This window comes from Lutra lutra, chromosome 9, assembly GCF_902655055.1.
Source record: "Lutra lutra chromosome 9, mLutLut1.2, whole genome shotgun sequence".
In the NCBI taxonomy this organism is placed as follows: Eukaryota; Metazoa; Chordata; class Mammalia; order Carnivora; family Mustelidae; genus Lutra; species Lutra lutra.
In genome coordinates, this window is record NC_062286.1 from 12,962,377 (window position 1) to 13,069,003 (window position 106,627).

At 36.1% G+C, this 106,627-nt stretch overlaps 1 protein-coding gene and 2 non-coding genes across 3 annotated transcripts; 1 reads left to right on the forward strand and 2 right to left on the reverse strand.

Annotated features, from left to right (window-relative positions):
* The first annotated feature begins 23,949 nt into the window (after nt 1–23,949).
* Nucleotides 23,950–24,057, forward strand: LOC125110118 (U6 spliceosomal RNA). Its single transcript, XR_007130450.1, has one exon. It is a non-coding gene; the product is annotated as a U6 spliceosomal RNA (small nuclear RNA).
* Nucleotides 24,058–37,959: 13,902 nt separating this feature from the next.
* LOC125110160 (U6 spliceosomal RNA) lies at nt 37,960–38,063 on the reverse strand. Its single transcript, XR_007130486.1, has one exon. It is a non-coding gene; the product is annotated as a U6 spliceosomal RNA (small nuclear RNA).
* A 15,192-nt stretch (nt 38,064–53,255) lies between these two features.
* On the reverse strand, nt 53,256–102,443 carry RAD51AP2 (RAD51 associated protein 2). Its single transcript, XM_047746912.1, has 6 exons — nt 99,164–102,443; nt 98,721–98,801; nt 67,393–67,431; nt 66,436–66,553; nt 53,690–53,946; nt 53,256–53,327 (listed from the first exon to the last, which is right to left on the reverse strand). Exons 1-5 carry the CDS (start codon nt 102,441–102,443, stop codon nt 53,940–53,942), a joined length of 3,525 nt encoding a protein of 1,174 aa, XP_047602868.1. The 3' UTR covers nt 53,256–53,327; nt 53,690–53,939.
* Between the last annotated feature and the right edge of the window lie 4,184 nt (nt 102,444–106,627).

A 106,627-nucleotide genomic window follows, 5' to 3' on the forward strand; every position in this document is an offset into this window, starting at 1 on the left:
GGATTGGCTTCTTAATATTGAGAGGTTCTTAGAAGTTCAATCTCAGATTCCTTATAGAAAGTTCCAGCAAAGCAGATTTTAAATTCTATATGCTTAATTGCTATTTGTATCGCACTTGCATAAATAATCAGCTCAATTTTATTGAAGTGACTTAATTTGCAATAAAATAGTCTTATTGTGGTCATCTTTGATAGAAATAGGGATGGTTATAGACAGAAAAATTATGTTTCAGTAGAAACTATAATACACGCTGGTAGTTAATAGATTGGCCTTTAAAGTTTTTGTTTTCTACTAGTAAACTAGTTTCCTTCAGTATCTGGCTTCAACTCACCAAACTAATGTTTCCAGTTTTTCTTCCAACCTTCTGACTTAGAACATTAAGAATTAAAACTGCCCTTTTCTCAAACCCATACAAACTAAATTTGGACAACTTGATATAAACTTCAGAGAAATCGCCATAATAGTTTGTATATAGATAATCTTTGTGCCTGTTGCTGTGTGGGCCACTCAGAAAGATCACCAGAGACATTTAAACTGCAAACCAGGGGCGCCTGGGTGGCTCAGTGGGTTGAGCCGCTGCCTTCGGCTCAGGTCATGATCCCAGGTCCTGGGTTCGAGCCCCACATCGGGCTCTCTGCTCAGCAGGAAGCCTGCTTCCTCCTCTCTCTCTCTGCCTGCCTCTCTGCCTACTTGTGATTTCTCTCTGTCAAATAAATAAATAAAATCTTAAAAATAATAATAATAAATAAATAAATAAATAAATAAATAAACTGCAAACCAGGGAAATCTGTTCAGATGGCCACTGTCTGCCCTCATCCTCTCTGAGGATGCTTTGAGCCTGACATGTAGATGCCATCTGGACTGGCTACCCTCAGAACTCAGAAACTGTTTCCTAATTTGCTCCAATCATTAACCATGTTTTCCTCTTGTTTCCATAGAAATGCCTCATTAAATACCTGATTCCTTGAGCAATACAAACCTGACTTCGAGAGCCCAGCTGTATCACTACTACCTAAAATGAAACACAACTGTTAAACTAAACTGACCTATTTTCAAGACTAAGAGCTTAATTCAGTGAAATAATGGAACAATTGACCAGCACAGTTTTGAATATGTGACACTTCCAAAGAATTCTCAGAGGAGGGAATTCGTGGGGTTCATTCAGGGCAGGCCACTCCAGAACGTGTCATTTTGGCATATAGGTTATTTTGAGCTGAAGACAATCAAGGCCCAACAGACTGAAGAAGAGCTTTTTTACCTCTCTTTTCACCGCCTAAAACAATTTAGATCGGAGGCCTGTACCTGGAAGAGAGTGATCACCAAAGATAACTTTTTTTTTCTTAATCAAAAAGACTTTTCCCTGTGGCACAGCAAACATTCATTGATCAAACATTTGCTCTTCCCATCTTTCTGTGGATTGTCTTCCTCCCCATTGAAGTCCCCAAACTGTACCCCCTTCTCCTTGGTCAAGAAGACATACACACCCCAACTCCCTAACTGCTGGGGAGCCTCCCACATCTTCATGGGGCTCCCATTTGTATGTAATTCAATTTGCTTTTCTCCTGTGAAGTTCTCTCATGTCAACTTAATTATTAGTCCAGACAAGGAACCAAGAAGGGCAGAATTAAAAGGTTTTCCTTCCCGGTATACCAAAGTCTCTCCGCCTGTCTTTCGAGCTAATAGTGCCTCATTGGCATGAGGTTCCTGAATTACTGGGGCTCATGATGGATGCTCCTCCTGCAGTGCCAGCCTCCTCAAGAAAGAAGCCTCCTTGGTTCTAGGTCTGAGGGTGGCCTAGTAGGTCTCATCCTCTCACCTCTGCCTACAGGCTCATCTCCTCCAGGAAGCCCTCTCCACATACTCTTCCTCCTTCCGTCTCCTTCCCATTTCTTGTACCTGGTGCTCGGTACTGAACACTCGAAGCTTTAGTTAAAACCTACTCTGCCTTTCTCAAGTGGAAAGTCACCGGGACCAATTTTAATTCCTCTGTGTCTTGCCAGCACTGTCCCGAGCAGCATCTCCTGCATAGTGGTCTCCCAGTAAACACTGACTCATAGCAAGATGCCGCAGTGAGTCTACTAGTCTTGCCCCAGCACTCACACCAGGCCCTCCAGGGTGAGCCCTCTAAGAGGTTAGAGACACAAGCCCGCCCAAAGGGCCAAGGCACGCCCTCTGAGCTGCTGCTTCTTTCTATTTGTGGTGTAGGAACAATACAGGGTCTATCTCCTGCCACCCTGTGCCATCTCCAAACCACAGACAGCTATGCACACTTTGGTCCTGCAACCAGCATAGAGTGAGTGCCCAGTTCCCCTGCATCAGGGTGCAGAGCCCCTGAAATCCAAATGGCTCCCCACACCCCCGTGCCCCTATGTGAATGGCTAGGAGAATGACATGTGCTCACAGTACTCTTTCACTCTTTACATGGTTCTGCGGCAATGCAGCACGCAGCCCGCTTGCTCTCTAGGAAGGGATAGCCCAGCCCTCAGTGCTGTGGAAGGAATGGCAGAGGCAGAGTCGTGCTGCTCATGTACTGGGCTCTTAATCCTGCAGCACTGACAGAAGTAATGGGGGGGGGGGTGGCAGAGACAGAAAGACGGCTGGGGAGAGCAGAGAGGGAAAAAAAGGTGGGAGACAAAAGAGGGAGAGAAACAAAGGAAATGGAGAGAGAAGACGAAGGCAGTGAGGAGAGACGTGGGTAAAGAGAGAAACTTAGCAAAAGACAAACCCGTAAGGCTTGCTGAGAAAATTCTAAGCCAGTTTTACAACAGCTGTTGTCTGGTGGAACCTTGTTCATTTGGCCACACCCTCACAGGTGGAACGAAACCATGCATCCTATGCCGCTGAGCTACAGCTGAAATCCTCAGAAAAATAAACCCCAAGAAAACAGCTGGAGCTTAGCTGTAAGAAGCCAGTTTATACACTACTAAAAACCCATCCTTCACCTTTCCCCTTTCCACATCCCAACTCAATCCCTGCTTCAAGATACCTTGGTGTTTTCTTATCCACCAGAATAAAACTTGTTTTCACATAAAAGTGTCTATATTTATCAAATAAGGTCCTGAGTGACTCATACGTCCTACCCTCCTCCAAGAGAGTGATTATGTCAAGCCTGATCCCTTAGCACAAGAAAGAAAAGCACAAGAAAGTGTCTTGGGAAAGACACTCCGGGGCAGGCAGCCTGGGTCGGTAGGCTAGAGTCTGTCCATGTTTGGGTACTCCCTCCCAACCCTGTGGGTCCCGGAACTGTGGTCCTATCTCCCTGTGATGGGGGAACTGAAGGTCCTTTCCTGAGGACAATGTAACCCCTGGCTATTTACCAGCTTTTTCTAGAATGTGATTTATTCCCCCGTAGTCATTTCTTGGCCATTTAATTTTTTTTTTTTCTTTTTCTTTCTTTCTTTTTTCTTCCAGTTCTGCAGATAGTTACTGGGCACATATTGGGCACCTATATAAACCCAGTACAGGGAGGTCAAAATGAGAAGTCATCGTAAGCCAGAACTAAAATGACAATTTGGGATATGCTGAAGCTCATGAGCATGAGAGGCCACTCCTTGCTCCCCCAGCTCTTATTGAAATCCCACAGTAAAACCTGAGAGCCAAGGAGCAGGACTCTGAGACATTTAACTCCAGGCATAAGTGACCTAAGGTAATCACCTCACTCATTTTTAATTTATACTTAAATTACCTGATATAGCTTTTAGATGACTGAATATGGCTTACAAAGATGCCTGTGTGAAGGGGAGCAGAAGAAGAGGTCACACAGAGCTGGGTCAGTGCCTATATTAAGGTCACACAGTTATTAGAGGAACAGTTGGGAATAAACTGGGGGTGGCAATCTTCACTCTCGGCTCCAAGTAACCATGTCACACCATCTAACAAGACACTGACATTTGAGCTGGACCTGCAGGGATGACAGGAGTTTCCTGACAGAAGAGGGAAAGGTAAGGCAGAATGTTCTAGAAAAGGGATCAAGGATTGAATTCTGCCCCGACACAGTGAGGCTGGAACACATGTGTCTACATTCTCATGCCTTGGAACTCCATGGCTGGCTTGATCGGAAATTACTGAGACATCTGTGCTTTTCCCTTATAGCAAGTCTCATGGTTTTATTATGCATTTCTAAGATTTGCTCACTACTCTAAAAAGGCAGAAATTTCAACTGTTTCGCTCACCATTGTATCCTTAGCACCTAACACAGGCTTTAGTGCCTAATGGGGCTCACTAAATATTAGACAATGAACAAATGAATGAATGAACTATAAACACAGTGAAACCAGCTTTATCAGAGGACTCAGTGCTGCACATCAATAAGGCATTGTTATTGGTTTGCAATTGAGCTAAATGAGACATCAATTCACATTAAAAGTATCATGGACCATGCATGCACGCAGTATTAACTTTATCATGTTTGAAAATAACTATTTTGTGGATTGTTTCCTCCTCACTTAGCCCCTTTGGTCTCTTCTTTAGAATGAGACCCACTTGGAATATATGTGCATTTTAAAATCTGAGATAAAAGACAGCTTTTTTAAAATGGGTAATAAAATCTCACCAATGTGCACTAAAAGTAATGAGACTGATGATTTAGGAGAATACAGTAAGGATACTGGAGTTCAGTCCTACCTTAAATATGCAAAATTTTAGTAGGTTTATGAATTTGGAAAGAGCAAGCGATCCAAAGAATGTTCTCAATGCATAACTTAAGACTGCAAGAGAAAAATCTCTCCTTAACCCAAGACAAATCTGTTTAGCAGTGGGCTGGCATGGGAAGAGGGGAGGGGATAAGACTTCCGTGGGTCTCCCTCCTAGCTCTCTGCCATTTAGGGGGCAGCTCAGTGTCTACACTGAGTGCTCCTTACCTGGATCTGGGCCTGAAAGCCAAAACGGTTTGAGCTGAGCTTCCTCACTCACCCCATTCAGCTTATATAATGTGCTATGGAGGCAATTTTCCCCCCATAGATGTCACTAGCTCCCAGGAAACAACACAACCACATTCTCAGAAAATTCCGCTGAAAGTCTTATCTATCTCTGTATCTCTCAGGAATATAGAAAGATAATTCCATACATCTGTTCTGGTCTTCACTTTTCTGTTTCCTCCTGATAATCTTAATACCCTCTCCCAGCAAGGTAGGCCATGCTAATTAATGGAAACCCAGAGAAGCCTATCTATCCAAACTCTCCCACTTTGCAGATGAGGAAACTGAGAAAGACCTAGAGAGGTTAATTGGTACACTAAAGTCACCAAAGGAGAATAAGAACAGGGAGCCCTGCCCTTAAGCTCATTTTCCCCCTTCAATAGCATCTCCTTACATCCTACCTCTACTGTTTCTTTCTGTTCCCACGGCCATCATCTTACTTTGGTGTTCACATCCTTGTATTCTTAACACTTTGCCCACATCATTCCCACCACTGCCATCAGCAGGATCCTCTCCATGCTAAATAAAAGTTATCACCAATGAAAAGCCAGCTCAAATCCTTTCCCTTTCACAAAACTCTCCCAACACACTCTGGCCCAAGAATCTTTTCTATCTCCAGCACCTAAAGCATGGCCCCTTCTTTAGCACTTTGCATAAACTTTCTTTGTTTCACTGATATCCTTTGTTAAGGGAAATGTTTTTTCCCACTCACAGTGAATCTTTCCCAAGAAAAGAGTTTAATTATTGACATCTCTCTACCCCTATTCAAAGTAGGGAAGAATAAATTCATAATTAGAGGCTCAGCTCCTCTCTTTTCTTCTTGGAAATGAGCTCTGCCACAAATAGTAACTCCTCTCTGTCCCATAGGGGAAAGAGGCACTGCATAGCTTAGAGTATAAGTCTAATTCTAGAATTTAATGTCAGGCTGCCTACTGGGATCTATGTTAAACTACGTGTTCTTCAGTCCAGCCTTTATCTACTAGAAATAAAGGTCATTTATTGCCCTAATATGCATTATATTTGGCATATTTCTTAATTGACCCAAACTCAGAGGTGAAGGGAGGGAATCCCTATGGATACCACAGCATTCCAGATGGATATTTAAATCTTACTTTGTCATTTAATCACTGTTTGGTGTGCTTTGTCTCTCCATCTCTAGTATGAACTCCCCAGGGTCGAGAATAATGGAGTATAATTTTTCATATCCCCCAGAGCACTCAGTTCAAAGCTTTGCACACAGCAGGTGCTCAACCCATTATTTTCAATGAAATATTTGTTGAAAAACTCTGATATCTTCCAGCAATCAAGTAATTTTCCTTAAAGTGTTTTCACCATAATTCTACCACATATAAAGATCTGTAACCAAGGAAACATCTTTCCCAACCTAGCTAAAACAGATCCTTTCAGTTTCTAAAATCTCTTTCCTTAAGTACTTTTCCTCCTCCTCCATCATTCTCTGATTCTCTCTGGCTGGTAGAAATAAAGGGGAAAAAAAAAAAAGCTCTAAGGTCTTGCAGAAGATGTGGCACTAATGCATGGTGCCATATTCTGATCACTTTTCCCCCTCTTTTCATTCACAATACCTAAGAAGACATACTTACTTTTAGACGCAATGACACCTAAAGTTAGTAGAGCTTAAAATTAATTTTTTTCCAGCAAACCCAATGTCTGTATGACAGATGAGCTTCAGGCAACCCTATAGATTCTCAGTTGCAATATTTCCTATCTTTTATCTCATCCTCCTCCAACCCATCCCCCATGACAGAACCCTTTTGCTTTTGCCTCTTTCTGTGCACATTCATCCGAAGCCATACTTCTATATCACCCAGCCCTAAGTATGACCTACTGACTGTTATGCTCCAATAATGGGTCCGTGATTAAAGGAGCCAGACTGATATAAAGCGAAGGTCAATCAAAGCTTTATTTCGTGCCAAGCATCAAGAATCTAACCGGACGTTCAGGGATGCACCTCTTACAAGAGAAGGTGACCCTTCTCTGTTTCACAGACTAGCTTTTAAGGGCAAGGGCCATGCGGTCGGGCCTGGCCACACACAGGTGGCCAATGAGATTGTAACATACACAGGAAACTCCACAGTGATGCTAGGTGACCGATTGAGTTACAATTTACCCTAGTAGACATTTGACCCAGCCTACCACCTTGGTTGGGATTGGCGCCCAAAAGGCTCCCAAAGGGCAGGGCCCATACTCCTTGGTAACCAGGGAGACAGTATGACCCCCCCCCACTGATGGATGTCTCCACCTGGCCTGACCCACCCCTGTATTGAGCTTTGTTACCTGAGACTGGTTTCTGGGACTTGTCTCCAAGCAAATCCCCTGGGGGAAGGGGAAGCAGTGACAGTTTAACTTTAATGAAAGCCTCTTGCTAAATAGGTCCTTACACTGTCTCTGCATTGCTCCTTTGTAGAATTTGTTCCACTTACCTCCCCAAGCCTGTTAGTGACATATTACTATACTTTACCTACTTTTACCAAGACAGTTTGGCCCATTTGTAGCACCACCAAGTAGCCTCTATTCAAATATTCCTTTATAGATAGTTTAATTCTCCAGCTCCAATATTACCTGGGGCATTTTCTCTAATTCAACCTCCTTTCTATCCTAAACAAATCCATTATTATCATAACAACCTAAGTCTGTCAATTGTAGTCCAAAATATACCATTGGTAAGATCAGAGCACAAAAGAAGAAATCTCTGAGATGTTCTGATCTGACCCAAGCCCTTTCCTCTCTTCATTTTATAGATGAAGACACCAAGACACACAGGTTAAGTTAAGTAGGTCACCAAAGTGAGCTAAAGGCAAATTCAAGACTAAATCTCAAGTCTCCTGACAACCAATTTAATACTCCAACATTTTTAAAGAAATTGAAAAATAACAGAACAATTGATAGCAATTTGCTACTATTGTATAGAAGAGAGCTGCCAAACATGATACAAATTTCTCACAAACCAATGCCTAAAATCCAAAGTATTTGCAAATTAAAGATTTATTTTTAGCAGTTTTTATGAGATGGATATTAAACTGTAACACACAACACAGTTGAACTGGATGTTCTCCACTCCTGCAAGACCAACAATTCAGTCTTTTAATAGTAGACAATTACAGTAAGAGAAACTCTAGAAGCCTCCGAGGTCTAATATCCCATTAGAAATATAAATAGCAGTTGCAGAGCTTAAAGCAAAAGGACTTCACCATAATATTAAAGGGAGAAATAATCCACAAAATAACATCAAGTCAGTTTAATAAAAAGTATGACTCCAAAGAAAAAAATCTAAATCCATAAACTTAAATAAAAATGTAATGTGTTCCTAAAAATAACACAAATCCTATCTCTACCATAATAAAATCATTGTCATTAATTCAAAGAAAATGTCTGTCATCCTCCAATACAATTTTACAGACATAGTCTATATTTTGTGATGACAAATGGTAAGATTTATACATTTACCAACACGATATAAATCAAAAGATACTAAGATCAAAAATACATTTACACTAAGACTCCATATTTTTGCTATTAATTTTCCACCATCAAACCACAAATTGTGTAAATTTGTTTTAATTAATTCATCTCTATGTTTTTACCAATAAATGACCCTTGAAATATATGCAAATTTATTAAAATTTTCTCCATTAATTTCACATTGATAGGTAATGTTTCAACTCACATCCATAACTATTTGTTCTATATGCAAGAAAGGAACAGAGACAAAAGGAGAGAGAGATCTCTTCCAAGTTCAAATACAGCCATCCAATTCCTGAAAATAATTGTATATTGCTCCCTGTAAGCTTTCTGTCTTCCTGAAATGGTAGGTAATGACAACACTGTTGGAAAGTGACTGGGAATTGATGCTTTATTAACATTTGGAGGGATGGGTAAGCTGAATCACTTGAAAAGAGTCCAACAATTAGGGGTTCCTGGATGGCTCAGCCAGTTAAGCATTTGTCTTCGCTCAGGCATGATCTCGGGGTCCTAGGATCCAGCTCCATATTGGGCTCCCTGCACAGCAGGGTGTCTGCTTCCAACTCTGCCCCCAACCAGCCTGTGTTCACTCTCTCTCTCTCAGATAAACATTAAAAAAAAAAAAAAAAGAATGCAGGGGCCCCTGGGTAGCTCAGTCAGTTTAGCATTTGCTTTTGGCTTGGATCATGATCCCAGGACCCTGGGATCCAATCCCATGTCAGGCTCCCTGCTTAGTTGGGAAGCCTGTTTCTTCCTCTCCCGCTGCCTGCCTCTTTCTCTGCTTGTGTTCTCTCTTTTTGTCAAGTAAATAAATTAAATTAAAAAAAAAAAAAAAAGAATACAGCAATTCATCAGGCCAATAATTATACTGCAAAGGGTCCTGTGCATGCTAAATAGAATCTTCGAGCCGAAGCCACCCCAACCAATGAGAAATAGTCTCTCACTTGATCCACTCACTGAAGAGGGTAAAGGTGGGCCTGAGCTCTATGTTTTTAAAGGGTACTATTTAAAATCTCCTGCATTTGCATTTGTTGTAAGATTTTGACCTTGTTAGTTACTGCTTCCTCAACAACTATGTTAGAATAATAATGCTTGACACTCTTTTGAGTGCATTGAATTACATTGATATATTAAATCCTCATCTAATCCTCAAATGAGAGAACTGAGTCACAGGGAAGCTAGGAAATTTGCTTAAGACAATTGGCAGAATTCAAATTCCAATCAAGCAGTCTCCCACTCCAGATGTTTTCCCAACAAAATGTGTTCTCTGTTACTCAGTCTTCCTATCTGTAAAATAGGGAAAAAAACTATTTTACTTTGATTTATAGGAGACTGTAAGATTCAAAGAACATAAAATATTTCTCTTAGAGAAATAAAATAGCATGAGACAAAAACAAGCTTATATGTTATCATCAACGAATCAGTGTGGAGTATAACACTTCCAAGAACTGTTAAATAAAAATCATTTTAAATTAAGAATAATAATAATAGGTCACATTATGACCAGTAATGTTCTAGTAAATATACTCCAAAGAGAAGTAAAATCAAGGCTGAAGATCCAAATTCAACCCAAAGATCAGCACTTATGTGATCATCCATTGACACAGAGTTCTGGACAGAACAAAGGACCAGGAGCCAATAACAGAAGCCTCACTTCAGTTCCCCACTCCCACCTCAAGATGCATGACTTTGAATATATCACTTCCTCTCTGTTGCTTTCAGCTTCCTCATATAAAAGCTTTACCAGCCACAGTTCTTCTGTATCACTCCACCTTGCTAAGTACTGAGGCTCAATGCCATTGCAAATACTCTACAGATCTACAATTTTGAGCATCCTTCATCTCCTAAGCCAGGGGCTTGGTTCTGTAGAGTAAAATCTTAATAACTCTGGAACATAGAGTAAGGAAAAGACAGGGTATGGTTATTATGGGTTCAACTTCTTAGATTCTATGCTATCTGTTGTCCCTAATCCACATGTCTACAGCCACAACCCTGATTCAGGTCCTCCTCATCTTTCATAAGGATTCTGACAAGAATATAGAAGACTCAAGCTGATCTCTTTTCACCAGTTTCTTTAGACTAAACAAAACCTTCACCTTGCTTCCTGTGATCATCCCAAGAAGCAATTTCATCAGATAAATGCCTGTTCTGAAGCATTATAGCATCAATATAAGGTGATGGCTAAGGACCTTTTGAGTTTGTAGATAAAATGATCTTCTGAAGTAAAACCAGTAAAATGTTTCTATTGCAAATGAGACTGATCCTCTCCACTAGATTTAAGAAATAAGATCAGAGTAGGACAATCAGATAGGACTGGTATTTTGAGCAGATTTTGAGGCAAGAATTTGGGTTCAAGAAGTATATTTGAAAGATGGTCCTCATAAATGACATGAGAGATGGATAAATGACTAATAAATGGGAGAAAGGCCAATAAATATGCACTACTGAATATCACAAGGCACAAACCCACTGGGGACCTTCTATGAGAATGTAAAATACATCTTAGAATTGCCCCATTGACAGGCAAGGGAACCCGAATATTAATCCACCAACTCCTGATCCTCATTGGCCAGTCATTCTTGGGATTTTAACTCCTCAGGATTGCCCAACTACTGAAGGCCAAACATGTTCTCAGAGAACACTGAATAGAAAAGAAAGTTATAATCCTTCAGTAGAAGGAAGAACATCAAGAGAAGAAAGGAAAATGGAGAAAGGAGATCTGTATGAAGGTAGTAAAAGAGCACCAGAGAGCAATATACAAGTATTTGGCCAAGTATTTAAAAGCAGCAGAATCTATAATCTTGATAATTCCAGTGAAGGAAAAGGTTCCTCTTGCAGCAGTTTACCAATAATAACATCTATAACCTGTCATCTACTGTGCCAGGGGCTTTGTTTGACACTGAGTACTTGACGTCCATCACCTTCTTACAACAACCCAGCAAATGAAGTAACTAACATTTGGGTGAATTCACTGATGGGTCAGAGTCACAGAGCTAGTAATGTCAGCCCTTTACTAGCTCAATGAGCTTGGATAGATTAGATTTAAACTCTCTCATTAAGTTTGTCCTTTTTCCATGTATTACAGAGCATGTCAAGTTTTGACAGAACATTTCTCAAAATTATCTTGTTTCCTTTATTCCTATTCCACATCCATGTCATGTTCACCACTCTCTGATGCTAGGAGGAATCTGGATATGAAATGTAGTTTATTTAATTCAATTTGATATACATTTACTGATGTCTAGTTGTAGGAACTAAGCTATATGTCAGACATATTTGGCACCACAGGAATAAATAAAGCCTGATACCTGACCTCAAGAGATTTATAACACTGTGGTGGGAAAGGAAACTGATATTTAAAAAGCTCTTTTTCAGAGTGCCTGGGTGGCTCAGTCAGTTAAGCATCTGACTCTTGATTTTAGCTCTGATCTTAATCACAAGGTCGTGAGTTCAGGCCTCATGGTGGGCTCCATGCTGGATGTGGAACCTACTTTACTAAAAAAAATAAAATAAGGGGTGGGGGGTGGGAGGTTGGGGGCACCAGGTGGTGGGTATTGTAGAGGGCCCGGATTGCATGGAGCACTGGGTATGGTGCAAAAATAATGAATACTATTATGCTGAAAAAATTAAAAATTAAAAAAAAATAAAAATAAAATAAATCAATAAGCTCTTTCTCACCCATTATTTTTAATCATTACAAAGATCCAATAAGATAATAAATAACTATATATTATGGTGACACCTATAGGTTATTTTCCCTTGACCTTTTATTTTTTTAAAAGATTTTATTTATTTGTTTGACAGAGAGAGATCACAAGTAGGCAGAGAGGCAGGCAGAGAGAGTGAGAGGGAAGCAGGCTCGCTGCTGAGCAGAGAGACTGATGTGGGGCTTGATCCAAGGACCCTGAGATCATGACCTGAGCCGAAGGCAGTGGCTTAACCCACTGAGCTACCCAGGCGCCCCTCCCTTGATCTTTTATTCAAATAGAGTTTTACTGATATCCACCTTATCTCATGGTCATAAGTTTATATTTGGAATAAATATTCTCAACAATGTGTAGATCCCAATACTTATTCCAACTTGCAGAATCCTCATACGGATCTTGACCTATCAAGAAAGAACTATTTGATTTGAAGGAGCAAATGAAAGTATTGACATTACTCCATCTCTACCAAAATATATCTCAAAAGAAATATTTGATCTTCTAGGGGAACCATAGAGATGCCATAAAATATTGAAAAGACACATGTGTAATGATTCTCAACATATCCCCCATTTAACTCTAGTTTGGCCAGTGCAAAACATTGATGGATTTAGGAAATCGGTGATAATGCCTACTGCAGCTTCTTGCCAGGTTGTTCTGTTAGTGGAGTTATCACTATCAAGTTTGTAGCAATTGATAAAACCAATGCATTTTAATTCATTCCCTTAAACAAAGAACACTAAATGTAGTCTACTTTCACTTGGTGGGAGACGAAAGTATAGCTCTTCTAGGTTGTCAACTCCCCAGTTCTGTGCCAACACAATTCATTCTGTATCAACTCCCCAACATTTCACAATCCTGTCGGACATCATGCTGATTCATTCCGTCAAAGACATTATAGTGATGGAACAGAGAATCAAGTTGCTTAGGAAAAAATTGTATTGTTTGGTAGATACTGTTAGATAAAGAGGAAAGATACACCACATATGGAGGTTCTGCTTCGATCATTTTACCAAGTAATTTAAAAAGCTGATGGTTCTAGATGGGGCCCAGAACAACAGAAGACACTCAGACAAAACCTGCCCTCAGTGAAAATGGCTCTGTTGTATGCCCTTAAACCTCAGCACCTTATAACATGTATCAGAGCAGAAGTCCCTTCTAATTTTGGAGAATAACCATATACCTTCAGATAAGTAAGCTATATGCTTTTGAGAAATATTTCCCAACTTACCACACAGCTTGAAAGAAGACTGAACTCACAACCATGAGAACATGAGACTTCCTCCCCCATAAATTTGTAAACATTTCAGTAGGACATTGGATCATCACAAACATGAAATCAACACCAAGATTAGAGAGGACACCCTTGCTCACCACTGAATTACACATAAAAGAAGGACATCTCTTAAAGGACGTGTTCACTACATTCCCTTCATTTTCTAGGCTTGTGTTTCATATCTGGTGCCAATTTGTTGCTTAGATAAGAAAGCATGAGATGTATTGTTCAGTATTCTGTACATGATGCTACAGCTCTCCTTCTCTCCAACCTCAAGATCCTGTCCTGCAACTGTGTTTTCTTTGCAGCTGCACTGTCTCTTTAAAATCAGCATCATCTGCTCATTGGAGATGAGAACAATGTTATTAAACACTCTGGTGGATTTTTAAAAGCACACACTTTCTTTTTGGAATTAAACAAAAACCAAAACCCCATTTCACATCATTATGACAGACTCCTGTGAAACCCTATTAAATATGATGGCACAGAAGCAGGAGCTCATGATAATTGCTATTTAATGGCATTGAGTTCAGTTCCCTTGCAAAGAACACCCTCTGGAAATTATATCCTGAGCAAAGGGAAATATTTGAACCTGCTACCATTTGTAGATAAAAAATAAAGGTAAAATTGTTAAATGGCAAGAGAAGCATCTGGAGTCACCTTAATGCTCTAGTATCTTAACCATTTTGTTAAGTTTGCTGTTTTTTTTAATCTTGGGATGCTTTAATTATATCCACTGTCTAACACAAAGGAGAGAATGTGACCAGCCTCATAGCCTGAGGATTCTTGATAATGTTATTATTGACATTACTAATAGCAAATAGCATGATTATATATATATAGTATAATATATATATGTATATAATATATAATATATATATATATGATATACAAGCCTAAGCATGGATCCTGGCAACATCCTGGCTGTGTGATCCTGAGAAAGTTTCTTAATCTCTCTGACCTTCAGAATTTGCTTATGTTTTAAATGAGATAATGTAATATAAATGCCTGCTGAAGCACCAGAGAGCAGTTAAACTTTCAACAAACTCCACCTGTTTTTAGCATCCTCTGTGGTCATTCTGCTGGCAAAGCTGCCTCTAAAGGCATCCTAAAATAGTTCAGCTTAAGCTGGGAATAGGAAAATAATGGGAAGAACTGAAACATCATAATGGTGATTCGCATGCTCTCTCCCCTGCCCATTTCCCAAGGGAGATCGAGAGCGTTCTTTCGTAACTGCTGGTCAATCCCACAGAATAAAAAGATGGAACTATGCAGAGAAGGCTTAGAGCCTTCCAAGCAGAAGGAGGAAGTCTGAGCTGCTGAAGCTCACTGCCTAAATACCAAGCAAGCCAGCTGGTGGGAGAGGAAGAAGTCAGGGGAAGTCAAAGAATAATACATACTGTGAAAATCTGATCTGTGTACAGCCACAGTCTGGTGAAGAGTTTCCAGCCTCTTCTGTGCCCGTTCTAATCACCTGGTTTGATGAGAAAAACCTTTGCCCCAGTGGATTCTATAAAAAGGTCCAGGGAATGAATGTTCTACCGCAGCTCTATAATGAGTTTTTCTCTGGAGGCCATGGTCAAAAAACAAAGTCTGGACTAAATGCAAGTCTATTTTCAAGGATAAAACTAAGTGAGCTCCAGAATCCTCTGCCTATTTTTCTGGTGGAAAAAATAAAGGCCAAGGTATTTTTCATAAGCTCAGGTGGAGACAGATTAGCATACCGTTTTGCATTTAGCCCCTGTCTGTGGAGGCAATGTTATGTGCTTCAACCTTAAGCCTGTGGTGACCAATGTGAACAGCATTTTGCTCCTTCAAAATAAAAGAGTAACATTTCCTGAGCCCTTCTGATGTTCCAGGTCCAAAACACTTTAAAGAAACAGGGCAGAATTTGTATCTGAGTGAGAAGTCAAGATAGAGTGAGCTTTCCAGGAGACTCTGCAGTAACTGTTTTCTCTTGTCGTGTGTCCATACATGCAAATGTCTTTCAGGTTCTCTTAGGGCCAGATACAAACAGGAAAGATTCTGCAGCTCTACCTTCACAGAGGCTTCCAGTTACACAGATTCTTTCAAATTATTCTTCCCTTAATGAAGACTTTGTTCCCTGACCCAGCCTGCCGACATCCTTCCCTTCCCCGGCAGTAATTAGCTTGAGTTTCCACTCTTGGGCTAGCTGCAGTGTGAATGTCAGCAAATTCTGTGCATTGTAGAGCTCCTGAAGGGATTGTCACTTCACCCTATAGACTTGCTCCTCCTTGCAACACTGACAGCTGACTTAAGTCCTCGTTATGATTAATGACAACTTGGTAGTGGCTTTACATAGCATATTTCATCTCCGGATTACAAAAGGCTCAGTAAAAATTCTCTCACAGTCCCTCCCAGCAGGATGGAAAGATTTAAGAAGACAAAGAGGTTAAGTTACATGCCCAGTCAAAAGTAATGAAAGAAAAAAAATAGAAATCTGGGTTTAAGCCATTGAGTCTATTCATGAAGCTATGATGCCTCCCCATAAAGGATGAGTCATGAAAGCACCATGTGTAGAAGCTCCTAGCCAAGATGGGAAAAATTGCAGTACTGTTGCTTCACAAACCAGCTCCATACACAAAGGGCAGGGAGAGACTCAAGAGGCAGGCCACTCCAGACTGTAAGCTGGTGGGTTTAGTAAGCAAGGAAGCTTATATCCCAGGTTTCACATGGGTACCACAAGATGAAATCTCTGCATCCAGCTGCCAGAATCTTAAACGTTTACATAGAGGCATTAGTGGGGTTTAGTCAGATATACCATGCAGATGGTCTCAACAATACATTGGCCTCTTAAGGCTGCATCCTTGAAAAGGGCTCCCACTGTGGGAACACTGGGCAGAATATACATTCCAAGGACAGGGCAGGAGGTAAGAAGCCTCAGATTGACCAGGTTCAGCTCATGGATCAAATGACAGTCATGTCCTCTCAATGACCTCCTCCAACAAGTACTCCTCTTTTCTTTGGTCTCTGAAAATCTATCTGTGGCTTTGAAATAGATGCATTAGTCAGGTGAGACTACTATTATTCTAGTTATTGATCAAGGATATTAAAAACAGCATGGAGAGTTGTTACTACTTTTGAGTTTTGTGGTTTATTTATTACCAGGCAGTTTGTCATCCTTCTTTCAAGATCAACAATGATCAGAGAGAAACACTCTTTGTGTGTGTTTGAATTGAGAAGAAAATTCAAGACCTATGTCATAAGCCCACCAAAACCAGTGACTCCAAACTCTTCTTCTTAAATCCCATCAACTTATTCTTCAAGATGAAGAAGAGGCTCTTGAAGGCTATTTCTGACACAGTCTTTTTGGTTTATGGAGGCCAAAGATTTCAGTGGAAAAAGCTTTGAAGTCTTGTAAGACTTGACTTCAAACCCCATCTCAGACCCAGATTTCTGTGGAACAGGTTCTTTAATCTTCTGTGTTTTGGTAGCTGAATGAAAGTTCAGTTCTAAGAAAATTAAGAAACACATTAAAAAAAAGAAGAATTAAGTTATAGCAAAGTTAACCAGAAGACAAAATTCCTGAAATGTAGGATATCTAAATATAAATACAGATGCACAGATATATATAGATATAGGTATATAGATATGATCATTTTGGTACTATTACTTTATTGATAAAGATAATCAGGGGCACCTGGGTGGCTTAGTCAGCTAAGTTACCCCACTCTTAGTTTCAGCTAAAGTCATGATCTCAAGGTCGTGGGATCAAGCCCCACCTAGGGCTTCACACTGAGCACAGAATCTGCTTGAGAGTCTCTCTCCCTCTGCCCCTCCCCCCCACTCACACACACACATACACACACATACACTTTCTCTCTCTAAAATAAATCATCTTTAAAAAGAGAGACAGAATCAATTGAACATCAATACTAAGTACAACAAAATTGGTAAATGAATTATACATAGAAAGAGAGAAAGAAAGGGGGGGAGGGAGACAGGGAGGAAGGAAGGGAAGAAGAAAGAAAGAAAGAAAGAAAGAAAGAAAGAAAGAAAGAAAGAAAGAAAGAAAGAAAACCTAGTTCTGTTTTAGCGCCTAAGGGCTGTTATGCATATTCGATTACCAGGGTAAGAATATATCAAGCTCTTCCAAGGAAAGTGATAGTAACCATCAAAATATTTGATGAAGATGAACGGATCAATTTTCTTGAGTATATAGTATATACAAAGCATTGGGTACTAAGAAGAAAATAAAAGTGTGAAATACAAATCCTGTTATTCTGTATTTTATAGGCTTGCCTTAGATAATAGACAAGCACTCCCTAAATAAGTAACCTAAAAGAAACTTATGCTGTATAACATGTGAATAAATAGAGATGTAAATGCTATAGGAAATATGTGTGGAAGAGAGGACACAGGAAGAGTTTATGAAATTAATGATAAAAGAAAAGAAAAAGAAAAAAAATAGAAGGGATACTTAAGACATATTGAGGTATTAGGAAAACATAGGACTCCCTGGAGGAAGCTGTAGACCATTTTGCTAAATACTAAGATGGCTTGCACAAGAGAAGTGTAATAAATAAAATGGGAAAGAGAAAAATAGAAGACTAGAACATCAGATGATTCAGGCTGCATTATGCATACACAAACAAAACTCAGTGAGAAGAAATAATGAAAGGAAAAATTGACCATTTATGATATAAGTAAATAACCTAGGCAAAACACATATCAATAAATGTTCATAATCTATTGAACAAAACAATGAAACTATAAAACACTATTGAGGAGCATAAAAGTAGACTTGTACAAACAGAAAGACGTATCATGTTCTTGAGTAGGAAGAGTAAAAAAGATTCCAATTAACGCTAAGTTAAATTATAAATGTAATGTGATCTCAATAAAACAGACTATTTTCCTGAAGCAACATAAGGTGATTATAAAGTATATTATTTAAAATAATAATATGCAATAATAACTAGACTGTCTCCAAAAACAAAAAAGGGAAACTAGCCCTATCATATAGTAAAATATAAATCCTCTAAGAGTAAAATAATGTAATATTGCTACATGGATTGACAGACATCAATAAAACAGAATTGAATATCTAGAAACAGGACCAGTTGCACATGGATATTTAGTGAATTTAATAAGCAAGTCAGTGGAGGAAAGAAAAATGCCTAATGAGTGGTGTTGGGGTTACTGATATTCATATCATCTAAAAAAAAAGATTTAAACTGAATTGTTTCTCACACTGTAAACCAAAAAATTGCCAGTGGATAAGATATTTAAATGTAAAAATTAAAACACACAAATATTAGGGAAAAAGCATGGATATATTCTCTGTAATCTGAAAGAGGACAAGCAAGAGACAATAAAGAGATTAATACATTTGATAAATAAGCATTTTTTTAAAATTTATTTGACAGACAGAGATCACAAGTAGGCAGAGAGGCAGGCAGAGAGAGAGGGGAGGAAGCAGGCTCCCCACTGAGCAGAGAGCCCGATGTGGGGCTCGATCCCAGGACTCTGGGATCATGACCTGAGCCGAAGGCAGAGGCTTTAACCCACTGAGCCACCCAGGTGCCCCTGATAAATAAGCATTTTTAAATGTTATGGCAAATATAAAGTATACACAAAATGAAAAAGACTAATGACAAATAGAAAAATATTTGCAACGTATATGACAGACCAAGATTAGTATCTCTAAAATAGAAAGACAATAAATAGGTAATTACCTAATATGGAGAAGAAAAGCTCCAATAACCCTATTGAAAAATATGAATATCAGTTTAACAGAAAAAGAAATGCAAATTGCCCTTTAACATGAAAATATGCTCAACATCATTCATAATAAGAAAGCTCCAGATTAAAACTACAGAGTTACCATTCTCACCCATCAGACTGTCAAAAATTCAAAAGTTTAACAACATAATCTCTTAACAAGGGCTTGGAGAAATAGTCTCATACATGGCTGATGAGAATGCCAAATGTACAACCACTAGAGAACAGAATTAAGAAGTATCTAGTAAAATTACAAATACAGGGGCGCCTGGGTGGCTCAGTGGGTTAGGCCTCTGCCTTCGGCTCAGATCATGATCCCAGAGTCCTGGGATCGAGCCCCACATCGGGCTCTCTGCTCAGCAGGGAGCCTGCTTCCTCCTCTCTCTCTCTCTCTCTGCCTGACTCTCTGCCTACTTGTGATCTCTGTCTGTCAAATAAATAAATAAAATCTTTAAAATAAAATACAAATACATATGTTTTTACCATTTAAATCAGCAATCTCATGTCAAGGATTATAATGTAATTACACTGATAGTCCTCTACCCCCATATACACAAGGCTGTTCATTATGTCACTATTTCTAATAGCAAAAGAATGGAAACAACTCAAATGCTCATTCAATAGGAGATGGCTTGAATAAACTGTAGTACATCTACACACTGGATTGCAAGAAGGGCAAGAAGGAACAAAGATTATCTCAAATATTGCTATGCTATCTTACTGAATCATATAAATGTTTTATAAAACTGGGAAACAAAATTATTCAAAAAATAAAAGTAATTCTTAGGAGTTGGAAATAAAATGAGACAAACAAACTTCACTGAGTTCTTAACACAAAGAAAATTAAAACAAAACCAAAACCAAAAAAAAAGAAAGAAAACCAACAGTAACTTGACTATTCCATAAAAGGATAGGGTCTTAACAGAAAAACAAAAACAAAAACAAACAAACAAACAAAAAACCTGCAAAGAAATCTTAATCTGTTTGGGGTGGTAATGTAGGTGTTGTTATTCTGAACTGTTGTATCTGTAAGATATAATAAGTGGGCAGTAATGTTGGTATTGGGAATAAAATTTTTGCCATTTGAGGAGATACAAGTGTGGAATCCAAGAAGTTAAGTAAAAGCCCAATAATAATAATAAATTTTAGTTGAAGACATCAGTGTAAGTTTATGGCATACTTTCTTTAAAATTATGCATTTTTTACTTTTGTCCACTAAAAAGATCTAGAAATGATGACCAGTCAAACAGACAACTTTATTTCCCCAACTCTCTATGGCACTTTCCACCATAGCAAATCTAGGAGAAATTGCTGATTCTGTATCTAGGGCAATAAATGTATAACATTTTTCATTTTGGAAAATCAAGGAAGGTATCAAAGCTTGCTGAAGTTGTATGAAAAAAAAACTCAAAAGCAAACTTGAAGGGACTCTTAACAAACTAAATGCAGGACAAGTTGAGTACCAAAATCAACAATTATTTTCATGAAGTTTAAGGTTATCATTTTAAAATAATTCTAAAAATTAAAAGTTAAAACCAGCTCATTAACCACCATTGGAAGATGCTAAATGAACCAATACATAATTCCAAAAATTATTAACTAAATCCAGAGAACTGAGCATTTGTCTTGCCATTCAGGGTAACCAAATAGTTGATGATGGAAAGTGACTCTTTCTCAAAGAAATACAGTTAATTAATAAATTATAACACCACTTTGCAACCTGTAATGAAACCATGGATCAAAGCAATGATCATCAATGGTTCTGAATCCTTTAGGTAAAAAACTGATGGGGGGCGTGCCTGGGTGTCTCAGTGGGTTAAAACCTCTGCCTTCAGTTCAGGTCATGATCTCAGGGTCCTGGGATCGAGCGCCACATCGGGATCTCTGCTCAGCAAGGAGCCTGCTTCTTCCTCTCTCTCTGCCTGCCTCTCTGCCTACTTGTGGTCTCTATCTGTCAAATAAATAAATAAAATCTTTAAAAAAAACTGATGGGGAACTTTATAATGGCTGCATTAAGTTCATGATCCGCGAGCCCACTGATTAATCTCAACATTACAAAAAGAAAGAAATTAGCCACTTAATTGCATCTAAGGTAATGAAATAATGAAACTCTGACCATTAGGAAGTATTCTTATTACAAGTCTGAAGATAAATCTGATCACACCCCCAAATCTAGTTAAACTTCCATACCTAATTATTAAGTTGAACCACATAAAATTGCCAGCACTTGTCTATCATGGTCTACAAAAATATAATTTCATTTGGCTCAACCCAAAACCTAAATAAAGGGGACAGAGACTCATGGTAAGTTCAATTCAATGGTGAGGCAATTGGCAAAATTCAGACAGTATAAATCATTCAGTTTCTGCAATAACAATAAAACAACAACAAAAATTTTGTTAAGAAAATTTTTAAAGGAGGGAAGACAGTACTTATAGACTAAAAAAGACTTGAGATTTATAGATGAAACACATAGTGTGGACCTAACTAGGATTCTGATTCAAATAGTCCAATTGTCAAAAGAAAATGAGTCAATTAAGAAAATTTTAAAACTGTTTGGATGTTTTGATGAAAATAAAGAATTATTGATGATTTTCATATTTTAGTGGCATTGTGGTTATTTTACAAAAAAGTACTTATTTTTGGAGATATATATGAGAGTATATTAGAGATGAAATTCAATTAGCCTGAGATTTGCTTTAACATAATCTAAGACATCGCTGTGGAAAAGAATGAAGATATGTTTATAAATGAAAAAGGTTGATAAATGTTGGTAATTATGGAAAATGGGTGCTGGTAAATGGGCATTTATTAAACTACTCTCTATACATTTGTATAATGTTATATATATATTTTATATATTTATATATTTTATATACATAATATATCATATATATTTATATAAATATTTATATATATTTTATATATCTATATATAGATATATGTATATAGAGATGTGTATAGATATTTACATATCCATATATAATTATACAAACATATTGATACATGTTTATATATATAGATATCTATGTCAATACATATGTTTATATATAATAGATATCTATATCTATCTATCTATCTATATAACATTTTGCATCACTTAAAAACTAGGGGAAAGAAGATTTAGACACTAGTTATTGAAGGGTCATTGAAAGTTCCTCATCAGGGAAAAACAGATTCATCAAATTATAAAAAATGATACTCATTCTTGCTTGGCATTTTTCTATGAAACACATAACAGCCCAATGTAACTGCAATTCCTTTTAACCTGACTGTTTGAAGCCCAAAGCAAAGGTATCTCCAAAACGAGTGGGTGGCAGACACAGTTGCCTTACAGCTATTTTTTTAAAGAGAGAAATGAAAGAAAAAAGTCAACAGGCAGGTCAGATCTTTATGATTCTCTAATGCTCCAACAGATCAGCAAGAAAAAGGTTTTCCAAATAAATTGATGTTGTATAACTCAAAGACAGGAAAGGTTGTGCAAAGTTTGTGCATCCTTTTTTGAACAAAACTTTAGAAGTGAACCAATTTAAGCTACCCGAGCAGAAAGTTAAAATGATACATTTTTTTCTCTCTCTCTAAAGGAAATAGCTCTACATTTTCAGTAATAGTTCTACATTTACAGTAATGTAAGACATATTAACGCATTCTCTGTACAAACTTATTTATACTGTTAATTTTCTTTTTTTTTTTTTAAGATTTTATTTATTTATTTGACAGAGAGATCACAGCAGGCAGAGAGGCAGGCAGAGAGAGAGGAGGAAGCAGGCTCACTGCTGAGCAGAGAGCCTGATGCGGGGCTCGATCCCAGGACTCTGAGATCATGACCTGAGCCGAAGGCAGCGGCTTAACCCACTGAGCCACCCAGGCGCCCCCCCTTTTTTTTTTTTAAGATTTTATTTATGTTAATTTTCTTAAGAAAGTTTTTTTCCCAAAGATACATAAGACTTAGTGTGTCTTTTTTTTTTTTTTTAGCCTTAATGTGTCTTTAATTCTATTTATTTTGGATTTCACACATGGCATCCAAGTAGTTTCAAGATCTGATTCCTGCCGCCCCTGAAAACGGTAGATTCATTTTCTTTTGGCTCACTACCAACCAGCTCTTTCATTGTGGCGAACACACCTGAAGGAGGCCCTCAAGGATTTCTGCCCCCTGGTGTCCAAACTCTTGTGGAATCCCCCCTTCCCTTGAGCCTCGGCAGGACCTGTGACTTGCTTCTAAGCAATGTCATATACCAAAAGAGATTGTATGCCATTCCTGTGACTAGGTTACTTTTTATGACAAAGACGGGAAGATTCATCACTCCCATGATTATACTGTGAAATAGTTGAATCTGTCTTGTAGCATGCACTAGAGAGGCTTTCTGGGTGGCCTTGAAGAAGCAAGTTGCTACAATGTGAATGGAAGAGGACACATGGCAGGGCCTCCAGGTTTTCAAAGTCTTGATCTTTCAACCATAAGAAGATAAATTTTGCTAACCACCACATGAACTTGAAAGGGTATCCCAAGCTCCAGAAAGAACACAGCCCAACTGACACTTTGATTAGACTTGTGAGATTCTGAGCAGAGAATTTAAGTTAGTTGCATCCAGACTACTGGTCCATGGAAACTAAGATAATAATAACATGATGTTTTGGGGCACCTGGATGGCTCAGTTGGTTAAGCATCTGACTTCTGCCCAAGTCATGATCTCAGAGTCCTGGAATAAAGCCCCACTTGGGGCTCTCTACTCTAATGAGGAGTCTGCTTGTCCCTTTCACCCTCCCCCTGCTCATGCTCCCTCTCTCTCTCTTTAAATAAAACCTTTTAAAAAAATAAATAAATAAAGTGCTCGCTTCGGCAGCACATATACTAAAATTGGAACGATACAGAGAAGATTAGCATGGCCCCCTGCACAAGGATGACACGCAAATTCGTGAAGCGTTCCATATTTTTCAGTAATAAATTAAACAGACAAAATAAATAAATAAATAAATAAATAAATAAATAAATAAAAATAAATAAATAAAGTCATGCCATTTTAAGCTGCTAAGTTGTGGTTCTGGGTTAGGCAGCAGTAGAAAATAATATACTTGTGATTATATTTCCATGGTCGCCTTCCATGTTCAAGTCAGTATTTCTGTTCAGAATGAGCTCTCTCCCTTATTTACTTTTTATATGTTTTTTGCAAAAACACATAGTATACTTGCAGATCTTGTTTGAATATCTTCTCTTATGTCTCCAATTCTTGCTTCTACCAATGCTTCCACCAACAGCAGTTGCCTTAGACATACATCTAATATTGCAAATAAAACTATATTATAATTATTTTTGGCCTGGATCCCCCATCAGACATTAAGTTTCTCATTTATCCTTTCATTTATTCAACATCTATTTCCTGTTCACAATATACTAGATAGTATGCTAGGCTCTGGAGAGATGGACTAGAAAAAGACTTTTCTCAAAAGACAAGGACCATCCCTTATTCATCTTTATGATTCCTGATGAATGTTGCATCTGGAGCATAAGAAATGGGGAGGAGAGTGCTCTAATCCAAAACATCAGTTTCCAAAGATAGTTTGCTAAATAGCCAATTCACCAAAAACTGCCAAGCACCCAAACCTGGTTTTCCACAGCCATTTCACTTTGAAAAGCAGAGATAGTTTCAGGGTGTAATCCTGCAGAAATTGGGAAAGATTTAAGAAAAAGGCCACCCTTTCAATTTTGAGTCTTGTTTGCATTCTATAATAAGAATCGCGTGAAACACTGATATTCAGTAGAGTGAAACTCTGTGGGGAGAAAACTCTAGCAATGCTGAGCAAATTGATCATCTGGTGAATTTACTGCAGTAAACTGAATTGCAGTTTATTATTCTTATCTCTTTGGTAGAAACAATAAAAACAACAATAATTTTCAGGAAGACAAGATCCATGAACTGGAACAGTTGGAGAGAACATTATGGAAGGGATAGGACATGAACTGATACTTGAGAGAGAAGAATCTAAATGAATGGAGAAATCCGGAACAAGCTAATTTACAAAGGACAGTGAGGCTACATTTTCACCAAAGCAATTAGGTCCAAATTTAATTTACTACTTATAAATATTATAAATTATTTTATTAATTTACTCATAGGACACATAATAATTAAAAACAGACATTCACAAAAAGACTTATGTTTCAGAATGTTGTTTGAAGGGCAAAATGCTGACCTTGAACAGAACTTCATTTCTCTGGCAATCAACTTTGGAGAATTTAAAATAAGACACTGGGAGACTTTGTAAGCCACATGTTTACCTTAAAAGCAAAAGCAAAGGCAAAGATATTTTCCTTAATAACAATAACAAAAATACAACAATATGTCCCCCTTTTTGTTGTTTGGTCTTACTTCTGTGTACTACACGTGTCTCTGATGAGAGTATCGCCATTGTTCTTAGTTGTTTCTTGATTTCTTACCTATCATCAGATAGCTGTCGCTTCACAAAATGAATTCAAGCTATTCTTTCTTTGGTTTTATTTTGTGTTTCCTTCCTTTTGAAGTTGTTTGTGAAGTTTTGGAATGATTTCTTCCTTCAGTGAGTAGTAGAAATCATGACATAGCCATTTTGGCCTGGTGTTTCTCTATCATTATAGCAACATTCAGATTTTCCATTTCTTTCTGGGTAAGTTAAATTTTTCTTTTTTCTATTCCATCTAGGTTTTAAACATATTGGCATGAAGTTTTTTATAATATCCTTATATTATGTATTTAATTTCTACAGTGTATAGAGTTATGATCACTTTTAATTCTAATGATATTTATTTGTACTTTCATTCTCTTTTTATTAGTCAATCTTGTCATGTTTGTTTATCCATCTTATTTTTGTCCAAAAAAATGACTATTTTCTTTGTTGATTCTCTCTACTGTACCTTCATTTTCAATTTTTGTTAATTTTACCTCATAATTAGCAGTTCTTTTATTTTACTTTCTTTGGGTTTATTCTGTTTTTCTAAATTTTGAAGTTGAGTACTTAGCTCATAATGTTTACCTCTTTAATGTATGAGTTATTTTAATCTCTTTTTTCTGAATTCATTTTTTCTAATATGCTTTGATTATTGATTTCTAGTATTATGTGGTTTGCTTAAAATTTATTGACTCATGCCTTATGGTCTAGTATGTGATCAATTTTCCTAAATATCCTGTGTGTACTTGAAAATAATTTCTGATTATTATGTACAATATTCCATCTATGTCCATTAGGTCAAGAGTATTATTTGTAATGTTTAAATATTGTGTATCCTTACTGATATATTTTAGTCTGAACTCATATACTGAGAGCCATATATTATAGCCTCCCTCTATGATGATACATTAATTCCTCCCTTGAATCCTACCAAGTTTTGTTTTAAATATTTTGAACATTTTTTTTATGAGCATGTATGTTTAGAATTATGCCTTTCTGAAGGACTGAAAATTTATTGATATATATCGATATATGTATGTTATCTTTTCTATATATATATCTCAATATATATAACTTGGTAGGATTCAAGGGAGGAATTAATGTATATATATTGATATATATATCAATAAATGTTCAGTCCTTCAGAAAGGCATTATATATATACACACACACACACACACACACACACACACACATATAGGTATGTATATATATATATACATATATATACACACACATACACACACACTTGGCCTTGAAGTCTTTTGGTTTTAATATAGCTAAACCAGGATCTTTGTGGTTTGTTTTTGTCTTTTATATCTTACCAATTTTTTATTGTTCATTTCTCTAAATCCTTGTGTTTTAGATGTGACACTTATAAAAGCACATATGTGTTTGTTTTTTCATCTGACAAATCTTGCCTTTCAAATGAAGAAATTAGTCCTTTTTCATTGACTTGAAGTACTGGTGTATTGGATATATTTGTAGTATCACAGTTGTGCCTTCTATTTGTCTTGGTTTTCTGCCTCTTTTATTTATTTCCTTCTTTTGTTATTTTAAAAAATCTTCCTCCTTTTTTGTTTTAGTAGTTTTTGTAAATCATTTTAACATGTATATTTACTGAAGATAAATGTTTACAAATGTGCACATCTCAGCCCTTTGACTCTGAGGAGCATAATGGACTGAAGGCCCCAGCTTCTGCACTCAAAAATCTATCACTGCATTTACACAGAGACATGACTAGATGTGATAAGGGAAACAAGGCAGGTGGGTCTATTTCTAGGCGATATAGGACTCTTCTGAAGGAAGACTTGCTATCTAGCTCAAGGCGTCAGCATCAACCTTTCAAATTGTTTTTGAACTACGTACAGTCTGATTTTTCCATCAAACTCCATTCTTTCCTTTACAAAAGTCAAAACATCATTATGGTCTCATAGTTCTCCCAGCCTCAGTTAGGTTCCGATTTTTCTTCATATACATTCCCCCTAATGTAGACATCTACATGTCTAATCTTGTTTTCAAGTCTGCTTCTCAGAGATCCAAGATAATAAAAGTGGTACCAGAGGTGTGGTCCAAGGAAACAAGTGGTATAAGGAGGATTTAGGTTTGTTTTACCTACCATCAATGCACAAAGAGGATAACATCTTGATTGGCTAGTGGGACACAGACCATCACTGGCACAGGATGATAAAAAACACTAGCCCATATTTAGTAGACTCAGCAGCACTGAATTCGTCTAACGGCTCCTATACTGACCTCACAACCAAATTCTAGCAGCTTTACTTTTGCTTTGTCAATACTATTCCCTTCCCTTTTTTGTAATCCTGTATTTTTTTTTCCTCTTTGCCTAAGTCATTGCCTTGATAGTCTGCCATAATCTTATTTTTTTTCCTAACACTGAGTCCTCTATTTAGCTCTAGCAAATCTGCTCACAATCTCTGATGATATGGTTTCCATTGCTGAGAAGCCTACCTACCATCTGCCTGGTGTTATGTTATCTCACTAATCCTCACAACTCTGCCAGTAGTTATTATTACCACATCTAGGCTGAGACTCCGTAATATTCAGTGAATGGGGTGAAACTGTAGCTTTACCTATGTTCCCATTTACATAGGAGATGAGTGACTTCAGGAAAAAAACCTTAAATCTTGACTAGTACGAACATATACAAGATGTGTCCAACAGACTGAGAGGTCAGTGTTGACAAAGCCAGTTTGCAGAAGAGATTATAAAGCCACTGAAAGAAAATTCACCAAAGGGAAAGAACAAATGTATGACAGAGAACCCAACTCATAAACAATGAACAAAGATCACAAGGAAGAGGTCAGAGAAGATAGAACATGGTAGCTGTTACCTCGCCAGTTCTTTTGGAAAGACGCTGGAGGGATGAGTGCTCTCTGGAGAGTAATAGAACTGTAGATGTTCATTGATGAAAGAGCTCGCACAATCATTGCTGAAGAATTTGGGAACCAAGCAATCTTCCTGTGGGATTTCTACCCACAGCCCCCAGCCAAGCAGAAAATAAATAATACAGAAGGAAGCCCTAGTGTCTTCATTTTATAAAAAGCTTGGGAAAGGGGGAATGGGCTAGGGAAATGTGCACAGAAGGAGTAGGAAGAGTAGTGGAGTTTCCTCAACTCAGCACCAACGCATTGGCAGGGAATTTAATCTGCTGGTGGCCACAGCAGAATTGCGTCTCTCTGGACAACAGAGACATACCAGAAGCAGACTTCCCACTAGAATGGCACCAAGAGGTAAAAGCTGGGGAAGCATTCATTCATTTATCCAACAAATATTTATTAAGGAAGTACTGCATGCCAGTCATGGTGTTAAATCTTTCTATTGACTGGCAGTGAGACAGCAGAGGTGTTTGGGGCTTTAGTAAGTAAAGTGAGAAAAAAATTGTTGTCTCACTAAATTCAGTAATACATTGACCCCAAATGTCCTATTATAAAGTCCTACTTTACCGACTTCTTTCCTTGCATATGTTCTAATCATAGTCTTGTTCCATTTATCCAAAAAGTCTTTTCTTTATTGATTTATTGGAGACTTACCTTCAAGGGATACTAACCTTTTATTGATTGTATAGATTGAAACTATTCTCATTTTGTCTGTTGTTTGCCTTTTACATTTATTTTTTGTAGAAGCAAGCATTTATTATTCTGTGATCTGAGAATTCTTTATACATGCCTTTGTTGCAGACCTAAACTCTTTGCTCACAATGTCTCTCATTTAAGGTTATGGGAACAATACTAGACTTGGAATCAAGGTATCTGGATTACAGCAGGAGTCTTCTAACATTACTAGCACTGTAATCTTGGATAAGTTCCTTTGGACTAACATTAAACTTTACAGCATCAGGCACTCTGCTAGGTTTTTTTATATATGATATCTGATTTAATTTTACAACCATTTACCTATTTTTCAGATGAAGAAATAGTCTCAGAGAAATAAGGTGATTTACCCAGTTATACACAGCTAGGTAATGACAGGGTTGGGATTTAAACTCAGGTGTGACTCCAAAATCTATGTTACTGTTTTCTCTTAATATGTACTTCAGGATCCTCATGTGAAAAATCACACATACACACAAAAAGATAGTTAAATTGAAAGATGATCCCCAAATCCCTCAATGCTCTGGGATTCCATGATTCAAAGCATCTATTGAAAACCAGCAACCATGAGACACCCTGGGCAGGGACTGACTCTAAATCCACTGGTTCCACAGAGTAAAGCAATTAACAACAAACAACAATGGAGCAAATGGTATCTTGATTTTAAAAACCCTTCAATACTGACTTTGAAGAGGATTACCCCCATAGAGACTAGAATATATTATTTTTATGACAAACTGTGCAATTAGACTGTGAAAATTACTTAATGTATAGTGGATATATTTTATTGAAATTCTACTGTGCACTAAGAAGTTTACCTATATCATCTCCTTTAATTCTCAAGAGAACCTTATGAGGTAGACATTTTACTCTCCATTTTATAAGTGAATGAATTGAGACAAAGAGAGGTTACATGGTCCCACAACTGCTAACACCCATGCCTGTCTCCAAAGCTCCCCTCAAAACCAGCCAGTCGTGAACTTCCCCTTACTAGAAGTCACTTCAGCATAAAATCATTATCACCTGAGGTTCTTTACTTGCAGCAACTTAGTCTTTTACAACATTATCATTGTTGAAAAAACTCATTAGATCTTCAATATTTGAGGGTTCTTCTGAGTTACAAAGTGAAAAAAACCATATCAGAGAGAGAGTTATGGGTCTTTCCCAGAATGGAAAATCTATAAACAGACTGGCTAAATGCTTAAGGAAAACTTTAAAAATATATCTATTGCTGGCTTTTTGAAAAGTAACCTATGCTGATAATTTAAAGCTGACACAACTTGTTGAGCAAATAAAAATCTATCTTTTGCCTTTAAAATCTGGGCTAGAAAATTTCATGTGTTTCCTACTTCTCTATTAAAGTTTCTGAACCTCACTTATTATGAATTCCTATGAAAAATAGAGTTACATGTTCATGACATGGTGTCATTTAAAACTGCCTCCTAAAGGACTTAGGTCTCCTACAGGCTTGTGAGCTATTGAAATGGAAAATGGTTATGGAAAACTTCACAGAAAGTCTACATTCCAGGAAACAAAAGGTGAAGGAGGAAAAAAATTCATCACATTTGTGTGCTGTGTAAATTCTAGAAGAGATTCTAATTAAGACTTTTGAAATTATTCCTTTGAGAAGCCAAGAAGACCATGTATGTGATATGATTGCTAGCTTGCGCTGTTTATACGATTGCAAATTCATCATCGCATTTGAAGACTTCCCTACAGCAAGATGACCATGTGATTTTTGAGGTAAGTGTGATTGGCTTTAAACACCCTTCTGATTGAGGTTTAGAGTAAAAAGTATAGCAACGGATGTCCTATATGTTGCTACTCACTGCTCAACTGTATTTGGAATGATATTTCTCTTTCATTAGGTTATTTTAGAAACTGCCAGAAAATCTTCCTGATTTTATTTCATGAACCATAGTCACAGAGTTGCTTTTGATCTGTTATGACATTTGGTTTTATGAATTGGACTTTTTCTAACTCTACTTTAAAAAAAAAAAAAAGTCTGTTGTGGTTCTCCCAAATGCCAAAAGGGAAAACATTTATAAAGATGTTGCATAACATATACCTTCCAAATATCAAGCTTAGAGTATACATAAACATGATAGGGCATAAAGTACCTTCCTATTATATGTGTGTGTTTATTTCATATTCTTTTAGGAAATGTCATGAGATGATTTTCATTGCATATTCAAATACTATTTCCTAAGAAAACATAAAATTCTAAATATAGAAAAGTTGACCCCTGAACAGAATTCATCTCTCTGAAATCAAAACACCTTTCAAAACACAAAAGGGCTAACCTTCAGTCATCATTGACTCCTCCCTCTCCTTTATATCCAATAAAGGATATTTCTAATAAAGGATATAAGGGAGAGGCTTATCTTATTTTACCTCAGAAATGTCTAGTGGCCACATACTCTTTCTCATCTTTTATTAGAGCAATTTCAAGAACTTCCTTTCTAGTCCTCTAACCATCTGTTTCTCCCACTTTAGTCCATTCTCTTTATAGTATTACCAGAGTAATCTTAAAACTGATTGCTTTATATCCCTGATTGATACCATTTGCTAATTCCTTATTGTCTGTACAATTAAAAAAATACAAAATTCATAGTACAGTGTCTCACAAAGTGTGATCAGAATCTTTTAAGGTTCTGGGGCAACTGGGTGGCTCAGTTGGCTAAGTGTCTAACTTTAGTTCAGGTAGTGATATCGGGGTCCTGGGATTGAGTCTCTTGAGACTCTCATGTCCTGCTCTCCACTCAGCTGGGAACTGCTTGTCCCTCTCCCTATACCCCTCCCCCTACTTATATGTACATACTCTCTCTCTCTTTCAAATATATAAGATATTCAGAAAGACTTTAAATGTAGATATGTAGAATAAGAAATAAATGTTTACAATTAACAAAAAGATTATGATTTTTAATTATTATTTCCCACTGAAAAGGACAAGGGTTACTTGGAGAATTGTCTGAGCAAGACCTGAGAAAGAAAATATCAGTATTGATCTTAGAACACCTTGTCATATCAGAAAGCAATGAAGCTAGTAAAGACTACTGTGGCCATGTCAAAAAGACTCAAGGAACAACAGAGGAGGTCCAGTATTAGCCAAAGATGGGAAAATTGGACACAAAAAGAGTAACCGCAATGAACATATCAAATAGTTAAAATCTATCAGTTCATAATATTTAAACAAAAATTCATAGCCCACCTAAGAAAGATTCTCGGCAACAAACACATTATACTGAAATCTGTTAAATAAAAGAATCAAGCATTTATTCCAGAATGTAAATTATACATCAGATAACCAGAGAGTTAATACATTTTTAAAAAACTCTTTTTAATAAATGAAAAAGCAATAATAGATTTAACATATCACCATTTTGCAAGGCGTCATGAAATAATGACTATGTAATGGTCATCAGAGGTCACTGAATCACTAGACAAAAAACATGGGAAACTATAAAAAGGAGGTATCATATGTTTCATGATATCTCAGCCACTCCTTTCCCATCATCATGCCTTGGAATTCATTACTAACAATTGAAGCCCCTTCATAATCTCAGTTTTATGCATTCCTCTGACCACCTCTTCCTATCTTTTCATTTCACCACTCTGCTGAAACAGTTCTTTTCCAAGTCACCATTGACTTCCACTTTCATAAGCACAATGATCAATCTCCATTCTTCTTTTGGGTTTATCAACAGTATTTGCTACAGTTGATCATTCTCTCCTTTATTTGTTATTTCTTTCATTATATTCTATTGAATTTCCTCATATTTCACTGGTTGATCTTTTACAAGTCCACTATCTACTTGACCTTTTAATTTTGTGCCCAAGGACTCAAACTTTTGCAGTCTTCTCTTTTCTATCTATTCTCACTCCTTTATTGGTCTCATTCTTTTTATAGCTTTTTCTTTTTTAAGATTTTATTTACTTATTTGGGAGAGAGAGCACAAGTTGCAGGGGAAGGGAGCCTTATGCAGGACTCGATCCCAGGATCCTGAGACCATGACCCAAGCTGAAGGCAGACATTTACCAACTGAGCCACCCAGCAGCCCACCTTTTATAGGTTTAAATACACTTTTTGCCAAGAACTCCTAAATTTATATCATCAGCTCAAATTGCTCCCTTAAACTCCATAATTACATATAAAACTACCTATCCAATAAAAACTTCATAATCATCTCAAACTTATCATGTCCAAAATGAACTCTTGACTCTTCCCCCAAAACCTCTCACATATAAATTAATGCTTTAATCCTTCAAATTGTTCAAGTAAAAAATCTTGGAATCATCCTTAGAATTATTCTTGACTTTTCTCATTCTGTATGCAAATTCTTTTTCTTAAATAAATTCTTTACAAAAAGAAATCCATAATCCAATGATCTCTCACCACTTGTACTACTACCACTGATCCAAACACTATGATCTCTTGCCAAGGTTATAGCAACCCTTGTCCATTGCAATTTATTAGTCCACTATTAACCAAAATAAAAGTTGGAACACATACAATGGCCTAAAAGATTTTACCCATTCTGTACATTCTTACCTTTCTGGCCCACTTTACTCCTCTTTTCCCCACTTATGCAATTCCATACATGTTGGTCTTTTTCTTTTTTCTTTAACCCAACTTAAGGCCTTTGAACTGACTATTTCCCTCCCCAGGGAATGGTATTCCCCCAGCTATCTTAGGATGAATGCCCCGCCTTCTTCAAGTCTTTGCTTAAAACTCACTTTCTCCATGAGGCCTACTGATATCCCCTCCAACTTCCAATCTTTCTACTCTATTCTTTTCTTAGAATACTTAATTGGCTTCAAACATACTCTATAATTTAGTTAGTGCACTATTTTTGTGTGTCTTCCTTTATTGAATAAACTCACCAAGAGCAGGGATTTTGTTTTGTTTTCCAAAGTACTCCAATATTCAGTAAATGGTTTTTTAATGAATAGATAAATAAATCAGTGAATCAATGAACACATAAATGAATAATAACTTCCATTCATCAAAAAACATCATAAAAAATGAAAAGACCACAAAATATGAGAAGATATCTACAACCCATGTAACTAAAGAAGGCTTTATGTCATAAATACTAAGAATAGATAAGAAAAAGATAAACATCCTAATAGAAAAATTGGCAATAATAATAAGTCTTTTCAACAGAGGATATGTGAATGGTCAATAAATAAAAAGTTTTTAAGCCTCATTAGTGATCAAGGAAATATAAGTTAAAGACATAATAAGATATTGCACACCTACCTACCAATTAGTAAAAAGTATTATTTGTTGGCAAGTTTGTAGAGCAATAGGAACACTCATACACTGCAGTAGAGAATATAAACTGGTTGCTTATAATACTTTGGGAAATAATTTGGCATTACATGATAGACTGAAAATATACATACCTATGATTCAACTAGGAATATCCTAGACATAATTCTCTACATGTGCTCTAGGAGACATAGCAGAATTTTCATAGCTTTATCATATAGAATAGCTTCACTATCCAAAGACTGTATAAATATCAATATTCATACCATGAAATATTTTATAGCAATGGAATGAATAAACTGTGGCTTTATGCATTAACATACAGAATAAAAAGAAGTGTCATTAAAATTAAATTTAAATTATTAATTATTATTTAATTAAATTATTAATTAATAATTAATTAAATTAAAATTATTAAATAAAAATATTTAATTAAAATTTATTAAATTAAAATTAAACAATTACTTAAAGATAGTTACATAATGCAATATTTTTAGTAAACATGAGAATGATCAAAAATTAGGGTAGTAACTATTCAGTTAAGGAGCAGGTGATATGATTGGAATTAAATATACAATTAGCCTCAAATTTTATTGGTGATGCTCTCCTTCACAAATTGGGAGGTCTTTTAGGTTCTAGTACCAATTCCAGTGGGGAGGGTTTGGTGGAAGTAATGAATAGTTCTCCCACACCAACAACAAACAATTCTCTGGACACCAGCTGGGTTTCCTACAATTTAACTCAATCCTGATACTATCTACCTCGGGATAGCATCAGATTCCACAGGCTCAGTTCTATAAGACTGCCCTCCCCCACTTCAGATGCCAACTGAAAACCCAGGTTTTTACCTGTGTTTCTGACCAGTTGGTTGCAGATTGGAGGTTCCCACAACCTTATCCTTGGGTTGGATTAATCTGCTAAAATGGCTCCTAGAACTCAGAGAAACATTTATTTTAAAAACACATTTATGCCCATTTACCAGCACCCATTTTCTATAATTACCACCACTTTGTCAACCTTTTTCATTTATAATCATCTCTTCTTTCTTTTCCACAGCCATGTCTTAGATTATGTTAAAACAAATCACAGACTAATTGAATTTTATCTCTCCTTACTCAGTCTTCATTAAATACAAATAATAGACCATGAGTTTGCCCAGAGAGGAAATCATCCCTTAGAGCTAATAGTACTTTGTTAATTCAAGTACTGTGCTGAGATTTGCTTTACTTTCTATTGAGAAAACTGTCTGATACAGAATATTTAAGATCAAGGATCCAAACAAAAACCAACTTTAGTTGAGGCAAATGTTTGAAGTGAGATTAAATTCAAGCATGTTTATCATAGATTATAGATATTTTCTGATGTGTTTTACTGATAGTAAAAATAAAAAATGATTCCCTTGATATCAAATTATGTTTATACAAACCCTGTATTTATCCATCTGGTATGTAACCCTTTAACCCCAAGTCTTCTGCTATTATCAAAAATTTGTAAATATGTTTAGAGAATTGCATGACTCATAAGGCATATTTATTGTAGAAAGCACTGTTTTTGAGATGTACCATTATTTACTCTGTCAATTATCTATTTTTCTTCTTCCCTTTCCTGGAAAGAAAAAAACAAAACAAAACAAAACATTATTCAATGGACTGAGAGTCAAATAAAGTTGACTCTGGCTATTTCTATTTCAACCAAAATGCAAACTTTATTTTTTTTCCCCCTGCTGCAACTTCACCCATACCATATGCTTTCATGCAACCTTTATTCAAGTTTAGGGCTTCCATTATGGACTCCCCTGTCTCAAGGCACATTCATTCCCAATATTGAATTCTTTATCTTTCACCCTTCTGTCTTCATTTACTAATCCTTGACTCAAAGCACATTCCTGCCACATTTAATTTTCATTGTTTCTCAAATCTAACAAACATTCAGTTATGGACTGAATGTTTGTGTCTCTCCAAAATATATATGTTAAACCATAATCCCCCATGGAATGGTATTTGGCGATGGGGATTTGAGAAAGTCATTAGGTCCTGAGGGCAAAGCCTTCATGAATGGGATTAGTTCCCTTATAAAGGAGACCTCAGAGGGCTCCCTTTTCTTTCTGTCATGTGAGGACATAGTGAGAAGACCGCTATCTATGAACTAAGAACTGGGGTCACCTCATCGGATACCAAATCTACTGATAGCTTGATGTTGGACTCCCCAGCCTCTAGAACTATGAGAAATAAATTTCTTTTTTTTTTTTTAAGCCACTCAGTCTATGGTAATTTGTTGTAGTGGTCCAAATTATTAAGACAAATTCTATTAACATAACTAGAATTTCACACATGTGATCTTTCTAATTGGAAAGCCTAAAAAAGTCCTACTCATCTCTGAAGACCCTCCTCAAATCATACACCATTCAAGAAGCCTTCCTACTCTTTTATCAGACAAAATAAGCTGTTTCTTTCTTTGAGTTCCCACTGCACTTTGTGGTAAGCCTTTATTAACTGTGTCAGTTTGCTTAAGTATGGTTCTCCAAGTGCCATGGGAGCAATACTATCTTTATTTTATTTTTTTATTTTTTTATTTCTTTTCAGCGTAACCCTATTCATTGTTTTTGCACCACACCCAGTGCTCCATGCAATACGTGTCCTCCCTAATACCCACCACTTGGTTCCCCCAACCTCCCACCCCCGCCCCGCCCCTTCAAAACCCTCAGGTTGTTTTTCAGAGTCCATAGTCTCTCATGGCTCACCTCCCCTTCCAATTTCCCTCCACTCCCTTCTCCTCTCCATCTCCCCATGTCCTCCATGTTATTTGTTATGCTCCACAAATAAGTGAAACCATATGATAATTGACTCTCTCTGCTTGACTTATTTCACTCGCAATACTGTCTTTAAATCCATGCAAGCAGAACCCCTGCCTTGGCCCCACACATCTATGGGACCCTTCTCCTTAGAGTACCTGCTTGGAAATTCTTTAAATCCCTCTCCAGTGTCTGGGACCAGCGAGTGGGCCAACCCAAAGTTCTAAGCCTTGATCTGAATCTATGTGGGCTGGGTCCCACTTTCCCATTTGGAGGGCTTTCTGGTTTCTACCCCGCAGCATGACATTGAACAAATACCCTGAGAAGCTCACTTTCCAATCTTGACTCTGTTATTAATTTGTTCTATGATGACTTTAAATAAATTGACTTGAACCTAAATCTCTTTATCCAAAAATTAGAAGATTAAACCCTAGATAATATTTGAGATATCTTTTAGATATAAGAATTCATCTACTAGTCATCTAATAAACCAAAAACTTAATTGTAAAAAATGAACACTCAACCATATCTTGTATCAATAAAACTAAGAGCTGGAAAATGAAATGTGTGTCATAATATTTAAATTAATAAGACAAACATACATGGTATATTGTGTTTTGGGGAATATATTTTCAATAATACATTTCCTAAGATTGTTCCCCTTGATTATCTTAATGATTTATCATAAGCCATTTGGAGAATTTAATTTCACTTTAAGATTAATAAATCAGGGCATACATTTTTTTTTGCTTCACAAATTTGCATGTCATCTTTGCATAACGGCCATACTAATCTCTATATCATTCCCATTTTAGTATATGTGCTGCCGAAGCAAGCACAAGACATCCATTTTTTAATAATCATATATATTTTTATTTTATCAGGACTCTAATATCTAGTATTTAAAATCAATGTTCACAGATATTAAATAATTATGAAAAATAGGACTTAATCCTGAAATTTATTATGACAGAAAAACAGCTACATTGTCAACACATAGATTTTTTTTTAATGTTATAGAATTGGTTATAAGATAATGTAAAACAATTCAGATTTCCAACACAAAACATGCTGTTTTATTTAATTAATTTTAATAATTTTGCAATTAGTGCTTGTAATTTCTGTATCTGTGTGAGGAATTTAAAAGCAGATCAGTGTCATAAAGAAAACAAAAAAAGTGGAAATAAATGAAAAAGATATAAGGACAAAGGAACTAAAAAGTAAATATGAGAAAAAGGAGGAGTATGAAGAGCTACCATGCAATCCCTATGTGTAATCTTTGCAATGTAGGAACATGTTCATTCTTTGTAACACTGAAGCCAAGATGGCAAAATCAAAGCATGATAAATGTTTTCTTTAAAAAGTGCTTAATAAAATAATTGTGTTGAAGCTCAAACCATATCATTTAAATATAGTATTTAATATGACTGTATTGTATACATGTGTATAATCCAATTTAATTTATATTAAAATTAATTTTAAATTGTTTGTGTAATAAGAAAAGAAAACCTGCAGCTCTGAGAAAATAAAATCGGTCTCTGGCTAGGAGTTAATAAATGATTGCAAATGAATTAGCAAAATTTACTCTTTGCCCTCTGAGCAGGTTGTCTAACCAGGAGAACACTCTACGTTCCCAAGAGTGTTTCTCTTACCTCTCAAAGGTTCACTCACATTCACTCTGGCCCATTATTGTGCACTGGTGGTAGCTCAAGACTGTCTGAACAATTGTAAAAATAATGACTGCTCAGTTCTAAAGGAGCTGAAATATTTTAAGGTTTTTACATTCCACACAGGGCTGAGAGATCTCAAGGCTTAAGTTTTCATTAGTTTCACAGAGGAATCTTTGCTTCTGCTTGGTTGTTAGAAAATGTGTCTTTTCTGACTAATTATGCAACTAGAGCAGTGGCTATTCTCTATTCTCAGAAAATTTTATCTTTGACAACTAACAGTTCCACTTCGTCAACTCATCTGGATATTGTCATTCAAAATCAGGTCAGAATATTGAATATGTATATTATATACATAAATAAGAGAGAAAATTACACTTTATATTATATAATTATATATTTATATATAATAAATAAGATTATAATATATAATATAATCTTTAATTGTGTGTGTGTGTATGTGTGTGTATGATCTTTACAGCATTGATTTTTAAAGCTAAGGCACTCAAGGTCTTTTACGTATAGATTATTTTTGGCATTTCGCAGCCACTTAGTAAGACAAAGACTCCCTCCTCTTGCTCCGTAATTCATGTGTATGGATACAAATACAAAAAGGAATGTTAAGAATATTTAGCATAGTTAGTATGGTCCAAATTTTTCCAGCATTGCTCGAATGTATTATGAAATCTGCCCTATTTTTCAGGTCTTCATTGTAAGAAAGTTCTAAAAACAAAGAGGCAAGCTTACCTTTCCTTTGAAAGTAATTGATTTTGTTCACATTTTTTAACGTTCCCATGCAACCAATTTTGTTATTATACGTGTATTTTTACAGTGTGAAAGAGCTGACATAAAGACTATCAGCAAGACATTTCTAAATGACCTTGTCCCATGGTTGGATTACTTGCTATTAAAAGTTGTCAGGGGTGGGGGGGTTGCCTGAGTGGCTCAGTGGGTTAAACCTCTGCCTTCGGCTCAGGTCATGATCTCAGGGTCCTGGGATCAAGCCCCACATTGGGCTCTCTGCTTAGCAGGGAGCCTGCTTCCCCCCCCCCACCTCTCTGCCTGCCTCTCTGCCTATTTGTGATCTCTGTCTGTCAAATAAATAAATAAAATCTTTTTTTAAAAAATTGAAAAAGTTGTCAGGGGATGCACCTTAAAGATAGATTGTAAAGGAAGTGTGTGAAGTCCTAGATTCATCCATGACTTCATTCTCCACAACCATGGGTAACAGAATATTAAAGTGAATCTTGAAAACATAAACTGACTAAAGTTTGTGCATACACAGAACTGAAGTGATCAGATGCACTGCTCAAAGTTCTTAAGAACATGAGCTCTACAGTAAACAGAAGACTAGGAACTTCCCACATAAATTATTAATGAATCCTCTATGGTACTTCTGATGACTTTCCTAGAGACCACTCATGGGAAAAACATTTAAGTACTTCATAAAATTGTGTTTTATTATTGCACAACACTAATAAGTCATATGAACATATTCCATTCACAATATAAGAATCTCTACCAGTAGCCCTGTACAAACAATGTTATCACATCAAGACATAACTGAGTTCACTCAAGGTTTTAGGAAATTATTTCACTAGAACGTCACTGAAAGGTTTTCATCACATCCTGCTGACTTTTAGTATCTAGTCAAGCATCAAGACCTGTCTTAGATTTAAGCCTCCTACGGTAATAGGTTTCTTGCTACTAATTAGTTTTTTTCTCTCTAGACACAGGAACCAACTCCATTTTATTCAGTTGAGTTCAGACCCAAGATAACAAACAATATAAAACACCTTATAGAGGTGTGAGACCCTTTAGAAATCTGGCAATCCAAAACTAATCCTAAATAGAAATTCAACACTTGCATCAAAGTTGTTCCAAACTTCCAAAATTAGTCTATATAAGACCATCACTATCCAACGAAGAAGCATTCAACGTACATATTCATTAAAAGGAATGCCATGCTGGTAACTCTATTTTTCCCTAACAAGTCCTACTTTTGTTTTCATATATCACATCACCTCAGCATTCTGTTGTTTAGAAAAGAAGAAAAAAAAGAAAGAAAGAAAGAAAGAAGAGAGAGAGAGGAAGCAAAGAAGGAAGGAAGGAAGAAAGGAGGAAGGAAGGAAAGAAAGAAAGAGAAAAGAAATTTAAATCCCAACTATTGTTCTTACCTGTTTCTTCCAAGAACTGATTTGACTACTCTCTCATTAAAAAAGACATCCTTACTTGGGAGCTGTCACACAATAAAGGGACTGAGCAGGATTGTTAACCCCTCTCTCCTATCAGTGTAAAAGCCTCAATTTACAAATGCTTCTAAAACTGAAAGTAACAGGGTGTTTCAGTGAGCACTCTAATAACTTCTAGCTACTGTACCCTCCCATCCTACCTTATTAATTTGATCACTGAGCATCAAGAGTAAGAACTAAAGAACTTATTTTCCAGAACTGTATCACACAATGTGGAACTGTATCACAGTTACTGTACCTGTACCTGTATGTATTGTACTGTACCTGTACTGCTACTCTTTCCATTTCTATGGCAAAGATACAGCAACAACACATTCCTTAAATGTTCCTAGATGCTGGGTCTGCTCTCCGTGGCATGTAGCACTGAAAAAGAAATCTGATGACAGTGTCTTTCAACTAAGGTGACAGTCTTCCTTCTGTAGGGGAATATTTCCTTTCCTAAACTGTCTGTCCACAATAGAGGAATGAATTAATATTTGCAGAATTAGTAGTTTCCCACTTAGCCCCAAACAAAGGGGGAGTGACTGACTTATGCTTAGTGACTCTTGTCTCTGAATTTTTTTGTAATACAAATGAAGAAATTGTTTTTGAAAACCAGCATTAGTAACTATATCCAATGTTGCAATAAAATGTAATGTTTATCTCAACTTTGTTTCTCTATAAAACTCGAAGTTTTCAAAACTCCGCAATTCTTTAGCCTCCAAAGATCCACAAGGGAGTTTCATCCTCCTTGCGAAAGAGCTGAGGCAAAATGATCTTAGAGAACAACATATTCATCCTACGGAGTTTCCTGCTCCATTGGAGAGCTCAAGAACCCAACCAACCTTTTAAAACAACAGAGAAATACCAGGACTGCTGTTCTAACCTGGTCACCCCTGAGAGAATGACTTGGAATTTCACATCAGCCATCAAAGGATAGATATATTCAGTCCTCCTAAGGAGCCCTCCAACTGTATTCCTGTCCATTTAAAGTGATCCATGATTTATCAAGACCCATACAAAAGAAAGCTGGCAAGTCACACTGCTTGGAGGATCAGAACTTTCTTATATCAGCTGGTGGCCTTGTAGGGAAATAAGAAATACAAAATAAAATAAACAGGGTAGTGTTCATTTACATGTAGAAGTACTGCTTATGAAATGCTACAAGCAACACAGCCTTAAAAGGATGCATAACAAACATACTTACTGGGATACTGAGCATTGTGCTGCAATAAGGTATTTAGGAGAGATTACACAGATCCAAATTTAAGATGGAATGTTGATTACGATCAACAAAGAAAAGAACTGTGCATATAAAACATTAGGCATCTCATTGTTCCCTTTGTAAAAATTCTCTTTGCCTTTTCCTTTTGACATTTTATTTATTTTTTAAAAGATTTTTAATTTGACAGAGAGAGAGATGACAAGTAGGCAGAGAGGCAGGCAGAGAGAGAGGAGGAAGCAAGCTCCCTGCTGAGCAGAGAGCCCAATGTGGGGCTTGATCCCAGGACCCTGAGATCATGACCTGAGCCGAAGGCAAAGGCTTAACCCACTGAGCCACCCAGACGCCCCTCCTTTTGACATTTTAAATTGTAATATTCTTAGGCCAATTTTTCTCTGCCCTCTTGGTGCTATGTGATGACATCACAGTGCTAAGATTTGAAATTGCATGTACTCCAAAATGCTGGTAAGAAATTTCAGAAATATGAAAAGGATAAAATGTCCCTCTCTCTACAGTTGTAGGAAAAAAAAAAAATATATATATATATATACATATGTATGTATAATTCTACCTCATACAGATAGTTCTGATAAAATGGTGAATAGAAAACAACATTTACAGAAGTGTTGATCTTGTATTCCTATGAAATACATGTTAAAAAGTGTAATCTGTTCTGCGTTAGGTTATTGAAACTGTCCTTCAAAGTGTTATTTATACAAAGGGGTCTTTAGAACACCTAAACTTTAGAGATTATTTTTCTGCCCTGAGAAACGTAACCTATTAATGCTCCAGACTTCCAATTCTGATCATTTTTCAACATTTCAATGATTATTTGCCCTTATAATAATACCCAAATTAGCATTCTTGTTTCCTGAAAGTATAAATAGTTGTAAGGTTTCTTTTATTAGCTGGAAGAGCACTTTTGGAATTCCCTTTCCTCTCTTTTATATATACATGTCACAAAAATACCATAAATACAGAATTTTTATTCAAACAAAGAGTTCAAGACTTTGTTTCATTTCAATTAAATCTATTATAACCTAAGGCATTCTGAATTATAGTAACAAAGACAAAAACCCTGAGACTATATACCTTTAAATGCAGAGGGAAGATAATCATTTTTAGCTATTAATACATTTAAGGAAGACATACTTACCATTTTTCTTGAAGCCTAGAGGTTGACTGAAAAACAATATATCTTGAACTACTTTCTCAGTTTTAACTTGAATTCCCAACTCTTATTTGCAAAATCATGTTCAAATATAGCATGATAGCCCATCATAGCGATCTCCTTTTTTTTTTATTTTTTATTTAAATTCTAGTTAGTTAATACATAGTGTAATATTGATTTCAGGAGTAGAATTTAGTGATTCATCACTTAACATACAATACCCAGTGCTCATCACAAGTGCCGTCCTTAATACTATCACTCATCGGGCGCCTGGGTGGCTCAGTGGGTTAAGCCGCTGCCTTCGGCTCAGGTCATGATCTCAGGGTCCTGGGATCAAGGCCCGCATCGGGCTCTCTGCTCAGCAGGGAGCCTGCTTCCCTCTCTCTCTCTCTCTCTGCCTGCCTCTCCATCTACTTGTGATCTCTCTCTGTCAAATAAATAAAATCTTTAAAAAAAAAAAATTAAAAAAAAAAAAATACTATCACTCATCTAGCCTATCCCCCACTCACCTCCCTCCATCAACCCTCAATTTGTTCTCCATAGTTAAGAGTCTCTTATGGTTTGCTTCCCTCTCTTTTTCTCCCCTTCCCTTATGTCTATCAGTTTTGTTTCTTAAATTCCACATATGAGTGAAATCATATGGCTTTTCTCTTTCTCTGATTGATTTCAGTTAGCATAACACACTCTAGCTCCATTTACACCATTGCAAATGCAAAGATTTCATTCTTTTTGATGGACTAGTAATATTCCATTCACTCACATCTTCTTTATCCATTCATCGGTCAATGGACATTTGGGCTCTTTCCATACTTAAGCTACCATTGATAATGTTGCTATACCCACTCCTCATTGGACCCCTCAGTTTAAGTCTAAGGGTTGATCTTTCAACTTGATAAGCAATATTCAAGTGCCTTGAACAACATCTCTCCAGGGGGCTTGACTTCAGCTGGCTGGCATTCCAAACAGTAGCTCTCACAGGCAGCCAACCTCCTCATCTTTATGTTACAAAGTTTAAAAAACTGATTTGTACCTCTCCCCTGGGAAAAATGATTCTGTATAAAACACTAACACTTAATTATAAGCTCCATTATACCATTTTTTTTAATGCTGCTATAAACATCAGGGTGTACGTGCTCCTTTGAATCAGTACTTTTGTATCTTTTGGGTAAATATCTAGTGGTGCAACTGCTGGATTAACAGGGGGTTCTGTTTTTAACTTTTTGTGAAATCTCCACATTGTTCTCCAGAGTGGCGGCACCAGCTTGCATTCCCACCAACAGTGTAAGAGGGTTCCCATTCTCCACATCCTCACCAACATCTGTTGTTTCCTGTGTTGTTAATTTTAGCCATTCTGACAGGTGTGAGGTGCTATTTCATCATGGTTTTAATTTGTATTTCCTTGATGATGAGTAATGTTGAGCATCTTTTCATGTGTCTGTTGGCCATCTGGATGTTTTCTTTGGAGAAATGTCTGTTCATGTTTTCTGCACATGTTTTAACTAGATTTTGTGGTTTGGGGGTGTTGAGTTTAATAAGTTCTTTATAGATTTTTGATACAAACCCTTTATCAGATATGTCATTTGCAAATATCTTCTCCCATCCCATAGGCTGCCTTTTAGTTTTGTTGATTGTTTCCTTTGCTATGAAGTTTTTTTTTTTTCCTTAAGATTTTACTTATTTATTTATTTGACAGAGAGAGAGATAGAGAAGGCACAAGTTGGCAGAGAGGCAGGCACAGGGAGAAAGAGAAGTAGGCTCAGCTCTGAGCAGAGAGCATGACGGGGGCTCGATCCCAGGATCCTGGGATCATGAACTGAGCTGAAGGCAGCTCAGTTGAACCACCTTCTGAGCCACCCAGGCACCCTGCGAAGAAGCTTTTTATCTTAATAAAACCCCAGTAGTTCATTTTTGCTTTTGTTTCCCTTGCCTCTGGAGACCCGTTTAGTAAAAATTTGCTATGGCCAAGGATTTTGATGGTTTCCTGCCTTGCATATAACTCTTTCATCCATCTTGAATTTATTTTCAGGTATGGTGTAAGAAAGTGGTCCAGTTTCATTCTTCTGTGTGTTGCTGTCCAGTTTTCCTAACACTACTTGTTGAAGAGACTGCCTTTTTTTTCCCCTGGAGAGTCCTTCCTGCTTTTCAAAGATTAGTTGACCATATAGTTGTGGGTCCATTTCTGGGTTTTCTGTTCTGTTCCACTGATCTATTTGTCTGCTTTTGTGCCAGTACCATGATGTCTTGGTGACAACAGCTTTGTAACATAACTTGAAGGTGGAATTATGATGCCTCCAGCTTTGTTTTTCTTTACTGATGAGCAGATTAGAGGATAACTTGTGCATCGAAATCAATAACTGTAGTTAATTGTAATATATCGAATAAATAAAAATCCATGAGAACAATATGATACACATTTAAAAAATGAAAAAGTGAGAAGAGAAAAGAAGGGACAAAGGAAGGGAAAAAAGAAATCCCTTGCTTCCATCAGAAGTAACTTTTATTCTCTTTACTTTGAAAATTGGTGCCTGAAGGGAAAGAATTAAGCATTCACATTACTTTTTAAAGATGAACAATATTCCATTGTCATTGATGAATGAAAACACTTTTTTTTAACAGAAAAACAATGTGTAATAAATACAGATGAATGATAGTTTTAAAATGTAACTAGAAGAAATTATTCAGTGAAGGATCATCAATGGAAGCTAAAACCATTACATGGAAAGTTTATGGGGAGCAGAATATTCACACTAAACTGAAGTTTCTCACTTCAGATTAGCTAATAATTGCAAAAGGCAAAACTTACTTTTACAATAGAAAGATCTTGTGATTATCACCTTAACCAAATAATCAAATCTAAGTCATTAATAGTGACATTTTATATCTCCTGATATGATCAGTATATTTGGGAAGAACTCTGCCAAAAATGATTAATTGAATTTAACTGAGACTTTAGACCTAATCTACAGTTATAGAAAATACAGGGAATAAAGAAACAAGTTAAAGGACACCATAGGAAATAAACAGACAAGCCTAAATGTGTACATTCTACTTTCCAGGCAACTGATCTAGTCTCTTTAATAATTCAGTGTCATGAAAAATAAAATTTTGTGTGGGATAGATATGGTATTCCACACTAAAGGGACATAACCCAAAATTTGACGTGAAATTTGGTAAATTTCGCATTCAAAAAAGTCAGCTATAGGGGCACCTGAGTGACTTAGGTGGTTAAGCATCATCTGCCTTTAGCTTAAGTCATGATCCTGGGGTCCTAGGATTGAGCCCCACGTTGGTCTCCCTGCTCAGCAGGGAATCTGCTTCTCCCTCTCCCTTTGTCCTCCCCCCACCCCCGCCCTGCCAAACTTGTGCTCACTCTCTATCCTCAATAAATGGATAAAATCTTAAACAACAACAACAACAAAAAACTAGTTATAATAGCCATTTGGGAATAGCTGGGAAATTTTTAAATATGTACTAAGCATTAGATAAGAGAAGAGAATTAAGAATTTTCTAGGTGCAATAATAGTATTTTGACTAAGTGAGAAAACATGATGAACTGTTTAGATGTACAATTTTCTCTGAAACGATTCTACAAAGAGACTAAAATGTTTGTTGTTGAATCTTGAAGGAGGACATATGGATGTTCACTGTATTATTTTTTAAATTTTTGTATCAAAAATTTTTCACAATGGAAGTCAGAGTCTTATTAATATAGCTTAAAACTTTCTCTTTAACAGCTAAAATCTTTCTTTAAACAAAATCTTACAGGGAGCCACAAGAAGTAAAGCAGACAGCAGCTAAGCTATTTTGATTGGAGCAGGTTGATAAACCAGAAAACCATCTCTGTCAGCAACCCCCTTTGCCCTTCAAAGAGACCCCTGAAATATTTAGTTAAATCTCTCTGGCTTAGGGATGCTTGGGTGTGACTCAGTCAATTAAGTGTCTGGCTTCAACTCAGGTCTTGATCTCAGAGTCCTGCCATTGAGCAGTGGGTTCCTCACTCACCAAGGAATCTGCTTGTCCCTCTGCCCCTTCCCCAGTTTATACTCTCTTTTTTTTCTCTCTCTCTCTCAAATAAATAGTCTCAAGAATAAAAAGAAAAAAGAAAAGCTCTCTGGCTTAGTAAATCATTTCTCATAGGGACAAGAAAAGATGGGGTGGCCACAGAACACCGGTAGCCTGAGGAAAAGAAAAAAAGTGTGCTCAGCAGTCAGAATGGCTAAAATTAACAAGTCAGGAAACAACAAATGCTGGCAAGGATGCAGAAAAAGAGGAACACTCTTACACTTGGTAGGAATACAAGCTGGTATAGCTACTCTAGAAAGCAGTATAGAGGTTCCTCAAGAAGCTAAAAATAGGGCTAACTTATGACCCAGCAATTGCACTACTAGGTATTTACCCCAAAGATACAAATAAAGTGGTCCAAAGGGACCCCTGCACGCCAGTGTTTACAGCAGCAATATCCACAATAGCCAAACTATGGAGAGAGCCCAGATGTCCATCAACAGATATGAAAAAAAGATATGGTATGTGTATAAGTATATATGTGTGTGTGTGTAAAAATACATATATATGTATATATACATTTACATATATAATAGTCATATTATATATGCTGGAATATTACTCAGGCATCAAAAAGGGTGAGATCTTACCATTTACATAAGTGTGGATGGAACTGGAGAGTATTATGTTCAAGTCAATCAGAGGAAGACAATTATCATACGGTTTCACTCATATGTGAAATTTAAGAAAGAAAACAGAGGATCATGGGGAAGAGAGGGGAAGGTAAATTAAATAAATAAATAAAATAAGACAAAATCAGAGAGGGAGACAAACCATAAGAGACTCTTAACTATTAGAAACAAACTAAGGGTTACTGGAGGGGAGGGCTATGGGGTAACTGGGTGATGGGCATTAAAGAGGGCACATGACACCATGAGCACTGAGTATTATATGCAATTGATGAATTATTTAGCTCTACATCTGACACTAATGATACACTACATGATAACTAATCGAATTTAAATAAAATACGTTTAAAAAAAAAGGAGTGTGCTCAAAGAAATGGCATAAATAGGGAAAGTGGCAAAACAAGAAGTTAATATATATTTTACATTCTTATGAAGGCCAGTCCTCTCCTAGGACATTTTGAGGCACTCAGGTAAATTTTCATAGATGGCATATACAATCAGAAACCCAAACTTTAGAGAGATAGAGGCCTCCAGTCACTAAGTGCCATTGCCATCAAATCCATGGTGGATTCACTGTAAAGCATAGAACCAAAGTGTCCATCTATCCAAAACATCTCATAAACAGACCCAGATGGAGGTATTAGATTTACACGGTTGTTTTAAATGAAAGCTATGTACTTTTAAAATCCAATTGAATTGTACTTTAGTTACCAAAAAATTAAAAAAAAAAATTAAATCAGTTAGAGAGAGTGCACGCACACAAGCAGGGAGAGTGGCCGGCAGAGGGAAAAGCAAGCTCCATGATGAGCAAGGAGCCCGATGTTGAACTTGATCCCAGGACCTTATGATCATGACTTGAGCCGAAAGCAGCTGCTTAACCAGCTGAGCCACCCAGGCATCCCACTAAAAAATTTTAGACTTTGAGCAGTCACTTTAGTAAAACAGCCCAACAAAATTTTTATTTACTTCCTATTCAAAACATATTTTACTTTGAGAAAACAGAACACTAAATGTAAGCGTATTTTAATTATGTACTATTTAAAACATAATTAGAGTGTATGAGTTTTAATTAGGTACCAACCTTTTATTTTCATTCTTTCGTATGCTGTTGGGTATGTAAGGGTGTTTTTGATTTTAATGACTCCTTCTTAATTAGTTTCTACCTTTCTGATCTTTCTCTGAAATAATAAGCCAGATCATCTATTGTGTACATCTAAATATGTAAAATTTTCTAAGAGACAAAGGTTTTCTAAAGTGTTGAATTTGTGAACTTAATAAAATAACAATTTTTTTAGGTTTTTTACTTGTAGATAGATGCTTGGGTTAAAGATTCATAGGTCACCATTATTACAAATGCATTAAGAATTACTTACATAATAATCAATGGAGTTCCTTGAGATCAGATTATAAAAATAATTTTTATAGTCATCTTTATATTTAATAATAATAATTTCTTACCTTTTCTATCAACATACTTTCTAAATTGAATCATAGATTTTAATGCAAATAATCAAGGTCTCCTTTTGAATGGAGCAAAAAAATGGTCTCTACTGGCAATTCAAAATTAGCCAATATTATCAACCCTTTAAAGAAAGAAATACAGAGGGAGAGTAACTAACGTTTTCTAAGTATCAACTGTGCAAGGTATTTTTATGTACATAATCTCACTACACAGCCCTACAAGGAAGGTATTATTTCCCCTCTTTAGAAAGTGCTTGGAGTAGGATTAAAATATACATAAGACCTGTCTCATTCTAAAACTCATGTTCTTTCTGAAATATCAACTATCATCATTAGATATTAAAATTTAGAAAGTAAAATGAAAACATTACATCTACAAGTATCTACATATTTGGCTGCATACAGTGCAAAGTAAACAGTTTTTATTGTTGGCAAGAAATCACAATGAAAGAAATTAAAGCATCAAAACAGATATTTTTAGGCCTGCCTTAAATATCAAAGAGACTAGACACTGTGGAACACTGAGAAGTTTCTTCCATTTTCTCAAGCTATAAGAGAAACATTTAGCAGTGATCTTCTTATTTGCTTTTTCAAAAAATGAAAACAATCACAAGGTGATAAGAAACATTTCTGTATGTTTACTCAAAAGAGGAATACCTAGAATATGTCAATAACTAAAGAAAAATTAATTGTATAAACATCTCCAGCATTGTCATTAACCACTACCCCTCCACCCCAAAAATAAATGCATCAAGACTTCCCACTTTGTGTAATAGTACCAACATTATTCTAGAAACACAAACACTTTTTTAAGGCTGATCTTTTACCCAGCATACTACATAACACTTCCATGAATAACATTGACTTTTTAATGGTAAATTTCTTTTTTAAAACCAAAAATTGGACCCAAAAAGAGTATCAAAAGGACAAAATTAAGTAGTCTGAATTTTGACATCTGTAAAATTTAGATAATGTTACCTCATGGAACTGGTATTGGGATTAAACATGAATAAACACATGAAAGCTATTTTGGTGCCTGGTACACAGCAGATCCTTACAGTGGGTTGAATGGTCGTCCCTCAAAAAAAAATATGACCTTGCCCTAATTACTAAAATCATTGAGTATTACTTCATTTAAAAAATGGTTTTGAAGATTTATGTTAAGGATCTTGAAATGAGGAAATCATCCTGGATTATCTGGGTGGTCCCTAATGCCAATGACATGTGTCTTATTAAGAGAAAGAGGACATGATAGATATGAAGTTAGAGGCACGACAATAGGGTGATGTGGCCACAAGCCAGATACCCAGGAACTCCTCAACCCCCACAAGCTAGAAGCAAGGGACAATTCCTCCTTAGAGTTTCCAGAAGGAGTGTAGTGTGGCCCTGCTTACATTTCAGAAGCCTTGTCACCAGAACTATAAGGGAAATTTTTTCTGTTATTTTAAGTCATTGAAATTACCAAGTCTCTTGGTAATTTGTTATGGCAATGACAGAAAATTGATACAGTTCTTACATAGTAGTTACAATAATTAGGTCAAAGTCATTGCTGTGCTTTCCTGTTGGTTTAACTCAATGGCTCTTACCTTCAATGTACATTAAAATCACCTGGTAAACTCCTAAAACATGGATGTCCAGACCCCATCACCTGAGATTCTGGTTTAATAGATAGGAGGTAGAGGAGTGACATGGTTCTCAGGAGCTTTTAAATATCCTAGGTAAAAATAATGTGGAGCAAATGTTGAGATTCATGGGGCACCTGGGTGGCTCAGTGGGTTAAAGACTCTGCCTTCAGCTCAGGTCATGATCCCAGGGTCCTGGGATCAAGCCCGGAATCAGGCTCTCTGCTCAGCAGGGAGCCTGCCTCCCCCTCTCTCTGTGCCTGCCTCTCTGCCTACTTGTGATTTCTGTCTGTCAAATAAATAAATAAAATCTTTAAAAAAATTTTTTTTTAAAAATTTAAAAAATGTTGAGATTCACTATTAACATTGCTTATTCAGAGTCTGTCTTTCCAATTAGATTTTGAGCTCTGTTGGGACAGGGAGTATGGTTGAATTGTTCTTGCTTAGCACAGTCCCTGACATATAGTAATACATTGAATAAATGAATGAATGTCTAGCCCTCTAACATAGTTTCATTCAAATTAGAGAAATGAATGAAACACGGCTCCTAACCTCAGTTCTTCAACGTAACAGGGAGAGGAAGGTAGATTGGGGTAGAGAAGAGAGGCTGACTAGGAATAATAAAAATTATACCAACTAAAATCATACTCAGTTTCAAATAACAGAAACCCTAAACTAAAATGAACTAAACAAATAGAAGCTTCTCTCATACATAAAAGAAATCTAGCTATAGGCCACAACTAGTAAGATAGTTTTATGATTATCAAGGACTTAAGCTGTTCCCCTGTTCCTCCTTTTTTCTCAGCATATCTTAACTGATGGACCAATATAGCTGTCTGATTTCCAGAGATGAGAGATACACTGCAGTCAGCAGGAGGGGGTGAGGGACAAGCACCCCCGCATTAAGGATACCTTTAATGCACATGACAGGACACTCCCACTTGCATCCCAATAACCACAGTTTACTCATATGGCCATTTCTATTTGAGAATATTGGCTGAGAATATCGCTTGATTTCAGGCTGTCATGAGCCCAAGTAAAAATTAGTTCTACATATTATTAAAGAAAATGGAGGGTGCCTGGGTGGCTCAGTCATTAAGCCTCTACCTTTGGCTCAGGTCATGATCCCAGAGTCCTGGGATTGAGCCCCTCTTTGGGCTCCCTGCTCAGCGGGAAGCCTGCTTCTCCTTCTCCCACTCCTCCTCCTTGTATTTCCTCTCTTGTTGTCTCTCTCGTTGTCTCTCTCTCTCTGTCAAATAAATAAATAAAATCTTTTAAAAAGAGGAAAATTTGTATTTAGAAGAATGAATTACTACCTCTGTCATTAACTCTAATAGAACAAAGTTGGATACTGTGCTATAATAAAAGTCCATAGAACTTCAGGAGTACAGAGAAAGGAACTGAAATTCCAACTGGAAGCATCATAAAAGGCTTCACTGAAAAGATATCATTTGAGCTACGAAAGAAATAGAACAATAGGCAAGACAAAAACTGCTCTAGGCAGGGGGAATATTGTGAACAAAAGCACAGATATGGGAAGGTACAGAGAGTATATTAGAAAAAGGCAGCTAGTAGAGAACACAAAAGAAAAAAAGCATCCTGTTGTGGAAAGAAAACAGGAATGTTGAATCACAGAGACAAGTTTGAATTAGTACCTTCACTACTCAATACATGGTTAATGGAAGCTGTGAAATTTAGAACAGAATATGAAACACAGCTTAAAATAATAAAGTTGAAAAAATGTATAAGGGTGAGACAAAAGCCTTAATCAGAAAGGAAGAAACATAATTTTCATACTAAGCATGTTGAGTTCATTCTGTTAGTAAAAGTGAAGAAATTGAGTATATTAATAAAAAATCATACTATTCCTTCTTTATGGAAAGTCCATTTGGTAATTTTCATTATAAGCTTTGGTGATTTTAATAACAAAAACCTGTTCATTGCAATGGGGAACTCTACATACCACCTCGGAATCCATTAGCACCATTTTATTCCTCCTTACAGCTTTCAAACCATGTAGTAGACACATGGAGAAAATCTGTTTGAAAATGACAAGTGAAAGATGTTTTATAAACTCCAGATGGAATTTGGTCTTTACTCAGATCAAATATGAAAAGACATCCAGGCACCAGAGTGGATATCCAGGAAGTAAATTCTATCTGACTTTGTGAATCAAAATGTTCTGCATTTTACTAACTGAACTTTAGTGTGGAAGCTCAGCAGTTATGATACCAAGGGGAGGGAAGAAGGGAAAGTGGAAGAAATGGTGGAAGGTTACCACTACTTAGAACCACAAGATACCAGGTATTGTGCCAGATGTTTTATATGCCATGTTTCATTAAACTTAACAACCTTATGACCTGAGTATAATCTGAGGTTCAATAATGTTAAGTGTCTTACCCAAATCATTGGATGAAGAAGATTCAAAATTCAGTCTGTTTAATTCAAATGTATTTTATTTTTCCATACTGGAGTTGTGCACTCTTCTTACTCAACCAGTCAATCACTCACTAATTCCCATTTCACTCAATTGTTCACTTCACTTCAAATTTATTCCATCCAATTTTTAACCAAAACTTTTCTTCTTCCATTCACCCAGATGTCTCTGATTTCAATATTCACTGATTCACTTCTTTATTTCCAAGGTATCTCACTTCCTGATTTATAATGAAACATATAAACATTTTAAAATTTAAGAAAAATTTTACCAATGAAATTAATGTATAACACTTATCATGTCTTTGACAGCTCCCAATTTTTACCATTCTTTGCATAAACAGCTGCTCATTGATTTTAAATTTGTTCCTTTCTCTTTTCTGCAGGCACTTGCTATGCATCCGTGGTGGGCTGAAATATATGACAACTCTCTCTGCTCAAGAGGGAAATTCAGATCAGCCTAGGTACTAAGCTGATTGTGTACTTTCTAACAGAGAATTTATTTATTCAAAAAAATATTTATAAGATGACTACTGCAAGTTAGGAATATTCAATAATTACCAGAAATTGTCCCTTATATTCCCCATTCTTCCACTCTATCTTTCCAACTCCTGCTTCCCACCCCTCCATCAAAGACAATTGCAAGGAACCGTATTTAAGCTACTGCCATTCTCTAAACACACTTCAAGTTTTCCCATTTCTGAGAGTTTATTTATTCCTTCCTCTCTGCCAAGAAGGCTCTCTCACATCTCATCTTAAAGGAATTCCATTCATTCCACAAAGTTCATTGCAGCCCAAACGTCACTCTCTCCAGGACATCTTTCCAACCACCACAGCTAGAAGTAGTCTCCTTCCTTCCAATTGCCATAACATTGTATTTGTTTACCCAATCACTTGTAATAATTTTTATTGTATAATTATACAAAGATACAGAAAATCATATAAACCAGATGTTTGGCTAAGTGAATTATTTTAAAGTTAATATCACCCAGGACAAGAAGTCGAAATTCCTTCCATGTACGCCATCTAAATCCCAGCTACATCCCTCCTGCCACAGATTAACATTCTTCCTACTGAGTCACTTCTCATAGTTTACCTCAGATTACTGATTTGAGTATACATGTGTCTCTTAATTCAAGCACAAAAATTTTCAGTCTTCTTATTTAATAATCTTTGCAACTCTGCAGCTCTATGATAGTTTCAGACTCTGTTAAGTACTATAAAAAATAAACATGGTGATATGACAAAGACTAACTGTGATGGCAGGAAGGAGGTTAGATGGAAAAGGAATTGGTTACCTTAGGAAGGGGTCCAAAGAAGATATTTCTAAAGAGGTGGTCTTTCAACTGAATCCTGAAAGAAGAGAAAGAGAGCCATGAGAGGGGCTAGAGGAAAAATGGGACAAGTAGTATGAAAAGGTTCAGAGATAAGAAAGAGTTGGCATGTTCAAGAAAGAAAAGGGAGGTCAGTGTTACTGGAATGCAGAGAGCAAAAGCTGGAGTGGTAAGAAAGGAGGCAGGGGCAAATAATAGAGAGTGTCATTATACGGCTTGAAATTTATTACAAGTGTAATAGGAAGCCATTCAGGCATTTAAACATGATATGAATCACATTATTTAAAATATTATTCATCCAAGTCCTGAAAATATTAGTGTAGTCTCTTCCAAGCTCTAATGTCATGTCTTCATTGCCAATCAGATCTTCCTTCATGAAAGACTCACCTTCACCATAGATTCATAAAGCTAAGAACAAACTTTTCTTCTCCTTAGTAATTCACTCAGCTTCCACACTTCCATCATTTCCCTGGTTACTCAACTTCAATTTTCCAATAAATCCTCCTTTTTCACCTCCTCCCATACCTCCACCCCTACCCCAAAAGCCTGGGCAGGGCTCCTACTTAGAAACTTCTTATTCCTTCCCACTGCTACTATCCAAGATCAGAACCTCACATAAAACTCCATCCTAAACTACCAAAAAGAGCACCTTAATACATCTTTCTTTCTTTGAGATTCCCCAGCCCCTCTTAGACTTCTCACTATGGTTACATGACATCATCCTCTATATAACAACTTGCATACTCCCAAAATGTTCAACTCTTCAATGTAGCACTGAAAACCCATCCTAGCCATAAACCTTATCTTCTACTACTCCTTTAAATAAATCTGCACCCTCCAGACAATTTGTTCTACTTATATTTTCCCTTCACCAAAAATATTTTTCCCCTTCTTTCTACTCATCAAAATTCTAAGCCAAAGTCCAAGTCAGATGCCAATCCTGTGAAGGTATAACTGACCACCCCAGACTTAGATTAGTTCTCCTTCCTCTGACCTCTCTCCTGAAAGTACTTTTTATCTCTACCAGTCAATTAGCACTTATCTTGTATTCTTACTTTATTTCCATATTTATATGTTTTATCTTTCCAAATGAAGAAAAGAGGGGAACCCTTGGACATATGCTGTTGAGCATAGCAGAGCACTAAATACATAGAGTTACTCATTACCTGTTGATTCGCCCTCTTGACCATTTATTGGAAATAGAAATAAGAAACAAGTGTCACTGATTTCTTACAAAACCAATTCTTTGAGAAAATAAAATGAGTGTAGGAATCCTGCACTCATTCATCAATTCAGACAAATGCTCAGTTTAGCACATTTGGAGCAATACTTTCTAAATTTTCAATTTTGAATATTAAAAAAGCCAACTTCAATGTGTTGAATGATGTATTTTATCCCTTTTGCCCTGTCATCAAAGCTATATGGAACCTGCATTCAACATCAAATCTAATGATCTCAGCCTATCTAAACAATCTTATCTCCTCATTAATGCTTACTCCTGACCTACTGACAATCCAAATTCACAAATCAAAATAACTGAATTATCTAACCTGTGACCATCATCTCTATAAAACTGACTTTCCTGCAAAGTTCAACAAAAGTCATTTTTCTCAAAAGATGTTTTTCATGCATAGTCAGAAAAAAGTAGATGTTAGGAAATAGTATTAAAATGCCTTTTTAACTGGAATTAGAAGTGTTTCAAAGATGATCAGAGGCTCTGAATATTTGGGAAATAAATGAGTATGTGTTTACAGTAACTATCAGATATACCATCTAAATAATCTCCCTTGGATTTGTTCATGCAAGTTTTTTCTATTTGTAGATCTTAAAAGATTAGACACTAGTCTGGTTTTTCATAAGTAAAATTTTAAATAATTGTGTCTACTCCCATTGAACGTGCTTTAACACATAGAAGTTTAAGAGATTATACACACAGTTAAGAGAAAGAAAAAGGTCAGAAGAAAGAAAAAGCCTAAATTCTCAAGCATGAAATATTTTCATCTTGAAACTAAAATCTTTATGGAATAATAAAGAATATCAAAATCTCACAGATGACTATGGTTATTTATCACATGATGAATTGGAAGGCTCTAACTCAATATTATACCCATGCCAAAGCAAGCGATTACATGTGTATTTCTATATGAAGAGGTTGACTTCTCGTGAAAAGAAGGGGTTAACTAGGCAAATCAGGACTACAAAAAACCAAAAAACCTTGAAAGGCACAGGTAATAACTTCTTTCAATAACATCTTCCCCAAGGCAACACCAGGAAGCAGAGGAAACATTTAGGGATGGGATATGATAGGACTTTATATTAGGTGCACAGAATCTGTTGATTTTTTTTTTAAAGATTTTATTTATTTATTTGAGGGGGAGAGAGAGATAGTATGAGCAGTGGGGAAAGGGAGAAGCAGCTCCCTGCTGAGAGGGAGACCAGCATGGGGCTGGATCCCAGGACCCTGGGATCATGACCTGAGCAAAGGTAGATGCTTAACTGACTGAGCCACCCAGGTGCCCCAAGAGTTTGATGAATTTGATTCCACATTAAAGTGGCTCCTTTGTCCTCTCATCCTAAACTGATAGAAATGTAGGAGAAAGAGTTGTCTGGAGGTTTTCATGACAAACATAAAATAGAGACATTTTGAAGACATTTGGGAGAATCGTTTAACATCTTTTAGGTCATTAATAAATTGGTTATTGCTGGGGCTCCTGGGTGGCTCTTGATTTTGGCTCTGGTCAAGATCTCAGGGTTGTGGGATCATGCTCCTCGTGGGGCTCCACACTCAGCACAGAGTCTGCTTGGGATTGTCTCTCTCCCACTCCCTCTGCTTCCCCCTTTGCTCACTCTCTCTAAATTACTTATTTAATTAAATAAATCTTTAAAAACAAATAAATAAATTGGTTATTGTTTATTATCACAAATTGAAAGATGAGTGCTATGATGATAAACTGACAAATAGAAAAAAGATGCTCTAACTTTGTCACTTGAGATGAAAATAATATATCTAAAGGCCAAGTTGCCCCTTAAGCCCTAACATGAAAATACTACTGATTATCTACTGCTACTACTAACAATAATGATATTAATAATAGTGGTAATTGTTATAATTTTGTGCCTGGTATTTTACAAAACTTTCTCATTTAATTTCATCAGTTATGTGGCCTTGAAGATTTTTAGCTCTGTCTAGAAGTCATACAGCTAGTAAGTGTTTGAACTTAAGCAGATTCCAAAGCCTATGTACTTTCTCATTTCTGCCTCTGTTGGATAAGGAAAGAGATGCATGGCGTGGGGTGGAGGATAGCTGTAACTAATTATTCTAATCATTTTGGGGGTAGAAATCAATATTTATTTTATAAAATCGGCCACAAGCACTCCCATCAGTTGTCAGGGTACTGGCAAGTTATTACATGTAGGTTTGGCTGCTCTACCTTCCCTTCTCCTGGCTGGGTTAAAATCACATGGATCAGATGACTTGGTAAGAGTATGGTAAGGCAGGCCCCCAAATTAAGAACACCCAAAAGAGGCAAGGGAAGCTTCACAGTGGTAAAGTCTAGGTTGACTGCTCAAAGATAGTTTGAATCACTTGTCCAAAGCCCCAGACTGAATGAGTGGAAGGCAGGAACACTGACCCAGCATAGACAGCTGAGGCAAGGATCACAGAACCCTTAATGAAGTCGGCTTCCATAGCGATGTAGAGCTTTCCTCAAAGCATAGTGAGATTTTGCTCTAATTTAAATAGTACCAAAGAATATAATTCTAGACCTTTTTAAAAGGTTCCCAATATTTCATAACAGATCTATATTTATTGTATTTTTATTAGTTTTTAAAGTAATGGATATTTATAATTTTCAAGCGAAAATATTTATAATAGGCTGGCAACAAAAAAGCCTTTTCATCACAGATGGTTTCGTGCCCTCCCTCTCAATTACATGTTAAATCCCAACTCCCACTGTGATGAAATTAGGAGGTGGGGGTCTTTTGAAAGGTCATTGGGTCATGAGGGTGGAGCCTTTTTAAAAGACACTTCGAAGAACTCCCTCCTTCCTACCTCCTACTGAAAACACCATAAAAGAGCTTCATGGATCTGCTAGAAAGCAGGCCTTTAACAAACACCAAATGTGCCAATGCCTTGATCTTGGACTTCCTAGCCTCCAGAACTGTGAGAAATAAATGCCATTTGTGTATAATCCACTTAGCCTATGCTATTCTGTATAATAGCCCAACCCAACTAAGACAAGCTCCTTTCCTTCATACTCAACACTCCCTAGTTTCAATATCAAACACTTCTAATTATTTCATTTGCTTCTTCTGATATTTTCATCCACATTTTTCAATAAGATGCTTATATTGCTATTTCTTTATCACTTGTAGAAATTATCTATTTACTTTCAATTATAGTAGATCAATATTTAACATACTCAAAACTGCCCCTAAATCTGCTTCCCTCCCCTCTATCCTTATAGTGCAGTTTTATCTTATTTTTGTCCAACTTAATCAGTCCTTAAATTACTGTTATTCTGTACTTATTCATTATCAAGCTAAATTGTATTAAGATTTTATTCACTCCTTTGTATACAATTCCCTCTCTACTTGGATTTAATAACTATCAATTTTTTAGTTCATTTTCTGATTGTTTTTCTTAATTGTATCCAAATGTCCAGATAGAAGTGTCATATATTTATTGTTTTATTTTCAAATGTTCAAGGATTTCAAAAACCTATCAATTCCTTTTTTCCCTGATAATCTATCTCCAGAGTCCCCCAGTTGCCTACTCCACTCCAGACTGCTTACTCTCTGGACCTACAACAGAGTTATCCTCTTGGTTCTTCCTTTTCTCTTCATCCTGCTCTCTTCTTGAAAATACCATTATAAATCACTATTTTCCCTATCTCATGACACTTTTTAAAAATTTAGTATCCAGCCTCTAATAGTTTTCTAATAAGAATGAATCGAAGGTAAATTTTGAATATTTGAAACTAAGATTGTCTTTATTATATACTCACACTTGATTAAAAATCATCTTATTAGAGGATTTTAAGTAATAAATTATTTTCTATCAGATTCTTGAAATCATTGTTCCCTGTCTTTCCTTTCCCAGTTTGTAATAGTATACTTCCAATAGCTCTGGTCTTAATTATTTGGTATGGTATTCGTTCATTCTTTAAGTATCTACTGAACACCTAAAATGTACCAGGTGCAGAATATTATCTACTCAGCAAGGCAATAGAGTGTTACTACTCTTTAGTCAAACACATGGAGTAGAGCCAGACTGCCTAAGTTCAAAATTCAGATTTGCCCCTTTATTACCCTTTGGGCAAGTGTGTTTTTTTGGTTTTGGGGTTCTTTTACATCTCTGCCTCAGCTTCCTCACTTGAAACATTGAGAAAATTAATGTGCTGGCACATAATATACACTAAATAAATCTCTGTTGTTATCATCAAGGCTTTCTTTTGTATGTTCTATCAAGTAAAAATCAGACTTTCCTCAGGTATGCTTTAATAAGCCACTGTTTTTTGTTAGGTGAGCTAGTTTCTCTTAGATTCCAGTTTGTTACTTGTTTCTTTATGACGCTAGACTTACCTGAGGCAAACTAATACAACATATTTTAAGTGAATGCAAGAGAATTAACTCTTAAGTAAGTTCTAAAATTCTAGGTTATGGTGAATTACTAAGTAGGACTTCACACTGCATAAAGGTCTAAATGTTCACCTAAGTGAGTACATAATAACCACAAAATTTCATTATTATTTATGGTAATGCACTACAAAATCAAGAGCTAATGCTTATTTAATATCAGCAAAACTCTAGGTGCCTTGCAGGCTATATACCCTGCCCAGGGGAATTAAAATCTAAAGTGGACTGCTAACATAAGCTGGGAGGATTGCTAGCACCAGTATGTATAGACAACCTGTTGTGTTGAGCGCAAAAATTTCACTCAAGGCTCTTTGTAGTCACACTTTAGGTTCCCACTCTTTCCCCTCAACCCTTGGAAAAACACAAAGTAAATCATAATTGGTTTTGAAGAAGAAAAAAGATAAATATAGCTATCCTAACTTAAATACTTCAGTATCCTTGTGTCACTGAAAGCAGCAAACAAGAATGTTCAGCATGAGATCAAAAGAAGTTTTTAAATCTTTATTGGAAATGCATTCAACAAGTTATTTACTATAATCTTCGCCACATTGTGATTTCACTTGAGTCATATATCAATAAACAGTTGAGTCAGAAAAGCAAAAGATTTCCTGATAACTTAGTTTCTCTTCTCAATATTTTTCTTCAGTAAAGTATACATTTTCCAAAGAGTGTCATGGTCAGATACTACTATCAAAAAGAAGAAAAATCAAGAATTCCAAAAAGGAACAGACTGAGCAAAAGCAGAGAAAATGAATGAATAAATAAATAAATAAATAAATAAATTAGAGAAGAAGAGCAAAGATGTTATTCTTTTAATGAAAGAAGAGAAATTAATGAAAAATTTAAAAAGAAAGAAAATGACTTGGAAGCAGAATAAAAATAAAAACACATCTACAAACTTATTAGTTTATTAAAAAATAACATCAAAAGACAATTTGCACAAATTCCTGGGTGACTCTGCATGTGCTATATATTGTATTCCCTTAGCTATTTAAGCAGCCAGCTTTACAATGGTGTAAAACTGATGCTGAAGTAGAGCCATCCCCTTAGCCAACTCCTATACCCTAGACCCCGTTGTCCTTCTGGGGAAACAAACAAACAAATTTTGATAGATTTGAAATATTAAAGTCTGAAGCAAAACAGATCAAATCACACTAGGAGAACCATGGGTGCATACTCAAGCAGACATGAGGAACTGAGCACTGCACTGGGTACTACATAGGACTGATGAATCACCGACTTCTACCTCAGAAACCAATAATACATGATATGTTAATTAATTTAATTTAACTTTTTTTTAAATGAAAAAAAGATACCCTCTCTCCCCACAAAAACCTTCCAATAATGGTTGTACAGAACACAGAAATCACACTTAGAATATGTGCTGACTCTGGCCATACTAGGACTCTTGTTTGCATGTTTCTCAAACAATACTGGAATCAGAGGCCATTCCCTACTGCTCTTAGCATATTTCAAACAACTTAACTGAAGTATATTTTACTAATCATAAAATATATTTCCAAGTTACAATTCAATGATTCTTAATAATTTACCAAGTGGTAAAACCATGATCATAATAAGTCAGTTTTAGAACATTTCCATTCCCCCAATAACATACCTCACGATGTTTAAACTTCTACTTCTACCCTACTCCAAGGCCCAGATAGTAGTTACTAATCTACTTTCTGTCTCTATAAATGTGTCATAAAACATGTCATAAAAATGGAATCATGTAATATGTAGTCTCTTGCGTCTAAGAGCTTTCACTTTGTTTTTGAGGTTCATTCATGAAGTAGCACATTGCTGAAGAGTATTCCATTATATGGATCCACTATATTTTGTCTACTCATTCACAAGTTGATAGACATCGTTTCCAGTTTAGGGCTACAGGAATAATTCTAGAAGCATTCCCTCACAAGTCTTTGAGTGGACATACATTTTCACTTCTCTTGAATAAACACCTAGAGTGGGATTGTTGGCTCATATAGTAGCTGCATGTTTAACTTTTTAAGAAACTGTCAAACTATTTCCCCAAGTGGCTGCACCATTTTTCCGTTCCTACCAGTGATGTATGGGAGTTCACGTTTTCCACATCCTAACTAACATCTGTTATTACTGGTCTAATCTGTTATAACTATTCTATTAGATATGAAATGCTTCCTCCTCAAGGTTTAGATTTACATTCCCCCAACAACTAATGGTGTTGAACAGCTCATAGCATTTTGAAATTTCAAGTTCCTTATTTTACACATTAGGGGACTGACAGCTAGAGAAGTGCCTTATCTAAGGTGATTCAGAAATTTTATGCCAAAAATAGAACACAACTCTTGAATCTTTATTGTTTATTTTTCTCCATGAAGCAAAAAATATAACCATTTAAAAGAAAGTTTATAATCTCCTCTAGCAGAAATCAAGATCCGTATCTGTCGCCAAACTCAGTACAGTTTCCATGTAATCTTTACATTCTTTCCCCTTGCTGTATATGGATCTGCAATACGTTTGATGCACCAAAAACATCTGAGTAAGTGAATGAATGGATGAATGAATGAATGCCAATAAATGCTAGATCACAATATATATCTGAGGAAAAGTCAATAATGTTAGAAAGAATTCATACCAAATATGTATGTGAAAGTATGTTACAGTCCTTCAAATCAACAGGTGAAGTAATTTCCCCTTACTCCCAAATTGAATGTGTGCTCACCACCCCCACTTACCCATTCTAGTGAAACTTTCATCATTTCTTAATTGTATTATAACAATAGCATCAAAAGTATCTTTCCTGCCACAAGTCTCCTGCAAATCCTGCTCATTGGTATAATAAATACCAGAAATCATTTCCCCGCTTTAGAACTGCCTTTTTATAGTCACTATTCTTAACACCCAAGTTATTTAGCATGACACACAAACCTTTGTCACATATTAACCAAGTCTTAAGGGCAAGGTAAATATCCTGGAGATAATGGGTGAGCTAGCATCATCAAGAAAATCTCTATTCTGAGGGAAATTTTCAACCTAGCCACTAGCATCACTTAAACTTTCCTGAGATGTAATCCTGGATTTGCCAAGCCTTTCTAAACTAGGAAGTAAGAGAAGGCGGGAAGGTGGAAGGGAGGGAGGGAGGAAAGAAAGAAAGACTGAAGGAAGGAAGGAAGGAAGGAAAATTAATTGTTCCTGTGTGGGTGGAAAATATGAACACTTTCTAACACAGCATGGTCTAATTCCCATCCTCTGTTTCCTATGGTCTTTCTCCAAAATCATGACTATTTCTCTTCTCTTCTTCAAACAGAACCACCATTTTGATCCAGCACCATTGGGTAAGTCCAGTACTTAACAGAGGTAGGTAAGCTGAACCTTAATGCTTTCCTGAGTTCACAGATGCAGAAATCCTGCTGATATTTTTGTTCTTGAGCAAAGTAATCCAGACTCTACAATGACTCATTTACTATGTTCACATGAATTTTCACAAATATTAACATGGATTAATGTATCAACTCCCACTTGGCGTGAGTTTACAATTCGTTAAGAGCAACTGCAAATTAGATTGTGACAAAAAGAACTGTCTGTGCAGAAGAAAACCACGCTCTTTCCAACTTCTGGAAAATGTAATGTTACAGACAGGCCAATCTAGATACCACATAAAGTAACAATATATTTCTGCCTACTCTTAGTTTGTCAGATTTATTACAGATACTTTAAGAACTACCTCTAAATTCTTTTTTAGGAACACATTCAATCAACCATTTTGAACACTATTAAGTGTGATTTCATTTTTGCCAGTCAATGGCTTTTTCATATCTTAAAATGACCTGTAGATTTTGCAACATAATGAATAACATTGAAATTTGATGAAAGTTTGCAACAACAGTTCCTGTTATGCAAGTCTTACAGAAGTACAATTATATGTATAAATACATTTAGGTATCATGTAAACTTGAGATATAGTTTCATATTTTTGTAGACATTCCAGATGGTAGAACACCTAAACATCTTTAAATAACTTTTTAATCCGTGGGATAAACAGTTTTTGCTGGCATTCTAGAAACCCACGCATTTTATTAGCATATGCCTCCCTGTCATATTTTAACAGTTCCTAATAATAACCAAAACAGTTAGCGCATAAATAGCCTTGATAAGCTAAGCCAAACTATAATGTGGAGAGAAACTGTGGCAATAGGAGCATTGAAAAAGTGTCAGGAAACATTGTTTCCAATGTGGCTTTTGCACTGGCGTTTGACTTTTGACAAATTACCTCAGTTTTCTGGGCCTCCATTTCCCTATCTCCTAGATGAGAAGTGTCAACAACAGGGTTTCTTGAAAGCAGAGTTGAGGAAAAAAGCCCACATGCAAGCAGTTTATTTGGGAAGTGATCCCGAAGAGAAGTGAAGGACAAGAAGAGTGACGCAGGGAAGGAGAAGAAGCCAATAGAAGCATCTATATGATATTGAGTTGGCCATGGGTGCTCAGAACCTCCTGGGAGCTTTATGAAATGAGCAGTCCCAGATCTGTCCACCTAGGCGACAAAAGGAGGAAGGAAATTTCTATTCAGCAGCTCAGAGCCTCATCGGTCAAGCATGGCTCTAAGGGCACTACAGTCCCCCCGCAACTGGCACCCACCTAGAGTTTGCACTTGCTTGAATACAGAGCCGGGTTCCACAGGTGTCCACTCAAGAGATGGCAGACAAACCCTGGCCAGGAAATGAGAAGTGTGAAGAAAAGCTGAAACAAAGTGCTTTCAAGTTGCGCTGTATGGAAGCAGATCAAGGCCTGAACAGAAGTGGTCACCTTCACAGCGACTGGTGTAAAAAAAAAACAAAGCCAAGTACATTTGAAACAGAGCACAGCAGGTGCGTGATACCAGACAGGTGATCAACACATTTTCTAAAACCTAGCAGCATCCTTGGCCACCACCCACAAAATGCCAGTTGCACCCCTGCAATGGTGAGAATCAAAAATGTCTGCCACATGTTGCCCAACAGACAAAATCACCCCTAAGAAAGAACCACTGACCTAATGTCACAGTTTCAATAAGCAACATATGTGCACCTTTTTAAAAAAAGATTGTATTTATTTATTTGACAGAGAGAGAGAGAGCAGGCAAAGCAGGGGGAACGGCAGAAGGAGAGAGAGAAGCAGGCTCCCCACTGAGCTAGGTGCCCACTATAGGGCTGGATCCCAGAACCCTAGGATCATGACTTAAGTTGAAGTCAGACACTTAACTGAATGAGCCACCCAGGAGCCCCCATATATGCACCTTGAATACAGAAATGACTAACTCCAAAATTCACTTGAAACACAGAGTGTCCCTTTTACCATCTCTGATTAATCGAATCAAGGGAATGAAAGTTCTATGGAAATCAAATAAATCAGTTCTCAAACACTGAGTAAATGCAAAGGTAGAGAAACAGAGTTAGTAATAAGAATCCTGAAGTAAGGCACAGATGTCCCAGCACACTTCTGACAATATAGGAAATGAGTGGAGTCCAACACACCATATACTGTTCAGATGAGATCATAATCACTCTCTCGGAAACTATAGTAATTGATTCTTATTACCTTGGTAACCAAAATGAAATAGCTGAAATCAGAACCTCTATTAGTCACTACACATGCACATATATACAAAATGTGTTATTAATTAAGTAAATAGTTGGTATTAATATCTGCTTTCTCTTTCCTAAGCAAGGAAAAAGGAAACCAATATGATGTGTCTAAGATCTTAAACAGTCTTTACCTCACCTCCAGTGTAAAGTAGAGTTTCGGATTTCAGTAGTACCTTTTATGGAATGTGTTATGTGGTCCCAAAGTAAAAGAAGATGGAGGTTACCAGTGGTATTGAAATGAGGAGGGAGCCAGACTGAGGAGATAAAGGAGAAAAACAGGAGTATCTGATTTTCCTAAACGCAGGACAGCTATGCCTGCTTAGAAAAGACAGCATAGGGTGGGGGATTGCACTGAGAAGCCCTGCACCCATAAGAGTAAGTAAGGGTAAGGGTTTCTGGAAGGGTTTGCCATCAAAATTCAACTGAGATCAGGGCGCCTGGGTGGCTCAGTGGGTTAAGCCGCTGCCTTCGGCTCAGGTCATGATCTCAGGGTCCTGGGATCGAGGCCCGCATCGGGCTCTCTGCTCAGCAGGGAGCCTGCTTCCCTCTCTCTCTCTCTCTGCCTGCCTCTCCATCTACTTGTGATCTCTCTCTGTCAAATAAATAAATAAAATCTTTAAAAAAAAAAAAAATTCAACTGAGATCAGACTCCTGCCAACTGAAGTTGGTAGAGATGAGGAGGATAAATTTGGAGTGGATTTCACTTGTTCAAAAAGAAAATTAATGTGCCAAATTTCATACCTTAAAGTTGAAAGTAGACAAATATTCTTACTTAGCTACATATATTTAAACTGTAAATAGTGTTCATTCCAGGTTGACATTCTAAACAAATCATCTGGTCATTTTTATAAAGTCTAAATTTGAAAGCTTCTTCAGCTATTCTAAATATCTGGTAGTCTGTATGGTCTAGCTAACTGCAACAGGCAAAGCTCTGGGACATAGAGGGGTGGAGTCAGGTGAGCAGCTGCTTCTTCTGAATGCTGCTATAGCCATGCTCATTTCTTTTATCATGATTGTTATGTATATTCTTTAATTCAGTTTAATTCTTTAATTCAGAACTGTAATCATTGATTCAACAAATACAAAAGAGCACCTGCTGTGTTCCAGGCATCATGCTGGAAGCTGGGATTCACTGTTGAGAAAAACAGACATAGTCAGTGTACTCATGGATCTTAGACTGCTGGGTGGGCTGGTGGACACCTGTAAAATAATCACAAATAAATGTAAAATTATGGTTTTGCAAAGGAGGAGTACAGGCAACATAAGAATTAAAATGTGAAGGTTTTACTTGTTGAAGTCAAGGAACATTTGCTCCGAGTTGTGATGGAACTGGGGACATAGACAGGAATTAAATAGGCATAGAAGGAAGGGTGAAGAACAGTTCAAGTGAAAAGAAAACTTGTGTGGCTTCTGTTGAGAGGGAAGAAAATGGTGAGAATGCAAAAGGCCAGAGAAGTAAATAAAGATGAAGATGAACATTTTTAAGACCATGTTAAAGACCTGAGTATTTAAGAAATACCAGATGCCATTGAAGTGATTTAAATTTGAGAATGAGAAGGGAGAGTGGGCATAGAAAATAACATGATCAAATTGACATTTGAGAAATGATAGCCTAAGTTAAAAAGGTCTATGTTATGGTGCAAGGGTTCAAGAGGAGAGTTGGTAAGTAGGAGAAAAACTCACTTTCAAGGTCAAAAGAAATTGAACAAGGGACTATCAACTATTAGAATGAGTCCATTATGTGCCCTAGGAAATCTTAGGCAGCACTGAAGGATAGGAAATGTTAGAAAAGAGAAACTGTACTAGAAAAATGACCTAACCATTTGTACCACAATTGTTAAAGGTCTTCTTACAAAGTCCCCCTATAGCTAGAATTGCCTTTGATATTTTATTTCCTTTCCTTTTTTTTTTTTTTTGTTATTTGTTTTAGAATTCCCATAGAAGTAATACATGTTCATTTGGAAAGTACAAATGTTAAAAGGAAGATAATCTCACCAGATTTTATAGACAGTGAAGCACAAAGTATCTACCTGAGGTAACAGAAGACAGTGAGATTACCATTTAAGCCACAATCACTAGAAAAGAGCAAAAATCCAAATCCTGGAAAAAGTACACATGAACACCAAGTAGAGGTGTCAGAAATAAGAATTAAAATTAGTGGTACAGTGTGGAAGACAACACAGTCATATTTGCCTTGAACACCAGCTGGTGTTTGCAGTTTATTAATATAGACAGACAGGTTTTGTGGTGCATGGAAAAATTCACCTTGTGCTAACATGCTAACATCTAAGCCAGGTTCAAACTATGGCCTTTATAAAACCAGTATCAGAACTACCTAAGATGTTTGTCAAAAACATACTAGAATGCACACATATACACACATATGCAAATTCCTGGTACCCTTCCCAAACCAAATGTATAAAAATCTCAAGTTGAGTTTCAGAATTATGCATTTCAACCAGGTTAGAGAATTCTTCTGTGCCCCTAACCTCAAATATCACTGGTCTGGGCTACTACTGCCATGCATAAGAATCCCGTTCCTTGTGACTACTCAAGTAACATTGACCCACTCTGCCTATTCCAAGAGGGACTTTTTTCTGGTAACTAGAAAAAGACAGTTAAGGTCCATAAACTCTGGTCCCTTCCTTCATCAGAGCCTTCCCAAAGCCCAAAGTCTAGAAATCTAATTTATCGGTTACATGATAAACTTTGGATCAGCAATCTTCTACAAATGAATTTATTAGTTACCAAAAGCTGAGTGGATTAAGACTTAGTTTCATTTAAAATATCATCTTACCTTGTGATCTGGCCCTCGAAGAGTGGATTAAGATTGAATGGATGAAGAAATTTTTTTGTTTGGTTTGGTTTGGCTTGGTTTGGTTTTCCCCAATTGAGATTAGTAAAAACAATTTTCAAAAGGAAGAAGGAGTATGAGCAATAAAACGGGAAATGTGAGAAAACTAACTGCTCAAGAAAGAAGTATATATACAGAGGGCAAGAGGAATTAACATTGTTATTTTGCACAGGTTGTGGAATTTAAGTCACCAAGTTGGGGATCAAGTTCGGAATTTTCTAGTCCTGTGACCCACACTCTTTTCTCTATTCTCCTCTAAAGATAACTAAATCAATCTCAAATTTTAAAATAAACTTAAATCCTTTCAAATTTAAGAAATGTACTCCGTTTTCACCCACTTAACATAGGGAAACAAGTGAAAAAGAAAATCTCCTCTAAACTCCTAATATTCAAAATATTCCATTTAATTTAAGAGATTTACTCAAAAACAGTTCACCCTCTGTTTAGTTGGGGTTTGATTATTGTTTTTCATCCTCTCACTGTTTTGATGCCAGCAGTCACAGACTATTTATGCTCTGTGGTTGTTTTTCCCTTACTAATCAACATAAGGGAGAAGATTTTTATTGTCACACCATTAAACAAATTCTTTGACAAAAAAAATTAAAAATCAAATTTCATCCTTCCTTTTTATATCATAATAATCCCTACACCAAAACAATACTCATTATACTACCTTTAGTTAAATTTTCACCCGAGTAGTAGGAGGTAAATCAAAATCTTCTACACCAATAATTTATACCTTTTCAGTCTTATAAAGTGCTTAGTAAATATTGGAAAAACAAAAACCTGTCACTTGTCATGTCCAATGAGAACATGTCACTTTTCATTGAGGATTAACACACAGAAAAGAACTGGTTCTGTGTAAGTATAATAAAATATGACCAAGAAATCACAAAAGACAAAAAGCTGAATAACAACGAACAAAATACTCATTTTTAAAAATCAAGCACAATTTAAATTCATAAGTAAGGTATAAGACTTAAGAATTATGAGATAATCTTCTCATTGTATGCAGCCTCACTCAGATGCTCAAATATTGAATCAAATTCTGAAGTCCTAAAATCCAAAGTGACATGTGATAAACTTATGAAGTATCCAGAACTAAAACCTGAATATAGGCTAGAAAATATTTATTGTAACTCACCTTAGCTGTTGAAAAAAATAAGTGAACCTACTTTACGTATAACCAAAGAAAAATTTCTTAAAACAAAACTCTACAAGAGATGTGATTTGTTTTATTCTCTCTAGGCATTAGAATCTTTATTATTCTGCTTAAAATTCAATACTAATTTATAAGAAAGTTCTTTAACCCAGATCTTTCTTTGCAAAAACAAAAAATAAATCCACATAATGGAATAAGCATTATATGTAATTTCCTTTTTAGTTAACTTGGGCATATTGATATATATCAATTTGATATATAATACAATTTGAACTGAATTTCTTTTTTTTAAGATTTTTATTTATTTATTTGATGGAGAGAGGGAGAGCACAAGTAGGCAGAGAGGCAGGCAGAGAGAGAGGAGGAAGCAGGCTCCCCACTGAGCAGAAAGCCTAATGCAGGGCTCCATCCCAGGACCCTGAGATCATGACCTGAGCCAAAGGCAGAGGCTTAACTGACTGAGCCACCCAGGCGTCCCTAAACTGAATTTCTAATACATGCAGTCAACAAACGATTACTGGGCAATTAGGTGCTAAGTATTATTTTAGATGCTAAGGATATAGCAATTAACAAAATCCTGCTCTCACAGAGCTCACATTCTTGTAATAATAAAAAGTAAATGCAATAATCTTTTAGCTAACCATAACTCTTTGAAGAAGAATAAAACTGGTGAGCAATGGAAAAATGTCTGCAGGAGGCTAAAAGAAAATGGTTTCTAAACATAAATTTCTTTGCTCAGGGTTAACTATTATCCAAGTATAAGGGCAAAATAGACAATTTTCCAGGTAAGAAAATTTTCTACCTGTATTTGCCAGGATTCCATCAGGTGCAAGTGAAATAAATCTAATTCAAAAATTTTAAAAAGATGAAGAACTTTAATGGCTCATATAACTGATAAGAAAATGGGTCATGCAAGCATGACTGTATCCAGAGTCTCAACTATTATTATCGGGTCTCTGTCTCTCTCTCTCTCTCTCTCTCACTTTCTCTTCTATATCTATTTTTTTCCCCTATCTTGTGGCATTATTCTCTGTCTTACTAACTACATCACTCTTCCATGTTATAGATGAAGGAGGAAACATCTATGATTTTATATCATCCCACTCATAAAAACAAAATTACATCAGTATACATTAAATCACTGGAAAGACTCTAAACTTAAATCATACACGTATCTCTTTTTTAAAAATCTCTGTGTTCCAGGCGAGGTTGTACTATAACTGGCTGGACATGGATCAGATACCCATGTCCATGGTCACTAGCATAGAATATAGTGACTTACAGACCCATGAAGACCACATCAAATGGCTAGTGCGAGAGAACAAAAAGAAAAATGTGTTATTGGAATGCCTGGGTGGCTCAGTCAGTTGAGCCGCTGCCTTCGGCTCAGGTCATGATTCCAGGGTCATGGGTTTGAGTCCCACTTCCGGCTCCTTGCTCAGCAGGGAGCCTGCTTCTCTCTCTGCCTCTGCCTGCCACTCTGCCTGCTTGTGTGCTCTCTTTCTCTCTCTCTTTCTGACAAACAAATAAATAAATAAAATTTTAAAAGAAAAGAAAAGTGTGTTATTGCCAGAAGAAGACAGAAGAGATACCAAGCAGCCAAAGCAATAGTAATGTACTATGCCATCTATTTATCCTTTCTGAAAAAAATTCTGGAATACATAATTTTCCAAAACAAAAACACACAAAAAGCATAATGAAATCCAAAGAGAAATGTAAGAGCAAGCAAAGAAACAAGCAAAATGTTTAATTTCATCCAAATGGTTATTTTATTGTTGATAATATGCTTATTAAGTATAATGCAATTAAGTAAAGTAAAACAAAGAAAAGGTATCCCAAAAATATCTTATTTGAATTTATAAGTAGGGAAAAGCTTTATACATATTCTTTAATTATCTATATTAGTAGGCTATATTTAAATATACCTATGTTGAAATTTTAAAATTACACTAAAAATATTGGCTCTCAAAGCAGTTTACATCCTTATCACCTGTGATGTTTTATAAAAATGCAGATGTCTGGGCCTTAGACCTTAGAAACAGTTGTTTTGTTTTGTTTTTTAAAGTTCTACACGGGATTCTGATGGGCCACTGCAATAGAGAGCCACTGCATAAATGGAAATAATACTTAGAATTTCTATAACATTAAAAGAGGGAAAGGGAGGGATTATCAATCCAGGACAAGTCAGAAAAAGAATAAATATAGACAAATATTTGGACTTCCAGGGAAGATGACAGAGTAGGAGGATCTGGGGCTGCTCATCCCATGGATACACCTAGATAACATTCACATCAAAAAACAATGCATAGACTGGCAGAACAGACTCTCCACAGCTAACTGTGGAGAAGAGGCCACATCAAAGAAGGTAGGAAGGGCAGAGACGCAGTCAGGAGCTAAATGGACCCATAAGACTGTCCGTGGGAGGGAGGGATGCCTCAGGCAAGGAGAGAGGAGAGGAGCAGACCCCCACATCAGGCACCTCAGACATGGCAGACCAGCACTAAGAATACAAATCCCCATAACATTTGGCTGTAAAACCAAGGGGCCTAACTTCATGAATTCTTACAATCAGTAGGGCTTCACACCTGGAACTTTAAAAATCAGTAGGCTCAGCTCTGGGAAAGCCAAGAGGGCAATAACAAACTTAGTCCTTGCCTTAAAGAGACAGCACAACAAACAGCCCCACCGAGATATAGCACAGAAGAGTCAGTTTGAAAAATACCTGGGATATATGGGAAGGAGATTTGTTTAGTAATCTCAGAGCATGTGCTAGAAGGGCAGAGATCTTTGGGAGACTTTTCCAAGAACAAAAGGGCTGGTGGGTGCCATTTCCCATCCCAACTCTAAACTAGACATAGGACACCTAAGGGAACCAGTACAGTGCAAACACTCCCCGTCTAGTTTGTTAACAGCATACCCTGACCCCACAATATCCTGCAGATCTCTCCCCTCCATCACAGACTTGGCAGTTTTCCCAGATGGCTGCAGGTCCATTCCCCCACCAAACCAGCTCAGATTTTGTTGGTAGCATGCACCCTGCCCCAGCATTCTCCTGAAGACCCACTTATCCAACATGCCACTCACTGGGCAGGACTCTTGCCAAGTGACACCACAAGCATGGAAGTATGCAAGTGCCCCAGGGGGGGCTAGTATCATGCCAAGGTGACTCCAGCCCCAGGGAGAGGGTAAGAACACCACATACACCAGTTCAACTGTGGCCCCAGCCATGGGCTGTGGGCAGACATCTGGTCTGACTACAGACCCCACCCACCAAAGAAAGCTTCTTGGAGACAACCCTGAGAGAACACCTCGTGAATGCCTAGTCTGATTCAACTCATGCCCCAGGTGATCCCAGACTGTCTGACAAACAACACAGGGAATAAACCCAGCCTATCAGAAACACAAACAGGAATGCAGACAACAGGACTGAAGGCAAACATGGCTTAACCACAACAATAGGGTTCATGCAACACATGTAGGAGGAGCCCCTAAAGTGCCAAGTTCGGTTGAAAAGGAGATGCTGCACTATTGGACACTACAGGACTATTCATGAGGCTACTACTTTCAAGAGTAGGAGAAGTAGCTGAATTTCCTAACACATAGATACAGAGAGATAGACAAAATGAGGAAACAGAGGAGTATGTCCCAAATGAAAGACCAGAACAAATATCATATAAGAAAGCCAAATAAAACAGAGATAAATAATATGCCTGATAGAGAATTTAAAGTAATGGTCATAAAAATCATCACTGGACTTGAGAAAACAGTGGAGGATCTCAGTGAAACACTCAACAAAGAGATAGAAAACATAAAAAGGAACAAATCAGATATGAAGAGCTCAGTAACTGAAATTAAAAATACACTAGATGGAATAAATAGTAGACCAGAGGAATTAGAAGAATGGATCAGCAACCTGGAGAAGAGAGTAATGTAAAGCAATCAAGGTTAACAGAGAGAAAAAAAGAATAATAAAAAATGAAAATAGATTTTTAAGGGAACTCAGTGACACCAACAAGCATAATAACATTTGCATTATAGATATCTCAAAGTGAGAAGAAAGAGAAAAGGAGGCAGAAAATTTGTTTGAAGATATAATACATGGGTTGCCTGGGTGGCTCAGTTAGCTGGGCATCTGCCTTTAGTTCAGATCATTATGGGATCGAATCCTGAATTGGGCTCCCTGCTTAGCAGGGAGCCTGCTTATCCCTCTGCCCCTCCTCTCTGCTCATGATCTCTCTCTCTCTCTCTCTCTCTCTCTAATAAATAAATAAAATTTAAAAAAAATAAAACTAATACATGAAAATTTCCCAAATCTGGGGAAGGACACAGAAGTCCAGATCCAGGAGGCACAGAGAACCCTCAACAAAGTTAATCCAAGGAGGTCCATATCAAGATACATAGTAATTAAAATAACAAAAAGTAGTGATAGAGAGAATTTTAAAAGCAACAAGAGAAACAAAAACAATTACATTACTATAAGCTGATTTTTCAGCAGAAACTGCAAGCTATAAGAGAAGGACATGATATATTCAAAGTTCTGAAAGAAAAAAAGCCTGCAGCCAAGAATACTCTATCCAGCAAGCCTATCACTCACAATAAGAGATAGAGTTTCCCAGAATAACAAATATTAAAGGAGTTCATGATCACTAAATCAGCCTTGCAAAATGAGGACTCTGAGTGGAAAAGAAAGACCATATGCAGGAGTAAAAAAAGTAAGAACACAAAAGCAGTAAAATTAAGTATATCCATTAAAAATCAATCAAGGGATTCACAAAATAAAAAGATATAAAATATGACACCATATTCCTAAAACATGGAAGGGGAAAAGAGAAAATTTAGTGTTTTTAGAATGGATTCAAATTTAAGTGACCTTTAATTTAATATAGACTACTATATGCATTAGATGTTATATATAAACCTAATAGTAACCACAAATCAAAAACTGGTAATACTTATGCAAAAAGTAAAGAGAAAGAAATCCAATTATGTCACTAAAGAAACCAGCAAACCATAAGAGAACAGAGCAAGAGAAGAAAGGGACAGAGAAGAACTACAAAGACAACCATAAAACAAGTTAAAAAAAAAAAAAAAGCAGTAAGTACATACTTTACTTTGAACGTAAAGGACTAGATGCTCCAATCAAAAGACATAGGGTGTTAAAATGGAAAAAAAAGCAAGACCCATCTATATGCTGCCTACAAGAGACCCATTTCAGATCTAAAGACACATGGATTCGAAGTGATGGGATGAAAAACCATTTACAGTACAAATGGAAATGAAAAGAAAGCCAGAATATTAATACTTATATCAGACCAAATAGACTTTAAAACAAAGACTGTAACAAGAGTCAAAAAAGGACACTACATAATCATAAAGGAAACAATTCAACAAGAAGACAACAATTGTAAACATTTATGCATCCAACATGGGACCAACCAAATATTTAAAGTGGCTGATAACAAACATAAAGGAAGTAATCAATAGTAATACAATAATAGTGGGGAACTTGAACACACCATATACCTCAATTGATAGATCATCCAAACAGAAAATCAACAAGGAAACAGTGGTTTTGAATGACACATTGGACCAGATGGAGCCAACAGATATATTTAGACCATTCCTTTCTAAAACAGCAGAATACACATTCTTTTTAAGTCCACATTCTCCAGATTAGATCACATATTAGGCACCAAAGCAGTCTCAACAAATTAAAAGAGATTGAAATCATTCCATGCATCTTTTCTGAATACAATGCAATGAAACCAGATATCAACTACAAGAAAAAAATCTGGAAAGAACGTAAGTACATGTTCTTTAGGTTAAATAGCATTCTACTAAACAATGAATGGGTCAACCAAAAAAAGAGGAGGTCAAAAAATACACAGAGACAAAAGAAAATGAAAATACAACAAGTCTGAAATCATTGGGATGCAGCAAAGAACTGTTTTAAGAGGAAAATTTACAGCAATACAGGCCTACCTCAAGAAGCAAGAAAATCTCAAATAAACAATATAAACTTACACCTAAAGAAACTAAAAGAAGAACAAACAAAAACCCCAAATAGTAGGAGGAAGGAAATAATAAAGATTAGAGCAAAAGTAAACAAAATAGAAACTAAGAAACAATAGGACAGATCAATAAAACCAGGAGGTGATTCTTTAAAAAGATCAACAAAATTGATAAACCTTTAGCCAAAATCATCGAGATAGAGGGAGGAAACTCAAACAAAATAAGAAACAAAAGAAGAAAGGGTGCCTGGGTGGCTCAGTTGGTTGGGCATCTGACTCTCAATTTCAGCTCAGGTCATGATCTCAGGGTTATGAGATAGATCAAGCCCTGCATTGGGCTCTGCACTGGTCATGAAGCCTGCTTGAGATTCTTTTTCTCCTCCTGCTCCTCCTCTGCCCTTTGCACAAGTGCACACACATGCTGGGTCTCTCAAATAAATAAACAAATAAATAAAATTGTAAAACAACTTCAAAAAACAACAACAACAAAGAAATGAAAGAGGAGAAATAAAACCAACAACACAGAAATACAAAGGGTTTTAAGAGGATTTTATAAAAAATTATATGCCTACACATTGGACAACCTAGAAGAAATGGATAAATTCCTAGAAACTATAACTTCCTAACACTGAATCAGAAAACAATAGAAAATCTGAACAGACAAATTACCAGCAATGAAATCGAATCCATCATTTTTAAAAATTTCAAAAAAAGATGTGCCTGGGTGGCTCAGTTAGTCAAGCATCTGCCTTTGGCTCAGGTCCAGGGTTCCTGGGACTGAACACTGTGTCCAGTTTCCTGTTCAGCGGGGAATGTGCTTTGTCCTCTCCCTGTGCCCTTCCTCCTGCCTGTATGCTGTCACTCCCTCTCTCTCTCAAATAAATAATAAAATCTTTAAAAATTTTGTAGATTAAAAAAACACTTCCCAACAAACATAAGTCCAAGACAAGAAGGCTTCACGGGTGAATTCTACCAATTTAAAGAAGAGTTAATACCTGTTTTACTCAAACTATTTCCAAAAAATTGAAGAGGAAGGAAAGCTCCCAAATTCATCCTATAAGGCCAACATTATGCTGATACCAAAACCAGATAAGAACACTGTAACAAAAGACAACTATAGGCCAATATCTCTGACAAGCATAGATGCAAAAATCCCCAGTAAATATTAGCTAATTAAATCCAACAATACATTAAAAAAATCATTCACCAAGATCAAGTAGGATTTATTCCTGGGTTCATTATTCACAAATCAATCAATATGATACGTCACATCAACAACAAAAAAGAAAAACTACATGGTCATCTCAATAGATGCAAAAAACATTTGACAAAGTACATCTATTCATGATAAAAATCCTCAACAAAGTAGGTTTAGAAGGAACATACTTCAACATAATAAAGGCCATATTGAAAAACCCACAGCTAACATCACACTTAAGGGTAAAAAAAGACCTGAGTTTTTCCTTTAAGATTAGAAAGAAGACAAAGATGTCCGCTCTCACCCCTTTTATTCAACATAGTACTGGAAGTCCAACCACAGCGATTAGACAAGTACAAGAAATAACAGTTATCTAAATTGGTAAGAAAGTAGCAAACTTTCACTATTTGCAGATGACATACTATATAAAGAAAACCCTAAAAACTCCATAAAAAAACTACTAGAACTGATAAATGATTTTAATTAGAATGCAGAATACAAAATCAATATACAGAAATCCATTGCATTTCATACTCTAATGACAAAGTAGGGGAAATAGAAATGAAAAAAAAAAATAGTCTTGCTCACAATGGCAACAGAAATAATAAGATACGTAGGACTAAAACTCAACCGAAGAGGTAAAAGGTCTGTACTCTAAAAATTATAAAACACTGATGAAGAAAATGAAGATAACACAAATGAAAAGATATTCTATGCTCATGGATTGAAAGAACAAATATTATTAAATGTCCATAGTACCCAAAGCAATCCACAGATTTAATATAATCACTATTAAAACATCAACAGCATTTTTCACAGAACCAGAACAAATAATCCCAAAATTTGTATGGAACCACAAAAGTCCCCAAATAGCCAAATCAATCTTGAGGAAGAAGAACAAAATTGGAAGTGTCACAATTCCAGATTTCAAGATATAATACAAAGCCATAGTAATCAAAACAGTATGGTACTGACAGAGAGATAGACATCTGGATCAGTGGAACAGACTAGAGAGCCCAGAAATAAATCCATTATATGATTAATCTTTCACAAACGAAACAAGAAAATACAATGAGAAAAAGGTTCTTCAACAAATGGTGCTGGGAAAACTGGACAGCAACATGCAGAAGAATGAAACTAGACCACTTTCCTACACCATAGACAAAAATAAACTCAAAAGGGATTAAGGACCTAAATGTGAGACTAGAAACCATAAAGGTCGTAAAAGACAGCACAAGCAGTTATGTCTCTGACATAGGCCATGGCAACATTTTTCTAGATATGTGTGCTGAGGCAAGGAAAATAAAAGCAAAAATAAACTGTTGGTACTACATCAAAATAAAAAGCTTCTGCACATTGAAGAAAACAACCAATAAAACTGAAAGACAACCTACTGAATGGGGAGAAGATATTTTGAAATGACATAAATAAAGAACTTACACAACTGGGGCGCCTGGGTGGCTCAGTGGGTTAAGCCGCTGCCTTCGGCTCAGGTCATGATCTCAGAGTCCTGGGATCGAGCCCCGCATCGGGCTCTCTGCTCAGCAGGGAGCCTGCTTCCTCCTCTCTCTCTGCCTGCCTCTCTGCCTGCTTGTGATCTCTCTGTCAAATAAATAAATAAAATCTTTAAAAAAAAAAAAAAAGAACTTACACAACTCAACGCCTAAATAAATAAATAAATAAATAAACAAAACAGAAAAGACCCCAGATAATCCAATTAAAAATGGGGAAAAGACATAAATACATTTCTCCAAAGAGGGTATACACATAGCCAACAGACTCATGGAAATATGTTCAACATTACTTATTATCAGGGAAATGCAAATCAAAACCACAATAAGATGTCATCTCGTACCTGTCAGATAAATAAAATAAGCTAAATAAAAGTAAATAATATAGTGATGTCTCTCTCCTTTACCCAGATTCTGCTTTTATTTAACATCTTTTTATCTGATTTTTTTTTTTTCGGTCAGAGAGAGAAAGCACAGGCAGGCAGAGTGGCAGGCAGAGGGAGAAGCAGGCTCCCTGCCGAGCAAGGAGCCCCATGTGGGACCCGATCCCAGGACGCTGAGATCATGACCTGAGCCAAAGGCAGCCACTTAACCAACTGAGCCACCCAGGTGTCCCACATCTTCTAATATACCATATAATTTACTTAATTGTTATGTTTACTGTTGGTTGTCTGTCTCCCCTAATTAGAACATAGAGTCCACAGGGCACCTGGCTGGCTCAGTCAGTTAAGTGTCTACCTTCGGCTCAGGTCACAATCCCGGAGTCCTGGGCTCAAGCCCCATGTCATACACCAGGCTTCCTGCTCAGGGGAGAGTCTGCTTCTCCCTCTCCCTCTGCTGCTCCCCTCCGATTGTGCTCTCTGTCCCTCTCTCTCAAGTAAATAAATAAAATCTTTAACAAACAAAAAAAGGAATAAAGAAGGTAGAGTCCACAAGAATAGTCAATTCTATCTTGTTTATTGGTATATCCTAAGTTCTAGAATAGTGCCTTATACATAGTAACTGTTCAATAAATATTTTGGGGTGAATTAGTAAATTAATTTCATTAGTTCTTACATTAATAAATAATAATAAGCATTTGAGCAACTGTTCATGACAATGCTTAATTCAATGTTAATTGCTAAGAGACCCTGGATGGCTCAGTCAGTTAAGTGTCTGACTCTTGATGTCAGCTTAGGTCGTGATCTCAGGGTCATGAGATGGAGCCAGAGTCAGGCTCCACACCCAGCTTAAGATTCTCTCTCTCCCTCTCCCGCTGCCCCTCCCCCCTCTACCCCTACCCCCACTATCACATGTATGTGTACTCTCTGTCTCTCAAAAAAATTTTTTTAATAAATATTATTGCTGTTGTTTATTAAATGCCTACCATGAACCAAATACCATTTGACAGTTTACAGACTTTATCCATAATTCTGATAAAAACCCTGAAAGTTGCATTTTACTATCAACAATTAACAGATGAAGAAACAAGAGAATCCAAAAAGTTATTATGGATTGGGGCCAGATTTAGCTCCAAAACCTCATGTTCTTTCTGCTACAATATGCTGCTTCTGCTTTCAGTTTATGTGTTTCACACCCTTTTTGGAAATGCAGAATATGATGTAACCAAAAGTCATTGCGATACATTTATTTTCATCTCTTGTCTGATTCCTTTTCTACCACAAAACCATTACCCAAACTGCTGATTATGTCTCCACATGTCAGAGAAAGAAGTATCAGGCGACATTTTTCCACAGTACTCAAGTAAGAAGAAAATATTTTACAAAAACTAGATATTAGGTTAGAAAGAGGAAAATTTAACATAGACTTTATTTTAAACATCAGTGAGGCCAAAAGGTAGCATATCCTTACTAGGAGAGAAATTTTTATTTCTCCGTCTTGCTTAAGAATAGAAAAATGAGGCAGGCAGATTTTGTCAAATTCTGTAATTTCCAAAACTAAAAAGTCTTTCATGGCTGAAGGCCCAGCAATATTAAAAATTTTTAAACTTGAATAGTGAATGTATATATCAAGCAATCTTTTAAAATGTTTAACTCTTTTTACTACATACATTTTACCTCATATAGTTTGCCATTAGGAGTAGAATGAAGTATTAAAAAGGATTCTTTATGAACTCATTTTTAGGGATTAACTAATGTTAAATAAAATCCCTTCTTACATATTTGTGAATTTTGTCAAAATATGACCTTATTATTCTAATCTTGTCCAGTGACAGCTTGACAATTTGAGAAGGTTGTATTTTAATTTTTTAGTTTTATGTTTTATGCAGTAGAACTTTCCCAACTGGCAAGCTACACATCAGCATAAATAAAACTAGGGTTAAAATATATGCATATATATATTTAAAGCAATATGAAAATAAGAAAATATGGACATGAACATAAATGTATTATTTTATATAATACTTCATTAAATAATTGTATATGCCTGAATTGAAAATATATATCAATATATTTATTAATGTCTCATTTTTTGCAATAATTTTTTAAAAGATTTTGTTTATTTATTTGTTTGTTTATAGAGCATAAGCAATGGGAGGCGCAGAGAGAGAGAAGGAGAGAGAGAATCCCAACCAGACTCTGCACTGAGCACAGAGCCCTACATGAGGCCCGATCTCACCACCTTGAGATCATGACCTGAGCCAAAATCAAGAGTCAGGCACTTAACCAACTGAGCCAGTCCCAGTCATATTTTTAAAACACAGAACTGGCAAGGTGTTAACATTTAACTAGTGGGTAATACAGACCAAATTTTTTGAGTTTGCTCATCAAGAACCCATAAACCATACCATCAATTAATGCCATTCTATGCCATCCCATTAATGTTTAATATAAAAAATAATATTTTAATTAAGGAAATTAAATTTAACTTTTCCTTAATATGCTTTTCATTTAAGCCAAGGCTCTAAATTATGAAAATTTAAAATATAGTTTCATGAATATAATTGTAAACATGAAAATACAATTTAACACTTAAAAGATTAATTAACATACTATGCACTACAGATAGATGAAACTTCTTTGGACTTCTCCCTTTCTACTTCTTATCTATAAGATTTAAGAAAAAAGAACACTAGCTTTTATTTTTATTTAACTTTGTAATGTGTGACTACTGTTTCTCCCCAAATGGGGAGTCAACCTCATGAAAGCAAACATGTTTTATATTCATTATATATCCAGCAAACTTATGTCTTAGATATAGTAGCACTCAGTAAAAAAGGAAATGGGAAAATAGGGAAGGAATGAAGAAAAACAATAGGAGAGTAGGTTCCTTTGTGAATTTAATGGAAAGAACATTAGCCCTAATTCCAGTTCAACCATTATTTCCATGTGCCAGGTACTATGTTAGGATCTAAAGTCTTATAATCTGCTTTCTTGAAAAGGTTGCTTAATCTAGATATTAATTTCATTATCTGAAAAGGGGGTTGGATAATGAACTGGTGAGAATATTTAATGGGGCAAACTATAGAAAGCGCTGTAAATTTCATAAAAACTATAGAAATATACACAAAGATGATAATGATGAACTAGCTACAATTTTGCAAACATGATAAAGAAACTAGTAGTTTAAGAGATAAAGTTAAATTTTCCAAGTTTTTATAAAAGAACAGCAAAATAGAAAAAGATATCCTAAAAAGACATGTCTGAAATAAACATTCATCTTGCATTCCTCAATTATTATGTACTTATAAAGAAGGTAACTAGAGACAAAAATTAAATCTTTACCATCAATGATCTCATAGTATAGCAAGGAAGATGGTCCAGTAAAGTGTGTAACAGTTGAGGGTAATAAGTCTTATATTATTGTGGAAATATTGATCATGAAGTTCCTTTCAGTCCTAAAAGCTTTGACTACACTGACAAATAGTTTCCTTCAGGAGAATTGTAAAAGTAAATATGGGAAGCAGATCTAACCATGGGTATGTTAGAAAACAAAGATAATTCGGGAGAGGGAGAATATGACATAAAAATAAAGATAAAACCTTTGAGAAACTGAATCAGGATAGAAAGAAGAGAAGAAATAAAAAGGAAAAAAAAGGAAGAGAGGAAGGAAAAGAGGAAAGAAGGAAGAGGGGAGGGAGGAAGAAAGAGAAAGAAGGAAACTTGAGTATCTTGCCTTAACTTTAAATTACTCTCAGGGTAGAAGCTTTAGAGAATTTCTTCAAAGGCATATGAATCACTTGAAAATGCAAGCATTCCTTATTCTTTAGGGGACTATACTGTGAAAGACTAAAATTTAATTTGTTCTAAATTCTGGAATTTCAGTATACTGCTTCTTATCTCAGAAAGCCTCTTTAAATCTTCTCATTTATTGAACACAAATCAAATTCTCAAAATTAAAAAAGACTTCAAAATATAAAATAAGAATTTTTTATTATAAGGGAATTAAGTCCTTCAATATATTTTCTTTTTAATCTATAATCCTCCATAATTTTATAAAATATTAAAATAAAATAAAATATATAATTAGCAAGTTCATAAATCCTCAGCTAAACAAAATTACTCATCTTCACTCTTCCCCTCCCCTATCTTAATTTATAATTATTAAAAATCATGGGGCACTTGGGTGACTCAGTCAGTTAAACTTCTGCCTTCGGCTCAGGTCATGATCTCAGAGTCCTGGGATTGAGCCTCTAGGTGGGCTCCCTGCTTAGCGGGGAGCCTGTTTTTCTCTCTCTCCCTCTGCTGTCTCTCTTGTGTTCACTCTCTCTGTCAAATAAATACATAAAATCTTAAAAAAAACTTAAGATTTGGTTTAAGTTCTGTGTGTTTCACATAAATCTCCTCCTCCAGCCAGTATCAATCTTTCAAATTTCTGCACCCTTAGAACACTCAGATTGTTCTGTTCTATATTATATGCCAATATGTTTTCCCTTCAATTAGATTAAAACTCCATATTTTGTAACTCCCACAGTACTTACCAAGTGCTTTATATATCAAATCTTCAAAGAATGTTTATTCAATTGGATAATGTCTTATCTATCTTAATCTAACAATATTTCATACTTTCTTTCAAATTTACTAATATGCGTTATTTTTCTATGCCTTACAAAACATTTTGTAATTTTATTGCATTTCAAGTGTAATCTCAGCTACTTTTATAATTCTATCCCAATTTAAAACTTTCCTCCTGTTGTACTATCTTTGTAAGAAAAAGCTGTTAAGCAAAGGAACTTCACGTCCAGGTTCTAACAAATACCCAAGCAGTTTTCAAAAACACATAAGAATGTGTTAACCATAGCTAACATAAAATCAGTTTGAGTTAAAAACTAGAAAGAATTGCAAAAGTGAGTTTTCTTCCTTCTGTTGTTATGAATTTATGATGTTGTTCGTATGATAAAAAAGGAAATCTGAGCAAATATATTTTTTAAATACAGTGAAGTTTGAAAGTACTATATACAACAATGTGAATGTACTTAATGCCACTGAACTGTATACCTAAAAATCATTAAAATGTTTTAAGTTTGTATTGAGTATATTTTACTGCAATAAAAAACCACTATATCCTCCTTTTTAATAATTTGTTTATATTAAAAGGACTTCCATGGGACCTGGCAGAGTATATTACACACGTGAAAATAAATTGACCCAAACATGTATAGTGTTTAACTTGTTCCTTATAAAGAAGGTAACTTGAAAAGTAAATATTCAAAACATATGGTAGACTTCAATGCATAAAGATAAGTATTCCTCAGCCCATACCTCATAGGTGAGATCTCTTAAGGCATGAGACCCTATCGGTAATCTTTTTACTTACAGCTATAAGGGATGAGAAACCTCTTCTAAAATATTAATAGGGCGCCTGGGTGGCTCAGTGGGTTAAGCCGCTGCCTTCGGCTCAGGTCATGATCTCAGGGTCCTGGGATCGAGTCCCGCATCGGGTCTCTGCTCAGCAGGGAGCCTGCTTCCCTTCCTCTCTCTCTGCCTGCCTCTCTGCCTACTTGTGAATTCTCTCTGTCAAATAAATAAATAAAATCTTTAAAAAAAATAAAATAAAATATTAATAATAGTTACTAGTAATTCTATGCTTGTTATGTAACGGGAGCTGTGGTAGACGTTTCATATATAGTATCTCTAACATTAGTCCCATGAAAAGCAATGAAATAACCCCTACTCCACTCTCCAAGTCCTCATAATCATAAATCCTAGAATTATTGAAACTTTTTCAAATCTAGTTATGGAAAATATGTCACATCCATAGGACTGTCTTCATGACAGTCTTCAGAAAATCCAAGCAACCATTTTTATGGTCCATCCTTTATTATTGATCTAGAATAAGAATTAATTTAAGGGAGAGTTCCTTATAAATTAGGCCCAAGACATTCTGTGGGTAGATTCTCTTTTTTAAAAAAATGCCTGCTCCATAGGAAGAATGATGAGTAACATGCTCTGAACTTTATAACCGAGAGAATTCACAGAAATAAGATCATTTGTTCAGTTCCAGACTCACAATATGCTCTCAATAAGTGTAAACTGAGGGCATAAATAAATGAATAAATGAATGCATTAGGAAACAGATAATATTCTTCATATTTGAGATTTATGAAAGATAATGGGGCATGTGGGTGGCTCAGTCAGTTAAGCATCTGACTTGGGCTCAGGTTGTGATCCCAGGGTCCTGGGATAGAGTCCACCCTTGGGCGCTGTGCTCAGCAGGGAGTCTGTTTCGCCCTCTTCCTTTGCCCCTCCTCCCACTCGTGCTCTCTCTCTCAAATAAATAAATAAAATCTTTTAAAAACAATAACAACTACTCTAATCTTTGTTCTTTTTTATCATCCTTTAATAGCAAATAAAAATGCTAAAATATCTAAAAATATTTCACATTCTTTGTTTTTTACACTTAATGTCTTTCCTTCTTTATAGTTCTCCTTTTATTTCTAATGAACAACCCACAGTGTGTTTCATTTGCAAAACAACAGAATATCAGAAGTTATTTTAGTGATTACAATAAGCCAAATGAGGAAACATCTGAAAGCCAAAGGCGGCTACATGACATATTCAAGATCATGCTGAGAGTCAGAACAAAATCTCAAGTCTCCTAACTATTCTTTTAGTTCTTTAGTGGGTTTTGCCTCTTAGATTTTGCCAACTAAATTTGTATACTCTCTAAATCAGGAACCATGATTTATATATGCATATTCCATATAGCACTTGACAAAGTGCTAGAAAATTACTGAGTCTAAATACATACTTGATGATTATTAACATTCAAGTAGTCTCAGAATGGGAACTACTAATAGTATTCTGATGTCCATGCAGCACATCACAGGGCCTTCATTATACAAGACATCACAAGAGTAACACATTAAAATATTCCCTTATATTGGCTAGTGCTTTTGATTTCCACTTCTAGAAATTTTCCAAGCCTAGCATAGACTTTTACAACACCATCTTAATGTTGACCATTTAGTCTCTGGTGCATTTTGGCTCCTAAGTACAGCTCTTGCTAACAAAATAAAAGATAAAACCTTCTTTGGAACCATTTTATCATGGTCTAAAATGCTTTGAAATGCCTCTGTTCAAAGAGAAGCTTTTGTTAATGTTGACAGTGTAGCTCCTTTGAAGACTCCCCATAAGGAAAATCTATGAGAAAAACTTTCAGAAGTTGATAGGTGGACGGAGCCACAATTTTACCTGATTTATAATTTCTGCCTTTTTCCCTGAAAGAAAATTGAATGGTAGAAGGGAAGGCCTAAAACATTTGGGACTTTAAGTCTTTTACTAGAAAAATACCTTTTGCTAGAAAAGTTAAGATCATAGGAATCTTAAATGCATATCGCCATGTGAAAGAAACCAGTCTACATAATAAATAATTCCAGCTATATGGTATTTTGGAAAAGGCAAAACTAAATATAGTAAAAATATGAGTGGTTCCCTGAATTTGGGGAAGAAGGGTAAAGAGAGACGAACAGGTGGAGCAGAGAGAATTTTTAGGGCAGTGAAACGATTCCGTATGATACTGTAAAGGTGGATATGTGGCATCATGCATCTGACAAAACTCAAAACTGTACAACACAAAGAGTGAACTTTCACGTAAACTGAACTTTAGGAAATAATAATGTATCAAGGGTTGCCTAGGTGGCTCAGTTGGTTAAGTGTCCATCTTCAGATCAGGTCCTGATCTCAGGGTCCTGGGATTAAGTCCCATGTTGGGCTCACTGCTCAGTGGGGAGTCTGCTTCTCCCTTTGCCCCTTTCACTGCTCATGCTCTCTCTCTCTCTCTCTCTCAAATAAATAAAAAATTCATCTAAAAATAAATAAAAATGATAATGTATCAATATTAGTTCAACAATTGTAACATATGTACAACACCAATGCAAAATGTTAATAATAGAGGAAATTGAGGAGATGGAGGGAGCAGTATAGGGGAACTCTGTACATTCTATTCCATTTTTCTGTAAATGTAAAACTTCTCTAAGAATTAAGTTCTTCAAGTTAGTATTATAAAAATCTTAATGATTTATAAAACTATGCTTTCTCATTTCTTTTTTTTTTTAAGATTTTATTTGTTTATTTGACGGAGATTACAAGTAGGCAGAGAGGCAGGCAGTGGGGGCAGGGGAGGGAAGCAGACTCCCTGCTGAGCAGAGAGCCCAATGTGGGGCTCCATTCCAGGACCCCAGGACCATGACCCGAGCCAAAGGCAGAGGCTTTAACCCACTGAGTCACCCAGGCACCCCTGCTTTCTCATTTCTTAACAGGAGTTTTAATCTAGCATGAGAGCATTAATATCTCTTTAGATAAATGAATTTTCAGCATTGATGAATCATTGGTGCTATTGAGTCGTTTGTGCTGTTACATCTTATTTCTTTGTAACCACTTTCAAACTGCTCTCTCTTTGCAAAGAGCACCTGTGAAAATTTTCCTAGATCCAACTCCAACTCCGCAGCATTCTAATCAAAATACATATACTCTTAAGAAATTTCTTCAGTATGTACCTCAAAATTACACATTGAGTTTATATATTACTCTGCCACATGCAAATTAAAACTTTCTGTCAATGGGTGCCTGGGTGGCTCAGTGGGTTAAGCCGCTGCCTTCGGCTCAGGTCATGATCTCAGGGTCCTGGGATCGAGTCCCACATCGGGCTCTCTGCTCAGCAAGAAGCCTGCTTCCCTCTCTCTCTCTCTCTCTGCCTGCCTCTCCGTCTACTTGTGATCTCTCTGTCAAATAAATAAATAAAATCTTTAAAAAAAAAAAAAAAACTTTCTGTCAATAAGTTTGTATTTTGTCATATCCAAAAAGGAGACTTGAGATGTGCAGAGAAATTTTGTGAACATACATAAAATATTTCAACAACATGCTACTAAAGTAATTAGAAAATGAAGCACCAGCTCTAAGATTCTGACCCATCCAGCAGGCTATAAAAGAATTATTTGTTTGCTTCACTGCAAATAAGCAACCTCCAGATTTTGATTATTGACACTAAGTCCATATGTCCCAGGTTATCCTACTCATAAAGACCCTTGATGGCTAACAATTATGATGATAATAATGATGAGGATAATCATTCCAAGTATAGTATTTAGAATAGCAGTAGATTTGTGAGGTACTATTTTGTGAAGCAAACTTTCAAAGACAAGGAAAAAGTAAATTTGTACAACATTCATTTTTGCATATAGCTGAAAGCACACATAAACAATTTTATAAAGTTTTATTGAAAATCAGTATTATCAAGAAAAAATGAGTGTGTAAATCAATTTAAGTAAGTGTTAGTCATATTAAAAGGTATTTATAAAAGCATTGTGAGGAAGAGTTGGGTTCTACTTTGAAGCTGGTCTCAATATTGAGGGGAAGGATAAATAAGAAAGAGCCAAAGATGAAAATGTGTCAAAAAGCCCCACTGGATTTATTATATTTTCTTCTGCAAGCAAACAAAGAAAAAAAGCTATAAACTTAGTAGATTAACCAATAAAAACATAAAACCAAACATAAGAAATCAGGAAAAAATGCTGTATTAATATTTGACATATAAGCAATAAACCACATTTAATACAAAACACTGATCAAATGCTTTAGAGACTGACTATAAAGAAGTTTCTAAGATGATGCTTATGCAGAAGCTTAGAAAAGTAAAGGGATAAATAATATGGACAGGTATAATAAAATTTTTTAAGTGAATTTTAAAAGAATGCCCTATTGTTATTCATAAGAGATAAGATGTTCCAGTTGTTGGTGGAAACATTATAGAGGCTGTAATTTAAGGATAGGTAAGACTTAAATAGGTATAAAAGGAGAGCATCTTAGAAGAGGAAAGATTATGAACAGAATAGAAAATATTGGTTGGTAGAACGTGAAGCATTAATAGAATAGTTAAGTTATAGGGAAATTGTGGGGTGATCATCTGAAAAGATCACATTATGGAGGCTCAAATGAATGCAAAAGTATGAATAAGTCAGAAAACTCCTAAGGAGAAGGAAGCAACAGGTTTGATAATAGGAAAGTGGGGTTGAGTGGCTCAGTCAGTTAGGTGTCTTGACTCTTGATTTCAGCTCAGGTCATGATCTCAGGGTCATGAAATCTAGGTACCTGTTCGGCTCTGCACCAACAGGGAGTCTGCTTAAGATTCTCTCTCCCCCTGTCCCTCTCCCTCTATCCTTTTTCTTTCTCCCCCACCCCGCCCTGCCCACACTCTGCTCAAATGTGCATTCACATGCACTCTCTTTCTCTCTCTCAAAAAAAAAAAAAAAAAAAAAGGATTTGATAACAGGGAATAAATGTCAGGTAGGAGAGTGAATGAATGAAGACTCATAAGACTTTAGATATACTGAGTTAAAGTTATTGACCCATAGCAATATGGAAATAAGAGCAATATACTGTAACAGGTAAGACCTTTGGTCTTGAGGCAGACTGCCTGGGTTTGAATTCTAATTCTGTCAGTTAATATTTTATGACCGTAGACAAGTTATTTAAACTCACAGTGTAAAAGAATGATGAAATAGTATTTTACTATGAGGTTATTTAAGGATTGAATGATTTCAAATAGATAAAGAGCATAGACTATCTCCTGACTTGAGGCACCTGACTAGTGTAGTTGGTTAAGGACAGACTCTTAGTTTTGGCCCAGGTCATGATCTCAGAGTCATGGAGCAGAGTGGAGTGCTCCACACTCAAGAGAGGAGTCTGCTTGAGATTTCTCCCTCTACTCTTACCGCCCTGCATGTGACATCTCTCTCTCTCTCTCAAATAAATAAATAAATAAATAAATCTTAAAAAAAAAAAAGACTATTTCCTGACGTATACTATGCACTCAGTGAATATTAATGTTTTTTTAAATTATAGTTATACAATTGAAATTTGAATTTAAGAAAGATATTATTTGGTACCGAAACCATAGATTTGATATGCTAGATGATGCTATGAAAATTGAAGAGGTTTCTAAGGAATATAAAGCAGAAGAAAGGAGCAAAAGGCCATAGACTAAACTGTGCAGTTTGCTTCTATCTCGGAATCAGAAAATAAAAGAACTAGTATGGTCAGAGAAATAAGGAGTGGTGTATCATCCCAAAGTGAAGGTTTCAAGGATGGAAGGCTGCTAACAATCAAAAAAAAAAAAAAATTAAAAAAATGCAAACTGAGGGGCACCTGGGTGGCTCAGTGGGTTAAAACCTCTGCCTTCAGCTCAGGTCATGATCCCAGGGTCCTGGGATAGAGCCCCTCCTGGGATAGAGCCCCGCGTTCGGCTCTCTGCTCAGCAGGGAGCCTACTTCCTCCTCTCTCTCTCTGCCTGCTTCTCTGCCTACTTGTGATCTCTGTCTGTCAAATTAAAAAAAAAATGCAAACTGAAAAATTGTCAAAATCCTCAGTGACTCTTAAGAGTGTCCTTTCTTGGGGGGCCTGGGTGGGGCTCAGTCGGTTAAGCATCTGACTTCACTTCATGTCATTATCTTGGGGTCCTGCGATTGAGCCCCACATCAGGTTCCCCACTCAGCAGGGAGGCTTGTCCCTCTGCCTGTCCCCCTGTTAATGCTCTCTTGCTCTCTCTCTCAAATAGATAAAATCTTTAAAAAAGAAGAGAAAAGAGTGTTCTTTCTGGTCAAGAAAGCAGGGGATAGAGTAAAGAAAGATAAAGACTCTGAAGAGAGAAGAAAGGGACTTGTGTATAAACATACAATTAGAAGCACACAAAAGAAATGAGTAGAAATTAAGCTACTGGATGTAAAGCAGTGAAATAAAGGAGAAATTGGAATGACAAATAGGCAGCAGAATCAATCACAAAGATTTTTTTAAACTATTTTATTTTACTTTAAGATTTTATTTGTTTATTTATTTGACAGAGAGAGACAGAGTGAGAGAACAAAAGTAGGGGGAGTGGGATAGGGAGAAGCAGGGAGCCCAATATGGGGCTTGATCCCAGGACCCTGGGATCATGACCTGAGCCAAAGGCAGATGTTTAACTACTGAGCCACCCAGGTGTCCCAATCACAAAGATTATGGATTATATGATTAAGCATCTTATAAAACTATATTTACTGAAATATAAACCTAAGTGTTATGTTAGAGTAGTATTAAGAACTTTTTAAAGTTAAAAGTCAGAATTTCTAAAAATGCTTTAAAATTACCATAAATTTGGTCAAAATGTCAAATTCATTAAATGCATTTGACTTTTTTTCAAGTTTCAGTTTCTTTAGCATTAAAATGTTTTTCTCCTTTTAATCTTAATTTTTTAAAAAAGTTTTATTTATTTGAGACAGAGAGGAAACAAAACAAAACAAAACACAAGCAGGAGTGAGAGGAAAAGGGGGAGGAGAAAAGCAGACTCCCCACTGAGCAGGGAGCCCAATATGGGGTTCCATCCCAGGACCCTGAGACCATGGCATGAGCTAAAGGCAGAGGCCTAACCAACTGAGCCCCCAGGTGCCCCTAAATCTTACATTTTTAACATGCTGAAATTTATAAATTACTGAATTTATTAAGTATGCTGTAAAAAATATGGGTATAAAACAAAAAACAACTAAAAATACTTTATATGCTTATTAATAATAACATATTATTCTTTCATGGAAATATATAGGGGAAAGGAATTGTTAACCATTATTTCCTCTATTGAGGAAGACTGGATAGCTAAGTGTCAAAAAGGCGTGGGAGTACTTGTATTCATTGTTTCTTTTTTTTTTTTTCATTCTTTGCATTTAGTACCATGTCTAGATATTAACTTTTCAAAAATAAATAATGTTTTAAAAAATAAAGCTTAAGGGACGCCTGGGTGGCTCAGTTGGTTAAGCGGCTGCCTTCAGCTCAGGTCATGATCCCAGTGTCCTGGGATCGAGTCCCACATCAGGCTCCTTGCTCGGCAGGGAACCTGCTTCTCCCTCTGCCTCTGCCTGCCTCTCTGTCTGCCTGTGCTCGCTCGCTCTCTCTCCCTCTGTCCCTGACAAATAAATAAATAAAATCTTTAAAAAAATAAAATAAAGCTTAAAAGATTGTTTAAATGGCAAATATAAAAGTAAAAGGGCAAAAATAAATAAAAATAATATTTTTTTCTACTAACACAAAAGAAATAAGTAAATAGGAAATTTTGATTTATTATACTGAATATTTATAAAGATCTTAAATGGGATCAGAGATAAAATTGAATTTTGAGTAGTATTTTTATAATTTAGTTTTCAAGATTATACATCCATGTTTTAGTTTTAACTGATTTTTCTCTTCATTAAAATTTAAAGAAAAAAACATTTAAAATTCTGACAAGTTAATGTCTAATTTCTGAAGAAAGATACATAGTTACTGTTCTAGATCCAAGGTTTGTATTCACATATTTGGATCCAGCAGACATTGCAACAAAGAATACCAAAGAGACCTTTGGTATTCTAGGAGGACAAACAGTTATATGCCTCAAGAAGAAAAGTTTAATCAGAGCAATGCATTTAAGACATACTTACTCTTGTTGGCATTGTTTACTCTTGTTTTCAACTAACATTTATTATGTCAAGCACCTAGGCACTGGGGATACGGTAATAAAATAGGAAATGCGTTTGCCCTCAAAGAGTTTAAAATCCGGGGCGCCTGGGTGGCTCAGTGGGTTAAGCCGCTGCCTTCGGCTCAGGTCATGATCCCGGGGTCCTGGGATCGAGTCCCGCGTCGGGCTTGCTGCTCAGCAGGAAGCCTGCTTCCCTTCCTCTCTCTCTGCCTGCCTCTCTGCCTACTTGTGATCTCTCTCTGTCAAATAAATAAATAAAATCTTTTTTAAAAAAAAAAGAGTTTAAAATCCAGTGGGAAAGGCAGACAATAAATAAAATAAATACGAAAAGACAGAGAATGTTGATAGCGAAGTATTAAGGAGGAAAAGATACAAGCAGGGAAGGGGCATATGAATGTTAGCAGGAAGAAAAAGCACACTAACAAGGTGACATTTAAGTGACGTTCAAGAAAGGGAGTACAGAACAAGCTATACAGATAACGTACGAACATTTCAGAAAAAGCAAGTAAAAAGTCCCTGAGGCAGGAATATTCCTAATGTATCCAAGAAGCAGCAAAGTCAGTGTGGTTTCAGTAGAATGAACAAAGGGAAAATAGCAGAGAGAGCTTTAGGGAAGTAAGAGAGATCACTGTCAGATGATTACATATAAAAGTAAGATTTTTTTTTTTCTCTGAGTAAGATAGAAAGCCCGTAGAAGGATTTGAACAGAGCTGTGATATGTTATGACATATTTTAAAGAATCATTCTGGCTAATGTGTTCAGAATAGTCTGAAGGGCAGCAGGTACTAAAGCAGGGAGAACTATTAGGACTCTACTGTAATCATCCTGGCAAGAGAAGCTAATGCCAATAGAGTTGGTTCATGGGCCAACAACAGGCTATGAGAAAAAAAGAAGTGGCAAGGATTACTCCAAGATTTCTAAGCCAATAACTGAATGAATGGAGTGACCATTCACTGAAATGAAAAGCCCTGGAGGAAGAGTTAGGGGGAAATAGCAGAAGCTCAGTTTGGGGCATCTTAAGTTTGAGAAACTCATTAGACATCACAGTAGAGAGGCTGAATAAACAGTTATGAGTCAAGTTCAGGGAAGAAGTCCCAATATGTCCCTTTAAAAAAAAAAAAAACAACTGATTTTGTTTGTTTATTTAAGAGAGACAGAGAACATGAGCAGTGGGAGGAGCATAGGGAGAGACTCTCAAGCAGACTCTGGGCTGAGCACAGAGCCCAACTCGGGGCTCAACCCCATGACTCTGCGATGGTGACCTGAGACAAGCCCCAAGAGTCACTCACTCTGAGTCATCCTGGCACCCCATCTAGATACTTCCATTAAAAATTACCAATCTCAAGCAGAGAAAATTAGTTCCATAAAGCAAGCTCTTTACATATCTTCTTCGGTATTCTATCTCTGAATTTAACACAATGGTAGTATTAAAATGTTTCTGTTTTATGAATGAATAAATTATTAGGTATTAACTACATGATCATAATTCTGCTCTGGGGCCAAAGATAGACTCTGGGGAATGAAATAAAAATTATAAAATGAATGCAAAGAAAAGTAGGAAAGAATTCTTCAGAGAGTGCCTCTATCCCAATCCAGACACTGATTCTGTGTTCTTAAAAACTTACCCATCCTCTTTGTACCTCTATTTTTCACTTGATAAATTAAGGAAAGTGGATTGAAACAGTGTTTTTTTTTTTTTTACCTTTTTTATGAATTACAGATCCTTTTGAGAAACCTATAAAGTCTATATCACTCTTCTCCATAAAAGCTTTATACACATACATATCATGAAATATAAGTTGGCATATTTTATGAGATCATGAAAAGCTTTTAATGTACATATTGTAATAATATGAAAACAATAATGAAAATTTTTAAAACATTTGAAGGCAATTATATAATTCACACACACAAAAAAAACACACACACACACTTAAACCCTCTGCATACTTCATAATAAATAAAGCTCAAAACTCTCAACCAGGAGAAAGCATTTAACCGAAGTAAGAGACAAAAGATTTATAAATGTGAAATGTTTTGAAATATTAAAGTCCAGTGCCTTCTTTTAAGTTCTCATAACATTTACTTCAGATAAGGATGAAGTTGTTTAAGCTTAGCTTTTCTTGACAAACCAATTCTTATTGGTCGACTGCAGGTCTTAAGAGGTAGTACTCTTGAAATTCCATGTGAAAAATTACTACCTAAAATATAAGACAATAAAAGTGCATGAGGGAATAAAAATTACTTGTAGTTTCTAAGCTTAAAAAATTCTACTTCTCATCAACATCTAGCAATATTTTCTGAGTCACTGAGCTAAGTGCTTTAAATGCATCAGTTTGCTTATCCTATCTCCATTTTTAAAATGTGAAAACGTCAGCACAACAGAAGTTAAGTAACTTGCCCACATATGATAGCAACTAAATAAAATCAACATTCCAGTCTGGCAGTTTGACTTAACAACAACAAAACTATACAGTTAACTTGATGTTGTGGCTTTAGAAACCAAGTCATTTTTCTACTAGAAGCTTAACTGTAGGTTATACTATTAATGATTTCATTTGGCTCCTAATGGAGATTATTATCAGCAATACTGCACAAATGCATTTCACTATTATGTATAAATGGAGGGCTCTGATTTTGAAATTTTTATATAACATCATACGGTCATATTCAAAGTTCAAAGCATTTCATGGACAACGAACGGTTGACCAGACAGGTAGGATCAACTATTCTTGATAATGAAACACAAAAATATCTTTAATTTTCCAAATGCTTTTTTAAAAAAATAAACAGTGAGGTACATATGTAAAGCTAAAAATATATCAAATTTTAAGCCAGCTTCAATCAAGTAGTATGATCTTAATAGCATATTTTACTAAAAATGGTGTAATCAACCTAATAATACTTTTAACAAAAGATAAACGGCATGATTTCTACTAAGCTGAACCAAGTAGAAACTGTGTGTTTATCTATGTAAACATTAATGAAATAAAATACAAAGTTTAACTATATATAAACAGGGAGAAAAAAACTTACCACAAAAATAGTTACAAATCAGTTTATGATACTTTGTTCAACATTAAATGTATAAAGTTAATTATAAAAATAAGAGAAAAAGCATATTACTAGTTTTTTTCAGTTTTTACAGAAAAAGGGATTGTCCAAATAAAATAAAATTGTTGGATCATTTCTGATACACTGGATTTATTTATAAATTAGATAATCTCAGAAATTTATGCTAAGTGAACTTCTTCATTATGAGATTATGATTTTAGAACAAAGCCAGAATTAGTCTACTTGATTACTTTTTCAAAGAATAGCTTTCCTCTTTCATAGTCTAATATAAAAGATACTTCTGGTAATTTTGCAATGGGTAGGAAATCACCAAACCACTTTGTATCAACAGCAGGCCCTTTGCAAAGTCATCAAGTTGTGGCTATGAGGATATGCTTCTTTGTCTCCTTGGATTTCCTCCTTTCATATCATAAGTAAGTTGTGATCCCTTTTATTATTACTGTGCACCGGATTAATTTATTGCTTTGTACTATTTAACAATTCTAAACGTTCAAGCATTAAATTATTCATTTTAAAATTCAGTGTAAACTAACTGAACTTAAATAAGTTAAAAAAGCAGTGTTTTTAAAAAGCCATAAAGTGTATTAGTAATCTTTTAGAGATAATATTAACTCGAATATTTTCTAAATTGTTGCAAGTCAAAATACAGTCCACAGGCTAGCAGCATCTACATATGCTAGGAGCTTGTTGGGAATACAGAATCTTAGGGCCTACTGCACAAAAGAATCAGAATCATTGAAGAGGACACCCAGGTGATTTGGGTATACCTTCAAGTTAGGGAAGTTTGGGTGCTAAATGATATATAAAGCACCATGTGCGCTGACTGGCTGTCATATTTCACATGTTCAAAATAATTTCAAACTACTTTCATTTTCTACACCACAGAGAAAGGAGAGAGAAACAGAGTGAGTCAGGATGCGCTGGAAATATTAGGGGTAGATTTAACTGGAGGCATCGTGATGACAACTGGATAAATATAAAAAACACTTCAGCATCACTGTGGAGCCAACCATTTCCCAATGCCTTTAAGATCACACTGCATAAGCAGTCACCCACTCTACCTAGGCAGAATTAGTCCTTGTTTGCTAGCTCTGCTTTGCACCATTTCCCAACTTTTTCCTTACGCTATGGATTTTAACAAGTCTCAGGAAAATCACTCCATTTTTATGCACTTTGAATATAAATCCAAGAGGAGCTTCTTAACATAGTACTAAATAACTCTGACTGTCCATATGATTTTTCATGTTTCATGACAAGGCTCTTTTTCTTGTAAAAGCACACTAGAGTATTATGGGTTCAGATATTCCCAACAAATGTAACATTTCTTTTCCAATTTGTGTACATACTTCAATTTTCCTCATATATCCATTCCATTATTACAATTATGACCATGATGACAACATGAGTATGAGCTACCAACTCTTCTTCCTTTCTATCTCAAAATACTTTCCTAAACCCAATCTCTTCCTGTTTGTCCTTGAAGAAACAACTTATTTCCTTCCCAGGCTAATTCTACCACTTTGCTTTGAATCTCAGAGTATCATTCTCTCAATTATTCCCTTTATTCAAAGGAGAAGAGACTACCTAGGGGCTTTTGACCTTCCAAGGAATGGGATTAATTTTTAAGATTATCTCATTGTAAACTAAGAAGAGAGAAACAGGTACAGTTTTCAAGTGACTGAATAAAGTTATCAAGGATACATCCTACAGATGATGAAAGGTCAGGAAAAATATTTTGAGAAATAATGCATGACTAAAGATGTTTTGGTTAATATATTTACCTATATCATTACTCTTTCTAGATCTAGTCTTGTGGTGTAATACCAGCAATTTCTGACCATATGAAAAAGTCATTTAGAAAACAGTTTCCTGATGTCAACCCTACCCCTACCTCACTCCCATTGGTATCACAAGTTAAAGTGGATATTAGGTTGGGTGAGGCTGGTGGCGGGTATTATGGAGGGCACGTATGGCATGGAACACTGGGTGTGGTACATAAACAATGACTTATGGTACACTAAAAATAAATTTTAAAAATAAATTAAAAATTTTAAAAATTGGATATTAAACTTAGCGTGTTTTATTCAGGTGTGGAGAACCTTTTAGGCAATGGATAAAGTTAGTTGTTTAACTTCTCTTTAGTTTTATTCTTTAGTACTAATCAAATTTTAAATGTCATAGTCCTAGACCATGTTAACATATTTAAGTAATAATAACTTTTTAATTACTAAATAAAATATCCATATATAAATCCCCATAATAAGGAACATAGACAAAAGATATGTAATTGGGAATAACATCTCATCAATGAAAATCCAACTTAGATAAATGCCTTTTTTGGTTTTGCCAATTTGTTACATACATTAGATGTGTATATTAGCCAAAAAAAAAAAACCCAAACAAACAAAAAAAACCCCACACACTTCATCACCTAGTTACTGCAATGCATCACTACAAATATTGAAATATGGTTTTGTAGAGCACATTTCCCAGTAATATTCTAAGTGGCATTTTAATTTTTAACTGATTTGTAACTATTGAAATGTGCATCAGTAAAATTTAATGGTTACAAAAGTGATAAATCTTTGTATTTATCTTCTCACAACCTGAGGATATTCTCCTCATGCTAAAAAATACAAAATGCAAAAATCATCTCTGAAGGTATTCTAGAAAATAACCAAAAATCTTACCTCCCTTCAGTAAATAATGAAATTTTCCCTCAAGTTCATCAGAGAAAAAAGCAGGCCTTTTAGGTGAAGGTTTTTCACAGTCTGGAAATAAAAATCAATATGTTACAGCAAAATACTTTTACACAAAATGTTAATACTATAAATAAATTAATTTCTCAAAAATGTTTCCTCCTATTGGCTTCTAATATTAAATAAATGAAGCAGAAGCAGGTCTCACCAAGGCTCCTTTTAAAAAATTCATCACTTGTGTCCTTCAACTTCAGGGTATTATTTAGTGTTTGACCAGCCAGCCTTTCATAGGAAAATAATGTGCATCTGTAAATATTGTCTTACTCTTTACCTCGCTCTCCTTTTTTCAAAAAATTATATATTTGGCCTACACAGAAAAAAGGCAACAATTTTTTTCAATCATGAGAAAAAACGTTTTAATACTAATTTCATACCTTCCTTGGAAGTAGAGTAAAATTCCTCTTCCAGGGTTCTTGGACAGCTATATTCCTTTGGAACTTCCTGTTCTCCGCGATCGGGTATTGTTTTCCATTTAAATGAACTTTGGTGTCTTTTAGGCATGTTAGGACATGTTATGGCATCACAGAGAAAGGAAGACTCACATACTTTGTTGACTGTAACCATTTTCAAATCTTTTTTTGTCTCTATTTTTACCTCTTCAATATCATTATTTTCTCTAAAGTAATTTTCTTGCCCATTGTTTGTTTCCACAGCACTTAGAATTTTGTTTTCCTTACTAATTTCATGAAACATATGAAGTTCTTCAAGTACTAAATCAAATTTACTCTTCATCTCACAATCATTCACTATTGTCAGAGCTTCTGTTGATAAACACTCAGCAGTTAAGTCCTGAAAACATTCATTGTTCCCTAGACTCAAATCACTTTCAAATTGATGATTAACACATTCTATAGAATCATTCTTTGGATGAAAATGCTTTGAAGTAGCCAACTTACTGTCTTGCAAAGCACTCTCATATTCATTTCTGTCAGCCACATTATTTTGATTAACATATTTAGTTTCTTCCAGATTTACTTTTTTACTCATTAAGGAAACTGGTTGCATAGAAAACATGCCATCCACTGAATAGAAATTGTTTTTCTCTTCCTTTTCTATCTCAATATCTTTGTTAACTTGACAACGGTTGGGTAAACTTTGTGCCATGACTTCTACTTCCGCCTTCAAAATTGAGTCATGTTTTTTTCCTTTGATTTCACTTAGCAAGCTCATAACATTTAGCACTTCAATTAGAGTCCAAGGATTGGTTTGTTCACTATGTTTTAAGTTGGGGTTTGTTGGTATGGCCTGTTGCCTAATGTTGAAGAAATCTTCAAATATGCGCTTAAAATTAAAGCTACTGATCTTAGTAGACTCCTGTTTTCTTTCAGTGTCTAAATCTGGGTTGTATATATTTATTTCATAAAATTTTTCATTAATGTGTCTATGGCTTTCCTGTATAAATGGAGAGCCAGACTTAACATGTGTTGTAACAGTATTAGGACTACAGTGAACCCAATTTTCCTCATTTATGAATTGTTCAGGAAAACTTTTATTCTGGTAAATTTCTTTTGTCAAAGAAATTTCCTCCTCGTCATCAAAATCCATTAAAAGAGGAATTTTTTCATATGTTTCAAAAATTGGAATATGTTTGTTTTTAGTTGTCAGACAAAAGGAATTGATGGTTTTTTTCTTAGACTCCTCAAAAACTTGATCAGTTTTAAATAACTTTTTTTCTAACATAGGTTTCATATCTTCTAATAGTCTTGAAAAAGTTGAAATCCTTGCTAGCTTCACAGTATGATTTTCCTCTATGTTTTTTGAAAAATGCAAATGCACTAACCATTTGACAATGCATCGCTCCACTAATTTAGAATCATTTTCAATTCTCATTAAAGATTCACAGTTACTGAGCAAAGAAGTTCCGTTGTTTTTCAATATGTTATTTAAAGGTTCTGAAACACTAGTTTGTAAATATATGCATAACATATTCTTTCTAATGACATTCATATTCTTAATTATTAGACTTTGAAGATCAGTTTCCTTTTTATCCTTGAAAATTTCACACCAGATTAAAATACTATCATCTTTTTGATTTCCTGAAATATTTTCATGAAAATAAAAAATTGCCATAATGAAACTTCTAAAAATATTGTTTAAATGAAAGTCTTTTTGTGTAGTATATTTTAACTCTAGCATATGACTGTTTTCTCCCTTACCATTTAATCGAAAAAAAATTATTAAAGCCTTTTGGCTACCAAGTGTCCCTATCATGAGCGGTTTTGATTGTTTTTCATGTGTACTCATGGCTTTTGGATAGTGATAATCTTCTTTGCTTAAATTATCTATTTCTATTAATTGTAGAAAATTCGTTTTTTCTCCAGTTGTCTTAATATTTTCACTTTGAGTCTTGTAATTATCCATAATCCAACAACTTGCCCTCTTTTTTCCCAAAACATGTCTAATGTTACAGTCCTGGCTTTGAGATTTTTCTGATCTGGTAAAAATGTCAATGTCCAGGCATGTTTCTACTTCTCCCAAGTTTGCATTCCTTAGTATTATAGTGAAATCCTTTTCAGAGTCTGTTACATCAGATATGATACTACTGTGGTTATAGTAGTTTAAACTGATCAAGTCTTTTTTTCTCACACAAATATTTTGGTTGCTGAGTGACTGGTGGTTACTTTCATAGCATGCAGAAAAAATATTTTCTGCATCGGCTTCCACAATGTTTTTATCATCCTGTAACTTTTGCTTCTTAACATCAGGTCTATTTTTGGACCAGTAAATGTTTGTGAAATCCCTAACATATGCCTCGTTTTTGTCATTCTTTTTCTTTGCTATTTCCTTTAAATAGACAGAGGACATTTTGCTATTTAAATCAGTTGGAAACTCAGGGATACTTATTGTGCTACTATCTCTAAAATAGCTGGGTTTGGCAATTTCTATGCTGGGCTGGTTTTGAGATTTTGAGTTATTTAGTGTTGATGCTGAAATGTTATTTTCTTTTTTATTTGATGGCGTAACACTGTCAACTTTACATCTGTTCTTAATATCATGAAATGTTGATTTGGTTTCCTTGCGAAAGGTAACATCCCCAAATAGGTTTTCTGTCTGTTTTACACAACAATTGTCTTCCTGAGTATTGTCTCTCCCGTGGACTAAATACTGTTTTCCGTCCGCGTCTTTAACTTCAGGCAAATCGTGTATAGCGGCGTTGGGCAGAAGCGAACAGGCCTCGGCTTCAGCGCCATCGCCGCAGTGCGCACTGAAAACCTCTTTGTCACACAGTCCTGCTTCAGGAGACCTTCCAGAAGCCCTCAAACCAGAATCAAAACTTTGTGAGGGGAGAGACTGCAAACAACCATTCATCTCAGATTTGCCATTTTGGCATCGCGGATTAGATATCTGCTCCCCACTGACAGGTTTCTCCGCAGACGAGTCTGTGGAGTGATCAAATATCACGTTAGTTGAAACAAAGGGCGCCCTGACGGGTCTGGGCGACAACTGCCAGACTTTTTCCACCTCAGACAAGCGAGGCACCAAAGGGAGCCTCCACTGCGCCTCAGAGGCACTGCCAGGTTCCGTTAGACGTGGCCGCTTACTACTGGGAGGTTGGGAATCAGGGTCCTCGGCGGGCGGTAAAAAGCAGAGAGGATCCCTGAACTCCGCACCCCCGAACTCCGCACCCCGCGCGCTGGAGAGCGTGAGCGACATGACTGCGAACGCAGATGTTCTGAGGTTCCTGCGGGCTGGTCTTTTAGTAGGCTCCAGGCGACTCCGCCTCCCCCCAGCCCTCGACGCCCTGGTCACGCCCCTGACACGCCCCTTTGAGGCTGCTTTTGACCCCAGACTCAGGAAAGTGTCCCGCCCTTGCCCCGCCTCTGACACGCCCCAGAAATAGGCCCCGCCCCCACTCTGCCTCGAGCCGGGGAGCTCCTAGTCTCTCCCTCAGAGTACAACGCGCCCGAGGGCGGTTACATTGTCTATTTTTAGCGCCTCTTGCCGGTGCCTGGACTGTAGCGGCTCTAAATATTTTCTTCCCTTTGGTAGAATTAAGGGGAATGTCAGAATCTCTCTTTCTCTCTCTCTCTTTCTTTTTCCCTCTTTTTAAGTTTGAAAACAGAAACTTTATTTTTTAAAAATTCTAAAATTCTGTTTACCTCAGAAGCGGCTTCTCCACAGTTGCTCTAGAGCGTCTTCTCCAGTTAAAGAAAAAAGTGTAGTTTTGTGAGCGCCGGACCCAACCGCTCCGTGTCTGGAGTAATTTAAAAAAAAAAAAAAAAAAAAAAAAAGCTCTTAATCACCCCGGTAGCATTTAAAATCAGATTTCCACCTCACTAATAAAGTGTTGTTTAGGGGAAAGAAGGCACTGGTATTTAACAATCGGAATATTTTAGGGGAAAAAAATGTGTGGAAATAATTACGCAGATAATTATTAATCCTCACTTTAAAACAGTAGAAAAAATCGTTTTAATATGTGCTGTGGTATTTCCTTCCCCAACATTGTGGATAAAAAACTTAAAGATAAAAACTGTGTTTCAACTATTCCAGTTATTGTAAGCATAAATAATGATACAGTCTCGACTCCTACCTAATAAATTGTGCTGACATTATTTTTCCTTTTCCTCTGTCTTGAGAATAATTTATTTATTATTTCAAGCCAGTTCTGATTTTTTGTCAATTCCATAAGAAGAAAATGATTTTTGAAATGTTTTTATTATTATTATGTACATATTTATTAAGAAATATGTGATTACTGTTCATTCATCAAAAACCTCAGTCCCCTTAATGGTCTTTTCAAAGTTGGTCAGTTTTATGTGCCCTGGTAAAAATTTATAAGAAGCACAAAAATGTGCCCGAGGAATCCTAATTTTAGAACCCATGGGAGCATATATGACAAAATGTGACTAGCATACTACTTTACCTAATAAGTTGTTCATCAGTCTTGTAAATACTCTTAGATATATTGTGATTTCAATTCTGGGTATCTGCTATTACTTTGGCTTGTTAATTCCTCAAGAGAAATGTTTGCTTGGATTTGTAGAAAGCCTTGCAGTATAAGCACTTCATCAACATTAAGAACATGGCAATTGCTTAAATTATACATCAGTGAGTTCTCAAAGTGCTACTTCTATGTATCTTGAATTCCATTCCTTTTTTTACCACAGACTTGCCACAATTCTACATTCCATACAAATGCAATCTGTTCTATGCTTGTGATCAGCCCGTAAGGACTGACTTGCTTAGCTAACAGTGCACTAACATAATATTAGGAACAAGCTATCTTTTCTTTCTCCCTTCCTTACTTTCTTTTTTTCTTTCTTTCTTTTTAAACTCTATCCTCAATGTGGGGCTCAAACTCATGAGACCAAGAGTTCCACTTACTGAGCCAGGGAGGTATCCCAAGAACAAGCTTTCTATTAAAGGCCATAGTTTTGTGATTCTAGATTGATTTGTAACTTGGTGTTTGTTTCTTCATCTTACTGGTTTTCCAAGAACATACTCTTTTTTTTTTTAAGATTTTATTTATTTATTTGACAGACAGAGATCACAAGTCGTCAGAGAGGCAGGCAGGAAGAGAGAGGAGGAAGCAAGCTCTCTGCAGAGTAGAGAGCCTGATGTGCGGTTCGATCCCAGGACCCTGGGATTATGACCTGAGCCGAAGGAAGAGGCTTCAACCCACTGAGCCACCGAGGTGCCCCAAGACTTATTCAAATCTTATCTACCCTTCAAACCCCATTCCAAATGTCACATAATCACCTTACATGCCTTTTCTTTGAAAGCTCCTACCTCCTTAACAACAGTAACCTGAGCTTTGAGGACAGCACCTGCCCTTCCTTATAGTGCAGATCTGAATGAATGAGAGCATGAAGTAAAACCCATAAAGAAAATATAACACAAGCTCCCCTTAGAGTTAAGTCAGCAGTTCACTCAGAACCTCAGAATGTTTAGTCTTATGTCCTTAGCATGGCATGCCAGATCTTCACAACTAGGTCCTACCTTATGATTTTTGACTTCATCTTTCTTTCTTCCTTTTTTTTTTCTTTTTTTTTACAATTTGCACTGTGTTGCCAATACCAGGCTGTTTGTTATTTTCTTGCTTTTCCGTGCATGTTTTCAATGTCCTTCTCTTTCTCCAGCTGGCAAATTCCTATTCAGCCATAAAGGGTTCTACTCAAAAGTGACTTCCACTGTGAAAGCTTTACCTCCTCCCAGCTCTGTTGGATCCCTGCGCAGAACGACTTGCACCCTTACCTGTGTTCCTATAGAACTTTATTTTTAACTGTATTACAACCCTTAAAACATCTTATTGTTGAGTTGTTTACATCCTCTCCACAAGATTTTATGTTAACAGGCCAAAGATTTGTTCACTTTTAAATCCCCAATGCCTCACACTGAATACTTCAGTTAAGGAGGAAAAAAAGGAAACAACAGAATATTATTGTTACTATACCTTTACCAATCCAAATGCGGTTTAGTGGTGTCTTGAGAGTGTCTTAAGTTTCCTGTTTTGGTTTTGGTTTTATATGTTAAAAATGGAGACTTGCTTGAGACTATACCACCATCAAGGTCAAAAACTGACTTTGAATAGAACTGGTTTTAATATCAATTAAGGTTGTTTTTTTTTTTTTTAAAGATTTTATTTATTTATTTGAGAGAGAGAGAGAGAGAGAGAGAGAGAGAATGAGCAGTAGGGAGGGGCAGAGGGAGAAGCAGACTCCCTGCTGAACAGGAAGCCCAAAACAGGGTTTGATCCCAGGGCCCAGAGATCATGACCTGAGCCAAAGGCAGGTGCTTAACTGAGTGAGTCACCCAGGTGCCCAACATTATTTAAGTTTAATGGTAGGATGAGATATTTCATGTGGCAGTTTTTCTCTTTTATGTCTTCAAATAAATTATATACATGGTGGATAAATATACTAAACCTAAAACTTTTAGACTGACAAGATAACATATATTTTTTTAAAGACTTAATAAGAACCACTAACAAAAAAATGTAAACCAAATACAGGGGCTAGAGAGGAAAATATCATGACTGCTAAAAATATTTAAAACAAATATGGCTGTATGTAACATAAATAGCACATTTATCAAGTCACTAAGAAGCACTAGGTGGGAAAATATTTCAGAAAACCATGATGACGTGTATATTTTCATGAGCAATTAAGCGTTCAGAAGAGCTCTAATGGTAATTTATAGCATAAATATAATCTTAAATGAGACAATGTATGTGCAAATACTTTACACTATAAATCATCACATTATTCTCAATTTTCATTAATGACATCATTATCTCCCCAGTCTCCTACCCTAGAAACTTTCAGTGTTCTTAACTTTTTCTCTCTTTCACTCTTTACCCCAAATCCAACTCCTATGTAGACATTCATTAAATCATGTTAATTTTACATCAAACATGACCCTAAAACTAATTCTTATTCTTTATCCATATTATCTCAGCTTTATTCTAGGCCCTCATCATCTCTGGGAATATTGTAGTAAACTAAATTTTTTATTAGTCCCCCTCAACTTCTACTCAACACTACTACTTACAAGACTTTTATTCTTAAAATATTCATCACGTTATTACTTCCTTAAGAATATCTTTTGATTTTTTGATACTTAAAGAATAAAATACGCACTCTTCAGTTGGGCATACAACATTCTTCATAGTTTATCTCCAAACTGTTTTTTCAGCTTTTGTGTCTACTTCCAAAACAACTCTCTTTCCTGCAGTTCTAAACCTCTCAACTTTCCTTAAATATATAAGGCAATTTCACAATTTCAGTCTTGGGCATATACTTGTTCATTTACCTTAGGTGGAGTGGCAGGCCTTACTCGAAGTCTTCTGAAGTGATTCCAAAGTTTACAGCCACAGTTTTATCTGCAACCCCTTCTTT

Excerpts from the sequence above, each read along its gene's own strand:
- RAD51AP2 (XM_047746912.1), bottom strand. The coding sequence starts at position 102,443 with ATGTCGCTCACGCTCTCCAGCGCGCGGGGTGCGGAGTTCGGGGGTGCG. Across the intron at positions 98,802-99,163 it reads TTACTCTACTTCCAAGGAAG|ACTGTGAAAAACCTTCACCT; the intron begins GTATGAAATTAG and ends TTTTATTTCCAG. Across the intron at positions 67,432-98,720 it reads TCATTATTTACTGAAGGGAG|TGAATCCCAGCTTCCAGCAT; the intron begins GTAAGATTTTTG and ends TTTTCTCAACAG.